The sequence below is a fragment of the Camellia sinensis genome, chromosome 6, assembly GCF_055761805.1.
Source record: "Camellia sinensis isolate YWXY chromosome 6, ASM5576180v1, whole genome shotgun sequence".
NCBI classification, from domain to species: domain Eukaryota; kingdom Viridiplantae; phylum Streptophyta; class Magnoliopsida; order Ericales; family Theaceae; genus Camellia; species Camellia sinensis.
This window is the reverse complement of record NC_138966.1, coordinates 122806253-122950431: the sequence shown is the minus strand read 5'-3', so window position 1 is coordinate 122950431 and position 144179 is coordinate 122806253. Positions and strand designations below refer to the sequence as shown.

The 144179-nt window shown below is 37.2% G+C and overlaps 4 protein-coding genes across 5 annotated transcripts; 3 read left to right on the top strand and 1 right to left on the bottom strand.

Moving 5' to 3' along the window:
- Positions 1–49939: 49939 nt before the first annotated feature.
- Positions 49940–56258, top strand: LOC114288442 (amino acid permease 3). The gene is made up of 7 exons (XM_028231948.2): positions 49940–50207; positions 53274–53388; positions 53859–54092; positions 54177–54270; positions 54368–54582; positions 54720–54859; positions 55278–56258. Exons 1-7 carry the CDS (start codon positions 50202–50204, stop codon positions 55929–55931), a joined length of 1458 nt encoding a protein of 485 aa, XP_028087749.2. The 5' UTR covers positions 49940–50201; the 3' UTR covers positions 55932–56258.
- A 1376-nt stretch (positions 56259–57634) lies between these two features.
- Positions 57635–62128, top strand: LOC145792860 (uncharacterized). Its single transcript, XM_082874646.1, has 2 exons — positions 57635–61106; positions 61198–62128. Exon 2 carries the CDS (start codon positions 61315–61317, stop codon positions 62017–62019), a length of 705 nt encoding a protein of 234 aa, XP_082730772.1. The 5' UTR covers positions 57635–61106; positions 61198–61314; the 3' UTR covers positions 62020–62128.
- Positions 62129–86663: 24535 nt separating this feature from the next.
- On the bottom strand, positions 86664–92506 carry LOC114288441 (uncharacterized). Of its 2 annotated transcripts, XM_028231946.2 has the most exons (8): positions 91535–92506; positions 90446–90791; positions 90052–90187; positions 89847–89944; positions 89309–89374; positions 88962–89051; positions 87928–88104; positions 86664–87085 (listed from the first exon to the last, which is right to left on the bottom strand). In XM_028231946.2, the coding sequence occupies exons 1-8, from the start codon at positions 92131–92133 to the stop codon at positions 87050–87052; spliced, it is 1548 nt and encodes a 515-aa protein (XP_028087747.2). In that variant the 5' UTR covers positions 92134–92506; the 3' UTR covers positions 86664–87049. The 2 variants fall into 2 exon arrangements, with proteins under 2 accessions (XP_028087747.2, XP_028087748.2); XM_028231947.2 differs by lacking the exon at positions 88962–89051 and having other exon boundaries at positions 91535–92438.
- Positions 92507–98785: 6279 nt separating this feature from the next.
- LOC114270142 (uncharacterized) lies at positions 98786–101356 on the top strand. Its single transcript, XM_082874645.1, has 2 exons — positions 98786–100464; positions 100561–101356. Exons 1-2 carry the CDS (start codon positions 98876–98878, stop codon positions 100877–100879), a joined length of 1908 nt encoding a protein of 635 aa, XP_082730771.1. The 5' UTR covers positions 98786–98875; the 3' UTR covers positions 100880–101356.
- The last annotated feature ends 42823 nt before the right edge of the window (positions 101357–144179 follow it).

Here is a 144179-nt window from a genome sequence, read left to right as displayed (position 1 = left end):
CGATCTTCTCTCGGCCCCTTACTTAATCGGTTATTTGGCCGAGTAGGGTTGGATTTGAGCTTTCGAGCCAATTGCCGAGTGCTTTGAATCTCGACTCTCCCAGATTCGACTATCCGGAATCTCTACGACTCCCAATTCTTCGGCCCCCATAATTGCCCCCCAAACACCCCACTAGCATCAGTTAGTCGGCGTGTTTGGCTTCTAGTCTGGGCAGTCAAAAATTCGGTGATTAACCCTCTTCCCGATGTGCGTCAGAACGCGTACATGCTTTTTGGTCACTGTAACGCTTTCCCACCTCATTCATGCTTCTCTCGCATTTATTACGATTTGAAACTTCAATCCCTTCGAATGCATGCTTTTTCGAATATTTGAACCTCTTGAATTGCCAGTCGGTGTATCTTCTCCAACGCGTTTTCCGTGACTCTTCTCCGTCTTCTCATTTGCCTTTCGTAAGTTTTCTTTTCTTCATTTTGCAACCCTACTTTTCGTATTTATCTTTGATTTTAGAATATCCTTGGGTCCTTACCAGGATGGCTAAGCATTTGAAAGACCTCCTTTCTGAGGGTCGAATTTCTGGGTTCCGAAGACATTTTTCTATCCCTGATGATGTCCATCTATCTCTAGTAACGGACAATACCTTTGATATGGAGAGGGACGACCAAAATACAATTGTCTTTCCTCTCCTATCCATTGCGGAGGGTGGAGTTCGCTTTCCCCTACACCCATTTCTTAGGGCCGTCCTCCGTTATTGGGGTTTGATTCCTTCGCAACCCAATGTGAATTTTTTTCAAATTATAATGGGAATCGTAGAGTTGAACCGGCGTCTCGGGATTAATCTTGGCATTCCGGCGATTCGGCACTGCAACGCTTTAGCCAAATCCTCTGGTCGGCTCGGGCGCTATTTTCTTAGGGCTAAGGACACCGACCATCACTTGGCAACGATGCTTGCCAGCTTTGGCAAACGAGTTGATGATGTAATGGTCAATGTCCGAGGCAACTGGGAATTCGACGAAGGCGAAGATCGCCTAGACCCTATTCCCAGACGGAGGGGTGAACCAGGTTACCGTATAATTCCATTTGTTGATCTTTCTTTTATTCAGCTTTTTCTCGGAGTTTAACCCTTTGTTTTTACAGGCAATAAGTTGAAGAGGATTCTGACCTCGGCTGACGACGAAGTCCTTGCGGAAATTAAGACTGCACTAAAGTACTTTGGCCGTCCAAACGTACATAAGCAAGGGAGAGCCGCCCATATTCTCCTGTGGTATGAGCCTACCTATACTACATTCTCGGCCGCGGACGACATTTCGATCCCAACCGACGAATAACACCTTACAGCTCTTGTCTTCCTCAGCTTCAAGGCCTTCAATCAAATTGGTCTCGAAGCTTCTGATTCGGAGCAAGACTTAGAGCCGGTGGTCGAAGCAGTTGCTGAATCAACGAAGGTGTTCGCTGCAGAGGCCGAAGAGGTCGACGAAGCTCTGAAATCAGCGTTTGCGGCAGCCGGTCTTAACCAGCCTAACTCTCCGTCCACTTCGGGTCAGGCGGAATTTTCCTTCAGAGATATTTTTACAAACTTGGGAGATCTACCTTGCACTTTTTCTGAAGGCATGGCTGGGGAAAATCTCACGTAGATGGCGAGAAAGAGAAATACCGAGCGAATGGCCGCCCGAAAGAAAGCCGAGGCTGCCCATTCTGAGCCTGCCCCGGTTGAATCTTTGCAACCGGTTACTGGAGAAGAAACGGCTCGAGTTGTTGCGGCCGAGATGAAGGGGGCTGAATAGCAGGTTACGGAAGAACGGCTGGTTTCAACAGAGCGGGGCAAAAAACGTTCTACCGAGGGAGAGACTGGCTCAGAGGATAGCCCTGTTGACAAACGGCCTCGCTTAGAGGAGTCCGACGTGGTTGTCCCTTTCATTGTTCAACCAAAGATCAAAGACACGCCAATCTCCTCTGACGCATCTGCCATGAAGGATCCAGCCGTGGCGTTGAGCTTGGCCGCCTCAGTTTCGTTACCGGCTGACAAGGCCACTTTTCGAGAAGAGCCGAATTTGGTAGCTATAGCGTTAGCTGCCCAGTCGGCCCTTCTAGTATGTATACGATATTTTTTTTTTTGCTCATTTGGTTTGGTTTGCATACGATATTGCTTGGTGTGGTGATCCAAACTTGTTTTGCAGACGGTTGGAAGGATAGTTGAATGAGGCAGCCGGCAGCGCAATGCCATTAAAAGAATTGGCCGCTTAAAGTTTGAAGCTGAAGGTGAAAGAAGCAGGGCCGAGTTCGAGGCGATGAGAGCCGCGGTGGAAAGTGCTTGAGCTGAAGCTGAAAAGGAAAGGGCTCGGATTGCTGACCGGTTCAGATCTGAAACCGAGGATAGGGCGAACGCGAGCGAGGAGTTGCTCAAGTTAGCCCATGAGGCGCTTTCCAAGGTAGAGGCTGAGTTAGAAGAATTGAAGGCGGCCAAGGAAAAAGCCGAATCTGAAGCTTCTACGACGCTAGAGGCTGGGAAGAGCGCCGCCTTGAAGGAATACGTAGATGAGGTCCCCAAATTCGAGAATTGGGATTTCAAACATGGGTGGCTCAAAGCCCTTACTGCCGCTGGAGTTACATTGGCCTTGCCAATTCCATATGAGCAAGTGGACGTTGAGCCACTTGAGTCTAATCTCGATGATTGATCTGGGAGACATTCTAGTTTTATTAGGTATCTTCAATTTCAATGTACGTTTTTGTTTAGTGGATTCTTGTCAGTTCAAGGTAATTTTCATGTATAAATTAGTTTCACTATTACTTGTACGCAGTTTTTGATATTAATGAAGAGTTTTGCCTTCCACTACTTTGGATAATGTCACGACCCAAACCCTGCCCTATGGGTTTAGTACCGTAACCGGCCAGTAATCCGAGATTACCGAAGGCCTGCTTAACAGTAGTACAGTAAAACAGAGTACAGGGCCTGGCGGAAGCCAATACAGTAAAGAAACAATGCCCAATGAGCTGTGACGGTCTGCATGCAAAAAGACTTTCTATACATATATACATAATCAGTATAGGGCAATATGCACAATATATACAATCATCCAGACTAGGGACTCCATCCCTTACAAAACAGTACAGTAAACATTCAGTCTATACAATCCATTCAGTTATTACAGAACAATAAGACAGTGGAGAAGGGGGAATCCTAAAACACCCCTAAGCCTTAGCAAGATAGGCTCGGAACCTCGTAGTGAGGCACAGTAGTTGGCTTGACAAAATTGGAGTAACCCTGACGCTCCTAGCCGCGGTCTGGTGCCTGAACACCTACATATATATATGAGCAGTGAGCTAAAGCCCAGTGAATAACATAATGCGTAAAGAGGTTAAGAATGAATGTCCTTACAGTATGAAAACAGTTCATTTAAACAGTATTTCAGTTGTTCAGTCAGTACAGTCATATGTGGTACACCCATTAGCATAACAGTACAGTAAACAGTAGGTCTTAAAAGACCGAGTAGTAAATGATGGCCATCAGTTAGTAACAGTAGTGGTTCCAACAAGGGAATCGACAGAGATTTCTATCACAGTAACAGTAAACAGTAGGTGCTAAGGATGCCACAATACAGTTCAGAATATAGGACATACATTCATTCAGTTAACAGTAATCAGTTCAGAAAACAGTACAATTCAGTTGTTCAGAAGATAATCATTTGTGAACATATCTTTACATAGTCGTTACTCACAGAGTTTGGGCTACAGTATGCTAGAGCGTGCCTCCCCAGTCGCCAACCCTACACAGTTAACAGATTGAACACACTAAGCTACACAGCTGGGAAAGATAATAACTTAATCCCTAATTTGCCTCGGTGTGTTCTACATCTATGTCCTCATTAAAATGTCTTAAACTAGGTCTAAGAATGCCTAGAATGGGATGAGGATGCAAAGATGTACTCAAAAAGCAATTTCAGAATTTTCGAAAAATAGGGGTCACGCTCGAGTGTAGGTCACTCCGCTCGAGCGGACATGCAGACAAAGGTACCCGCTAGAGCGGCAAATCACCCGCTCGAGCGTACTGCAAAAGTACTGGATGGGTGAAATCTCCGCTCGACGGACGCTCGACGCCCGCTCGAGCTTGAGACACATGACTCCGCTCGAGCGCCCAATCCTCCGCTCGAGCAGACTGTAAAACAGTGCAAGATGCTAGATGCTCGGATTCCACGCTCGAGCGGCACTTCCCCCGCTCGAGCGGAAGTGCAGAATCTGGAAAACCCAGATTGCACCTCCAAGCCAAAAACCAAGTTTTAATAACTCAAAACTCGACCTCTTGGGCTGAATTTCCAGAAAACATTTGTAAACACATAGAATATCATGGTTCAAAGTTCAATTTTGAGAAATCAAAGCCCAAGGGTGTTTAATTCAAATCCAACTTCAAACCATTTTCATGAACATGGAGAACATGCAAACATGCATGAATTCAAATCAATTCAAAGCTTCAATTTGACGCTCTAAGGAGCCAATTGTTTCCAAAACATGATGAAATCATGGACTTAAACATAATTGTGAACATGCATGCAACATTTTGCCATGAAAACAACTCAACATCTACAATACTAACATGCATGCAAGGATTGAGCTTCAATTCAACAACAATGAATCAAAACATGACTTAGTTCTACAATGAAGCATGAATCATGCAAGAACTAGCCCAATGACATCAATAAGAAGATGAGTTTTCTACCTTAGTCTTGTATTCAAGGTTTGGGAGCTCAAATATGAAATCTACACTTCAATTACCAAGCAATTCTTCAAGTTCCAAGCAATTCTACAAATGAACTCAACTCTCTCTCTCCCTCTAGGGTCGGCTAAGGCAATGGAATGAGCTGAGGAAAATGTTTTGATTCAAGTATGCAAGGCTCTAGTATTGACTAGGTAGTGGTCCACTCATGTGGCAAAATGGTAAATAAGTGTAACAATGCAATTTACCAACATTTAATCTAATTTAATCATACCTAATCAGTTTTCAGATAAAAATAACATAAAATCACATTAATTCTAAGGGTCATAGAACATCAATCAATTCCCGTTTCGACCGCCGATAAGGCCTTCAATTAGCAGGTTAAACATAAAACGTAAACAGATCAAATAACCAATCAAACAGATAGAATGCAAATTAACGTACATACTCAGTCAATTCAGTTCCAGTTTTCAGTCAGTCAGTTAAGTACTTTAGTCAGTTCAATTATCAGTCATAATCAGTTCAGTTCGACGGTAATCAGTGTTTATCGGTAAGCAGTGGTGAGGGTTATTACAGATAAAATGATTATTGTCCGTTGTGCCTTCTAACTATCGATTGGATAGTAACGTAATCTTGGCAATTATATTAGTTTAAACTTTGATTTATCCGAACGAGTAAGTCGACTCTTGGTGCCGAATAGGACTAGTAAATCGATTCATGAAGCGGCTGCGGCACTCAAGCCGAATAGATTGATGAATCTGCCCTTGCCCCAGCTAGTTCATGAACGTTAAACGCTGAATCAGACAATATTGACGAGTCGATTCGTGAAGCGGCTGCGGTACTTAAGCCGAATAGATTGATGAATCTGCCCTTGCGGAAGTTAAGACTGCCGAATAACAGTGTTTGATGGGGGCACGACTCGGTCGGCGCCGGGCTGTTGAGGTTTCGATATTAATAAGATTGCCTCGGTGGCGCTGCCCTCGTAGAGAATAAATGAATGAAGGTTCTATCTATGTGCTCAGTGAGCAACTCAGTCCAGGTCTTTGATGAAGAATAAACAAGTGCAAATGTCAAATAGACTCTTCTTTAACAGTAAAGGGGAAATGAGGACGCTAGCTGAGCTGGAAGGAGACATGAATCGAAGTGACTAACCTTCGCGTGCGGGAGGGAGGATTTCGAGGGATCGGGAGAGACGTGAATCTCTTCGTCGTCGAAGTAGGTCGCCTAGGAGGGACAAGGAGCCACAGGGCAAATTCCCGCAACCTTGTTCTGGAAGGGAGCCCGGTGCGAACCCATGCCCACGAAGTTTTGCAGTCTTCGTGGGGAATAGACCCATGACAGATGCGGACTCGATCGTTCGAGATTCAAGTGTGGCAGTCGAATTTGCTCGATAGATTTTTCCTCCCGAGGTCCAACAGTCGATGGTAGGTCGACAGGACTTCGAAGTGTTTCGTGAAGGCATTCATGGTGCGGTGAAGGGGCTCTACACTGCCTACGAAATCGGCATGCGTCTTCGTGCTGCCCGCCGAGAAATAGAGAAGAGGGATGAATGCATCCGAAGCTTGGAGGCTCGCGTGGAGGCGGCTGAGCGTGAGCTAAGGAAGGTCAAGGCCGTTCAGGCACAACCCGTCAGACAGGGTAACCCAATCATGGAAGAAAGGGTCACCCAGCGGCTTATCAGTACCGCGCTCACCGATCGCGATACGGCGTGCATGTTCGCGATGGAATCCGCGAAGGAGAGGGCCTATGAACAAGGCTTCCACGAAGGCCAGAAAGTAGGGATACAGAAGACCAAGGAGAAGCTCGCCGATGCGAAAATCATGGATTTAAGCATGGTTGGATCAAGGCGCTTCAGGCCGAAGAAGATCTCTGAGCAGCGGGCGTCGACTCTACATTGCCACTGTACTAGCGTAACCATTTTCCATTTTCTGCCTTTGAAGTCGAGCAGAGTGAGGATGAGGGCGACGTTGTGTAAAAACACTCAATGTAACGTTCGAACGCAGATCGCGTTCATAACTATGTAATTATTGTCTGATTGAATAAAATGTTTCATTGTGATTTGCATTCGGCACACACGTGTTTGCATGTGTTTCATTGTATAAACATTGACTGGCCCGAGTCAACTAGGCATTTTAATTCCGAACGGTTATATGCCGGCTTATCATGAGCATTCTTCATTAAATATATATTTGGCATGTCACGCACGGTCCATTGCGCTGATGAGGCTCTGAATTTGGAGGCGTAACCGGCGCAAAGGTGTCATGCACAGTCAGCCTATCTATAATTGCCGTTTATATAATTAGGCCATTTTAACTCCAAAAAAGCCAAAAATTAGTACATGGAGTGGCTGTGGCCAATATCGCTCGGCGTCTGTCTTTTGGGGTTGCGTTAATGAAATCTCCTCGGGGTCGCTGTAAGGATTTAGAAATAAATTGCCTCGAACTTTTCGCTCTAGTAACTTCGCATATTGTGTTCAGACTCAATTTAAAACGATTTTGTTGCGTGGGGTTAGATAAGTGTGAATGTCAAATGGAGTTTTCTTCAGCAGCAGAGAAGAAACTTTGACTTTGGCTGAGCTTGACATTGCAATGAATCGCAGCAGAGAACCCACTCGCGCGGGAGGTAGGGCGTTCAAAAAATGAAAAAAAAAACGTCAGGCCATAAATCGTCGAAGCAGATCAGTCCAAAGGGAGAAACAGTAATGGGGGAGTTCTCCGCAACCGCCACCGAGAAATGAGGCCGACGTAGCGCCGCGACCGTTGAGTATTATTGTTTTCGTGAGGAATTCCTTTCTTGTCCTGGATCTTGGCCTTGACGTTGTCTATGGTGTCGAAGCTCTCCACCTCGAGAGTGATTGTCTCGCCGGTGTGAACAGCGCGGATTCAAGCATGGTCAGATCAAGGCATTTCCAGTTGCGGATGCTCTCCAATCAGCGGGCCTTGATTCGGCGCTGCTGTTGTACCAACGCGACGCCGTATGAGAGTAGATATTGTAATGCTTCGAACGCGGATTGCATTTTTGTAATTACTGTTTAATCGAATAAAATGTTTTATTTTAAAAGTTTATCTCATTCTGAATTTTTATATGCTTAATTAAACATCTTATTTTGAATGCTGGCGCGTTTTGTCTTATTTATACGGTTGTATTGGCTCAACCTACATATCCCTGCCTTGATGTGTAAATGTTTTCATTCTGGAGGGCGCTCCGAATTCGGAATACTACTCGGCCCTTGAGCTTGGAAGCTTTATCGGCCAAAGACGTCTTGTGCCGATGAGGCACCGAATCCGGAGGTTTTTTCGGCCCAAAGGCGTCATGCGCCGATGGGGCTCTGAATTCGGAGGCTTAATCAGCCCAAAGACGCCATATGCCAATCGCGAGATCCACGAAGGGCGCTCTGAATCCGGAGACTTAATCGGCTCAAAGACGTCATGAGCCGATAGGGCTCCAAATCTGGAGACTTAGTTCGGCCAATCGTGATATCCACGAAAGGCGCTCCGAATCCGGAGGCTTAATCGGCCCAAAGACGTCATGCGCCGATGGGGCTCTGAATCCGGATACTTAGTTTGGCCAATCGTGATATCCACGAAGGGCGCTCCGTATCCGGAGGCTTAATCGGCCCAAAGTCGTCATCCGTCGATGGGGCTCTGAATCCGGAGACTTAGTTTGGCCAATCGTGATATCCACGAAGGGCGCTCCGAATCCGGAGGCTTTTTCGTCAGAGCGCTATTTTACATAAGAATCCAGCTTCTGAACAAAAATCTTTCCATTACAAAGGTGGAATGTGTACATGGCGAATTTTGATGACAGAATTAGGATCATTCCCTACAAGTCGGGTTTGATGACAGAATTTTCGTGAGTTCTTCGGGAGCAACGTCGCGTACCTAATTTTCCATCAACCGGTCTCCTATCATCCGAAAATACCTTCAGGAGCAACTTTCCCGGCGTGTAGTGGCGCGGCTGAACTCGTTGATCATACGTCCTGGCAAGCTGCCGCTGGTATCGCCTAGAGCTTCTGTGGCTTTTCGCTAGGGAGCCATCTGACGTTGTCGAGGCTGTTTTGATTCGACACTTCAGTGGAGTTGACCTGCGACTCTGTTGGTGTCTTTCCAGAAAGGAGATAACATGCTTGTGCGGATTGCTGGGAACCATGGATCTGCTTAATGCCGTGTTTGGTCGGGAAGCGTAGAAGCTGATGATAGTTGCTTGGCACGGCCTGAATATGATGCAACCAAGTTCACCCCATGATGAGATTATACGGCGAAGGGAGCTTGACGACTAAGAATTCCACATCCATTGTTTGGGAGCCCGCTCGAACGGGAAGTGTGATTTTCCCCAACGGGTACGAGTACTCTAGATTTACGTTAAAGCCGAATAATGGGTGAGGAGCCGGAGACAGGTCTGATTTGTTGAAGCCGAGTTTGATGAAGATCCCATAATACATAACCTCCGAAGTGCTCCCCTGGTCTATGAGGACGCGTTCAACGCTAATTCAGTTTACGTGTAGTTCAATGACCAATGGATCAATATGGTGGAGTGTTATGCCGATAAGATCGAAATCGTCGAAGACAATACTCGGAGCTTTGTGGGGCTGTTTCGTTAGTATGCGTTGCCTCTGGGGGGCTGACTGAATTGCGTGTACGGTACGTGGCGTTGGAAGGCGGTATATCATATGAATAACGCAGAGCGGAGGTGAGTCCTGCCGAAGGGCAACTGTTTTGACTGCGCTCTTTCGGACATGTTGCTGGTGGCGACCATCTTGGACTAATTCCTCAATGTGGTCTTTCAAAGCATAGCAACTGTCCGTATCATGACCGTGATCTTTGTGATATTCACACCGCCTGTCCCGCCTTCTCGTGTCAGGGGGTCCAACCATTTTGGACGGCCATTTGAAGAACGAAAGATGTTGGATTTTGGACATAACCGAGTTGATTGGCTCTGACAGCTCTGTATATTTCTTGTCGGCGCGCTTTGTGCGCCTGCTATTGACCTGCAGTTGTTCATTTGCTCGGTGTGAGCATTGATCGCTTGATCGACGAGAATCCCGTTTCTCTTCTCGTTTAGCTCGTTGTCGTGGTTCAGGACTCTGAGGTGGTACGGAACTTGTTGGCTGAGCAATTTCAGGAGGGGCTGTTTTGTTGGCCATTTGTCTAGCTTTAACCCACAAGGCGTCGTCTTCCACTTTACAGTATTCCTCAACTTTCTTCATCAATGCCCAGACTTTTTTGGGGGGCCTCTTGTCAGGGAGCTGCGGAGGGCACTGTCTGGGTGTAATCCTATTTTGAAGGCGGTGATGGCCATTGAGTTGTTGCAGGCGTCATCAATAAGATTAATACACTCCCAATATCGTGCCGAATACGCCCTTAGTGTTTCTCCCAGCTGGATCTGCATTGCCCAGAGAGAGTCAGCTTGTTTCGGCTGGACCTCGTTAGTGATAAATCTGGCCCTGAAGGATTTTTGTAATTGGTGGAAAGTTTTGATCGAAGCCGGCTCCAATTTATAATATCGCCTGGTGGCCAATGGTCCCAAACTGTTGGGGAATATTCAGCACATGAGGGCTTCGTCATCTGCATGCAATGTCATGCCTTGCTTGTAGTGGCGGATGTGGTCGGTGGGGTCTGATTTGCTGTCATACAAGGTGAATGATGGTGCTTTGAATTTCTAGGGTAGCACCGCCTTTGCAATCCGTCGTACGAAGGGATCGTGTTGATCTTCGTCCGAACTGTGCCTTATTCGCTTGTGCCTTATACGGGGACTTTCTTCAGAAGAACTGGTAGTTTCAGGTTGCCCCTTCTTCTTGGGCTCCGGGGATAACGAGTTGAAGCCACTATCAGTGTTGTCTTGTCGGGCTCGAGGTCGTCGACCACCTGCCTCCGGAGATCGATCCGGTTTTAGGGGTACAACTTGTTTGGACTTCGCCACTTTAAAGGCCAAATCTTCACGAAGACGTTCGTTCTCCGCAATCATGCTCTCCAACCTTTGTTCGTTTTGCTTTGCTTGTTCCATGATCGCTTGCATTGCTTCATGCTCTGGAGTCGAGGGTGAGGCGAAGTTCAGAGCGCGTCTTACAGGGACGGTGTTCGGTCCAAGCATGTTTGATGGTGTGAGGTCGTCTCTTTGTGTTGTTTCGTCAGTGGCTATCGGAGGGTCTTCCGCTGCGCCCGCCATGGATGTGTTTGAGTATTCCCACAGACGGCGCCAATTGTGGAGAAGTGGTTTGGAAATACTCTTCTAATCCTGGGGGGAGCTTGTGATCCGCTTATAGTCACCTGAAAAGGAATAAACACTCCGGTCGGGGGTGCCGGAATTAGTACTCGATGGAGAAGTCAGTCTCCAAACTCAAGAATGCTTGTATTCTATGTTTAGCACAACAATTTTCACATATCTCTTTATGGCTGATGTTTCTTCTATTTATATCTTTTCTTCTTTAGGCCTTGAGGTTAGGTCCATTTCCCACCTCATATTCGGCACATTTTATAATAGACCGATCTTCACTCGGCCCCTTGCTTAATCGGTTATTTGGCTGAGTAGGGTTGGATTTGAGCTTTCAAGCCAATTGCCAAGTGCTTTGAATCTTGACTCTCCCATATTCGACTATCCGGAATCTCTACAACTCCCAATTCTTCGGCCCCCACACAAACATACTAGTTTTTTTTACATCATATTTTAACCAAAAAGTTAAAAAGTTATTTTGTGTTAAGAGGTGGTAAAGTGGCCTTGGTAATGCTATGCATGAACATAAATAAATAATCAAAAATTAGTTTTAAAATAAAATAATAATATAAAATTTATCTAAAATATGTATAAAAATTGTCTTGATCTATGCCGAACTTATGAATCATTTGACCTATTTATTTATTAAATTGGTAAAACAATATTTTTTTTTAAAATCCCTAATATTAAGATTTTATAAGATAAACGACATACATTATTTTCATAGTAGTTAAGGTTTCTCAACATTTTATAGAGAAATTGCGCCCGACTCAAAGAAATTTCGCCATACTTAGAGAAATTTCGGGCTCGACACAAAGAAATTTCAATTTTCATGGAGAAATTTATCTGATTTCACAGAGAGATTTCATTAAAGGACCTTAACTAATTGTGGGTGTTGATTTCCGACCAAACAAGCAAACGGGGAACTCAGCTGGAGAGCACGGGTAGAATAGATTAAGGCTGAACACCTGCCAACAAGAATATGAGAATATCGCGGTGGTTCGTCCACCCGGGGGCACTCCGACGATGAGGTCAGTAATCTTATCTCTCACAGACATCAATACAAGTACTAAACTTCAACAACGAAAGTGTAAAAGCATCTCAAATAAGGCATACCTTAGACCCACGAGGGCGCCTTACTTTTATAATGATCAGTGTCCAACTTCCCCTATAAGTCTTACTTCATGGGACTCTATCCTTTACAAGGATAACATTTATCACAATTCACACTATTTAGATTAAGATGAACTCCCTCAAGAGTCTCATCTCTATCCAAATAGGTAGCTTGATATCATCTAGGACTCTAGTCCTCTATCCACATATCTCGAATTCTGGTATTATCGCACCATATTTCGGCACTATGGTCCACCCATGTGGCACCTCGGCTAACAACCTCGATCACGTGGACTACCTAAAAGTATGTCCCTATAATTGCCCCCTAGGTTCTATTACTTCAGCAAACTGAGGTGATGGAACCTATACATGTATTTCCCCAACCGAGATCGTGACTCATTGACACCAAGAAACAAGGACTCAAATGTCCACTTGTCAAGAATCAAGAATCAAGAACTATGAACCATCATGTTTCATTTCATCTAGGTCCAACATCTCGACAGAGATCACACTACTAGCAGAGATCACGACTTGCTAGTTTAAGAACATCAAAATCCTTGTATCAACTCATCAGAAACCAAGAATAAACAAGTTTTGCCCCTATTCAAATTCAACATCTCAACCAAGATCAACATCTCAACTGAAATCATCATGTTAACCAAGATCACCATCTCAACCGAGATCGTCATCTCTACCGAGATCAATATCTCAACTAAGGTCATCATGTCAACTAAGATTACCATCTCAACTGAGATCACCATCTTAGTTGAGATCACCATCTCTACCGAGATCAATATCTCAACTGAGATCGCACTTCTCAATGAAGATCATCATGAGATTTGAGCGTACCAATCACTTCCCCATCATGTCGCATCAGTTCTGCCCCCCGCCGTCTGACGTCAGCATGGGCATGTCAGGACTTGAAATCATAACTTTTTGCCCTATTTTTCTAATTCCAGCAAAACCATTTCATCTTCCTATTTCGTCTCTATCTGTGTCCCTAGACTCTATTTCTCTTGGCCTCTACAAACCATCATCGCTATTCTTGAAGCATTCATTACTATGAAGATCTTTTTGTGCCCAAGGTTCAAAACTCTACCAGCTGAACCAGACTAACAGCCAAGCAATTCATCAGCTGCTCCATACATCAACCCACCATCTCAATGGCAGTGAAAACATCGACATAGTGACAATTTTGCACCTAGAACCAGGAACAGGAAACACCGAGGTCGTAAGCTCCCAGCCTTAGACCTTGATAATTTTCCAATCGCCCTATCTGTGAGTAACCATCGTCGTAACCAATGACGACATGTCTCGCTGAACTCTTGTCATAGAAGACCTTCTTGTTGACATCCTTGATGTCATAACTGTGCAATCCACTCCATCTCCTTATAGTCAATCCAACATGTATATGCCTCAAACAACTCAATATCTCAAAAGAGAAACACATGAAGCACGTGGACCATGTTACTGTTGCCAAAGCCAAGGCCATTGCTAAGGTTGAAAAAACAAGTCAATATGGCCTGCAACAAAGGCTACTATCTTGACTGGATGACAAACCTTAAAAAGATGTCTATCCCCGAGGACTCACCCCTCCGTGATATGGGTCAGCTCAATGTCCCTTTCCCTTCCTCTTCCAACCAATCTGAGGATGAGGCCAAGGAAGTAGAAGAGGCCGATGATGAGGAGGCTGGAGACAAGGAAGAGGCTGATGCTGAGGTTACCGAGGAAGAATCTGAAGCTGCTGCTGGGGCCAAGTCCCCAACTCTGAATGAGCAAGTCTTTGACTTGACTCAAGATGAGGAGGATGAGGTTCAAAAGACCACTTCTGAGGCCGAGGTCAAGACTACAAACAAGAGCCTAGATAACACACTGTGTGAGATCGACGCCGAGGTTCAAGCAGAAAAATCTACCCAGCTGTTTATTGAGGCTGACACAACGCCAATTGCCAAGGCTGACATAACGCCAATTGCCAAGGCGGGGCAGACTGTGGAAAATGCATGAGCTTTGATTTTTCCTCATTTCTGTACTTTTCCTTCTTACTTTTGGATAGCTGTAATCTTTTGTTTGAAAAATGTTAGCTTTATATTTGGCCAATGTGCCCCTTTTGTCTTTGTAGATGAACAAGTAATCTCTTATGCCAGGCCAAAGTGCCTTTTTGTATCTGAACAAGTTTCTTTTTTGAATGCAAGTCTTATATTTTCTTCCAAGTATTGAATGTATGCTTTCTTTTTTTCTATGCATGTTTATTGCTTTCTTTCATGCTTTTCATACTTCCAAACTTAGAATATTTTTGCATTTCTTCAACTTGTACCTTAACTGTATAATAATTATGGGATACAATACCTTGGATAAACCTTGACTGTTTGCCTCGACTAACCATTTTCATACCTCGGCTAACACTTTAAAAATAAAAATATTTTTACAAGTGTTATTGCTTTTTTACCTCCATAGGCTATCTTCTATTAAGACTTCACCCTTTTCAAGTTTTGATAACCTGGTTAGTCACCTCGGGTAACATGTACCTCGGATACTTTATTCATCATTGCATCAGTTAACTCTAACTTGTAAATTTCTTTGAAATTTCAACAAATGTTAAGCCCATTTCTAAAAATTTCAATAAGTGTCAAACTCTTAAGTTTGTTTATCACTCCAGCTCCCTGCCCCCTAATGTGAACCTAAGTTCCACTTTAAGTTCATATTAAGCATGTGACTATGGTCTTTTGCCGAAGTCAGATTCAAACAAAGGCATCTCGAGGTGTTTTAACCCTGGTTTCTCTGTTTAATGAACTGGCCATGTTTGGGAAGTTGCAAATAATTCATCTTTTTATCTTTTTTTCATTACATCACTTCTCTACTTTTCTGCATATCTTTTCGTAAAAAGACAAAAAGTGCAGGTATAATTCAACTCTGCCATATAATGAGTCTAAGTTTGACTCTGCCGATATGGCAAGTCCAGGTTAATTCAATATAGTTTAACTCCATTATATACAAGTATAATTCAACTCTGCCATATAATGAGTCTAAGTTATTTGTCATGTTTTCATTCAAAAACTTCGCCAACTTAGTTCAACTATATTATATGCAAGTATAATTCGACTCTACCATATAACAAGTCTAAGTTATTCATCATGTTTCATTCAGAAACATCGCCAACTTAGTTCAACTCTATTATATGCAAGTATAATTCAACTCTACCATATAATAAGTCTAAGTTATTCGTCATGTTTCATTCAAAAATATCGTCAACTTAGTTCAACTCTATTATATGCAGGTATAATTCAACTCTGTCATATAATAAGTCTAAGTTATTCGTCATGTTTCATTCAGAAACATCGCCAACTTAGTTCAACTCTATCATATGCAAGTATAATTCGACTTTGCCATATAATAAGTTTAAGTTATTCGTCATGTTTCATTCAGAAGCATCGCCAACTTAGTTCAACTCTATCATATGCAAGTATAATTCGACTCTACCATATGATAAGTCTAAGTTACTTGTCATGTTCACCATGGGAACATCGCCATAAGAAATTTCGGTCTTATCGCACAATCATGGATTCCAACAACATTTTCACGTTTTTTTACATAGGCTTCGGCATCCTTTTGCATGTAGGGTCACCAGAATCCCTATGATATAGCTCTGTGGGCAAAGGATCTGCCCCCTGCATGGATCTCATGTAAAAAGTCTTCAACCTGGGAAGGATGTACACATCGCAATAGAGGTCCAGTAACAGTCCTTCTGTATAGATGGCCTTCTGGCAACAGGCAGAACCTGCCCAACTTTAGTATAATCTTGTGTGCTTTTTGTCTTCTAGGATTTGGGATCTACTCATTTTGGTTGAGTTCTTGTTTTCTCGGACCTACTCATCTAGGCGGAGATCTTGTCTTCTGGGATCTGGGATCCGAGATCTGAAATCCGAGATCTGTACACTTAGGCCAAGCTCTTGTCTTCTCGGACCTAATAATCTAGGTCGAGATCTTGTCTTCTAGGATCTGGGATCCGGGATCTGAAATTTGGGATCTACTCACTTAGGTTGAGCTCTTGTCTTCTCAAACCTACTAATCTAGGCTAAGATCTTGTCTTTTGGGATCTGTGATCTGGGATCTGCTCACTTAGGCTGAGCTCTTGTCTTATCGGACCTACTCATCTAAGCCGAAATCTTGTCTTCTAGGATCTGGGATCTGAGATCTGGAATCCGGGATCTGTTTCACTTAGGCTGAGCTCTTGTCTTCTTTGACCTAATCATTTAGGAATAGATCTTGTCTTCTAGGATCTAGGATCCGGGATCTGCTTGCTTAGGCTGAGCTCTTGTCTTCTCGGACCTAATCACCTAGGCCGAGATCTTGTCTTCTAGGATTTGGGATCTGGGATTCGGGATCTGGAATCTGGGATCTGTTCATTTAGGTTAAGCTCTTGTCTTCTCAAACCTAATCATCTAGGCCGAGATCTTATCTTCTAAGATCTGGGATTCGGGATCTGCTCAGTTAGGCGAAGCTCTTGTCTTCTCGGACCTACTCATCTAGGCCGAGATCTTGTCTTCTAGGATCTGGGATCCGGGATCTGGGATCTGGAATCCGGGATCTGCTCACTTATGCTGAGCTCTTGTCTTCTCAGACCTAATCATCTAGGCCGAGATCTTGTTTTCTAGGATCTGGGATCCAAGATTCGGGATCTGGAATCTGGGATTTGCTTACTTAGGCTGAGCTCTTGTCTTCTCGGACCTAATCATCTAGGTCGAGATCTTGTCTTCTAAGATTTGGGATCCAAGATCTGCTCACTTAGGCTGAGTTCTTGTCTTCTCGGACCTACTCATCTAGGCCGAGATCTTGTCTTCTAGGTTATGGGATCCAGAATCCGAGATCTGCTCACTTAGGCTGAGCTCTTGTCTTCTTGGACCTAATCATGTAGGCCGAGATCTTGTCTTCTAAGATTTGGGATTCGGGATCTGGAATTCGGGATCTGCTCACTTAGGTTGATCCTTCTATACTTGAAAGTCATCTCCTTCGGAGCACTCATGTCCCTTGTCTTTGTATCTCTTCTGAAAGGGTCTTCATTCCGTTAATGTCGACACATTCTCTATTTTCGCTAAAGTAGTCGTTGCCGACATGTTGATCTTGCACGATGATGGCCATCTATTCTAACTAAGGTCCCACAGGCGACGCCAAATTGTAGGTGTTGATTTCCGACCACACAACCAAACAAGGAACTCAGCTGGAGAACATCGGCAGAATAGATTAAGCCCGAACACTTGCCAACAAGAATATGAGAATACCGCGGTGGTTCGTCCACTCGAGAGCACTCCGATGATCAAGTCAGTAATCTTATCTCTCACAGATATCAATACAAGTACTTAAACTTCAACAATGAAAGCATAAAAGTATCTCAAATAAAGTATACCTTAGACCCACGAGGGTGTCTTACTTTTATAATGATCAGTGTCCAACTTCCCCTAGAAGTCTTACTTCATAGGACTCTATCCTTTACAAGGATAACATTTATCACAACTCACACTATTTAGATTAAGATGAACTCCCTCAAGAGTCCCATCTCTATCCAAATACATAACTTGATGTCATCTAGGACTCTAGTCTTCTATCCAAATTTCACGAATCCCGATATTAATGCACCATATCTTGGCACCATGGTTCTTCCATGTGGCACCTCGACTAACAACCTCGGTCACATGGACTACCTAAAAATATGTCCCCACACTAATAAAAAAAAAAAATCTTAGACCTCTCCTATTACACAAAGTTGGAGAGGGATATTTTATTAATTTTTTCAAATGAATATCTGTAAGTATTTTGTAAAAAAAATAAGAAATGTGAATATATTTTATGTATATCTATTAAAAAATTTGAACTTAGGTAAAAAATTATATATTTATGTTAACACTATAAAATAAATAGTTATATGTATATTCATATATTAAAAAATTATCTAAGATAAAGCCATCCTAAATTATATGTCATATTTTAGCTTTAATTTTAGTAAAAATAATTGATAATAATAAATTTAAACATTAAGTATAAATTATATTATAATTTATTGATTTGTGACTGGTATGAGATAGTTTGAGAGTTTTAATATCGAATTAAAAATTCAATGAGCCAATTTTTTGGTCTCGTTTTGATGATCCGAACCGTTCACATTTTAGGGTTCGTCGAGTATATCATTCCTGCAAAAAAATCAAGTCAATCAGATAACGAAAATCACATATTTGGATCAGTTTTGTATGAACTATTTATTTTCTCACCGTCCATTTTTTTCATATTAACTGATACAAACACATAGTTGTTGTTATCTGATTGACTTAATTTTTTACAAGGATGGTATACTCGACGAATTCTAAATATGAATGATTTAAATTATCAAGATGAGGCCTAAAAGTGGGCCCACAAAGCCCAACAGCACCTCTCCAATCCTCTAGAGAGAGAACCTTGCTTGTTTCCACTTTTCAAAAAACACTTTTCAGAAAATTCTACTTTCTTATTTTTCGTATTTTTTTGTTTTTACTGAATTTTTTTAATATTTTAAGCAATTGTTTTTACTTTTTAGACACACCAAACATAAATACACCTAAAAAGTAAAAAAATTATAAAAAAAATCTTTTAAAAATTTACTAAATACCAAAAATACAAAAAAATACAAGAATTTAGTAATTTTTTGTATTTTTATGTATTTATTAATTTTTTAAAATATTTTTTCATAAATTTTTTACTTTTTAGATACATGTAAGTAAGGTGCATCTAAAAAAGTAAAAAAAAAAATTAAAATTTAAAAAATATTCACTAAAAACAAAAAAACACAAAAGCCAAAAAAGTTAATTTTCAAAAAACTTAATCCAGACAACTCAAACCAACACACTGATGTTTAAATGTTAAGTTAAATAATTAATTATTTTTCTTATGTGCATGCATGAATGTATCAAAATCATGCATCAATTCAATCTTGGGGAAGCAATTTTGAAAATAAATTTAGTATGGTAAAAATAAATTAAGGAAGTAATTTGAAATAGTAATTATGGTGGCATAATTTAAGGGTTTTATATAAAACTCCATGAATTTAATTATAAACTAATTAAAATGTAACACATAATGACACTTAGTATTTTTATTATTACAAAAATTAAAAATTAAAAAATTTGAGTTGAAAGTTTGAATCTTAAAGAAACCCTATTAACGTTTACTATAATAATGAGATTTGATATATACGTAAATTATGATTTGTTTGATTAAGTTATGATTTGTTTAAGATCAGATTAAGCTAGTTCATAGATTTTATTTTTAGCATAAAACTTGATCAAAGAAGTGAAGTCTCAAAACAAATCATAATTTTCAATTTAAATTTTATTAAATGCAAATTTTCACATAAAATGTTTTAATATTTTAAAAATAATTAATTATTTGTGAAATGAAGTTATCATTATAAAAAATACTAAAAAAATTATCTTTTAGTAGTGTGAAAATCTATTAACTAAAGAATTAAATTGACGAGATATAGAATTTTTAAAAAAAAAAACAAAGTCAATGGATGAGGCTAATAGGAAGGGTGCTTATAATCATACACTTAAATTTTTTTCGCACTCATCACATGTATTAAAAAAGTTATAATTTATGCATAAATATTAGTACATATAAGTGTACAAAACAAATCTGAAAAAAAAAAAAATGTACAAAAGAAATTAATTGTGTGTAATTAAATCAAAATATTTTGAAGATTCTTAATTTTAATAATCAATTTTAAAGATTTGAGAATAGTTATATATGGTATAAATAATATAGTAATATAATAAGAAACAAGTTTTAAATTTTTTTAAAGAAAAGAAAACCAATGAGAGAGGATTAGTTCACAAAGATATGTAATGCCTATTTGTCTTTCCTTTTGAAAAATATAAATTATGGAATTATTAATATTTTGAAAATTATTACTTTAATGGATTGGTCAATGTTACTTTTTAAATTTATTTTTTAATCCAATAAATTTACAAATTTAACCCTCATTTGGCATATTGGGTTGAGAGGATAAAAAGCTAAAATTATCACAAAAATACAAATATAAGCTAAAAAGTTAATAAAATAAAATGTCATATTTAAATTATAATTATTTTATTTTACAAAAATCGAAAAAATCAAAAAAATTTAATTCAAACGAAACTTTTTAACCTAAGTTAAAAAATTAAAAAATTAAAAAATCAATCTACTTCCAAAACGAAATCTTATTATTACAAGATTTTAAAACTCGCACAATGTTTTTTTACGAAAATCCCTCAATTGTTAACAAACTCATCAATATGGAGTATTGTACGGGGAGCAAATATTCAGGCAAGCCCGTATTCCTTTCTTCCAAGCTCCGTTTCTGTCCGATCACCTGCGTGCACAACAGCAATGAGCTACCCGGCGGTGTGTGGTCGGAAAACCCCTCCGACGATCAAGTTAGACACACACACACACAGGGATAGAGAGAGAGAGAGATGAGAGAGTGCTTAGTGTATGTCTCACCAAATTGTCATCTGTCTAGGCATGGGGGGCGCAGTCCCGCTTATATACCTTCTGCGCCTCAAATCTACTCCCATTCGTCTCTCGACACGTGGTGCTGCTATCCCATCCGTCAGCACAAATCTTGCTGTACATTACCTAACCCAACTGCCAGCCCACTCTGCTGGCAGCTCAGCAACCGGGGTACAGCATCGCGGCCGCCGACATCTAGGCTGCACTTCATGCCCAAGTGTAGCAATAGCCGAGCTTCGTCCCTAACGTGCTCGACTGCATTCCCGCGAAGTCGAGCTCCGGAAAGGTCACGCCGATCAACCACAGGGCTTTACTGTCGAGCTTCTGGCACCATCTTCCCTGCCGAGCCAAAGACGTATGCCTTCTGGCCGAGCAACGCAAGTTGCACGGTCACCACCGGTGCGAGTAGTTCTGCCACGGGCCAAGCGGCCCCAATTCCGGGCAAGTCCTAAGCTATCTCGGCCCAACACGCCCTTGGGCCTTCAACTTGCTCGGCTTTTATCTCGGCCCACTTCCGGCTCATAAATCTCCCTCTCAATTGCCCCTTAATTCTGTCCGCGCAAGCGTGACTGGGATTATTTATCCTGATCGGGGTAACACTTCCTCGGTCTTCGGTTTTGCAAGAAGTCAACCGAGCTAGTGTTCTTGCTCGGCTCCGTGATTCACTCGGTTGACGCCTAGTTTGGCCTTCCTGTCTCTTCAACTCTGACGCTGCCATTAATGGGGGCACGTGTCAATCTCTTATTGGTCCTCGAGCAGCCAACCCAACCATCCCCTCAAATTCGAATTTGGGCAATTTTTCTTCCTCAATAAACATGCCCATTCTCGCTTCCTTTCATTCCTACTGCCTCTCTTCAAGCCTTCGACGTTTCAGAGCTCAAGCTCCCCCAGCAAAACTTCGTTCCTGCCATTCCTTGCATTTGTGCTCGAAGAAGTAGGCCCTCCCCTCAACTGGTAAGTTCCTTGAACCTCGTTTTTGCTATTTCAGTCGGCATTTCACCTATTAGGGCACTAAATTCGTAGGTTTTAGGACATAGGCACCCAAAACCGTCCCTAACCCTTCACTCTCCTTGCTGTTCTTCATTTTCTCTGATGAACACTGAGGATCTGGGGCGGACTGGGCTCCAGGTCTTCCTTTGATCCAAAAAATCATTCAGACCTAGCAAATCTTTAGTTTGTCCCAACCTTAGTAGAAACCGGGGTAGCAAAAAGGACTTGGCCGCACGACCGGGCAAATCTCTGGTTCGCTTAAGCGACCGAGCTCCTTGGCTAGCCTTTATGACCGAGGTGGTTTGGCACAATCCATGATCGAGCTCAAGTCTAGCTCGTTTTGTGCAATCGTGCTCCCACTTACAATTACCCTCCGTTTTCCTGCAAAGTCCAAGGGGACCAAAGACCAATTTTGAGGCTCTCAAGGACCGAACAGCCATTAATTCCTAGCCTGTGCCAAACCACCTCAGCCGAGCTAAATTAGTCGGTCACACATGGGGAAATTTCGCTTCCTTGTGGACACACCTGCTGCCTTGGCCGCCTTCAGGGAAGAATACGGTATCCTGGCAGATGTCCATTTAGAGCTCGCCGAGATGGAAACAACCCCTTGGGGAAGGCTTGACCAATGCCCCTTCACCGTGCAGTCAGTAATTGAAGGAGGCCTCCGCTTCCCGGTCAACCCTTTGATGACCGAATTTCTGCGCTACACCAGGCTAGCACCCACCCAAGTTTCGACCAATTCTTACCGAATAATCAATGGCGTGCACGAGCTAAACAACCGGCTAGGAACAAACTTAGGTTTAGTCGAGATACTACGACACTACACCCTTGGGCACACCGGCGACGACCTGACCTATTATTTAAAAATAAGACCGGGCAAAGAGAAAATAGTGACCGGCACCCCAGACAAGGACTTACATGATGACGACTTCTTCTGGGTGTCTGGCAATTATGAAACAGCCGACGTACCGGGTTGGTTCATCAGCAAGAACTTTGGTTCCACATGTAAGCCGCGCTAATTTGCTCGGTTAATTTCCTGCCTTCAACATTCTGTACTTAACAATTTTTCCTGTTTCTTTTGCAGCAATTCAAGCCTTGCAGTCCAACTACCAATATCCTAACGTAGAAGCCATTCGGACCGTGCTCCGTTGCAGCCATCGGGATTGTAACGAATTGCTCGACTACACTTCAACCTACAGATACTCAGCTCCACGCTGGAGCAAAGTTACAGACTTTCTCCGTGCTTCAACACCTCCTCCAGACCCAACTCTACCGGACGTGCCGCTAATTCGGCTGACCGAAGAACAAGAGATGGCCAAACGAAGCCACATCAAGAACCTCCTCACAGCAACCTCAGCCGAGATACCGAGCATCGTTACCTACCTGTCAACTACCAATCAATCCAGCGGCCCTGTGGTTGCTTTGGCATCTCCAGCCGCCGGGCAGGCCAGACAAGAGACTCACCGGGCTGGCAAAAGACCTCGCGCAGACCCATCTGCCGAGCTAGTTGTCGAGCTATCCACCGAGCAACCCGCCGTCACCGCCGATCCCACACCATCATGGCGACCGTAGCTAAAGCACCGGGGTAAAGACATCCCAGCTAACGCTTCCGTCAAGGGCGATAAGGGGCACTTGCTCGCCTTCGACCTTTCAAAAGCCCTTCTGCTGCCGAGCGACGTGGTTGGCAGCGACTATGTCCTTGACACCTGGTTGGTGAAATCCGCCGTGAAGTCCATGACTAGGGTAAGAATCTCAATCTTCTACTGAAATTTTTACAAGTGTTTGCACGGTTTCTTCTCTGATCGAATTTTCTTCTTGCAGGCCATCCAAAAGCAACACTTGGTCATAGAGCGCATCCGTCGACTGCGGCAAAAGGCGAATGACTCCGTCAGCCAAGTTCAAAGCCTTCAAACCAAGCTTGGCCAGGCAAAGTCCTCACTTTAAATCGCCAATGCTGACAATAACAGGTTGCTCGGCCAGCTTGACAAAGCCGAGAAGAAGAGGGATGAGCTCCAGGCCGAGCTGGATGAACTTAAGAAGTCAAGGGAGAAAGAGTGCGAAGATTCCAACAACGCCGGCTTCAAGGAAGCCGAGGACAGCTACAAGAAGCAGGTCTTCGCAACTCAAGACATTTATTTCAATGCGGACTGGATGTCTGCCTGCGAACATCTCGGTCAAGGTCCTGATACCGACGTGTTTGCCACTCCGCCGCCTGTCTTCCTACCGGCCTATCTCATTCCATATGCCAACGACGTCTTCAGTGCGTTACAGGCTTAGGCCGAGGAAGGTCTTGAAGAAGAGGCCGAGGCAGATGCTGAGGGAGAGGACCACTAAGTGCAGGAGCAGCCCGGCCGAAGTGAGCCCGGTGCCCAAGACCAATCTCCAACGGTCAACTTGGAGGCAACCGATGATGAATTTACCAACCTTTCCCCCTTAGCTTAGCTTTCTTTTTTCTTTGTTTTTTTGCTTTGCACATGTAACCGGGCTCTCTGCCCCTCCTTTTGTACTTCTTTTTTCATTAATGAAAAAGATCTAGTTTCACCAAGTGTTTGCACGGTCCTAGAGCTGAGTAACTTCAACTGGACAAAATATCTCAGCAAGACAAATTTCATTAATTAACTCATATAACTGGAATAAATCATCTCTGTAGTACACCCAGAGTTGAGCAAAACATCAAGTCTTTCAACCAGAATAAACATCTCGGTTGAGAATACCTAAGTTGAACAAAACATCAACTTTTCAACCAGAATAATTATCCCGGTTGAGACGAACTAATTTGAACAAAACATCAACTTTTCAACCGGAATAAACATCTCGGTTGAGTGACTAATTTGAACAAAACATCAACTCTTTCAATCGGAGTAAACATCTCGGTTGAGAGTGACTAAGTTGAACAAAACATCAACTCCTTCAACCCGAGTAAACATCTCGGTTGAGAGTACCTAAGTTGAACAAAACATCAACTCCTTCAACCGGAGTAAACATCTCGGTTGAGAGTGACTAAGTTGAACAAAACATCAACTCTTTTAACTGGAGTAAACATCTCGGTCGAGAATACCTTAGTTGAACAAAACATCAACACTTTCAACCGGAGTAAACATCTCGGTTGAGAGTGCCTAAGTTGAGCAAGACATCAACTCTTTCAACCGAAGTGAACGTCTCGGTTGAGAATACCTAAGTTGAACAAAACATCAACTCTTTCAACTGGAATAAACATCTCGGTTGAGAATGACTAAGTTGAACAAAACATCAACTCCTTCAACCGGAGTAAACATCTCGGTTGAGAGTACCTAAGTTGAACAAAACATCAACTCCTTCAACCAGAGTAAACATCTCGGTTGAGAGTGACTAAGTTGAACAAAACATCAACTCTTTCAACCGGAGTAAACATCTCGGTTGAGAGTGACTAAGTTGAACAAAACATCAACTTCTTCAACCGGAGTAAACATCTCGGTTGAGAGTACCTAAGTTGAACAAAACATCAACTCTTTCAACTCGAGTAAACATCTCGGTTGAGAGTACCTAAGTTGAACAAAACATCAACTCTTTCAACCGGAGTAAACATCTCGGCTGAGAGTGACTAAGTTGAACAAAACATCAACTCTTTCAACTGGAGTAAACATCTCGGTCGAGAATACCTTAGTTGAACAAAACATCAACTCTTTCAACCGGAGTAAACATCTCGGTTGAGAGTGCCTAAGTTGAGCAAAACATCAACTCTTTTCAACCAAAGTAAACGTCTCGGTTGAGAATACCTAAGTTGAACAAAACATCAACTCTTTCAACCGGAATAAACATCTCGGTTGAGAATACGCAAAACTCAAAGCAACAAAAAATGCTAAGGCAAAGATGAGTTACTTCTATATATTGACAAAAATGAATATTACATGAAGTGTAAGGCAAAAAATTCCTTTGCACAAAAAAGAGAGCAAAAGCTAGAAATAATACAACTTGAGGTTGGCTGCATTCCATGGCTGGGGTATTCCTCTGCCATCCAAGTCCTCCAAGTGATATGCCCCTTTGCCCGCCAGACCGGTTATCTTATAGGGTCCTTCCCAATTTGCCTCTAGTTTGCCTTCGCCTAGCACTAGGGTATTGCCCATGACCTTCCGCAAGACCCAATCACCCACTTTGAACGGTCTGGGGTGCACGGTTTTGTTGTATTTCCTTGAAAGCTCTTGTTGGTAGGCAGCCACATGGATAAGAGCCTTTTCCCGTCGTTCATCCACTAGGTCCAATTCCAAGGCAATGGCTTCGGCGTTCAGCTCGGGCTCAAAACTTTCACTTCTGAGGGTGGGCATACCAACTTCCAAAGGGATGACCGCCTCCATGCCATATGCCAAAGCAAAAGGAGTTTTCCCGGTAGATCGCCGCGGGGTTGTTCGGTATGCCCAATGGACACTGGGGAGTTCCTCAGCCCACTTTCCTTTAGCTTTCTCAAGCCTCTTCTTCAGTCCATCAAGAATGGTCTTGTTCGAAGCCTCGGCTTGACCGTTGGACTGCGGATAAGCCGGAGTAGAGTTGTGGAATTCGATCTTCAAATCTTCACAGAACCCCCTAACTAGGCGGCCGTCAAATTGGGTGCCGTTATCAGAGATCAGAATTTTGGGGACGCCAAACCGCGTGACCACATTCTGCCAGACAAACCGCTTCACGTCTTTCTCTTTGATTGTTGCCAAAGGCTCCGCTTCAACCCATTTGGTGAAGTAGTCTGTGGCCGCAATGAAGAACTTCTGGTTGCCTGGTGTTGTTGGGAGCGGCCCCACTATATCTAGCCCCCACATCGCAAAGGGCCAAGGGCTAGTGAGGGGAAGAAGTTCCCTGGCTGGCTGGTGGATCTGGTGGGCAAACTTCTGGCGTTTCTCACACTTGCGAACATATTTCTGGGCGTCGGCTTGCATGCACGGCCACCAGGAGTCTTGCGAAATAGCTCGGTAGGCCAAGGACCTGCCCCCTATATGACTGCCACAGATGCCTTCGTGAATTTCGCAAAGGAAGGCTTCCACGCTACTAGGGTGCACACACTTCAAGTAGGGGCCGGTGAAAGACTTCTTGTATAAAGCGCCTGATGGAGAGAGCCAAAACTGCTCAGACTTCACCCACACTTTATGCGCTTCATTTTTATCGGCTGGAAGGGTCTGTTCTCTGAGAAAGAGGATTATAGGATCTATCCAAGAAGGACCTAGCTCGGCGCAGAGTACTTCTGTCTGCCCGGTTTCCTCAATGCTAGGTCGCGAAAGGAATTCAATCAAAAGAGGGTTGGGAGATGTGCTGTCGACCATAGAAGCAAGGCCGGCCAACTCATCTGCTCGGCCGTTTTCTTCTCGGCCAATCTGTTGGACCCTGATCGCCTGAAATCGCTTGATGTGGTCTCTGACCAGAGCTTGGTACTTCATCATTCTGTCATCCTTTGCCTCGTAAACCCTAGAAACTTGGTTAACCACAAGCTGGGAATCACTGTAAACCATTGGCTCGGATGCTTGCATCTGAAGCGCGCTCTTTAGACCGGCCAATAGCGCCTCGTACTCGGCCTCATTGTTGAATGCTGGGAAGCCAAGGGTAATAGAATGTTCAATAGTCAGTCCGTCTGGCGAAATCAGAACTATACCCAGCCCGGCACCGTGACGGTTCGAGGCTCCATCAACAAAAAGTTTCTACATTTCGCCGACAAAGAGCTTCCAACACTCTGAGGGGTCCTGAGAAGCTTGAAGGTTGATGGGATCATAGTTGCTCGGCTGTTCGGCTTCCGGTCCCATGCTGAGTGGTTCCACTTCAGCCCCCCTTGGTGATTCGGCGCCGGACTCAGCAAGTTGATCCATAATACCTAAGTCCGTAGGCGAATCGTCAGGTTGCGGTATTATGCCGGCCGCAGGCTCTGTGCTGAGCGGTTCCATTTCTTCCCTCCTCGGTGATGTGGTGTCGGACAAAACGGGTTGGTCAGTGATAGCCAACTCCGTCATCGCATCACCAGGCTGTAGTATCGTATTAACTGAAGGGGCTTCGGCGGGGCGCGCAAGTTTCGTGTCCCAAATGCCGCCAAGCTGTGGTATTTCAGTCGAGCTTGCATTCACCTCTTCATCTGCCACGACAATATCGACCGGGCATACCGGATGAGTTCCAGGTGAGAATTCAGCAACGAAGTCGGCCAGAGTCTGGGCTTTTATAGCTGTGCGCGGCTGGAACTTCACATCAAACTGTCCCAATTCGACCGCCAACTTAAGAATCTGACTGGAGAAGTCTGCCCGTTCGAACAAAGCTTTGAGAGAGAACTCGGTCAAGACGATGATGGTATGGGCATGGAAATAGTGTGCCAACTTCCTTGAAGCCATCATCAAAGCTAACGCAAGTTTTTCCAGCGGCAAGTACCTCGACTCTGTCGGTAGCAAGGTTTTGCTGACGTAGAAGATGGGTAGATGTTTGATTCCTTCCAACCGGACAAGCACTGCACTGACTGCATGTTGTGATACGGCCAGACAAAGGTAAAGTTCTTCTCCGGGCTCCGGTGTGACCAATAGCAACGCTGAAGACAAATACTCCTTGAGCTCGGCCAAATCCCGGTCAGACTCTTCATCCCATGAGAACTTTGATTTCAAGGCTTAAAAGAAAGGGCGGCAGCGATCTGATGACCGGCTTATAAATCGGTTAAACGCGACGGCCATTCCGGCCAGATGCTGCACATCCTTAGCAGAGCTAGGCTGTTTTAACTCTTACACGGCTCAGATTTGTGTAAGGTCTACTTCGATACCTCGGTTCGTGACTAGGAAACCCAAAAATTTTTCGGATCCCACGCCGAAGGCACACTTAGACGCATTCAGGCGTAGCTTGTGCTTTTTGAGAATGGCGAACATTTCGGCCAAATTGGACAAATGGTCTGCTTGATACCGGCTCTTAACCACCATATCATCAATATAAGCCTCCATTGTCCGGCCTAGCAGATGAGCGAACATCTTGGTCACTATCCTTTGAAAAGTTGCCCCGGCGTTCTTCAAACCAAAAGGCATGACTCGGTAGCAGAAAAGTCCCCTTGGTGTAGTAAACGAGGTGATCTCTCGGTCGGGCCCATGCATGGCAATCTGATGGTAGCCGCGGTAGGCGTCCAAGAAACTGAGCCTGTTATGTCCAGTCGTCAAGTCCACAAGCTGGTCTATTCTAGGCAGAGGGAAGCTGTCTTTCGGACAAGCTCGGTTGACGGTCTTGTAATAAACGCAAACTCGCCACTTCCCATTCTTCTTGGGCACCACGACCGTGTTTGAAATCCACCGAGGGTAGTGCACTTCCTGAATTGCTCGTGCCTCAAGCAAGTTCTTCACTTCCTCCGCAACTACCTCGGCGTGATGTAACGCCGATCTCCTTGTACGCTGAATGACCGGCTTTGCTCCGGGGAAGACATTGAGATGATGGCATATAAAACTCGGATCGAGACCGGGCGTGTCGTAAGGTGACCATGCAAAGACTTCGATGTTGGCTATCAAAAATTCAACCATGTCGGTCTTTTCTTGGGCTATAAGGCTTGAGTCGAGCAAGAAGAACTTGTCCGGATGCTCTGTATCAATGTGCACTTCCACCAATTCCTCGACAGCTTTGTCCTCGGCCTTGGTGCCCACATCGTCAAGGACTCCCCGGTCTTTCGGTCCCTCAATCATTTGAACGAAGCTTTTGGCAGCTCGACTCCCGTTGACTGCCGCGAAGCATTGTTTCGACATGACTTGATCGCCCTAAATCTCCTCGATTGCCCCCATAACCGTGGGGAATCTCATGACCTGATGATAGGTCGACGCTACGGCTTGCATAGCGTGAAGCCATCCCCTCCCAAGGATCAAATTATAAGTGGATGGCACCTACAACACAGAGAACTCCACTTGTTTGACCACGGATCCCGCTTTGACCGGCAGGATAATCTTTCCCAGAGGCCACTCCGGTTGTGAGTTGAAACCAACCAGTGGCGAAGTTGCCGGGGCCAAATCTGTATCCCAGAGCTTGAGCTGTTTGAAAGCGTCGTAGTACATGATCTCGACCGAGCTTCCCTGATTGATCAAGATTCGTTTGACATCAAATTCTTTAACGCGGAGTGTAACCACTAGGGCATTGTTGTGCGGCGTCTGAATGCGCTCCAGATCTCTTGAGGAGAATTTGATCACATCTTTCTCTTCGGTTTTCCCCCTCTTGATCGCAGGCTAAACCGACAAAACTTTCCTCATGTGTTCTGCCTTCTTGATCATACCTCGGAGCTCGCATACACGCGCCGGTTCCACTATGCCGTGGATGACATTAACAACCCCTTGTGGAGGTGCATCTCAGTCATCCGGTCTCCGCGGGTCAACCAGAGCTTGATTGGCCTTCACGCCCCCATCAATGTAAAGGTCCAGGTGTCCGGCTACGACTAGCTCTTCCAAGTGTTGCCTCAAAGGCAAACAGTCCTCTGTCCGATGGCCTCGCTCTCGGTGAAACGTGCAACGGTACCTCGGATTGAAGCCCTTCTATCCGTCGCCTAACTTAGCAGGAAACCGGACATACTCCTCGTCACGGATTTCACTAAGTATGCGATAGATTGCAATCTTAAAGACCGTGGTGATGCCTGTCCTTGCTTTCAACCTTCTGTTTGCATCAGCTACGTCATCCCGGGGTAGTCATCCCGGTCATTCTGACGTCCCCTACCCCGATTTTTGCGATTAGTGCCACGGTCCGATTCCTCAGCGCGGTCGCTGGATCGGCCGGACTCCTGCCTGACCGTGTGCACTTTGCCAGCTGACCTCTTGTCCGCTACTACCAGAGTTGTTTTCGCGCTAGATGCCGACACATCATCCTCCACACGGATGTGCTCATTGATGCGTTGCATTAGCTGGCCTATGGATGTCAGCTGGTGCATGGTAAGCGAGTCCCACAGTATATGTCCGACCGGGAGACCTCGCTTGTATTGTGTGATTGCAAGGTTGACCGGGCAATCCAAAATCTCGTTGAAGGTCTCCCAATATCTGGAGTTATATGCCTTCAATGTGTCGCACGGCTCCATTTTGACACTTAGTAGGTGGTCAACTTCCTTTGGTGTTTTCGTGTTGGTTTTGAAGCGCGTCACGAAGGCTTCGGCCAACTGATGCCACCTTTCTATGCTCCCCTCCGGTAACCTCTCGAACCATTTCAAGCCCAGTTCGCCTAAACTTGACGGGAAGATGAGGGACATAAGTGCGTCATTCCGCCTATGCCCGACCATGACCTGTCGGAAGTGACTCACATGCATGTAGGGATCGGTTTTCCCGTCGTAGAGTGTGAATTTAGGCTGGTGGAAGCCTGTCGAAAGCGGTGTCGTTTCTATCTCCAAGGAGAAAGGGGTGGCGCTCAGCCTTGCCAAGTCTGTATCTAGAAGGAGTGGCGCTGCATGGCGGGGTGGAGGCATTCTGACCTCCTCGCTGGCGTGAACCCCATAGGATAGCCGCTGGAACACCGGCACCCTCTGAGCCTCCCGCCGGCGAGCTTGTTCCCTTAAGACTGCCCGCAAATCCTCTGAACGAGCAGAATAAGAATACCTCGACGTCGTCGCCGGACGTGAGGGTCGAAAGGTGCTGTCTTGTGCGCTGGACTTCTCTTCGTGCAGGTCAGAATCTCCAACCTTGTAACTTCTGGTGATGGAAATGGACGCAGTGTGTCGCTGACTCTGACTGCCTAAATGGTGGGGTTGGGTGCGCTCACTGTGGTCTCCCACTCCAGCTACACCCTTCCCTTTAACATGCCACTTCAGCTCCTTCATCTCCGCCGCCATTCACCGGATGACGGCGTCCTGGTCCCTTAGCTTGTGTTCCAGACGTCTGGCATGTGATTCTCTCCGCCGCCGATGACCGTCTGGACTCCGTGAATGACCATTACTTCTTCCGCGCTTATCCCGCACATCTCTTGAATGTCCTCCTGGAGAAGTCTCCAAGTCCGCCATCGGAAGAACGATGGTGGGATGCCCTTCTCTCCGTCTACCTGACTCTGGGGTAATTCCGTCGATGGCAGACAATGGAATCTCATCGTTGTTCGCCATGGACGGCGATCAGATGAGCCTGGAAGACAAGGTTTTGTCTGTCAAGTTCCCACAGATGGCGCCAATTGTACGGGGAGCAAATATTCAGGCAAGCCCGTATTCTTTTCTTCCAAGCTCCGTTTCTGTCCGATCACCTGCGTGCACAACAGCAATGAGCTACTCGGCGGTGTGTGGCCGGAAAACCCCTCCGACGATCAAGTTAGACACACACACAGGGATAGAGAGAGAGAGAGGAGAGAGTGCTTAGTGTATGTCTCACCAAATTGTCATCTGTCTGGGCATGGGAGGCGCAGTCCCGCTTATATACCTTCTGCGCCCCAAATCTACTCCTATTCGTCTCTCGACACGTGGTGCTGCTATCCCATCCGTCAGCACAAATCTTGCTGTACATTAGCTAACCCAACTGTCAGTCCACTCTTCTGGGAGCTCGGCAACCGGGGTACAGTATCGCGGCCGCCGACATCCAGGCTACACTTCATGCCCAAGTGTAGCAATAGCCGAGCTCCGTCCCTAACGTGCTCGACTGCATTCCGGCGAATTCGAGCTCCAGAAAGGTCACACCGATCAACCACAGGGCTTTACTGCCGAGCTTTTGGCACGAACTTCCCTGCTGAGCCAAAGGCGTATGCCTTCTGGCCGAGCAACGCAAGTTGCATGGTCACCACCGGTGCGAGTAGTTCGGCCACGGGCCGAGCGGCCCCAATTCCGAGCAAGTCCTAAGCTATCTCGGCCCAACACGCCCTTGAACCTTTACCTTGCTCGGCTTTTATTACAAGATTTTAAAACTCGCACAATGTTTTTTTACGAAAATCCCTCAATTGTTAACAAACTCATCAATATGGAGTATCAATCAGTGAGCTGAGTTCAGGTATATAAAAAAATAAAAAGAAAAATAAACAAATAAAATAAAAGCAGTGAGCTGAGCTCACAGTTGAGACTCGAAAGTTGAAATTGTGGGTGAGTGAGTGATATGCGGAAAATAAGAGCGGCTAATAATAACTAATTTTGAAAATAATGAGACTGCCAGAGTTGACTGGCGTATCATAAATCCCCTCAAAATCCAATTTGGTCCCACCCACCATCACAATCGTTGACTCTCTTACAACCATCCAACGTGGCCGAAGATTTGGACGGCCCTGATTGCTTCTAGCCCCAATTCTGTCTGTATCAAACTTTTCAAACAAATTTGAAAACAATAAAAAAAAATACTATGAAAAATTATATAAAAACACATATTCATGATTGTGTATTATTATGATTATTATTGTTTGGTTACTTTCAAAATTATGTTTGATGTATATGAGTATAAACCCTACCTGAGTTGTCCCCTCCTAAAACAATAATGCAGCTCATCAAATTTTTCCAAAGCAAGTTGTTGACATTATTATGTGAATGAGAATGAGCAATCTTATATATATAGGTCCCGTTTGGATTTGGGTTTGTAATAAAAAAGTCATTAGAAATTATTATATTTTATAAAAAAATTAAAATATTAATTAATATAATAAATTCCAAATAGGACCTATGAAATATTTTAAATTGAAATACATATAGATTTAAACTTGAAACGTAGTGTGGGGTGACACATTTAAAATAACTTTGGTCCATACAAGTTACATAGATAAATTATACGGACTACTTTTGAGATTTAGAAAAAAAATATATATATATACAATAAATTTATCATAATTATATTGATATCCTTTTCAGTAAGATTAAAGTAACTAGGACTAATGTAAATTGTGTGAAAACACAATAATAAACAAGGTAAATTAACACATTTTAATGTAAAAAGATGAAAAATAAGTATTTTTTTTTTTATAAAAATGTGACTAATGAATTCTTAGTAAAAAGGGAATTAAGGGTTATGTGAATTAAAATATTAACAGAGCCCAATGTAATTATTCAAAAGTTTGTGAGATTCAATATATTTTTTTCTAAATTTAAACAGAGGTTAGTATAATTTACCCATTTTATTTTTAAAAAATATATATTTTGAATATTTAGTTGGGCAAATTTCACCTTATTTCCTGTGGTTTGAGCCATGTGTGGTTCACCTCCTTAACGTTTGGAAATGACCACATAAGAGCATTCGCACCAGCCTCAACATATTTTGAGCCAAATTATAACTCAAAATATACTTTTGTATTTTAGCTAGCCTCTTTTTTATGTACACACTCCATCAAACTCTCTATTCTAAAATTCTATTTTATTAAAATATTTTGAACAAACAAACATATACAAATCATATGTAATTTTTCAAAATAATTGCATACTCATAAAAAAAATTATGACTTTAACAATAAAATTTATCATTAAATATTTTTTTTTTCCAAATATACACCAATTTTTCATTTTTACTTATTGTTTACATGGTTAGCAGTGCTACAGTACCTCGCTAGAAGTAACTAGCAACTGTAGCTCCATATTAAACTACCGAGCATGGAGCAAGGTTGTTGGAGTAAGTTTTCTTCTATTTTGCTTGCTATTTCCACTAAAAGTAAGATTTAGTAAGATTGATGGAGATGCTCTAACTCCCACATGGTTTATGGATTGAAGTGCATCATTAAACATTTTGTCCAATTTAACAGAAAGTGTGAAACACGTAGCAGACATATAAGGGAGTTATATGCTTATTTTCAAATTTTAAGAGGGTAAATTGCACATGGAATAAAAACACAAGGGGTTAAACTGCACTTTACCTTTTAAACAATTGACGAAAATATACGTAGTTCGCCCACTTAAGTTACTTATATACAGGGGCATTTTAGTATTTTTGTTAAATCATTAACGGGTCTAACGGTATACTTCAGTCCACAAACCACATAAGAATTATGTAGTCATTTCCAAACGGTAAGGGGATAAACTGTACGTAACTTAAACTACAAATGATAAAGTAAAGTTTGTCCTATTTAGTATTGTTAATATATATTCTATTCTATTATATAAAATACAGAGAACAAAACATGTTTTACATTTATGTCACACATTTTTTTTTTCATATCCAAATTAACCCTACACTACTATCCAAAATTTTTATTTCTTCATTTTTTCTTCTTCTAAATGACAATTATTCACTTTTATACGCATTTCGTGTACGTGTATTCTTCTAGTATATGTGTATACTTTGTTTACCTAATAAGTGAAGATATTATAATGCATTGTCATTTTATGATCTTTGGATCTTACATTGGTGGGCCCACAAAAGCGTTTGGCTCACCACTTAGAGCCTAATTCACGGTTCAAACACTAAAGCCCAACACTATTGAGAACCCAACGCTGCACTAGGAATCAATGGTATCTAAACACTTGTCAAGAAGGGAACCAGCCACGTAAGTAGACAAAGATCCTGCAGAGTTATTGCACCACACATGAGCCATTAATGAGGCTCCCACATCATTAAATGCGATAATCCCTTTACGTCGGAACGGGCAGCCTCACCATGAACAATGCAAGGTAGAGTATGGACTTTTAGTCAACACGACAGGTCGGAGTGGATAAGAAAATTATGGACAAAGGATATAAAGAGGCTTCCAAGACACATCAAAGGTTAAGTTCACTATTCTTATTCTCTTCCTCTCTCTACACCATTAATCTCCTCTCTTCTAACTTGATCGTCGGAGGGTCCGCTGGGGGACTTCCATTCCCCGTTGGACATTTTTGCAGGCACACCAGTGAGCTCAGTGATCGGTGAAAGGTGTAGGAAGTGTGAGTCTGCCCGACTCACCCTTCCTTCGATCAATAACCTCATCAGTTGGCGAAAGGTGTAAAAAGCATGGATCCGCCTGACTTGCCCTCCCTTGGATCAGTAACGTTATCACTGTATATTTTATAATTTATGTCAATGAGATTCAAAATGACAAAGGCCATGCACTTTTTGCCACACACAATCAACATAACTCTAGACAAATTGGCTCCAAAGGTCCTCAATTTTCATGCAATAATTAATACAATGGACCCTCCTCAAGTAGATCAATGAACTTTTTTATTTTGTCTTCTATAATTCAAACAATAATTTCTTATGATCTCATTAACATGTAAATAAAGTTTTGGTCGCATAAAAAAATTATTGATTTCAAAACCCTACTTATTTTTGTAGTGTCTCTATTTAATTATTAACAAATTGATGTCTTCTTATACAGAGAGCCTCAATTATGAGAAATTAATCTAATTTTCTCCTATTATTTAATCTCTTGCATATGCGGGCACGTCACGGCCCTGATTTTAAAAGTATTTGAGAGTTTGGATGTTAATGATTAATTAAAGGAGTGGTTCAATTTTAGTCAATTTTTTTATGCTAATGTTGTGTTTTAAAAGTCAAGAGACACAACAAAATCTATCTATATCAATCACACCTAAATATAATATACGTGGTTAATTAGTACATTGTTTTAAGGTAAATATGTTCATATTATACCAAGAAAATTATTTTATGAATACGTGGTCTTTGCTGCCCAAAAAGCACTGGTTGATAGTATGGGACCCTTTGATTTTCTGGCATTTACCTATATGCATTGATGGCTGATCAATTCTGTGGACATCAATAAATTCTATAAATAGATGGGGAAACAACAAATGGATTTGTACATGATCCATTTCATAGAAATTTATTGGAAATATAAATGTTTGTGTCTGTGATATTTTTTGAATTTTTTTTTTTTATTTATATTTATTACACACAGTAGATGGAGAATTAAGGAAAGATGCTTCATTTGAAGTGATGAGACTCAAATTCAAGCATTATTGGATAAGAGGCATCTTCATCCATTAGGCTAATCAGTTAGTTAGTGCGCATATAATGATCCAAAAGGCTTAAAATTAAAGGAAAATATCAGATAAATGATAAATTGAAGGGAAAATTATGCTGGTATAACGTAGTTGTGTTTGATTCAGCTAATTGCCAAGTTTGCACTGATTTGGAGTTGGCTTCTCTCGGTGATCCACCTAGTTGCAAAGTTGACTTCTCTCTAATTACTGATCCAACTGGAGAGTTGTTGTTGGGTTTGGTGGGCCTACTTTAAGACTTACTTGATGATTCAAATTATTCATTTTGTAGAGTTCGTCAAAAAGATAATTCATATAAAAAATCATATTGATCAGACATCTATAATTACATGTTCATATTATAATTGACTTATAAAATTAGACAACAAATATGATTTTGAAAATGCACTCTTATATATATATATATATATATTTTAAAAATAAATGTAATTTATCTTTTGGCTATCATTGTCTAATCTTTTTTTTCTTTTTTCATGAGTTTTTTTTTTTTTTTTTCCAATGAATCTTAGAAAATGAACAATTCGAACCATTCGAGATGAACTCCAAAATAGACCTACTAAACCCATCAATACCTTTCTAGTTAGATCACCAACCGGAGAGAATTGCAACCCATTGTTTTTATAACATGTAGATTTGAGGTCTCCTACACATTTTTCAATTTCAATTTTTTTTTTTTTGAAATTTTTTAATCACTCAGTCCAACTTCAATACCGAACCCAATAAAAACTTGATATTCGATCCAAAATTTCAACTGATTGAATGACGAAAACATTAAACTAATCCTAAATTTTCAAGAATTTTAATGTTAAAAAAATGAGAAAACATTGTGTGGTCATATTGTAACTTCCATTGCAAACATGCACTTTTTTGTTTAGATCCAAATTCATTGGCAAGTCGCTACTTCTCACATGAAAATCAAAAACATGAATGTGGAAATTGAAACATGTCGAGACTATCTCGGAAGCAGTTAAAAGGCATTGACACAAAAAGTCCACGACAAATTCTTTAATATTTCTTCTAATATCTCCAAAAAAATGATAATTTTTAAGTGTGCATGCAAGTGCATTACATAAGTACTTATATATATTCTCATGATTATACGTAAGTTATCTCATAAAATTGTATAAGTTTTTACAAACATAAATAAATTAACTCATAAAAATTTAAAAAATCACAACTTACATATATTTATAAGAATTTACACGAAAAATTTATATATATTTATGAAAACTTACACAAATATATATGGTATATACTTTACACAGCAACACTACTCCTTTAAAAATAAATGCTACACTTTATATATTATATTTTTTGTTTTGTTATTGTCAAATTCAAATTCACATTATTGCGAGTCTTCCAATAAAAAAAATATCCGAAAGAAAAAATGACATTGTCAAAATATGACATAGGGTCACGCCACATATCAAGTAGGCATTAGATTATTTAGTTTGAACTTGTTAAAATGTCAAGTAGAATTTGAAGGATTAGTAGGTGGGAAAATGACTGAGAGTACTAATTAATGCTATCATTAATGATGTGGCAGTAGACCTTACCAGGAATGATTTGATGTTTTGGCCTTGGTGTTGTATTTTTTTTCTTTTTTTATTGAGTGTCATGTCATTAGTGATCTTTTTAAAGCTCCAAAATTAATGGTCTCTATCATTATTGTTAGTAGGTGATAATAACATCTTCAACAAAAATTTTTTTTTCGTGGATGGGACATCACATAACTTTCAATCTCGGCTATTTATGGTCGGTCATATAAACAAGTAATAGCTCAAGATCTAATTTTTTTTTTTAACCTTAAAAATGTTCATTTTTTCATAAAGTAGGATATTAACTCTGTTTGGCAAGTGAGGTTGGAGGCTTTTTTGGCTATTTTAGCCACAAAAAATAAAATAGGCTATTTTAGCCATAACAAACAAAACATCACATCCAACCCATAATCATTACATTCTTCTCTCACAAAAAAACTCAAAAAAGCCAAAAAGTCAAAAAGCCCTTCCCAAACCAAGCTTTTAAGCCCAGGCTAAAATAGCCAAAAAAGCCAAAAAGCCAAAAAGCCAACCCACTTCCCAAACCAAGCCTAACTTTTATTATGCAGTGGATGATAAGTGATTTAGAATCAATTAATAAAATTTTTAGAAATTACTAGGGGTGCAGCTTGGGCATGTTCAATCCGAGCAATCTGAACCCAGCCTGAATTGTTTTAAGACTTGGACAAGATATTTTCAAATTCGGTACGGGATTTGGCAAAAATTCAAAAACCCGAATCAAATTTGGACGAGTTTGGACAAAGATATCAAACAGTCCGAGCAATCCGAAACCTGAATTATACATATAGGGTGTGTTTGACTGGGGGGATTAGGAGGGGGGACTATCCACTATTTGGATTGTAATCCAAATAGTGCACCTTATCCGTCGTTTGATTTTTTTTTAGTCCGGCGGACTCCATGTCCGGCCGGACTCCATGTCCCCCATATGGGGGACTATCCTGTCCTGGGGGGTGGGACAGAAAGTGGGGGACTAATCACTGTCTGGATTATATGCGAAAATGACCATTTTGACCCTCTACTATTTAATTATGTATTATATTTAATAAAATTCAATAAAATTTAAATGTCTCAATTTAAAAATAAAATAATTTTATTTAACTTTTTATTAATGTTTTATTTATTTAATTTTTTATAGATATTTTATTGATGTTTTATTTTAAAATTTTGTTTATGTTTTATTTAATTTCATTGTTTAAATTTAATAGATGTTTTAATAGATGTTTTATTTAAACAATTAAATGTTTAATTTCAACAATAAATAATTTCATTTATTTAAATTATGTTTTATTTAAACATTTAAACATTTGTACATCAACATGTTTATTAAATTATTTCAACATCTGTACATCAACATGTATATTTATTTAACATCTATTAAATTATGTTTTAATACGTCAACATTTGATTACATCTACATTTGTTAATTGTTAATTACATCAACATTTGTTAATTGTTTAAACATAATCTATACATCAACATTTATTTAATTGTTAATTGTTTAAACATAATCTGTACATCAAAATAATTTCAATGTTAATTGTTTAAATAAAAATTTAAACATTTAACCATTAGTATGTTTAATTTCAACAATAAATTTTTATTTGTTTAAATAAAAATAATCTATACCAGTCAAATTTTTTTATCAATATTAGTATGTTTAAATATCTTTAAACAAAATTTAACCATTAGTATGTTTAATGTTTACTAAAAATAATTAAAATATTAAAGATATGTTTAATATTGCTATTACATAGTAAACAATTGAAAAAGGATAAAATAGTCTTTTGTTCATTTATCCTATCCAGTCCGTCCAACCAAACGTTGGATTCACTGAAAATAGTCCTATCCAGACATCTAATCCCATGAAAAAACAAACACAGGATACATATCCAATCCGACCAAATAATCCGGGGGATTCACAGTCCCAGGATTCAAGTCCGATGGATTCTAATCCTCCCTTTTCCAGTCCGTCCAATCAAACACACCCATATAGTTATATAAAAATATTAAATATATATACAAATTATTAACTATTACGTGATATTAAAGTAATTTAGATTATTAAATCATATTGAATATATATTATATATATAAATAATATAAAATCTTACTTTTTTTTATTTTATTTTCGCTCATAAATTGTAAAGGCTATTATAGCGGTATCTTTCTTACATTATATAAATTATTTGTTTTGATGGTATTAATGATTTTTTATATATATAAAAAATGTAAATAGAATGAAATTTTAATAATTTAATAATGTAGAAAAAAATATATATATAATTCGGGTAATTCGGACAACTCGGATTTAATTCGGGTCGGGCTTGGGCAAGCAATCTCAGGTTACAATTCGGGCTTGGGCAGGCCTGGACAGATCTTAGCATAACTTGAGCTGGGCTTGGACAACCTCTCAACCTAACCGAATCCACCCAAGTTGCATCCTAGAAATAACACGTGTAAGGTAGTAAGTGGACAATTTTATCCTTATTTTTTTAGGATAAATTTTTCTTTACACTCTCATATTTTATATATAATTTTATTTATCTCTTAACATTTTAATTGTTTCAGTCAATTCTAAAATTTTGAATCAAGTTAAAATTGAACTCATTTTAATAACACTGTTTCAAAAATAAACAGAGAATATAATCACGTGATAGGTACCTAATTAAACTTAGTATTCTTGCAATTTTATTAAAATATCACTTTAGTCTCCTTATTTTAGCTTTTAACATTTCTGCTTTTATCAAAATTTTACTTTAATTCCTCCATTTTAATTCTTCCATCATTTTTTGAAACAACTTTATTAGACTGAGACCAATTGTAACTTGATTGAAAATTTAAAAAATTAATTAGATGAATTAAAAAGTCAGAAAATAAAATGAGATTAGGGGTAAAATGCAAATATATAAAGTAAAATTTGTAATATATTTGTAAAACACTGTTGTATGTCGACAGTGGGGATAGAATAACAGTTGCATGGCGCCAAGTCCCAACCTATAACCGACCAACCTAATTCCCTGTTTTATATTAACCTTCCGTTTGAACGAAAAATATTCTTAAATAGAAAACATTTTTTATAAAAAAAAATTTCGAAACATATTTTTTGAAGAAAATATATTTTTATATTTGGGGTTGGCAGTGGTAGTAAAATGATGGTGGAGGTGGTGACATGGTGGTGGAGCGACGACAATAATGATAGCGATGGTGATGGTGGTAATAACTGTAGTGATGGTGGCATGGTGGTAGAGGTGAGAGTGGTGGTGGTAGTGTAATGACATTAGTAAGATTTTAGTCTGAAAAATATTTTCTGGTTTTTAAAAATGAAAAATATTTTCTCCTCTTATAGACTTATTTTTTGTTCACTATGAAAATACTTTTTATTAATTTTTATTTTTCAATATATTAATCTCAAAAAATACAAAAAAATATTTTCCTGTCCGAACAACCTATACATATTTCTTTCTTTAAAAAAAGAAAAGAAAAGAAGAAAGAACAGTCATTCTCTTCATTGGCTTTTTGGGCATTTTCTTATGTATATTGCAATGCAAGTGTATGACTCTATCATAAATCATAATTCATGAAAAGTGTTTTTTCTCAACGCTCAAGCGCTTCGCGTTTGAATAGTGTCCATACCGTTCATAAAAGCTCAACAAAAGAATTCTATTTGTCAGTTGTTTGGGGTAAATTATGTGAATTATTTATATATATATATATATATTGTACGGGGAGGAAATAATTCCCCTCGTATAATCCTGTTGACCAAGTCCACGCTTCTCCGTACGACGTCGCTTTGTCACCTGAAAACACAAACGTGAGCTAGCCGGCGGGTGTGTGCCGGAAACCTCTCCGATGCCTAAGTCAGAAAACTTGACAAATAGACAAAGCTCTAAGTTCTCAGAAAGATTGTGTTCAATTACCTCCTCCAAGGTGATGCTTGTAGGCTTTTATAAGTTTCTCGTGGCACAATCCTGGTAGGACTTGTATTTCTCCATGCAGAGTCCTCCTAGGATTCATACTCTTAAGGATAATGCTTATCCTTTCACACCCTCCCCACAGCTTAAACCAAGTGGGATGGTTTTCTCCATAGCCGAACTACCACACGGCCGAAATAACACTGGCTATGCTGAGCCACAGAGAAGGCCGAACTATCCTTAGCTCGGTCTTCTCCTTTAACTCATTACTTCGGCTGCCCCTGTTCAACCTTGGTGTGCTTAGATCAAATTTCCAAGTAACAAGTTCTGACTGACCTAGCCAGAGTATGTCATGTCCGGACTAACTCCGAAGCCGGTCTTCCCAGAACATACTGCGACCGGACTAACTCTAAGACCGGCCCTACTCCGAGTTGTCTCTGGACCGGAATAGCCTTACTCTTCCTTGGGCCGAAGCAACTATCTCTTCTTGAGCCGGAATAAACTTACCTCCTTGAGCCGAAGTAACTTTGTCTCCCCAAGGCCGGAGTAACCTTGCCCTCTAGGCCTAAGTATTCAGTACGGCCTTTTTACCTAGTCCTCTGTGTTTTGGGCCTCAAAACCCAACTCGAAGCTCGGCCCATTTTTCCCAAAAATTACCCTCTCATATATATATTTTAAAAATTTTGAGAATTTATGTTAAATTATTTGATACATCTTTTGTTTATAATTTATTTAAAAAAATATTTAAATAAAAAAAAAATAATCATCTAGAAGTTATGGAGAAAAGTACTTTTTACTTTTGATTTTAAATTATTAAATTTTAACTTTACATTATTAATTTTTAACTTGTACACAACGACGTATTGTTTTACAAGTGTTATTCAGTTCTGACTTTTAATTTTTAATTTATAATAAGTCTGTGTATAACAACACATTCTTTTGCAAGTGCTATGCACTTTTTTAGCACTTCAATTTGTATCATTATAGCAACATTATCAGAATTAATTATAAAATTAGTTACATAAAATAATTTTAATTACGTATCACATGGTAAGACCCATAAGATAAGATATATTTTGTTCATATTTTATGTAAAGAATTATGTAATCAATTTTGTGCCATAAATATATTTTGTTGTAAGGAACGAGGGAGAGTAGGTATGAGGTGGTGCAATGTCTACCCTCCAAGAAAAATCAGAGGGTCAAATATATCAGCTGTGCCTAAAGGCCTTTTTGACTAATGTCTTGGTTGGCCTAAAGTTAAAAGAGATTCTCCGTCTCTGTCTCTGTCTCTCTCTATATCAGAACTCAAATCAAATATTGACAGAAGAGTGATTGTACTATATTCCACCCTTGCCTGTTGTAGATATTTTATTGATTAGTTTGGAAACTCAGAAAATATGTGCTACCAAAATTTACCTCAAATGTAGATTAACGGTGAAAATTAAGGAGTAATTTGGAAAGCTAAGCTAAAAGTTAGTTTTTAATTTATAATTTATTTTGAATCATATTATTTTTTATATTTTTCACACATAAAAAGATAAAAAAAATTAAAAAATCAACTTTTAATCAACTTAAAAATTAGGAATAACAACGGGCTGATGAGGGTCCAAGGATTACACCCTCCGTTCCTGATCCCCGAAAGTATAAAATTTTCCGTCTCCACCTTCGATCCTCGATGGAGAACCCATTACACCCTCATCCCCGCCCCCTAACGGGGATTGGATTTCCTCGTCCCCAAATCACAGAAACACACTCAGATATTCAAATCCAATCACAAAAAAGATCCAATCACACACTTGTTTCTTTAAGGACGAGGCCGACCAAGATGGTGATAAAGACGTCGCCGCTATCTCAGATTTGCGACCCAGATCGGAGATCGTTATCATCTTGCCTTTGTTTGCTCAGGTTGTCAAGCTCTTCATGATCTAATTCAGATCTGAACATAGAATACATAGAGAGAGAGAGAGAGAGAGAGAGAGAGGGGAACCTTCTCGCTGAAGAAAACTGAGCGACAAAGCGAGACGAATGGATACCTCTCACTCAAATCTGTCGTCTCTATACATCAACTTGATTGATCTGAAAAATGGAAAAGAGAGGCCTTACATTTAGAACTAGGATGGAGAGAGAGAGGGGGATATATATATAAATGGATAGAGGGATATAATAGTAATTTCAGTTTGGGGAAACGGGGACGAAGACGGGACGGGGACGGGGACTGGCCGGTGACGATGTTCGGGAACGTATCACTGTCCCCTACCTGAAAATTGTCGGGGATTTATTTTTGAATACCATCCCCGACCCGTCGGGGGTATTTTTTGAGAAAAAACCGTTCTAATCGAGGTTAGGGGTTGGGTCCTTGTTGGATTGGGTTCAAATTGCCATCGCTACTTAAGGCCTTGTTTGGCATGCGAGAGCTTTTAGCCTAAAAGTCAAAAAGTTACAAAAAAAAAATCAAAAAGTCTATAACTTAAACAAAAAAGTTAAAGATTTCATTTTCTCTCTATTTTTTGCACATTTTTTTTGTAAAAAAATTAAAAAGTCATTCCAAACCTACTAATTTTTTTTACCTCATATTTTAGCTAAAAAGTCAAAAGTTACTAAAATAATATATTCTCATATAAGGCCTAAGTATATAATGAAGTTTATATATATAACAAATTTTAATTATATGTTAAAAATTTTAGATAAATTCTAAACATAAAATTTTAAATTTGTAGCATGACTCATATTTTGGGTGTGTTTGGAAATTTGACTATTTTAGTAGATTATTTTAATTTTTGACTATTTTAATGGTGTATTTTAGTTTTTAGTTATTTAGTAGGCTAAATAGTTGTCGTTAGGAAGAGGATTTGATTTTTTTTTTTAGTTGGATGTGATATTTGTGAAAGAAAAAATAAACAGATTATGAGTTTAATATGATATTTTATCTTATTAACTATTTTAACTTACATTTTCTTTTACGCTGTGTTTGGTTGGGGATTTGGGAAGGGAAATGGAAAGGGAAATGGAAATGAAAGGAAAAGGAGAAAGAATTAATAGAATTCCAAATCCCAACTATGTTTGGTTGTGTTGGTTATAAAATAGAATTGATGTCCTAAAAGGTCTCCTATTTCTTTATTTATTTCTCACCCCCTTTCTTTTCTCATATATTTTTTATTATAACCAAACATAAATAGGATTACATTTCTCATTCTTTTTCCAAATCCCACCCCAAAAACTCCAACCAAACACAGCATTAGTACTATTTTAATCCAAAAATTAAAAAAACTTATTATCAAACACCACCTTTATATACCCTCCAACCCGCCCAAAAGACAAATGGAGATTGTGACCCCATCGCCCATAAATCCGAACCAAGGTCAGATTCCATCCTAATCTGCTACACTAATGTTTGGTTTGTTTTGGTAAAAAAATATGTTTTATGATTTAAAAAAAAAATGTTTTTATATTTTTTTTATGTGCAGTTAAGTTCTTAAAATTAACATTATAATAGTTGTATTAGTTGTGGTGGGTAGCGGAGTTAGAGGTGGAGGTGGCGGTAGTGGCGGTTACGATGATGGTGTGGTCATGGAGGTAATGTTAGCAATAATGATGTGGTGATATTAATATGACTTTAATTTAAAAATATTTCTTGTCTATATAATTTTATTTTTATTAACCACAAAAAATAATTTCATTTTCAGTTGTATAAGTAACTAAAAAATGCGAAAAGCAGTTTTATTTAGTTGAAGTAACAAAAACACTCACTTTACCTAACCAATTTTTTATGTCTATTTCAACAATTTTCTTCATTTTTGCCAGTATTTAATTTTTTTTTTTTTTTTAAAGTTTGCATTGCCTAATGAGAGGAAAAATAGGAAGAGAGAGAGAGAGAATATAATTTTTTTTTTAATGTTAGCTGGCCATTGAAATGTAGCCAGCAATATTGAGGAGATGCAAAATATAAACATATTAATTGAGTATGATAATGGTAAACTGCCAAGTTTGGCCAAACATATCAGCTGCCTACTTGGTTGTGTTTAACATAATATATACATATAATATACCATTAGATATATCTAAATGATTCTTTATTTTGGATTTTGAACATTGTTTAATGGATTCGGAGGAGAAACAAAAACAACTAATGCTTTTCTCTCCAGGCAAATTATATATATGCAATTATTGTCTTATTATACTTGTTAAAGTCTCTGTACACACACAAAAAAAAAAAAAAAAAAAAAAGGAAAATGACCGATCAGGGCATATTTTAAAAATAAATTACAAATTAATGAATAACTTTATCAATATTAATAAAGAAAATTTTAAATTTTTTCATGTATTTGTAATATTTTTTTATATTCCCACTAGATGCTAATACCCCCTGAACTTTTAATGTTATTTTTAAAGGAGGTAAATCTATGGACTGAATAGCCTACGTGAATCATAATAGACCTTACTGTAATGATTTGATCAATTTACTTTACAAGTCTTATGTATATATTATTCATAAAAAAAAATCATATTAATTTATTAATAATAGCCGTTATTTTGTTTTAGTTTTCTTAAGAAAAATGGAGTTAATATATTGTTCATTTAAAAAGAAACAAATTATGTGGAAAAATTGTGGTTAAAAATTTCGGATCCATTAGTTTTTTTTATATTTTTTATTTTTATAAACAATCTATACCTAGGGGCTTATAAAATGAACAAATGGGCCAAACAATCAGTCTCATTATCTAGTGGAGCCCACTTTATGTGACAACATGACATTTATAATAGGAGTAATATTAGAGACTCCAAAAATTCTACCAAAAAATTTACCAAATGTCACACCTATGCGAGACATTTGGTAAAACTTTTGGTAGAATTTTTGGGGCCTTTAGTATTTTTGTTAAGTAATGTTAGAGACCCCAAATATTCTACCAAAAGTTTTACTAAATGTCTCACATGGGTGTGGGACCCACACAATGTGGGTCCCATGTGGGTCCTACACCTATGCGAGCCATTTGGTAGAATTTTTGGGGCCTCTAGCATTTTTGTTATAATAAGAGTAATGTTAGAAATCCCAAATATTCTACCAAAAGTTTTACCAAATGTCTCACATAGGTGTGGGACCCACACAATGTAAGTCCCATGTGGGTCCCACACCCATACGAGACATTTGATAAAACTTTTGGTAGAATTTTTGGTGTCTCTAGCATTTTTGTTATAGAGTAATGTTAGAGACCCCAAATATTCTATCAAAGGTTTTACCAAATGTCTCACATGGGTGTGGGACCCACACAATGTGGGTCCCATGTGGGTCCTACACCCATGCGAGCCATTTGGTAGAATTTTTGGGGCCTCTAGCATTTTTGTTATAATAAGAGTAATGTTAGAGACCCCAAATATTCTACCAAAAGTTTTACCAAATGTCTCACATGGGTGTGGGACCCACACAATGTGAGTCCCATGTGGGTCCCACACCCATACGAGACATTTGGTAAAACTTTTAGTAGAATTTTTTGTGTCTCTAGCATTTTTGTTATAGAGTAATGTTAGAGACCCCAAATATTCTATCAAAGGTTTTACCAAATATCTCACATGTGGGTCCCACGTGGGACTTATTAAATTAAAAAAGAATTACATGTAGGTGGAAAAAAAGAAAAAAAATTATCAATACATGAGATGCAAGTATGCCTTTGATAGGGTGTAAATGAAAAACTATAGAATGCAAATACTAAAATTCCTATGTGGTAGTTATTTTTTTTCTCTTCTAGCACTTGCATATAATTCCCATTAAATTAACATAATGTTGACCCGTAAAGGGGTAGATATAACATGGTAAAAAAATTATCCTGACATTTTTGTTCAGGATACCACTAATTTTGGATTATTTGTACAGAATTTGTAGAGGAGAGAGCCCAAAAAACAAAAAAAAAATAATTTTCAATTATTTTATTTTATTTTTATAATTCACAAATCAAAAATTTAAACGCAATTTAAAATTGTCTTGGCGAGCATGCACATAATCTTTTGATTTTCTCTTCCTTTGCATGATTTCATTGTAAAAGGATTCTAAATAAGACAAAAACTTTGTATAGATATCAAAATTTAATTTCTAAACTTCAAGTTCTCATAATCACTTTCTCCACTGAAAAAAATACCACTTTGTGAGGTAGTAAAATCAAAAATAAAAATAAAAAATCAAAAAATCAAAGTCTCACTTACAACGGTGGTTATTTTATTCAGTAGAAACCTTAACAATGGATATTATATGTTCCTTGGAATAATCAAAGTTAAATAATAGTTCCACTTTAGGCTTAAAAGTGGTGGTCTCACACTAATTGAAGGCTAAATGGATTCTTAAAAAATGTAACCTGATTAACCATTAAAACCCTCTGTGTGTCCATAATTTTGCCACGTGTATGGTCAATGAATTCTAAACCCATTTAGGGTAAATTAAATAGTTTTAACCTCCCTATTAGGCTTATTATATTATTAAGCTGCTTAATATTTTACAAGCCACTTTGGTAGAATTCAATTTTACTCCAAATTGAGTTGGTGCCTTCGAAATAAATTTATGAATAGTTTAAGCTCGGTTTATATGTAAAATGAACAATCTCGAGTCAAAATTAAACTCATTTAGCAAGCTCGGCTCAGATTGGGTTGGTTGGTGAATATAAGGATATATAAATTAATACTTATTTTTAATACTATATTATATATTTTTTCATTAATTTATTTTATTTGTTCATTTATATTTTGTTATTATACAAATTTGCATATTTAATTGATGAAATTTATTAATAACATTAGCATTATTTTATATTTTGTTCATAATCTTCTTCTTTTCTTTTCTTAATGTGCCTATTAATTTGGGTTTAATTTATTGTCAAGTTCAAACTCGAGAACTTGGCTCATTTATGTAATTTAAGTTGGTTCCAGTTGAGCTTCAAAAAATTTAGTCTTTACACTTTAAATTTAGTTTCAATTTGATTATTTTGTACAATTTATTATTATTTTTTTAATGTATACATACTTTAGAAGGCTACCAATTGTCCTAAACTCATTAATTTTAATGTTTAACTTGCATGGAATAATCAAATTAAAATTAGATTTAAAGTGCAAATTGTTTAATTTGAAACAACAGGGACCAAAAAAAAAATTTAGTTAAACTCCCAAAGTTAAAAGTGTAATTCATCCAAATAAAAAAAAAATAAAAAAAAAAAGGTTTGATTGGCCATTCCCAAATCAGTGGGGGGGGGGGGGGGCAAAAACAAATTCAAGTTTAAATTCTCTCCACCAAAAGAGCACCCAAAAAAAAAAAAAAATTGTGGCTTTGAGTAATAACCTCTCTTTCCTCAGTCTTTGGGACCTAAATAATAGGGAATTAGATACTGATTGTCCGTCTCTGAATTGGCAATGATTTGCGATTATAATCATGGAAGCCTATACAGGTTCTCTGCAGCACCATCTTTGGAACATTATTCCAAAGCCACACATTGAATTCTTTTTGACTGATAATAGTTGATATGCTCTCAATCGCTATTATACAATTTGTAGGGCAGTGACAGAGAGGTTTAAAATTAGAGTTTCAATATGAATTTTAGTAATGTGATAAAAAAAATATATTATATCATCATGTGGGCTCTACCATTAGAACTCTAAGGCCATGTTTGTTTGGTTTCATAGGCGGGAGATTGGACTACCAATCCTGTGGGCCTTACATAGCTCATGTTTGGTTGACAAAAATAGAAGGAGATTAGTAGTCTTATGGGACTATGAATACTCTCACATAAAGGAATTAGTTTGGTTGGATTTTGGATGAGATTAGCAAAATAGTGAAGGGATTGAGTTTATTTTATATAAAAATTTTATTTTTTTTGCTAAGTGCACCTGTTTGTTTTAATTTTTTTAATATAGAAATAATTTATTTATTTATTTATTTTATATAAAAATAATTTAACAATTCTATTACTAATCATCTCTCACACTATCATCAAAATAAATACATTTTTGTTTAATCTTCTCACTAACAATCTTTACATTAACAATCTCTTCATTAATAATTCTTTCATTAACAATCTCGTCCAACCTAATTCGCCAAATAACCGTGGCTTATTAGAGCTCTAGTGAATATTAATGTAGGAACCTTATTCTCCTAATAAGGGGTGGATGAGAGGAACACGCATGTGAGTTTATTTTATTTTATTATTTATTCAAAGGTTCTCCTTCAAAGTGAAAGATATTAGAATATTATTTTTAGTTGAACTGTCCCGTACTATATAAATGCATGAGGCTGATCAAAGGAGGGACATAGTCACTTCTGTACCCATCACCACTTATAGAGTGGGCTTTTTTACTTCTATTTTATTTCATTTGGAAGAAGGGAGAGAGAGTCTTGAAGAAATTTGAAGACAAGAGGTTGAAATGAAGGTAAGAAAACTCTAAAATCATTCTTCTTCTTCTTCATCTTCTCATTTTTGTTGTTATTATTATTATGTGTTCATTTATAAGCATGTCTAATAATGTGTACTTATTGATCAAAGATGTATTTGTGTGATACCATTCATATAAAATGCCATGGATAGTGGCGGTTTTTTTTGTTCCAGTTTTTTTGTGTTTGGTGGAGCTTCCTATAGAAGGACTTTTCAGTCTTCATGAATGCCTCTTGTGAAGTCCTTTAACAAGTTAGAAGTACTTTTCATCCAAAATCAATAATTTGTATTTAGGCCTTGTTTGGGAATATGCTAATTTAGTAACTTTTTGGCTATTTAGCTAAAAAGATAGGTAAAAAAAACTTGTACGTTTGGGATGACTTTTTGGCTAATTACGAAAATATGTGCAAAAAGTAGAGAGAAAAGAGAATCTTTGACTTTTTGATATGAGTTGTTTGCTTTTTGGTTAATTTAATAACTTTTTGGTTAATTGACTAAAAAAGTAAGTCCCAAATGTCCTTTCTATGTTTGGTATTTGTTCACACTTTTATATTCTCACTTCGTGTCACTCGGGCTGTTTATTTGGTTTAAGGATATGGAAAGACAAAGGAAACTTTTCTATGTTTGGTATTTGTTCACACTTTTATATTCTCACTTCGTGTCACTCGGGCTGTTTATTTGGTTTAAGGATATGGAAAGACAAAGAAAAAATATAAATGAAATGTGAATAAAATATATATATATATATATATTTTACTAAATTTTACATATTTTTTCTTTTTTCATTACTAAATTCATTTTCAAATTTATCAACCGAACACAGTTTTAACAACAATAGATATTGTAAGTGGAAAACAATACATTAATAACAAAAATTTTATACAAAATTAATATTTTTCTAATTAAAAGGCATTTTAATGAGTTTTTTTTTAAAAAAAAAAAATACGTAACGTGATCAATTATGAGTCAGCTACATTATTTTATATAAATTATATAAATATATATTTATTTGTAAAGCATTAGTGAAACAGAGAAAGAAAAAAGAACAAGTATTCTTTCATAGAAAAGAAATAGAATCTAATTTTATATGACCACTTATCCCACCATATGCTTGACAGCCTCTTATCTTCCTAACCAACCACATCCCTAGCAATTATGGGGCTCATTTTTCTTCTTCTTAATTCTTGTTCTTTTTTGTAATTAAATCAGATTCTCCTCATTAAATCAGATTCTCCTCCACTGCTAATAAATTTTCTTTTTGTCACTTTCTTAACTAACTTCAATTACGTATTAGTGAAAAAGCAGAGGTGTGGAGTTCTAAAAGTTAATTTAAAATGGATACTCAAAAATTAAAAATTGATACTGTTTGGTTGAGTTTTCACAATCTGTCTTTTTAAATAAATTTTTTAAAAAATTTGGTGAAAATTGAATATTAATCATTATTTTCATATTTTTATTTATTTTTATGGTGGAAATAATTTTAAAAAATTCAGAAATAAATTTTTTAGTGTTTACTTTTGTCAAACTAATTTCTAACATTAAAAAAAAAAAAAAAAACTAAGATAACAAATTCTGAAAAATCAGCGACACAACCTTTTCAATAACAACAATGATATATCCCTCTAAAACTAAAGTTTTAATTGAACTTTAGTGACGTGAAAAGCTACAAAAAAAAAAAAAGACCAAAATATCACATCAGATGGGCCCCACATACATATTAGAACTATTAGAGCTCACAAATTAGTACTTCAAAACATTTTTGTTTCACTAATAAGCCTTTTCAACTCATTTAAACTATTTTTTACACCAAAAATTCTGAGAAAATTTTAAATTAAAAATTCATAAGGAGCTCCAATAAATTGCGACAGATTGTTAATTGAGACTTTTTTTTTTAATTTTTATTTTACTCTTTTAGAACCTAGAAAACATTTATATTAAAATCAACAACATACATAACAAGACCTTAGAGAGAATGTTAATGTGTTTTGGAGCAGTATTGTTACGACCACAAATATGGATTACAAAATACAACACTAAATACACATTAATGGACAAAACAAGTTTGTTTGTGAAGTCATTTAAAAAATAAAAATAAAAGAGTATTGCTATTTAGCTCAAAAAATTAGATATATTTTTTAGATCCAATGATATGTCACTCTATTAAAATATCTAAGTCAAATTTATGTCTCATTTATTCTCTAATTATTAATTAATCATCTTGTTGACACATCACTGGATTTAGAAAGTAGACTTATATAATATTTTTCTAAAAAAAATTATGTGTTTATATGTATTTTGGGTCTGTTTCAATAATAAGTTTGTATATAATTCAAGTCAAAAAATTAGATTCACTTTCATGACATGGTGATGTGTTAACAAGATATTAATTAATAATTAACTAATCGTCTTCTTAACCAATGAGTAAATCTAGAAAGTGACTATAAAAAGCAAACTTATCTATCAATTTTTTTTTTTTTTTTTTTTTTGAATATCATTAAAGCCAATGTTCAAAAAAATCATTAGAGTTATGCCAGGACCTCAAATAAATTATCAATTTTTTTATTAAATTCCTCACATATGTGTGAGACCCACACATATATAGGTCCCACACATATGTGAGGAGTTTAGTAAAAAATTTGATAATTTATTTGGGTTTATAGTAGTTTTTAAATCATTAAAGGCATACCCATACCCTGTTGCTGGGTGGGTGGGTGGGTGTGTAATTGCAATGGTAGTGCTCACACGTGCCGTTCCTTGGGTCATTACACACGTCTGGCAGTTACTCTTCTCCCGCTATATATACATATCTAACCCCCTCCCTCATATAGTATCCCTCTCAATTCTCTCTCTCTCTCTCTCTCTCTCTCTCTCTCGGTTAGTATCTTCAAAGAGCTAAAATCTCTGTATCAACACACACTCTCTTCTTTGTCAATTACTCTCACATGTATGTTTGTGCACAGAGAGTTTTGAGATCATTCAACAAGAAACTTAATTAGCTCTTTTTATCTAAACACAGAGAAAAGCTTATTCTATTCTGTGTTTGTCTCTTTTTTCAAAAACAAAGATGGGTGAGAACAGCACTGCTACCAAGAACCAGAATCATCTTACCCACCATGCTATGGACATCTCTGCCGGCGGCTCTAAATGCTTCGATGACGATGGCCGCCTCAAACGGACAGGTAAAAATCCTCCCCTTAAAAATATTTACTCACCAAAAAAAAAAAAATTACCGTTAGCATTCTGTTGTCACTATACAAAAACCCATCTTTCAGAAGAAAGAAAATAATTCTTAAGCTAGGTTTGGTTCTGGTTTTTTTGTCTAAAAAAACACAAAGGATAAAATTTGTTATATAAGTCAATAAGATAAAATGTCACATCCAAACCATAATCATTACACTTTTTATCAAATAAAAGTCAAAAAAACCAAAAACAAAATCCAAATGAGACTAAAAAAATCAAACTAAAATAGTTAAAAAATAAAAAAGTCAAGCTATTTTAACTATTCTCAAACGAAGACTTACAGAATTTTTAGACATAAATGTAACTGTTAGCATTTATACAAAATTATTTAGTAGTGACATTTTGTAAATATAACAGTACCTTAAAATGAAAGGCATCTTACACAGTTTAACCTTGTGAATTTGTTTAGGGACTGTTTGGACAGCAAGTGCTCACATAATAACAGCTGTGATTGGGTCTGGAGTGTTGTCCTTGGCTTGGGCCACTGCTCAGTTAGGATGGGTTGCTGGTCCAACCGTGATGTTCTTGTTCTCCTTTGTCACTTACTACACTTCCACTCTCCTTGCCGCCTGTTACCGCTCCGGTGACCCCGACACCGGCAAGCGACACTACACCTACATGGACGCTGTCCAAGGCAACCTTGGTAAATGTCTTCACATTTTTTTAACCCCTATACAAATTGACTAAATGGGTTTTTTTTTCAAAACTTGGTGAAATTTTTTCTCAGGTGGCTTTCAAGTCAAGGTATGCGGTCTGATTCAGTACCTCAATCTTCTCGGAGTTGCCATTGGGTACACCATTGCATCTTCCATAAGCATGATGTGAGTTTATTAGTTTTTGGAATTAGAAATATATTTATGATTTTTTTTTTATACAAATTTTGAGCTGATGGGATGGTTTTGTGTTGTTGTGAAACAGGGCAATCAAGAGGTCTAATTGCTTCCATGCAAGTGGTGGAAAAAATCCATGCAAGATATCAAGCACTCCATATATGATCATTTTTGGTATTGCTGAAATCATTTTCTCTCAAATTCCGGATTTCGATCAGATTTCTTGGCTTTCAATTGTTGCCGCGGTCATGTCCTTTACCTACTCTACCATTGGTCTCGGTCTTGGAATCGGCAAAGTTGCAGGTACCAACAACATAATTTAACGACCGTGAATATTTTTTAAAATATGAGAAAGAGAAATTTGAAATAGAGAATTTCGTGCCAATACTTTGTATTTTTGTTGAAGATAACATGATCTCTTTGATTGCTTGATGATTCAGAGAATAGGAAATTTAAGGGAAGTCTCACCGGAATAAGCATCGGCACGGTGACTGAGACTCAAAAAATTTGGAGGAGCTTCCAAGCACTTGGAGACATAGCTTTTGCCTATTCTTACTCTCTCATCCTCATTGAAATCCAGGTATATTCTTTTTCCTAAATTTATCAAATACTTTTTTTTTTCTTTTTTTAGAAAGGCATACATCTGACCAACAAGCCTCAACTCGATCTGGCGTAATCAAAATCTAATCTAAATCCAGTCTATTTGGATATCCGAGTTGAAAATTCAACCCGACCCAACCCAATTTATGATAATACTCTATTTTTAAAACTAAAAATTTCACTTTTTAAATTTTTGGTTGTTAGCCATTAGATAAATGAAAAATTGAATCAAACCTATAATCAGTTGGATTCAGACACTCCAATTGAATTGGATAAATGGCATTACCAGATTCAAAATTTTTGATTAAATCTGATCACTTGACAGGCCTAACGGAATTGTACTCTGTTTTTGCAACTCTAATTTAGACCTAATCATATGGTTTTTGTGTACATAACAGGACACAGTCAAGTCTCCACCATCAGAAACCAAAACAATGAAAAAAGCCTCTCTGATAAGTGTCACAATTACCACCATATTCTACATGCTCTGTGGCTGCTTCGGCTATGCCGCTTTCGGTGACCTATCCCCCGGAAACCTCCTCACTGGCTTCGGTTTCTACAATCCCTACTGGCTCCTCGACATTGCCAACGCTGCCATTGTCATCCACCTCGTCGGCGCATACCAAGTCTACAGCCAACCCCTCTTCGCCTTCATTGAAAAAACTGCTTCCGAATGGTACCCAGAAAGCGAATTCATTACCAAGGAAATTCAAATCCCAATCCCGGGTTTCAAGCCCTACAGGCTCAACCTCTTCCGCCTCATCTGGCGAACGATTTTCGTGATGATAACAACTGTTATCTCGATGCTCATGCCCTTCTTTAATGATGTTGTTGGAATTCTTGGAGCTTTCGGGTTTTGGCCTCTCACCGTTTACTTTCCTGTCGAAATGTACATCGCGCAGAAAAAATTACCCAAGTGGAGTACCAGGTGGCTTTGCCTACAAATTTTGAGTGTTGCTTGCCTCATTATTTCTGTTGCGGCTGCAGCTGGATCGTTTGCCGGGGTTTTCCTTGATCTCAAGTCTTACAAGCCTTTTAAGACTAGTTATTGACAGGACTCTGTTTGTTTCGGTAAAAAATATTTTCTAGTATAATTTGGTTATGGATAGAAAATATTCCTAAAACAAGGGGAGAGCTGAAGATATAGGATTTCAATTCTTGTTCTTGTTCATAAGAAGGGTAAAGGGGTTGTCTCAGTTCCTACTCTTTAGTTTCTTGTTGGTTTTTACTCCTAAAAAGAAAGGGGGGGGGGGGGGGGGGGGGGGGGGGGGGGTCCATGAATGCAAGAATCAATGTAGAGTTAAAGTATGAGTCTCTAATTGTAATCCCAATTATGTGACTTTCTGTGTTTATCAATGGAGATGAGAAAATTCTAAACACAAGGCTTGTAGCACATTTTTGTTTTCTGTTTTATAGAATTTAAAAACTACAAACAAAAATACCGTTGGTAGGTGTATTTGGTAATGTTTTTATATATATATATATATATATAATAACAAAAAATTTGAGGTTACACATATTTTGAAAACAATTTTTTGTTTCATTCTCTCTACCGCCCCCTTCTGGCTACCCATCTCTAACAATCCTCCCCACATGTTAGCTAGCCACCGCTTTCAATAATAATAATATTAGAAATCATGACAAAAATATTATGAAATATTTTATAAATAATTTTTATCTTCTGATTAGTGCGTAGTGTTTTCTTATATGTATAATCTATTGGTAGAGAATCTTTTATAATTATTTTTATAATATTTTTTTCATGATACCTAACATTACTTCTTTCCATAATCTCCTTACTCGCCTCACCTTACATTTTTAGCCACCCCACCCTCCAATGGCCAACTCTTCACTCGTCGACCACTACCTTTGGCTATAGATCTTTTGACTTCAGCCGCTACCCTCCCCTTCCTTGTCACCATCTCCTAACTTCCACCTCACTGGCCGACCATCTACCTTTTCGGTACCTTTTTCAATAATCGGCTAAACATGTTTATTAGTTTTGGCTTTTGTAAGAATAAACACAATTTTATATTTTTTGTAAACAAAAATTGAGACATAATTGATTTCATTTGGGAAAAAATGGCACCAGTTTTAAAATTTTTTAAAATTTCAAAAAATACGAGTGGTTTCATTTATGTAAAGAAAGTTAAAAAAACAAAATTTTATTTCCCATTCTCTCCCTCACCACCTCCAACTATCCTTTCCAACAACTCATCAAATATGTTTTCTGTTTTTGTTTTTGAAACACTAGCATGAAACATATATATATATATATATATATATATATATATATATATATTTATTATTATTATTTTTGAAAAAATATACAATTGACTAAATTCCACCTAATCTTTAGCAACTAAACTTATAGACACTATCATATGGCCCCAGATCAGCCATGCTAGGTGTAGTTTGTGTTTGGCTATGACCACATCCCTAATGTAGGGGTGTAAATTTGGTCATACCCGACCAAACCTACCTTCGAGCCTTTTAGGCTCTTGCCAAAAATTAGACCGGGTTGATCTATTTGTGCAAAACTTGACGTAGACCCAAACCCATGCCTAGGGAAATTCGGGCCGGGATGGTTTGACAATTATTTTATTTTATCAAAATAGCTTAAAAATAACGTTAGGTGTCGAGCAGGTTGGACCTTAGAGTGGGCCTGAATTAGGCCAGTCGAGACAGACCTCCACTGTGGCCAATCGGACCGAGTTGGGCCAAAAAAAGCATGGCCTAGGCCCTAACCCGAAGGGGTCGAGCTAGGTCGGATCTCAGGCGAGCGAACCATTTCTACACCCCTATCCATGGTGGTTGAAACCTAGAGAGAGGAATCTCATTAAAGAGGTGATGATTTTGCCAACAATAAATAACAATTAATTGAGTTGGTTAAAAATTTTGATTTATTTAATTATTTATTTTGTATTTAATAAAATTTTATTGAAATTAAAAAAAAAAACAGATCCTTCTAGATTAGATGGACTGAAAAAGATAATATTTTTTGAAAAAAAATTAAAAAATAAATTCACTATTATTTATTATTATTTTGTAAGAATAAATTACAAATAAACCTATTGAGGTTTGCTTAAAATATAAATTGTCTCATGTGATTTGGAATATTACAAATATCTCCTTGTTAAAAAATTTTATTTAACAAAATTAGCAGAAAAAATAAAAAAAAATTAATTATTCTCTTACACAATAAAAAAATTATCTATGTGTAAGTGATTTTTCGATCACACTGCCCAACTTAGTATTCAGCTGGAGAACACTGACAGAATAGATGACACCTGGCTGACCTGAAATAGAAAGAGAAGATTCCGGCGGTGGTTCGTCCAACCGGGGGCACTCTGGCGATCAAGTCAGTATATCTCTCAAAGATAATCAATAGTGCAAATCTCACTATTCAGAATATGAAATTGCGTACCTTAGACCCACGAGGGTGCCTCTCTTTTATAGTTAACTCAATCCTTGTCCCAACAGGAGCCTAGCTCTAATAGATTTAGGATTACTATTAATCTTGGACTCCCAGTAGGATTGGGATAAGCTCCCTATGAGTCTTATCCTTTCCCAACTGTAATCTTCCCCCTTTCTAGGACTCTTGTGCCTTATCCGCTTATCTCGGATTCCAATATCTTCAGAGGTAACCTCGGCCTCGCTGAGATAACCTCGGCGTCATGACCAGGACACGTGGCACCTCGGCTGACACGTCGGCGTCACCTTAGCCGCGTGTTGGTACTCAGAAAATATATCCCCACAACTGCCCCCTAGGTTCTATTACCTCGGCATTCTGAGGTGATGGAACCTATATCATTCCTTCTTGCCAGTACATCAGCCTAGCCGAGATCATCATCACAGGCCAATCTGTCTTTTTTAGAGATCAAGAATTCCAAGAGCTTCTTCACGCGTATGAGCTGTTATGCATAATAACTCAACCATTTAGCCACGTGTTTTCTCCTTACTGGATCGTACTCTGGACGCGCTTATAAGTTGTTTCGCGTCTATATGCGCCGTCTGACGCATTCGCTATTCCAGGCGCATTAATTGCCCTATTTTGCCGCCATTTCAAGTTTTTGACAAAACTTATTGCCCCCTTTCATTTTTTTTACTTTACATTGTCTTTATTCAAAACTCTTTCTCTCTCTAGCTTTCTCCAATCCTCCATTTTTCCAAGCTCTGAAGCTCTGCCATCGCTACCATTCACCTCTTCCGGCGTGGTTCTTGCCAATCTGTTTTACTGCCGCCATTCTTCTGACTTCGGCGATCTCAAGCATCGGCTTCTTTTCTCTGGTAAGTCACCATTCCTTCTGGTTTTCAGTTCTTGTTGTGTTCCATAAAATTCTGTTTCATCATTAGTTGCCATTGCTGTTTTACTCGAATATTTGATTTGCGAATCATGTATCTGAACATGTTTATTTCATAATTTTGCTCTTTGTCCATGTCTTGAACACTCGCACTGTTCACATGCCTGTTGCTTTCTGCCACTGTTCTTGGCCTGATACACTTGTGCAATCTTTTTGTCTTGATTTCTTGATATCTTCATCACCATTCTTGTTTCTGAAACGGATCCCTGTTTTTCTGTTTTCCAGATTCGTTCCTTCAATCTTTATGTCCATAGCTTTAGGTTTGGGACTTGTTTGTAGAACCCACAATTTCTAGGAAAAACTTAAATGAATTCCTTCTAGATCTATACAAACCCTTATTATAGCATATTTGTAGATTTTTAGCCGAGGTCCTTTAAACCCTCCAAAAATACTTCTTCCTGAAATCCAATATCTCCATTTTAAGCCGACGTCATGGGTATGTGGGAATATAGGGTAAACACCCCGAAAAAATTAGGTTACTTTAGGCAGGAGTTCGAAATCCCGGCCGACGTTCATCTGAGGTTAGCTGGGGAGGATGACTCTATCATGCCCGATGAAAACCTCATGCCTTTCCCAGTGTTTGCATTTATTGAGTGTGGACTTAGGTTTCCACTTGACCCTTTCTTCTGTCAAATCCTTCATTTCTATAAGTTGAACCCAATGCAACTTGCCATCCACTCTTACCGAGTTATTAATGGTACCATAACTTTAGCCAAACAAGAGAGTGCTAGGATAACTCTTGCCGATTTCCAGTACTGTTATACCATGTGTCGCCTGAAATCGGAAAAAGGTCACATTTATTACCTTAAGCCGAGGTCCACTGAATACAAAATTGTTGTCGACCTCCCTGACTCCAACAAGGGAGTGGGTGATGATTACTTTATCGCTTCGGGTAATTGGGAGTTTCAGCCAAACGATGACCTCCATCTTTATCCCTTAAGTCGAACAGTTTTCGGGGAAGGAGCTGGTAAGGGCCATCATTTACAAGTTTTCTTGTTTTCTTGCATAAAGTTTTCAACATTCTTGCTCTAATGTCTATGCTTCTTTCTGTTTTGCAGTTCTCCCTCAGCCACCAAAGGGCTTTCGTCAATCTTTCTTCCCCAGCAAAGACTTGAAGAAACTACTGAATTTGCCAGTTTACAAGCGGAAGGCCCCTCTGTTTCTCAACTTTATCCCCACTTACAAGTCAGCTCTCCCTGACGTCCCAAAAAAGAAGAAGAAAAGCCTTTCTCCACCATCTGCCACAACTCCACAAGCTGCGTCCACATCTCAGACAGACCAAGGATCAACCTCTGATCCAGTTGAGCAACCTTCAACCTCAGCTCCATACCTGATTCCACCATCTCAACGAAAACGTCATCGACGACTTGTTCTTGCTACTGAGATGGGCCGTCAAAAACCGGTTGCTAAAGATCTCTTAGCCAGCACTCTTTCTGACATTGATGCTCAGCCAACACAAACCCAGCCTCTTTCAAAGCCAAAACAAATAAAAAAGGCTCAGCCAAAGGCAAAGGTGCCTCAGATCGATTCTGAGGATACCTTGCCAATTTCCAAACTAGCTCCGAGTGAGAAAATTGCCTCTGTCCCTGCGAAAAGGTCCGCTGAAACACTTCTATCTGAATCTACCAAATCCAAAAGGCCGATGTCATCTTCTGCAACGACCTCGGGGTCTAAAAATCCTGATGCCCCATGGGCCCCGCAATCACTCTGGAAGATAAGCCTATCATGGCCAACGATAGCGCTGAGGACATCAACGTCGGCGTAGCCCTCAGTACTGCTCTGCTTCTCCCCGGCGATCTTGATCGAAACGCCGAGTTGAGCGAGTATGAAAATTACGCTCTGATGCTTTAACGTTCCGTTCAAGTAAGTATCTTTATCTGGCAACTTCTTCTTTTGTTTTGTTCTTTCCATACTTGTGATTTTTTCTAACAACTTTTGTTCTGTTTACTTTCAGGCCATCCAGCACGCCCATTCTTTCTCAGTTCAATCTTTTGAGAACCGTGAGAAGCTATCCGAAAAGAAGAGGGAGGTCTCCAGCCTTCAAAAAATCAATAAAAACTTGCAATCCAAGATGAAGACCCTAGAGGACCAGGCCGAGGTCGCTATTAAAGCAAAAGACGAAGTTGAGGAGAAGGTTGGTGCTATTGAGGCGATAAACAAAGTCTTTCAAGCCCAGCTGAAGGAGGTCGAGGATAAAGTAGCCCAGGCCCAAAAAGAGCTTCAAGACGCCTTGGCCACCAAAGAGGCCGAAATCAAGGACGCCGACGAGAAGGCGTATGCCCAGGGCATGGCCGATGTCACGGAAGCCTATGAAAAGCAAGTCAAGCAAGCATGCAACAAGGGTTTCTCTCTTGGTTGGATGACTTTGCTGAAGAAACTTGATGTCCCTGAGGACTCCTCCTTGAGGAACGCCGATGCCATTCCCCTGCCATTCCCTCCAACTCCATTTCCCAGTCAATCTGACAACGAATCTGATTCTGAGGATGAGGCCGAGGAGAAAGTTTTGGTGAGGAAATCAAAAGAGACTACTGGGACCAAGTCCCCTTCTCTGAATGAGCAAGTTCTGGACTTGACTCAAGATGAGGAGGGTGAAGAGGTCCCAAAAGATGCTGCGGCTGAGAAGACATCGGCCATCGTTCCCCTTGCCGACAAGAGCCTGGATGAAACTCTTGCAGAAATTGACGCCGAGCTTGCGGCAGATAAGGCTGCTGAGATGTCTTCCCAACAATCGTCTGAACTTCAAACTCAACCAACTGCTACTGCTGAGGAGTCTTAGCCTTACGTTTTTCCCTTCTTTTCCTGTACATTGTTTTTCTTTTTTTTTAAAGTACTGTAAACTTCTTCACATTGCCGATGTGTTTTTAATACAACAACTCTTTTGCTTTTGAATGCTTGCATGCTTGCTTTGTATGCCTCCATACTTGGAATATTTTTGCATATCTTTAATATATACTTCAGTCCTCGTGCAATCTTCTCAGGGTGACACACCTCGATTATACAAACTGATGTTTTACCTCGGCAAGTACCCAAGTACTTTTCTTGGCATAACCTTGGTTTCATCTTGTAAATTTTTTCATAAAATTTCAACAAGTGTTTAACCTTGGCTTAACTTTAACTTGTAAATTATCTACAAATTTCAACAAGTGTTTAAGCAATGATTTCGGTTTAACTTCAACTTGTAAATTGTCCACAAATTTCAACAAGTGTTAAACAATGATTTCGGTTTAACTTCAACTTGTAAATTGTCCACAAATTTCAACAAGTGTTAAACAATGATTTCGGTTTAACTTCAACTTGTAAATTGTCCATAAATTTCAACAAGTGTTAAACAATGATTTCCGTTTAACTTCAACTTGTAAATTGTCCACAAATTTCAACAAGTGTTAAACAATGATTTCGGTTTAACTTCAACTTGTAAATTGTCTACAAATTTCAACAAGTGTTAAACAATGATTTCGGTTTAACTTCAACTTGTAAATTGTCCACAAATTTCAACAAGTGTTAAACAATAATTTCGCTTCTCTCTGCCCCCCATGTGAACCTAAGTTCTACTTGGGTTCTCATTATACATGTATTCTGGAGACAATGTCAAGTATCTTGAAAAGAAAACCAAGCTGAATTTTTATTTATTTACTTCGACAAATGACAAAAAAACAAAGGAATTCTAATGATAGAAAAATTTCAAATTGCAAGTGTTCCAAGGCTTTGGCAACTCTTTGTTCTCATTATCTTCAAGTTGATAAGTCCCATTACCCAGTACCGAGATTATTCTGTAGGGTCCTTCCTAATTTGGGCCAAGCTTCCCCTCTCTGGGATCCTTTTTGTTGCCGACGACATTTCTCAAGACCAGGTCGCCGACTTGGAACTCTCTTGGGTTAACCCTCTTGTTATAAGCTCGGGCAAGCTGCTGCTGCTGGTACGCTGCGAGCTGAATCGCAGCTTTTTCCCTTCATTCTTCTAAAAAATACAGATCTCGGGCTAAGAGTACATCATTAGTTCCGTTCTCTACTCCCTGGGTTCTGATTCCGGGATGCCGACCTCCAGCGGAATAACTGCTTCTGTGCCATAAGCCATGGCAAAGGGAGATTCCCCTACTGATCTTCTTGGCGTAGTCCGATATACCCAGAGCACGTTAGGCAGCTCATCCACCCACTTTTCTTTTGCTGCCTGCAATCTCTTTTTTATCTCGTTCAGAATTACTTTGTTGGATGCTTCTGCTTGTCCATTGCTTTGGGGAAAACTTGGTGTTGAAAAGTAATTCTTGATCTTAAACTTTGCACATAAGCTCTTAATTAGCTTACTGTCAAATTGTGTTCCATTGTCTGCAACTATTGCTCTTGGAATTCCAAATCTGGTGATGATATTTTTCCAAATGAATTTCTTTACATCCACATCTCGAATTTTGGCAAAGGGTTCAGCTTCTATCCACTTAGTAAAGTAATAGCAAGTACTTCCTTTGCCCAGTTGCTTGGGGTAGTTGCCCAACGAGATCCATGCCCCATTGGGCAAATGGCCAAGGACTAGATACAGGGTTCAGGTCTGCTGCTGGTTGGTGTATCAGTGGTGCGAATCTCTGGCACTTTTCATATTTCTTCACATATGCTTCTGCGTCCTTCTGCATGTAAGACCACCAATACCCTTGGATAATGGTCCTATGGGTGAGTGATCTGCCCCCAACGTGGTTTCCACAAATTCCTTCATAAATTTCATATAAAAAATCTTCAACTTGTAAAGGATGTACGCCCCTTAAAAGGGGTCCAATGAAGGACCTTCTGTAGAGATGCCCCTCTGCTGTCAAACTGAATCTTGCCGAATTCAATCTGATCTTGTGTGCCTCTTTGTGATCGTCTGGCAGCTTCCCTTCTTTTAGGAATGCAACAATTGCGTCCATCTAGCTTGATCCCATGTCCACGCACATTGCTTCATGCTCAGTGGATAGGGGCTCGACGCTCGGGCCTGACAAATAGTCGATCATTATTGTCCTTATTTTTCAAGGTTGTACTGCACTAGCTAGGTAGGCCAACGCATCGGCGTGGCTGTTATCATCTCGGCTAACCTGAAGTAGTCGGCAGTTCTGAAATAAGGCTGCCAACCTGATAACCTCCTTTGCGTAAGCCGACATCCATTTATCTCGGGCAGCAAACTCACCCGTTGTCTGGTTGACAATGAGCTGGGAGTCACAGAAGACTATTACCTCATCTACCTCTGCTGCTACTGCCAACTTCAGTCTTGCAATCAATGTTCCATACTCTGCTTCGTTGTTTGAGGCTTTGAACCCCAAACAAATGGACTGTTCCATTATCTGTCCATCTAGAGATATCAGCACTACTCATGCCCCCGCTCCCTGTCGGTTTGAACTCCTATCAATGAACAGTCGAAAGGAGTCGCCGATGTAAATGCTGCAGGGTCTGAGTTTTTCCTCTTTTCTTTGTTCTTTCGCCTTTGGCTGGGCTTCTCCTTGCTTGTTTGGACATCATTCACCCTGGCTCCACGGAGCCCGATGTTCGATGGATTCTGGCGTGAACTCGGCCACGAAGTCGGCCAGAACTTGGCCTTTGATTGCTTTTCTGGGTCTGTACTCCAGGTCATACTGGCCCAAGGCGACTGCCCATCTGGCTATTCTTCCTGTCAAGTCTCCTTGTTGTAGCAAGGACTTCAAGGGGTGTTCAGTTAGCACCACAATTTTATGGGCCTGGAAGTAATGGTTCAGCTTCTTTGAATCCATTTCCAAAGTCAGTGCCAATTTCTTTAAGGGTAAATACCTTGTTTCTACATCGGCCAAGGTTTTGCTTACATAGTAAACAGCCCTTTGCTCCCATTTTTCTTCTCGGATTACCACTGCGCTCACTGCGTGTTCTGAAACCGCTAAGTACAGGAACAATTCCTCCCCAGGTTTTGGATTTGAAAGAACTGGAGCTGTGGTCAAGTACTTCTTCAGGTCGGCCAAAGCGGCTTCGCACTCCTCGGTCCATAGGAAGTTCGTGGCTTTCTTCACTGAGTTGAAGAAAGGTTTGCATTTGTCTGAACTTCTGCTGATGAACCTATTCAGGGCTGCGGCCTTTCCAGTTAGCATTTGCACCTGTTTTGCCGACGTCAGGCTCTTTAAATCCAGTATGGCCATGATCTGATCTGGGCTGGCCTCTATGCCCCTTCTAGTCACCAGGTATCCCAAAAACTTACCAGATCCTACTCCAAATGCACACTTTGCTGCATTGAGTCGGAGCCGATATGTCTTAAGGATGTCAAAGATTGCTTTCAGGTCGGCCAGATGACCTTCAGGTTCCTTGGTCTTCACGACCATGTCGTCAACGTACACTTCTACCGTTCCGCCAATCAGGTGTTTGAACATCTTGGTTATCAATCTTTGGTAAGTTGCTCCTGCGTTTTTCACCCCGAAAGGTATCACTCTGTAGCAGTACAGTCCTTTAGGGGTAATAAACGCAGTCTTCTCTTCATCTGTGGGGTACATGGCTATCTAATGGTACCCCCTATATGCATCCAGGAAGCTCATCCTTCCATGCCCTGAAGTGGCGTCTACCAGCTGGTAAATCTTGGGTAGAGGAAAGCTGTCTTTGGGACATGCTTTGTTTAAACTGGTAAAGTCTATACAGACCCTCCATTTACCGTTCTTCTTCTTTACCACTACTGTGTTTGATAGCCATGTCGGCTAATTTACCTCTCGGATGGCCCTGGCCTTGAGAAGTCTGTCTACTTCTTTTTCCACTGCTTCGACGTGTACCAACGTCAGTCTTCTTGTTTGTTGAATTACAGGTTTGGTCGACCTGTCAACGTTCAGCTTATGGCAAGTGACCTCGGGGTCGATGCCTGGCATTTCGTAAGGCGTCCACGCGAACACCTCAATGTTTGCTCTAAAAAAAGCTTTCAATTCTTTTTCCTCTTCTTTGGCTAAGTCAGAGCCGAGAAGAAAGAAGCGTTCTTCATCCTCTTCTTGGACGAGGATTTTCTTCAGTGCTTCTTCACTCTTCTCGGTTGGCTCCTTACCGACATCTTCTAGGACCTCCACGTACTCGTCTTCGATCTCTGCCTTTTCTGGTTCTCGAATGCTGCAGGTGGATTTCATTGCTGCTATGGAGCAATTTTTTGCCTGCAGCTGATCTCCTCTAACTTCCTCAATCCCATACTCTGTCGGGAACCGCAATAGTTGATGCAAAGTTGAGGGAACAGCCCTCATTGCATGCAACCATGGCCTTCCCAAAATGATGTTGTAAGAGGAGGGTGTGTCAATTACGGTGAACTCTGTTGTTATCTTCTTGGCACCTGCCTGCACCTCCATGCTGGTTGTTCCCAGTGGCTATGTCGGCGTTCCATTGAACCCGACCATTCAGCTATTGGATTGCTCCATGTCGTCTGGGTGAAGGCCGAGCTCCTTGTAACATTGAACATACATAATGTCAAAAGAGCTGCCTTGGTCAATCAGGACGCGTTTTACTTGGCACTTCCCAACCTGGAGGGATACTACCAAAGCGTCATTATGCGGATGTTGCACCATCTGAAGGTCGGCTTCCAAAAAGGACACTACTGGTTCTTGGCACTCTTCTGCCCGATGTCTCTTCTCCCCGACTTGGTAGACATGTTGCAGGTGTTTCACCTTCTGGGTCTCTCCCCTAATTTCATTCTCGTTGACCTTCGAGTGAATCACATTGACTACCCGAGGTCCTCCTGCCTGAGGTTGTGGTGTTGGGAAAGGCGGAGCTGCTGGCGCCTGAGGCAATCTTGTCTGTTCTTCTCTTGTCTTGACCTCATCGACGAGGTCTCTTAGATGGCCTTGCCTCACCAGTTCTTCCAAGTGTGTTTTCAGGGCTCTACAACCCTGAGTCGTGTGTCCATCTTCATTGTGGTAAGAATAATGTCTGTCAACGTTCCTTCCCATAAACTCTCTTGGTGCCTTCGCTGGTGTTCTGAAATAGGGTTGGTTCCGAATCCAGTTCAGGACTTTGGGAATCAGGATTCGGAACACAGTTGTTACTGCCTGTGTGGCCCTCAGTTCTATTTCTTGTTTGCTTGATCCATTGTTACCTTGGCCTCGCTTCGGCGAGCCGTTTCCTTTCTCTTGTTTTATCTCTTTAGTCCCCGTCGTGTCTTCTTCGGCTCTGGCATACTTCTCAATTCTTTCCATGAGTTCTTTCATACTTTTTGGCAATGTCTTTGCCAAAGACTTTCGTAGTGGACAGTTGTCTTTCAGGCTGTTCTTGAAAGATACGACCGCCACCTCTTGATTGCATTTGGGTATTCAGTTGAACACTTCATAGTATCTTTTTGCATAGGCCCTAAGGCCCTCATCCTTGATGATTTTCAGAGCCATCAATGCATCCACCCTTAATGGCTGCAGCTTGTTTGTCACGAACCTGGCCACAAACATCTCGGCCAGACCTTCCCAAGTCTTCACGCTTCCCTTTGGTAATTTTTGGAACCAATCTGATGTAATCTCCCCGAAAGATGAGGGGAACACTTTGTAGAGCAACGGCTCGTTCCCACTATACAATGCCATTGAGTTGAAATATAGTCCGATGTGGAAGTTGTGGTCTAACTTACCATCGTATATTTGAAACCTCGGCATACTGAATCTCTTCGGTGCCTCAAACCTGTCCAATTCTATCGAGAATGGTGTCCTCGACTTATCTGGGGAGGTTACCTCGGCGTCGGCATTCTGTTGCTTCCTCTTGAGGTAATCTCTTAAGTCCTCCTTCGTTCGCCCAGGAGCTCGACTATCTCCTGCTTTCAGTCTTTTTGGTGCGTTACTTTTAGCTTCGTGGTGAGTCTTTTTTGACCATTCTCCATGAGTTGTGTCGAAGCACAGTGCCTGCCCCTGAATGTGCCGATGTCCTTTGGGGTCTGCCTCCTTTGTGCGATGCGTCCTCCGTGATTCTTCTCTTCTTGACTCTCTTCGTCCGACTTTCCTAGAAGGTCGGTGAGAGTATCTTTCGCTCCCGTTGTGCTGAGGGGCTGCGGAGATTGGTTTCTGCCCTCCCTTCTAGGCATTGGCCGCTGGAATCGGCGTGTCCTGCAGCGGGAATGGTGGCTGCATGACGTTATTTTGCATCATGGAATTGACGACTGACTGCAGGTCTGCCAATTTGTTTGCCATCTCTTTTACCTCTTCGTTCCTTCGCAGGCACCTATCCTTCCATTCCTGGAGGTCGTCCTCGTTGTAGTATCCACTTCGATCTGGTTTCTTTGGTGCGTCGCCAGTTTGGCTGACGTCTTTCATTCCGTGATTCTGGTCACAAGTTTCTGCGTTGCATTCGTCTCCTTCGACATCAAGGTCAATAGGTCTCCCACTCCCAGCAAGAGTGTCATCCCCAATCTTTTCCTTTTGTCCGTTACTGGCCATCTATTCTCCTTTCTTTCCCACAGACGGTGCCAAATTATGTGAGTGATTTTCCAATCACACTGCCCAACTTAGTATTCAGCTGGAGAACACTGGCAGAATAGATGACACCTGGCTGACTATAGCGATCCCGGATTTTACCCTTGTTGTATAGCGATCCGGACATGTGTCCGTGGATGTTGGTAGTTGATTATTATCTTGTTTACATCCTTTTTACTTCGTACTTGAGTTATAGGATGTGTTGGGCAGGTTTGTTACAGGTTGGTTGAGTTTAGAAACCAAAACTAGTTGCCTAGATTTTGACCTGTCCGCTCGAGCGGGGGTTCTGGCGCTCGAGCGGGAATTGCACCCATCCAGTATTTCCTGTGTAGTGTTGGACGCTCGAGCGTGGAGTTGGCCGCTCGAGCGGGGTTGTGTGAGTGACGCTCGAGCGTGGAGTTGGAAGCTCGAGCGAAGACCTGGTTCTGTAAAAGTTCTGGGAGTGTGTATCCGCCGCTCGAGCGGGATTGTTGACGCTCGAGCGGGAGTCTGTGAGTGACGCTCGAGCGGGGTGTTTGATGCTCGAGCGGGTCGACTGGGTTTAAGTTCCGTGTTTTGACTTTTCAAATCACTTTTTCACTTTCTCTTCTCTCTCCTACTTTTCCAAAAATACCATTGTTGAGCCTCTCACTCTAGAACTCTACCTTCTCTCTAGGTTTTGATCTAGTAGGAGTGATTTGCTCATCTTTGGCCTTTACAAAAAAGTTGTTGATCGTCGAGAGCTACTTTTTAATCTGAAAATTTCGAGATTTGGAGCACGTTGGGTTTTGTCATCTTCTCCCTTGGAGCTCCGAATTTGAGGTAGGGATATCCTACTCCTCTCTATGGATTTTGTCTTTAAATTTTGGTATTTTGAGATGTTGGGGTTGGTCTGGTAATTTGGTGAGAGTTTGGGGCTTTTGTGTTATTTTACAAAAGTTGGGGTTTTACTTATAATAAACCTAGATGCATGTTTGGCATAGAGAAATGGAATAAATGTTGAATCATTGATGAAAATGGGACCTAAGGGTTGTAATGTTAATTATGGAAAATGACCTAATTACATTGATTGATTAATTGGGATAATTAATTGTGAGAAATGAGGAAATGAAATGGAATTGTTGAGATTGGGAATGCATGGGGTTAAAGGGTGTAGTTAAATTATTTATCACTCACTGAAATGAAATGTTGATCGAATATCCAATTGTGCATTTATTTTCTGTTTAGAAATAATTGCTTTGGGCTATCGGTGGAGGATAGTCGTGATTGTTGTAGACAATGCATGATGATTAGGCAAACGGAACTAATCAATGGAATGTGTCATGGAATTTGACGGTTGATAGAATACATTAACTGTATGTATTGAGTGATAGTATATAGAACCAATGTGTTTGTATACGTTATGTGTAGAGGAGGAGATGGGGGATGTACTTCGCGGTTTAGGGGAAGATAGGGGATGTACCTCTAAACCGGATAGTGTTGGGAGAAGATAGGGGATGAACTCCGTAGATACAGCTCATATGCTTGTCTAGAGAAGTGAAGATAGAGCTCATATGCTTATCTTTGTGAAGTGTGGATACAACTTATATGCTTATCTGTGAATGTGGGATATTGTCGTTATACATATCTGTTGAGAATATGGATATAGCTTATATGCTTATCTGTAAGTGTGGGATATAGTTTTTATACATATCTGTTGAAATGATGATAGAGCTAACATGCTTATCTGTTGAAAAAGGGAAAATGAAAAGTAACTTGGACTCATAAGTCGTATGACATAAATATGTGATTTATGTGAATGTATCAGTGTTGGCCATCTATTAATTGCTAATCTTTTAGTCATTGTTCATGGTTGGTTTAGTGTATTTCTACTGGGCCGTGGCTCACCCTATATGGGAATATCATTTTCAGGTACAGGTAGCATGCCACCTCCAAGGACATAGCTTGGGAGGCTAGAGGCGGACATACTTTTGTCGTTTTATTTTTGATGTATTACATGTAAATTCAAGCCAAGGGCTTAATGTGTAAATGAGTTAGTACTCTTTTGTTGTAACCAAGTGTTAACTTGGAAAGCTGTAAGCCCGTAGGGCATTGTGCTTTTGTTGTTAACATGTAATACTTTTGTAATGAAACTCTGATGAATAGAAGAATATGGTTATTTCATATGTCAATGAATGTCTTATTTGATGGGTTTAATGTTATTATTTTGAGGGCGTTACACTGACCTGAAACAGAAAGAGAAGATTCCGGCGGTGGTTCGTCCACCCGGGGGCACTCCGACGATCAAGTCAGTATATCTCTCAAAGATATTCAATAGTGCAAATCTTACTGTTCAGAATACGAAATTGCGTACCTTAGACCCACGAGGGTGCCTCTCTTGTATAGCTAACTCAATCCTTGTCCCAACAGGAGCCTAGCTCTAATGGACTTAGGATTACTATTAATCTTGGACTCCTAGTAGGATTGGGATAAACTCCCTATGAGTCTTATCTTTTCCCAACTATAGTCTTCCCCATTTCTAGGACTCTTGTGCCTTATCCGCTTATCTCGGATTCCGATATCTTCGGAGGTAACCTCGGCCTCACTGAGATAACCTCGGCGTCATGACCAGGACACGTGGCACCTCGGCTGACACGTCAGCGTCACCTTAGCCGCGTGTTGGTACTCAGAAAATATATCCCCACAATCTAAATCAATAGTTAAAATATATTTCTAACATCATAAAAAAAATATTAATTGACTTGATATTTTTTAATAAAATATGTTATTTGTTATGCCATTAAAAACTTTAAGAGACTGGCTATAATTTTTAAAAATACAGGAAACAATTCTTATTTTAAGCAAAACTCAAAGGGTATATTTGTAATCTACCTCTCTTTCTTTCTTTTTTTTTTTTTTTTTTTTGGTAAATTGTGGCCAAATAGGGAACAAGGGATCCTACTGTGAGGGTTTTTTTATGAGTTTTTTTTTTATTTTAATAATTCAAACTATTTTTATTATAGGGTTTCATCGCATAGATCATCTATAGAAAAAAAATTAAATTGATTGGACATCAACAGCTCCAAAACAAGGTACATATGTTTTTAAAAAATAAACGGTTAACATGATTTTTATAATTTTTTTTAAAACAATTAGAATTTGATCATAGGGTTACAAAATTTTCATTAATTTGATTTTTTACATGAATAATATAGTTGACAAATCATACAATATTGAAGCAGTCAACCCAATCCTACTAGCACAATATTGTCCGTTTTGACCGGAGCCTTATTGTTTTGTTCTTCTAACTTTTAGGAAGCAAAAAATTAGGGGTGAGCATGGTCCGGATTGGACCGGATTGGAGTAAAACCAGAACCAATCCGTTATCTACGGATCCTGAAAAATTGGAACCAATCCAATCCGTTTAAATCATGGAACCAATCCGAACCAATCCATTTAAATACGGATTGGATCGGTTTAGGACCACGGATTTATATAATTAAATAACAAAAATATATATAACACTTTATTTTCATAAAAATATAAATATAGCACCATATTAGTTTCACAATAACAATATGTCTTTTCATAATAACGACAAACTGTTCTAGAATTTAAACAACCATAAAGAAACTAGTTCCACCATAAGTATTTAGACCATTACAAATTAACACTAAACACTAGCAAACAAAAGTAATAAAAGAAGATACTATGCAAGTTTAGGTTTGGATTTAAATTTTATATGAAATAATAGAAGATACTATGCAGGAGGGTGTATAATAAAAATATAGACTATTTGTATACGGTCCGGATCGGTTCCAATCCGGAACCGTGGGATTCAATCCGGAACCAATCCGTGAACTACGGATTTTTAATTTTTCAATCCGGAACCGAACCACGGATTCAAAAAACCAATCCAAACCTACTGGATTGGATTGGACTGGATCGGATTACGGATTTCACGGATTCCTTGCTCAGCCCTACAAAAAATACATATCCGCATATATCTACAAACTTGGTCAATTCTCTGTATTTAACAAAGGTTAGACACAATAAGTGAGCATAAATGCATATATATATATACATATATATATATTAAAGTTGAACTTTAGCAATAATCATATAGAAAGAAGATAAAGACCCAACGGTGGGTTTACTTTTCCTAAAAAGAGATTGGGTAGAATTTGATTTTGTATAAAGCAAAATTACTGATGAGCATAGTTGGGGCCGCCCAATTGAAATTGCCAGCCGGGAACACTAACTTGAATCAGAGAAAGAAGATGAAAAAAATTAAGGGTATTGAGTGTGCTGTGTTTTGTTGCAGAGATTAAAGAGTTTCCCTATCTTCTATGTCTTGCTTTCATTTTATAGAAGTGTGATCTTTACTTGGTAAATATTTGTTTGGTGGACTTTTTTTTGTTGGTCGTGGTCTATTCTTAAGACTTGTTTGGATTAGACCTAAGTGAACTGATATTTTTTGCGGGCTCCCACAAATATGAACAATTTAGATTAGAAACAAAAATAAAAATAAAAAACTTGAAAAATTTCTCATCGGAATATCACAGAATCCTGCTGTGACTAAACCCGCCAAATAGAGCCCAAGATAGGCTAGAATATAGCAAGGTATGGATGACAGATATTTATTAGAATACAGCTGTTTGGGAATCAAGCGAGGAATTGCAAGTTAAGTGATTGGAACTATTTCATCTAGTGTACTATTGGTGTTGGGGGATCGTTAGTCTTGACACAATTTGTTTCAGTTACGCTAGATGCCAAAGCTATCACTGTTATTTTATATCAATAAGATCTAGAGCCAACCCAAACCATCCATAGTACTGTCGGATCAAATGTGGTCACCCACCACCACACACATACATATGCTTCAACTGGTTGAATCTGATGACTCACAATGGTCCATGAATCTATTGTCTTTTTTTTTTTTTTTTTCCTCTTCGTGGTAAAAATAATGGTACTTTTTTTCTGTTCATAGAAAAGAAAAGAAAAGAACTGAAAAGAGAGCACTTTTGATGGTGGTGGCAATGAAGGTAACTGAATTTGGACGATTGATGAAGGAAAATTACAAAGTTGAATTATGCATATGACCATGAGAGAAAGAAGAAAATATACTTTAAAAGGAGGGAAATCGGAAAAAAATTGCAAATCCGATTCAAATTAAATTGTATGGTTTGGTTTTGTTTGATTTAATAATGTATAATTCGGTCTTAATTTTTACCATAGACAAATTATATTTCATGGTTCGATCTGTGATTTTATAGTTATAAATCCAATTTAAAACTAACCAGACCATTTATATATATAATTTGTTATCTTTTTTTTTTTTTTTTTTTTTGGTAATAAGGATGGAAATTAGATTGATAATAGTTAAGCAGTTACATTTCTAGGGTAAAAAGTACCCCTAGCGTCTTCAAAAACTTGAAGGGAGATACAATTAGGAATAGTAGAAAAAACAAGTAGACCCTCATGATTAAATCCTTCGTTGGCGAGCAAATCTGCGCATTTGTTTTCTTCGCGGTAGGTATGGCTAATAGTCGAGGTCCTAAAGTTCAGCTTCGATACTGGACGAGTGGCCAATGTTGCGGCAGAAACCAGAAATCCATTTACCCGTCTAGTCCCTAATGATACCACCAGCAGCGGCAAGCCCAGGGTTGTTTTTTGAGGCACCATCGGTATTAAGTTTGAAAAGGCCAGGTTTGGGGGGGAGCCAAGAGATAGCGGATGGTGTAGAGGGGCGTAGTTGCTTGGATAGAGAGAGATGTTGCCATTTAATGGCAGATGCAATGGCCAAGGAGGGGTTGAACAAGTGAGGGTTGGGGGTGGAGAGACACCAAGAATTGCGATTTTTCCAAATGAACCAGCAAGAGATGGGAAAAAAGACTAACCAGTCTACAGATGAGTTGTGGGTTAGGTTGGAGGTACAGTTGGATTTAATCTAAACAGTGAGAGGGTGGGCGAAAGAGGGAGTGGCATCGGTTGGGATTTGAAGAGCATCCCAGAAGTGTTTGGCAAATTTGCAGTCCCTAAGGACGTGGGTGGTAGTTTCAGGATGGATAAGGCAGCGAGGGCAGATAGAGTCACTGGTGATATGGCGAAGGTGGAGGTTGTCTTTGGTACTAAGGCGTTGGTGAAGAGTGAGCCCGAGCAAATTGTCTTTGGTCCAAGGGGTACTTGGCTCTAGAAAAGTCGAACTTCACCTAGAATAATTTGTTATCTATAGTAATATTTTATTAGAACTAATATTTTTGTAAGCATGTTGTTGTATAATGATTGAATTAGTTTTAAAAAATCATGGAAGAAAAATGTTAGAGACAGTAAAAATTTTAAAATTCTTACCGAATGTCTCACATGTTCATACTCATGTGAGATATTTGATAGAAATTTTGATAAAACTTTTAAGATGTCCAACATTACTCATCATAGAATAGTATGTGATCAAATTCTTACGTTTTGAAAAGTGATTTCTACTTAACTAAGTAATTCAAAATTAATTTTCTATTTCAGTCCATTCCAAATAGTAAAATCTTGAGAAATCAAAATTATATTCTTATTTTTTTTAAAAGTTTGTTCTCATCTAAACCGACTTTTAGAGAAATGGGTGCAACATCGGATAAGTTCTAATTATATATAAAAATTAATTGAAAAGCCTGTACAATAATTCGGCATATAAATCACTACATGAGCTTGAAAATTGTTTTCATCAATACTAACTCGCATTATACATTTTGAAATGTAAGGAGGTGTCCTTTTCATGTTTTCTTCTTCGTCTTTGAACTAGTTTCTTTTCTTTCTTTTTTTTTTTTTTTCGAGCTTTTTGAACTAGTTTCTTGTTTGCAGTTTTTTTTTTCTTTTACAATAAATTAAATATAAAAAAGCATTAGACTTAATATATTATGATACACACCCCTCAAAAGATGTATATTATATGTACCTTATAACTAAAGAATAAAATTATATAATTTCATATTTTCTAAGTCATAATTGAAAAAACAAAATAATGTCATAACTAAACATAATATAAGGTATAATTAAAGTTTTTATGAGTCATAACTAAATAAAAAAATGACATAATTAAAAGTGCATAAGATATATCCCTAATAAGCTGTGCATATTAGAATTTTCCTATTATATTCGGCAATAAGTAGCCCAATAAAATACATATAAGTACAGGACGATTTCAAAAAGGATAAAAAAGATCTCCAGGTAGAAAGGACAATAGACATTATTATAACTAAAATAAATAAATAAAAAAACACACAATAATAATAATAATAACAACAACAACAACTACTACTAGAACAATCATCACCAAACAAACATTGCCAAATAAATTCATGATCCGTCCATTATCATAACTGATAATTGTAGTGTTGTAATTCCCACCTCTACGTTACAAAATAAATCATTGTGATGCAGGTTAAAGTTTAGAGAATATGAAAAGAAAATAAATCTATGGTGTATAATTTTCTTTACTGTTGGCTAATTATTTTGTGATGTTTCAAAACAGTTTTATTTTAGTAATAGCAATGTCATTAAAACATGTTACAGAAAATGGCTTTGAACTATTATTTTTGGTAAACTTGGAGTCAAGATTAAGAAGAATTCACACATTATTTTAGATGTGTTCACATTGATTGCATATAATTGTTTGTTCAAAATCATTAAAGCGTTAATTAGACATTAACTTCAAAAGTCATCATGTGAACTTGTTCAAAATGGTAACTAAAATTGTCTCATATTGGTGAGATATAAAACCTATTTGGTTGTTTTATTTTATTTTATTTTTTCAGTTTTTAGAGAATAAAACTTGCTTAGTGAGCTGTTTCTATAAATATTTTAAAGAAAAATTTCTTTAAAACAATACACTTTTTATAAATTTTTAACACTATTTTAATACAAAAAAAATAATAATATGAAAACGAATGTGTTTTTGAACTTTTCAATATTTTATTTAAGAGAACACACAACAAAAGAAAATAAAAAATATAAATATAACCAATCACGTGCACAAAATTTCAAACCAAAACTTTAGTTCCATAGAATAAAGAAATGTTGCTCCACAAAAAAACAAAAAGTGAAAGAGATTGAATTGAGATATTTTTTATTCAATAATTTTATAATAATTATATTTGTATATCACATTTGATTTATCATGGGTGTTATTATCATTACATTAAAAACAAACTTAACTAGCAATATTCATTATTCTAATATAGCTATGACAACTTATAACATTATTATAAGGAAAAATTGTGATTATTATAACATTATTGATTGAATTATTATGAAAATTTTAAAAGTTTTACTAAAAAAAAAAAGAAAAAGAAAAAAAAAATTCCAAAAGTTTTAAAGGGTTGTTTGGAATAACTTAAATAAATATATTTTTTATCTTTTTATAAAAAAATTATAAAAAAATAATATAATAAAAAAAATAAAAAAATGAATTATATTGAAGTTGGCACCGTGACCTTAGTAAAAAATCCAATGAGTAAGAACTTGGCAACTAGCACAAAGTGGGATGATAGGTCCTGTCCAAATCTGAGAAGCACATAAAGCACACACACCCACATCCTAAAGTGCCCAATTAATGATTTCTTTTGTCCAAGCAATGCACTTTTTACCCACATGTGTTTCAGATGAGCAACTTGAGATTATTTATTTATTTTTCTTTCTTATTTATAATCTTTTGAGATTTTGTGAGGATGAATATTATGGACTGAGAATTATAGAATTAATGAAGCATGCCCGTGTGATTATAATGTCTGCATATATCTAATTCACAGTGGAGATGAGTGTGGAGACATGTGGGTAAAAATCTCAATTCATCAGCTTTTTAACTTTGGTAGAGTCAAAAAATTAAGTTAGAAGGGCACATATTAATTATAATTTTTTATTTAAAAACATAGCATGACTAATATTAAAATAATAATAATTTTATGAGTTAAATTTAAGTATAAGAAATTAAAAATCATTATTAATAGGAACAAATCAAAATTCTATAATAGTGTGTAATAGCTCGGTGTGGGATAGTGATGTAAGTTTGTAACTTTAGCACTAAAAATTATGGATCAATATTTCTAATTTTAGAAAATAAAAACACATTATTTATAACACAAATTATTATAAAATCTATTTAAGTTTTATTTCACAGAAAATATTAAAGAGTTGTCATTGTTTATAAATGATGTGTTTTGAATGAAAATTATAAAATAATCTTATAGTATCATACCTATGTGATACTCAAAGCATGATAAATCACCAATCATACTAAGTAGTCTGTCAACTACTTAAAAATAATGAGTTAATTATATTTAATCCATAAGATATCTCACTTCACTATTGATTTAGACTACTGCATAAACAATACCATATAGTGCTTCCAAAGTATCAAATAACTACTTATTGTAAACAATACAATAAATTCTTAGTCAAAGAATATGTTAAGAAAAAAAAAAGAATACATTTTGTATATAATCACAAAACAAAAACAAAAACAACAAAATTTTAAAATTGAGGGGGGCACATGACCCCCTAGGTCTTCTTTGGCTCCGCACCTGCTTTTAAACACATTTGGGAGTTTTTTTTAATAAAATAAATTTGGATTAAAAAGTAAAAAATAAAAAATTAGATGGAATTTTAGGATGGGAAAGAGTGACCTGTTTTGACTTGAAATGTGTGATATTGTAAAAATACTTTAATTTTTTTAATGAAAAATGCTTGGTGACTCGAATTTATATGGTTCGAATGACTCGAATGTGTCAAAACGACGTCGTTTTACACTAAAAATAATGTCGTTTCAAGACATTCGAGCCAAAAAAATTCTAGCCACCTAACATAGTTGTTTTTTAATATAGATGTTTATTAATATCTAATCGTATAAAATAATTTAGTTTTTATTCTCTTTCATTCAACATTATTCTGTTTTTATTCTCTTTCATTCAACATTATTCTGCTTCCATTCTTATCCTATTTCGTTTTTTGTGTTTCTTGTATGGCACTTCTTTAGTTTCTTGTATATTGAGACTCTCATTGTATAGATAATGATGTTATTACACATTCTATTATGGCTCTTTTTGTTTTTCTCTCATTTTCTTTTTATGTTTTATTGTACTAAATTCTAGGACCTTGGAGTTTTGTGTACTTTGATCTTTGTAAGTTATTTGTCATTCCAGACTATAAAAATCACATTCTTTAAATTCAATGTTAAAAATATAAATTATAAAATGAATTGGTCATGACGGAATTACACATAACCAAGACGAGTTGAGGCGAGGGAAGGGTCAAGTATGAGAACAATATTCACTTAAAAGGATTATTGTATATCATCAAATAAATTTTATCGATTTTTTTCACCTCTTATATAGATTTATACAATAAATGATATCTGTAAATTTAGAATTCACCATAATAAATAAATAAAAGAAAAAATAGGTTGTGTGCCCCATTATTTTTCGTTCATCCTTCAAGAATACACTGTTTTTCTTGTGAATCCATATATACATTTTGATTCTATTTTACACTTCAGTTTTTCGAAAAATACGTAAAACTTTCTTTGCAAATTGTTTTAAAAAATAATTTGTTAAAATTCAATGTATAAAAAAAGAAATAGAGAATTGTATTATTGATTTATTGTTCTATATTACAAATGGTGAGGGGCTCCTTATATAGGAGATGTAGTGGAGTAGATGGTAGTAGGTGGTAGTGGTAGGTGTGTAGTAGGTGGTAGTAGGTGGTGGTAGGTGTAGTAGGTGGAGTAGGTGATGGTAGATTTTAACAGCCCCCCGCAAACTCAAGGGGGATAGGAACTAACCAACTTGAGTTTGGAGAGAGTAACAAAACAAGAAAATAATCTGAAAAATAAAAAATGGATAGGAGACACTGTATGGTCGTGTCAGACCGTTGTAGAAGACTGTATGGTTATGGTAGACCGATGTAGAAGACAGTTTATGGGGTCATGTCGGACCGTTGTAGCAGACAAAGTTGTGACAGTTGTTGTGACAGTTTACGGAGTCTTGCTGGACCCTTGTAGAAACTAACCGGAATCAATGTCGGGACAGTTTACAGAGTCTTGTCGGACCCATGAAGGAGCTAACCGGAATCAATGTCGGGACAGTTTATAGAGTCTTGTCGGACCCTTAAAAAAGTCGCACCCTCAAAAGGTGTTGTGACAGTTGTTGTGACAGTTTACGGAGTCTTGCTGGACCCTTGTAGAAACTAACCGGAATCAATGTCGGGACAGTTTACAGAGTTTTGTCGAACCCATGAAGGAGCTAACCGGAATCAATGTCGGGACAGTTTACAGAGTCTTGTCGGACCCTTAAAAAGTCGCACCCTCAAAAGGTGTGCCCAATCTTTCAAAAGGCGTGCCATCAAAAGGCGTGCCCAATCCATAAAAAGGCGTGCCATCAAAAGGCGAGCCCAAGTCATAAAAAGATGTGCCGGACATGATGGCGAGGCGCGTCACCATATTGGCTTGCGCGCCCGTTTTGTCGGCTGGCGTCAAGTGGCGCGCGATGCGCGTGTCTGCCATGGCTATTTAACCAAGACGGATGCTGAGGCTGAGGCTGAGGCTGAGGCTGAGGCTAAGACAAAAAACTGGCTAAAAACCTCTGAGAAACTCTTCGTTGTCTTGAGAGAGATACTCTGTAACACTTTGTAACCAACCCTTCTCTGAAACACTCAGCAACCCATAACATGGCCTCGTCTTCCCGTTCAGCTACCCAGAATATGGCCTCTTCGTCCCGTGGTCTGCTCACTCTCTTTCCCGACCTCAACGAGTCAACAAGAGAGATAACTGGTGCGGTGGCCAGTGAACCTCAAACAAGCGCCTCTGGTTTTGCTCCGTTGAACTTTCCGATGTGGTTGGTGGAGCAAAAAATGGCGGTGCAAACTGATATTGAGGCCAATCAGTATACTTTGAAGTCATGTGTGGAGACCATGACAGCGGTCACAAACCTATCGCACCGGCTGTAGAGTAGGACAAATGAGGTGCAGCAGTTAAACGGCCAGCTGGCTCTGCTCCAACGCATGTATAAGGATGCGCGAGCAGAGATAAGTGTGCTAAAGGCGGAAAATAAGGAGCTGAAGCGGAAGGCCACCGTGATGTTCCGATTTGGAGGTCCGCCATATGCTGTAGTGGAGGAGCAGGGTGGAGTGATCGTGCCCAGTGGAGTGGGAAATACAGAGGCAACACCGTCAAGGACCGCCCAGGACGGAGGCAAGAAGAAAAGACCGGCGGAATAGGCGAAGAAGTGAGGTCGGTGGGTGGCCGTCTGCAGAAAAGAAAACAAATCTTGTGGTGTTTTATTTTTATTTTTATTTTTGTTTTTGTTTTTGTTATTTTTTTTTTTTGGTTATTTTTTTTTTTTGTTGTGTAAAATTGTGATCGGGGTTGATCCCGGAGATGAATAAAATATGGTTTGGTGTGCAAAGCTGGCATGAAAGGAATTTGAAAAAGAGTAAAAAGAATGTGAAAGAAAAATAAAGAAAGAAATAAGAAGAATATATTTGAAATCAAAATGAAAGATGGAGAAAATAAGAAAAGTGGTTCACGTGGTTTCTTGTCCCACGGGTTTTTTTGAAAATCGGCAATGGTTTTTTTTTTTTTTTTTTTTTAATAAAAAGTGGAGCGGTGGAAAGAAAAAAAATATATATATATATTTATATATATAAGATAAAGAGGGTTTGGGCGGTGGAAAATGTGATGATGGTTTTGAGTGGAGAATATTTTAGAATAGAAAAGGTTATATAATATATTTCTCTCTCCAATGTCCCCAAAAGCTGTCCGAGCATTTTTTTATTTCTATTAACCAAGCTTGGGTCCTCATCCTTTGGCAATACCCTTGGAACATGCTCTGTCGGACAGTAAGGGTTGAAACACGAAGAGGCAGAGAAACGCGCCTAGGCAGCCGCTCGCAAAGTAGAGGCGCACCGGATCGCCGAACAGGAGGAGAAGGAGCTCGAGAAAGCTAGCCGCAAGCCTGATAAGAAAGCGAACCGAGTGTCGATTCCGGTGCCTAAAGTCACCGAGTCGGAGCTCCAGCGGCAGAGGGAGGCGAAGCGGCGGCAGAGCCGGACTCAGGGAGAAGAGGAGTACGAATCGCGATGATTCGATAATTGAGGCAAGGTCGGTTGAGGGTGCGATTGCGCAGATGGCGGTTGCGGATAGTTTGCCGGTCGATAGGCATCCCATTTCTCTCTCACCAGCCACCCACTGTGGTTCCTGGTGGTGATCTTGCTAAGGTTCAGAGAGCAGTTTGCATGATCTCCAACTCCACAAGTGTTGCTGAGGTGTTCTCGAGGAGTGATCATAAGTTTGATCTGATGTATGCGAAGAGGGCTTTTGTGCACTGGTATGTGGGTGAAAAGTATGGAGGAAGGAGAGAGAGAATTAGAAAATTTGAGTTTGTCCGGCGGACGGCCAAGGCGAGGCTGCCGCCCGCCGGTGAAGCGGAATCACTAAGGTCTTAACCTTGCTCTGATACCATGTTAAAATTCAATGTATAAAAAAAGAAATAGAGAATTGTATTATTGATTTATTGTTCTATATTATATAGGAGATGTAGTGGAGTAGGTGGTAGTAGGTGGTAGTGGTAGGTGTGTAGTAGGTGGTAGTAGGTGGTGGTAGGTGTAGTAGGTGGAGTAGGTGATGGTAGATTTTAACATAATTTTTGAGAAAATTCATGAAAACAGACCAATTTTTAAGAAACATCATAAAAAACATTTTTCAAAACATTTTTTTTTTTGCACAAAAATAAAGATGATATGTAAATTTTAACTTTTTTTTATTATTTTGATTCCGAAAACACATAAAAATAATTAAAAAAAGAAAAGAAAAGTAAAAAGATAAATATGAAAACACAATCAAATCCCTTCACAAAATTTCAAACTAATGTTGAGTGTCATAGAATAAAGAAATGTGAGTCCTAGGAAAATAAATAAATAAATAAAGTGAAGAGCTTGAGATATTTCAGATTTTTTAGTTGTACGTGCAGGGCCAATTTCATGGAAGTTTCAAAAGTTATCTACAACTACATAAAGCACACCCACACCATAAAATGTCCAATTAATATGAATTCTTTTTCCCAATCATTGAACTTTTTACCCACATGTCACAAAGGATTTATCAAAGTTGTGTTTTGGATATTGATAGTGATGATTTACATTTTTTATGGGCAACTTGAGGTTTTTTTTTCATTTTTTATTTTAGATGAGAATGGACAACTTGAGTTTATTTTGTTTGGACAATTTTGAGTTTTTGTGTTTCGATTTTTATAAGTCATTTGACACTTTGAATTATAAAATTGGGATTGGTTTCCCTCTAGTTTGTGATCGGATTGAAGGGTACTGTTGGGCCTGTAGAAGGTCCACCACAGCTCTCGTTTCGATAATCTAAATTACTCAATGTGTAGTACTCATTAAATACGATAAGCTTGTAAAAAATCACGTTAATCAGATATCGATAGGTACGTGATCAAATTAGTTTTGTATAAAAAAAATAGACGGTGAAAAAATAAACGGTTGACAGAAATCTTATCCGATAAGATAGCTATCGATATTTGATCAATGTGATTTTTTACAGGCATATAATACTCAACGAGTTCTACACATTGAATGGTTCAGATAAACCCAGCCGTAAAAAATTAATTTTGAAATTCAATATTGACAATGAAAGTTACAGAATCATATTAGGGTTGTATTAAACCGATGTGGGATGAGGTAAGGGAGTCTCTCTTCCTGTTTACAATGCAATTTAACTTCAAATCGATATCAATCAACCTTCAAGTCCGTTTACTTGGAGCTTTATATTTCATTTGACATTTGTCATTTTGGACTATAACATCAATTGAAATTCGATATTAAAAATATAAGTTACAAAATTCAATAGGTCGGGTTGGAATTACATTGAATTAGGATGGTATGGAGTTGGAGCAATATCAGGGCAAAATAAGGGAACAATGTTCACTTAAGTGGGGGTAAGGTTGGGGTACAAATCTCCCGATCTCACCCACTTCATTGTTATCTCGACTTATAATACGCATGTGACATGCCATCTATCTTAATTATTAAATTTATTGAATAATTTTATTGAGGTCTATTTTAAAAGGTAGATTAAAACTTGATTTTTTAACTTATTTTTTAAATATGTAAAAAAATAAAAAAGTGATGTAATCTAAAAAATCAAAAAATTAAAAAACTAATTTTAACTGTTTTGCCAAAATAAGCCTGAGTATTAACCCAATGTCCTAATCCAAACCATTAATTAGAGGTTGGTAGTGGCCTTTCCAGGAAGTTCACTCCCACTTTGCCTTGGCCCAATCAACTCAACCAGCGACTAGGTGAATGGGATGTCGTTTTCACTTTTTCTTTTCATAATTAATTATGAGTAATAAAGCATTGAACAAAAGTCTCCAAAGATTAAGGTAAAGAAAAGTAATATCTTCTCAAATGTGTTTTTCATTCATTGGGAAAATGAAAATTTACAAAATGTTCATGATGAATAAGTACAATCTCACTTGACTAAAGGTTCTTTTGGGATGTGGGTTAATTTTTTAATTTTTTAGTTTTTAGATTATTTTAGTTTGGAACTAAAAAGTCTTATTTGGAATATTTTTTGACTTTTAAGAAAGAAAAAAATAAAATGATTACTTTAGATATGATATTTTGTTTTATTAATTTTTTAGTCTATTTTATCTTTTTATAGTTATTTTAATCCCGTAGCCTCTTCCCAAACGAGTGCTAAAATCTTTTGTGAAACTAAATTAATGATTAGCTGAAGATTGATTTACCCAACCAAATCGATGTTGCATAAAACAATGTCTTAAATGTCATTATTAGCATAGAGAAATATACAAAACAGATTGAAAATATTTGAGACGCTTTTAAAAAGATTTTTTAATTTGATCCATAATAATATAATATGATAAGTGTCGATTTTTTATTTGTGATATACTCAATCATATATGATTCAACTTTCTTATCACATTATTGTAAATAAATTTATATGTCTAAAATTGTAGGACTAACATTTCTACAGATAAAAAATTGCAATTACCACTAGACTACTTTTTTGATTTTAGGACTAACATTTCTACAGATAAAAAATTGCATATATATCTATAGACTATAGTATACTAAAATGTGATTTTTTTAATTATTTATTTATTTATTATAATGGGTTGTTCTAGAAGACAGGTTTAAAGAAAGGGTAAATTATGTCAAAAGTTATTGAATTTTTTATTTTCTTATTAAGCTCTTAAATTATGCCCTCTAAGTTCCCAATTTAGTTAAATGAAACCCTCCTATTATATTTCGTCCACTTTCTGAAGGATAAATTGTAAATTAGTCATAATTTTTTTTTCTTAATAACCAAAAAAAAAAAAAAAATCATAGAACCAACACCTCTTCCTTCACCAGTATAGATTTTTAATGTCGATAATGATTTTTATATATATATATATATATTAGGAAAAATGGTTTGGAGATTATTGTTATCAATTTTTCATTTATCAAGTGTCAAAAGTGGACATAATGTAATAGAATGGCTAAATTGAATCAATTTGAAAAGTTGAAGCTTGTTGGAACGAAATTTTTGTTTAGAAACTTCTGAGAAAACGAACCAAGTTTTTGAAGAATTAGAAATACAATAGATTAGCAATTTCATGATATGTAGATTAGCAATTTCATGATATGTACGTGTAACTTAAGGTTAAAAAAAAAAAAATTAAAAAAATCAAGCCTCTATTAAAGAAAGCATAACGTTAAGCTAAAAAGCCTTCGAAAGCCTTAAAGATTACTGGAAAAAGTGCTAAGAAAACAAGCTTTACCAACATGAAGACTAATCTCAAAAAGGCATGGCATCAAGTGAAGTTTGAGAAGATTAAGATTGAGCCTAAAAATTTCAAATCAGATCAACTTAGTCAACTATCATCGAGTTTGGTTGACCAAGATTGAAGTTTGATTCACGAGACACGGTTTTGGGCCAACACCCCAACAAGTTTTGAATGTTAAATATTGTGACTTGATGTTTTTGGGTTGTTGGTGAGCCTAAAAAATCAACCTACTAGTGATTGTTATGTCGAAGAGGTTTGAACTTAAAGTAACCTATAAAATCTTCGATTGTAGAGGTTTTAGTTGAACCTAAAAAAACACCGTTCACTTTTTGAAAAATTATTTAATAATTTTAAAATACTACGTGGCCATATTTCAAGTCAATCACTAATTACTTAACTTCTATATTATTCCTCAATCCCCAACATAAATCATGAATCACTACCCCTCTTTATCAATTAAAACTTTATGGAGTATCATGTGTTTATACACCGAAAATACTGCATAATCACCCTCAATTTCTTGCGTTTATTCCTTTACTTTCTCGCATCTAATTTCTCATATATGTTGAATGAATATTTGAATTGCATGATTTCTAAATGTTGAATGAATGATTAATTGTATTCAAGGAAAAAATAGCTAAGCAATAATATGGTGCTTTATCTTATTCCAATATATATGTATACCCTTATTCAAGCCTTGCCATTGAAATGTTTGCAGGATGAGAAAGGGTCATCATCTAATCCAAAGGCCGGGCTGGCTTGGCTTTTACCCAGTCCAAGCGCACATCCCTAGTAGGGTAGGCCAGCTTGGGTTGGGCTTGGACCTGGGTTTTGCAGCTTGGGCTGGCCCTGCCAACCCGTGACAGGCAGCCACACACACGTCAGAAAATATGGAGAAACTAGGGGGCAATCAAAATAACAAGAATAACCCTAAATCACATCCCGTCGGGCTAAGCCCGCAGGCCACCTGTTGGCCCATCAAAGATTGCCCCTCTTCCCTTATCATGAACCAGCCCATTAACCGATGGGCCAACTTGGGCCTAAGGTTTTAACCAATTGACCAGCCCAACCCGATGTCAACCCCTTAAGAGAGAGAGGATCGCCAAACAAAACAGATTTTAATTTCCCAAACTATGCTATAACAGATAATGGCAGGAAAAGCTGTATCACAAAAACAATTATTGAAAAAAAAAAAGAAGGTAAAGAGAAAAAATAACATAGAAACAATTTCCAGAACCAGCTAATATTAACCGCATCAATTTTGAATATGACACATGAACAAACACTATTGATATTCATTTTTACAGATCATGCACTAAAAGCAAGTGGGATTATTTCCTGTGTGAAAACTGGCATCAATAATATTATTTTACAACAAACAGAACCTAACGGACCAGTCCTCGTGCATTTCCACCTTCAAGCATTGGGAACCGTGCAATGATAAAGCAGTTTAATCAATAGGCATGACACAATTTTAAGCCCACTGCATTCAGAGAGTTGTGTTCAAACAATTCAACGAGTATTGTATGTACATTTCTGAACCAAAGAAGGCTCGTGTGGACGCTCAATGAAGTGGGTACAGTACAAAATTCGTAGTAGAAAAACCATTGTACTCAAAGTTCCTCTGAATTGAATTTGTTCCAAGCTTCCTGTTTTGATATACAAATATAAATAAATAAAAGAGAAACAAGAACTAATAGATGAAAAGAAATTTCTAGGACCCAACAAAACAGTTCTCGAGGATCATTTTTGTGTTTAGGAATTAACACAACAATATCTATATGTTCGTTTCTCAAGGGAAAAGGTTAGTTTCGCGTTTAACCCAGAAAACAATGTAATCTTGTGACCAAACAAATTATAACATAAATATATATGGCTCAGTATAACCCAAGGGATTCATTAGTTGGTCAAAACCCATAAAAATTTATCCTAACACATTTTGGCAGATGCCTGGCATGGCACTCAAGCTCGAGTTTTTTTTTTTTTTAAATGAAGAAGAAGAGGAAGAAGACGAAAAAGAAGAATTAACTATAACTAATAATAAAACTTTTTACAAGAAATCAACACGGTGTATGGTGAATAATTTATGATTCGTCAGCCAATATTTTTACTTTTATATTTTAAAAGTATAGGATAACTTACTAATCTTATCTTAGATAAAAGCCTTTTGGTCTGATTGGTCAGGTTCAGTATGTCATTTCTCGGTTGCTGCCACTTGGCAGTGTAAAAAAGGTTATGATGGGAAGTAGTCTCAAATTCTCAATTACATGAGAAGAAATATACAATGGGGTGAGACAATAAAACAGGCATTTCAAAATGAGTAATTCTAGAGACCTTAAAAATTCTACCAAATGTCTCTCACCATGCAAAACATTTGGTAGAATGTTTAGGATCTCTAGCATTTTGTTTCAAAATAACAAAAATGCCATATGAAGTTGTAGGACATTAATTTTATGTTTCCATATACTTTGTCAGAATGCCAGTAAAATACCTTAAGAACATCAAAAACCTTCTCAGCAATATACTTTTGTTGAATATCGGCACCTTTCTGTTGAACCTTGTCAGGATGAACGTATAAGGTAGCTTTATAATAAACCTTTTTCACAGAGACAGAAGTAATCAAGTCTATCAATGAAACTGGCTGCCAACGACATTCAGGCCATAGCACCTGGACATCATCCCACACGTATGAAGGATTAGTTGATATTTTAATAAAGGTTTGTGTGTGATTCCCAAAATATTATATAATACATATACATACATATATAACCAAAAAAATTTGAAAGGAAACAAAATTCATTTTGTGTACTAAAAAATGAAAGATATTAACATTGTCCAATGCAAAAGGCATTCACAAGACTAAAAGACCTCACTCCCCATACTACAAAGTTTTGAGACTCTTATTTTATTTATTATTTTGATGACCAATTGTCCGGACCAGCTTACGTGCAACTTGACTAATTTTGAGACCCACGTAAAGCACCTCCTTCACATGGATCAGGCAAATCTCAGGTAGAGCCCGCGAGTGTGGCCCCAAATAGTTCATAGCACATAAGTGGGAGTTGAACCTGAGACCTAGAGGAAGCGTGTACCCCCAAGTTGCACCTACTAAGCCAACCCCTTGGAGTTAAGTTTTGATTCTCTTATGAGATCATGAAATACAAAATGTAATGAATAAAGTATTCAGTAGCGCAATCTTGCCGAACATCTTTCAGGTATTTTCAGAAGTATGCAGCATGGGCACTTGGGAGGGGATGACTTTTAACTAATCATTGGGTATTGATGATCATCCATCTTGGCTCCAAATTGTTGTTGTTATTATTATTATTATTATTATTATTATTATTATTATTATTGTTTGTGTGTGTTCCTTGTGCCCCAACTGTTCAGTTCCTTTCCTAAAGTAATTGCGTTTTCCCAAACATTAAATAAAAAACCTCTATTCAAAGTAAGAGCATATGTAATTCAAAATGCTACAATAACAAAGGAAAGGGATCAGAAACAGATTATACAGTCATAACGCACATATTGCAATGATGACAACAACGCACGCAAATTTCCTTCCTTCCCTGCAGCCCATTGCTTTACATTGTTGTCTAGAGTTTCAGCAATCCTCTGAAATCATGCAGCTTAAAGTCAAATAAACAACAATTTTTCGGGAAATTCTAAACAGGTTCTAAGCAGGACTGGGAAGGGGGGGAAAGAAAATTTTAAAAAAAAGAAGAAAATTGAAGAGAAAAGAGACAAGACAGACAGTACATGCTCATTATCAGACAATCAGTAATTCACAAACAACTTGTAATTGGAGAAAGGGTCTCATCATTCAATAAGAAATAAATGCTTAGCTTTAGTTTAGCACCACAGATACTTACATGCCTCTCTTCTTGCTCCAGCTGAGTCTGAAGGTCCCGCTGATTCTTTTCTGCCAAAGCTTTTGCCTGAACGGAAAACATCAGAACCAAGCAGGTTCACAACGCGAGTAGCATTTGGTAAGCGTTTATGAAAACATATACTTAATTTGGAATCTTTGTCAAGAGTAAAGAAAAGTCAAGTTTTGATGGTAAAAAGCAGTTCAGGGAAATAAGATAGTGACATGGGTAAGGAAGTGTCCTTTTTTCATGCAATCCTTTTAACAAAAAAACGTAGCAAAGTCACAATCATCAAATTGAGATGGTCTGAAAGCTGATCACTATTATATCATTTTCAGTTGTATACCACTATTTCGTTTTGCATCTCTACTTTCCATTACGGAATTGCCTGTCTCTTCTATTTCAATAAACTTTCTTTTTCTTTAATACATCAGCCAATAAAATAAGAAAAAATGCTGATTCCATACAAGACCTGGATACATGTAATTTAACTATTTAAGGAAACAACTAGTGGTGAAATGAAATGAGGGGAAACATATACCATTCGCTGCTGGGTCCTCATATGATGGTTTAATCTGGCTTTTCGTCTTTCTTCACTTTCTCCTTCAATTTCCTGAAATTCTCCACATGAAGGGGCAGCTTTTGCAAAACAAAACAAAAATTAAGCATTAAGCATCAATAGCAATGTCTCCCCCAAAAGACCTATGCAATGCCATGATGAAATCCCATTTGGACAACGAGGTTACCTCCAAAAAAGAGCGAAAAGTCATCAACAATATTTGTAGTGGGAAAAGCCTTCTTTGCACCAGATGAAGTCATAGAAGGAGTTCGTTTCACTCCAGGGTCTCCTCTGCTCTGGAACAATGAATCAAACACAGGGTCCTGAATCAAAAGAGGCAAAAAGACAGAAAGCTTAGACCGTTGCTTTTGGCCAACAACTAAAAAATATGGTAGAACTTTTAGGCTATGTTTGGATCATAAATTTGGATAGAGATTTGAAAAAGAAAAGGAAAAGGCGACGGAAATGTGAATGAAATATAAGCTAATTTTTTCTCCATTTTCTTTGCCTTTTCCTTATCATTTCTAATTCCCTATTCAAATCCATGATCCAAATACAGCTTTGTAGTTGTAAGTTCTTACGGCCATTGTAGACTTATGCCTTGAACCACTGCTTGGCTGAGCACCCATATTGAAAAGGAAGTCTAGATCATGTGTAGCTGTCTCAACTCTTTCCTTCGGGGAATAATCTGATTGCTCATTTGCATTATTTCGCACCTTACCCATGGCAAAATCCTCAAGTTCATCAACTGAAGATAAAACTGAGCTTTTTCCTGCATATTGTTCCACAGGTTCTGAAAACAACCCAGAAGTATATGCCTGGGAGGGAGATTGCTCTAAGACTACAAAAGGGTCTTCTGATGAAGTGGAGGTTGATTTAGCTGAACGACCACTTGACAGTGGAGAGCAGCTTGTTTTTGCATTTTCTCTGTGCAAAGAATAAAAATAAATAAACAACTGGAGATCAGACTAACTATAGTGAACATAAATAATTCAGAATGAGAAGAGACTGATGCTGCAAGAAATAAACCACTACATAAAATGACAAACAGAAACGATACTGATATTGAACTAATTATGCCTCTGTTGCTCGTAGTTCAGGAGACAACTGATAGATATTGAGTTATCAGATGGGTACTCTTTCATAAGAAACCTTATATTCATGCCAAGGACTGCTTACAACTACTTCCACTCAGGTTTAGTTATTTTATGGTGATTTGATGTACAAGTTAGTAAATGTTTGTTTTCTTCTATCTCTGTATTGTCGATTCTTGTTTTTGTTTAGAGATGATTCTCATTATAGTTAGAAACTCTTTGATTGCTAAGAGTTTCTAAAAGTTCCTATTTGAGTTAGCTATGCTTCTCCATAAGCAAGTCTACAAAAACAATTGAACACACCGGTTACTCATTCAATGCAAATTTTTTGAATCTCTTAATTAAATTTTCAGCAAAATCTATTCCAAACTTGTTACATCATTGAAAATTTGTTTTGCAAACACCACTGCCAACAAATTCCCTAAATATTCAGAAACAACCAGCTGAACTCTCTAAGAATTCAGATTCTTCCATGGACATATACATGCAAATAAACACAAACTTCCAGATAAATTATTGGCATTCAATTAATAAAACTAAACACAATCAATACCCAATTTGCAAATTAGCACATACCCATTACTTGAAGTGCTACTTCCACCAAACCCAGGTATCAAATCATCCAAATTCTGATCACTTTGCTCCATTTCTCCCAAATTCTTCCTCAACCCATTGGATCCCAACCCCATTCCACCAAAATTTCCTAACAAGTCATCATTATTGACTGCTGTGGAGCTCTTCAACCCCGGCATTACACCAAATATATCATCATCTTCATCATCGTATACAGATGACCTCACACTAAAATTATTCGAACCCTTAAAAATTGAATCCAAATCAAAACCATCACCACCTGATGGCTTCGAAGTCTTAACAGGTCCACCAAATACGTCGTCAAAGCCATCAAAATCAGTTAAATTCCCGGCTTTCCGATTGTTACTGGATCGAGAATTTCCGTGGATATCACCATCGAAGGACCCAGTAGTTGAATTCCAAGTATATACCGATTTCGATTGATTTACTGAAGTGGGTTTGAGGTCGGAACTGGAATTGATTCCGAAATTTCGAGAACCTCGATTGTTAGTGTTCGTTTTGGTCTTCAAATCGGCCATTGGGGTTGATTTTCCCTGTGCTTTGAACCCAATACTTTCAACCAAAACGCCAAACTCGTCCATTTGCAAAGCGGTCAGGTTCGTATCGATACTAGTATGTGTCGATTGAGCTGTGCAGGGAGAGAAATGATAGCGAATCGAGTGATGAAGAAAAGCTAGGGGAAGAAGATGATTTGCCAAACAGTGCGAAATGAATTAAGCTTTTTTTGTGTGTCTAATGGCTTGGTGTTGGAGAGAGGTTGGCGGTGGAGAGTGATGTGGAGCGGTGGTAGAGAGAGAGGGGGAGACAGAGAGAGTGAGATGGGGAGTCAACGGTTCCGGTGAATTTGAGTAGTGGGCCACCCCGTGGCGGGGGTCGGTGGACTAACAAGTTATGCTTGCCTTGTCGGACAGAGCGAATAACGTGTTTTCTAAAGGGCATGATAATGACTGCATTAAGCTGAGGGTAAATTACAAACGCATCTTTTTTAATGTTTATATAAATTATAAATTATTTTATGTGATTTTAAAAATTATATTATGTCTTTTATGATTTTTAATTTTATAATAAATAGTTTTTTTTATTAACAAATTATCAAGTTAATTAATAATTTTTTGTAATGTTAAAATTTTATTTTAATTAATAATTGAGATAATTTTATTATTATATAGGTGAACAGTTAGAAATTTTAGTTTTTTAATTAATTCTATTAATTAAAAATTCTGATAGGGAGGTATTTGTATTTTTTCAAATCATAAGAGGCAATTCATATTTTTAGCAAATCTCGGGAGATATATTTGTAATTTACTCTTAATGTTAAAATGTGAGTAAAAAAGATGACAAAAAAAAAAGATAAATAAAAAAAATAAAAAATATGTTGGTTGTTTTAGAAATAAATTATTTTAGTAATTTTTTAATTAAAATATAAGATGAAAAAAATAGGGAGATTTATTTATAAGTCCTTTTTCAGACACTTATGGTAGGCCAAGTCCTGTGTAATTTTTTATAGAGTCTCAAGTCCTATTTAGATAGGAATGTATTCCACAAGATCCTACATAAACGTAACGTAACGTGACACCTACATAAACGTAACGTGACACCTGCATGAACATAGCGTAACGCGTCACGTTACGTTTCGCAAACTTAATGAGTTTTTATTTTTTTAAATTGAATGTGAAAATGTTGCTGGTTTATGTTGGTGTCACGGTACGTTTCATATAAATATGATCTATGGTAACATTCAATTTCCTATAGCCATAAATCATAGGTGTCACGTTACGTTTATGTAGGTATCACGTTACGTTACGTTTATGTAAATATAATCTATGGTATAGGAAATTGAATATTGCCATAAATCATAGGTGTCACGTTACGTTACATTTATGTAGATATGATCTATAGTAACATACAAATTGTATGTTACTATAGATCATAAGTGTCACGTTACGTTTATATAGGTGTCACGTTACGTATAGGTGTCACGTTACGTTTATGTAGGTGTCGCGTTACGTTACGTTTATATAGATATGATTTATGGTAACATTTAATTTCCTATATATGGTTTTACTATTATTTATGATATTAACAACTAATGTTGAGGGTAAATGTGTCAACAAACTTCCCACAGGACTTATGAGAACATAAGTTTTTTAGTAGAACCATATGTAACATAAGTCTCCCTAATAGGACTTATAAATAATTTGAGATGATTTTTTTGTTTTTTTATGAAAAAAGAGGGAAAAAAGAGGAAATATGATTCTAGTGCACATTTCAATACTTCGTTTGGTTTAAGTTTTTAAAAATTAATCCTAATGTCACATTTCAAATCATGTTTGGATAGTAGAGAATTTTTTGAATTTTGAGTCTATCCGGTCATCCTTCTGGACATTCGGCTGATTAACCGGAGTAGTACCTTTTTTTTTTTCTTTTTTTTTTTGGCAATTGCCAATCGTCACTTGTTATTTGGAAAAAAAAATTATATTTGTTTTTGATATTTTTTAAATATAAAAATTATTTTTTTAGATCAAAATGACAAATTATTTTATTGAATTGAATTTTAAAAGAGTTTGGTTATGAGTTTCGAATAAAATTTTCAATAGAGTTTTGAATTGTGTGTTTGGTTATGAGTTATAAGTTTTTCTATTACGTTTTGAAAACTCTTTTCAAAACTTATAACCAAACAAATTTTTTTATTTCATATGTTACATTAAAAAATTAAAACTCTTTTCAAAACTCATAACTAAACAAATTTTTTCTTTTCAAATCATAATTTCAAAACTCATAAACTCAAAATACAACTCTATTATCAAATCACAATTTTAAAACTCTACCATACACTATCAAAATTTTTTATTTTTGGATATAATTTTTTAACTTTTCGACCTTAGAGCTCTCTTGGGAAATAGCTTATAAGTTAATTTATTGACTTTTTACCTTGTCTGCGTCACATCATTTTATTTTATTTTACATATTTTTTCATAATTAAAAAATAATAATTTAGCACTTCCTAAAGTAAGAGTTTTAATTTTTTGACTAATGTGGAAGATCTCAAAAAGTTTGAAAAGTTTGGATAGTAGTCAAAAGCTAAAATGTCACGATTCAAACCAGTATTCAAAGGTTTCACATTCTAAAGTTTTTATAGTAGTAACGCAAGCGAATAAATAAAATAAATTGAAATAAAATAAATAGGTACTAAAAAGTTTGTTTAAAATGAAAATAGTCATTTGAATTTTATTTTATTACAAGAGTTCAAAATTACAAATAGAGAGAAAAAAAAAAACTACGATTTATTCTCAATCTCGATTCCGCTAAATCTCATTACCTGAAGGGGACTAACAGTTATAAGCGCGTCTTGCTACCCACGCCTTTTCCCTATATATATAGGTGTCAATAATCTAACACATCCTCACCATTTTTTCCAAACTCTCTTATTCTCTCTTCGCTTTCTAATTGTTGTTATAAACCTTCAAGTTTAGTTTGGGGTATTTAGTAGGTCGCAATAAACGGAGTAAAAAGTTAAAATTAATATTAAGGTGAGTTATATTATATCTTAAGTTATCATAACATATTTCATGTATGTTTTGAATTACCATAATTTATTTTATACAAATTATGTTGTATAGCTTATATTTAGATATAACATTTTCTCTACAACGAAAGTATGTGCGCCCCAAGCTGTCTTGCTACCCACGCGTCTTGCTGCCCATGCCTCTTCCCTGTATATAGGTGTCAATCATCTAACGTATCCTCACCATTTTCCCCAAACTCTCTTATTATTCTTTCTTGAATAATGTTTTAGAGCACTAAATTGGGAGCTCTAGAGCATCACTAATGATGTGGCACAGTGGCCCCCACCAAAGTGATGTGATGTTTTGGCTTGAGTTTGTTTGTTTTTTTTTTTTTTTTAAGCTCATTAGAGCTATTAGTGATCCAAAAATTAGTGGGATGAATCACCACTCATTCTTTCTTTGCTTTCTAGTTGTTGTAAACCTTTGAGTTTAGTTGAGAGTATTTAGTGGTTCGCAATAAAAATTTTGAATTACATGCTTCTAAAATTTAATATTAATGTGGTGTTAAATTAATTGAACATTTGGCGTGTTACATAAAATAAAAAAAAGTTAAAAAGTCAAAGAACATAAAAAAAAAAAAATTAAAAAAAGGTTAAAGATTTTATTTTCTTTTTACTTTTTACACTTTTTTTTTTCAACTCCTCATATTTTAATCAAAAAGTTGTTAAAAAAATTATTAAAATAGCCTATTTTCAAATGTAAAAGTTATTGAGATTTTATTTTAGATAAAATTATAGTGCATCCCATAAAAACATGTACATCATAAAAAATTGTGATTTTTGTGATGAAGATTATAGTTATTTCTAATATATGTTATGACATTTTGTGTTGAAGTTACAAACATTGAATTTATGGTGTGCATTTTAAAATTAAAGATGATAATGTTACAATACTTTCAGATTTATGTTATGATATTTTATAGTAAGAAAAGTTATAACTTTTATAATGAAATAGTCATGACGGTTCATGTTTATGTTATAAAATTTTATAAATAAATTATGAAAAACATACCATATGTAACCATTTTAGAGGTGGACAACATAACCTCTCACAATTAAGTCATAAAATAAATAAAATGAGGAAACTATACATAATTACAATTACAAAGGGAATGCCCCATACCTACTAAATTTGCTTCATAGAGATAGAAAGATATATACATATCTTTTCACATAAATGTAAATAAATAAGGCTCTGTTTGGTTGTGATTTGTAATCAATTTTCTACACGTGTGTTTGAGTATGATATTTGGTTATGGTTTTGAAATCAATTTTTCACACTCTTTGCAGAGAACTCTGATGCACAGGCCGCGTTTTTTGTCAAAATTTTGCCTGAGGAAGTCCACCCGGAAGACCACCCGGATGTCCTTGGGGACGTCCACCCGGATGTCCTCTGAATTCCAGATTTTTTTTTTTGGCAATTGATTTACATACTCGGGAAAAATGTTTTCTGAATTTTTTTAAATTTTTTATGTGTTTTAAAATAATTTTGAGTTGTATGTTTAGTTATGAGTTGTAAATTTTTGTATCACATATCAAATGTCACATCAACAATTCCCCACTCAAATCAAACCTCTTTTCCAAAACTATTTTCAAAACTCTTTACCAAACAAATTTTCTACATTCAAATCATAATTCTACAACACACAAACTCAAAATAAAACTCATATTCTCAAATCACATTTACAAAACACAACCAAACGCAGGCTAAACTTTTTGATGAATATTGGATATGGACAATTCACATGTCATTTTTTTTCATCTTATTTTTAACACAGTGTTAATAAAAAGTTGAGATTAAAGCAAATCAAAATATTAAGAAAATAAATATAATCAATATTAATTTAGAGCAATGTTGTCGAATTATGATACATATCGTGTATTACTGTTCTAATTATATGTATCGTATTGTATCGTGTATAGTAAAATACATGAACAATAAAAATATAAGTTGAAAAAATAGTATGTTACAGCACTAACTATAAATATATATCACCAAAAAGAAATATTTTAAATATTTGAAACGTATCACGTATCATATGATATTGATAACACTAGTTTAGAGAGAGTGATAATGGTCCTAATTGAAAGGAATAATATGTAATTTTTCAATATATATTGACAAAGAAAAAATCATTTTTTCTTATTGATGACAAAGATATGTCAATGGTTCAAGTGTAACAATCAGCAAACAGAGAGAGCAGGTATATATATATATATTACAATTTAGGTAAATGAAAACAACATAAATAAAAAAACTAAGCTCGGTGGGCTGCGAGCACCAAATCGCCCAAGTCAACCAATGACCACCTCGTGCTCGGATAGACATCTGTGATACTTGGATTATCTCGACCACCATCGTCACACTCCGTACTTAGTACAACCTCCATTTGTAGTGAAGTTTATACGATTAAGGGATATTTTGAAAATATGATTAAAAATTAATTTTTTAACTTTTTTAATTTTTTTGATTATTTTATAAAAAAGATAATGTAATCTAAAATAAATTAAAAGTCGACTTTTAATTTTTTAATCCATAATCCCAAATAGCCCCTAAGAAGTGAACCCCACAGTTGCAACTATGGTCGAATCAGGAGAAAACATGAACTTGCACTACAAGTACTATTATGCATGCACATCTTAAGAATAGTGTCACAAAAAATCACATTCTCGCTCAGGTGAAAGGTTTTATATATCTCGTTGACAATTCACAAAAAATGCATGCTTTTCGTTATACATCTACTCTCTCTCATTATTTTTTTCTTTAAAACACACCTAACTTTGTCATCGAAGAGTCCTTAGAAAAAACATTCACCGGTGAGTTCTCAAGAATTTATGTGCAGGTTTGACAAACTATATATAGTAACCGTTAAAATACAATGGGCCTATGAAGCACGGACACCTCTCCGAGGGCTCCGTACCAGTGTCGGACACGTGTCGGACACGGACACGCGTCGGACACGCGGTGGACACGTGTCGGACACGCACTACAGAGTGTCCAATTTTTTTTTTATTTTTTCTGAATCCGGACACGTCCAGGACACGTTATGGACACTTTCGGACACGCACGGGGCCAATTTCAGAATTTACAAAACATTTTTAGGGTCAATTTCAAAATTTACAAAATATGTTTGGGGTCAATCTGTAAAAAAGCCCTAAATCGATCAAAAAGCCCTAATCGATCAAAAGCCCTAATCGATCTAACAGCTTAGTAGAGATCAAAAAGAGAAAGAGAGAAGGCGAAGAAACACAGGAGAAGAGAACCTGGGCTCGTCCGTCGCTCGTCATCGCTCGTCGCTGCTCGTCGCTCCTCGGCCGTCGCTCGTCGCTCGTAAGGTACATCTTCTTCCTTCCTCAGCTTCGGTCTTCTTCCTTCTTCTTCTGGTCTTCGCCAGTCGATGTCTCTCTCTCTCTGTGTCTGTCGAGGTCTCCTCTCTCTCTCTCTCTCTCTCTGTCTGGTCTTCGTCCATCGTCTCGACTTCGGTCTCTCTCTTTCTCCTCGACTTCGGTCTCTCTCTTTTTTTTTTCTATTTTCTTTTTATATTTTTTTTCCCTATATTATTTCAGAATATATATATATATTTATTAATTAATTTTTGTTAATAAGTCTTTTTTTCAGTATTTATTTCAGAATATATATATATTTTATTAGTTTTTCTAATATATATATATATATATATATTATTAGTTTTGTTAATTTTAATAATAATGTGTGTTTATTAATTTTATTATAGGAACAAATTTGTAATTCTGAAACAATGGCTACTGCGGGTGGTAGTTCTAATGATGTACCTGATGATTATTTTGATGAGAACAAACCATTGTGGAAGTATGTAACTAAATTAGCAAAACCTGGGGAAGGTGGAGGAAATTGCCAATTACAATGTAATTTTTGTAATAATACTTTCAAAGGTTCATATACAAGAGCAAGGGCACATCTATTAAAACTTCCAGGAAAGGGAATTGGTGGTTGTAAGAAAATTACAAGTCAAAAACTTTCACAATTGCAAAATGAGAATGATGCTGCTGAATTGAGAATTAAAAATGCTCATCCCAAAAATGTACCACTACCCCCTTCTAGTGTATCAATTGGTAGTAGTTATGCTTATGAATCAAAGAAAAGGAGGACATGTGCAAGTGGGAGTGGGAGTGAGAGTGGGAGTGGAAGTGCGCCTGGGAGTGGGAGTGCTATTGAGAAAGCATTCAACATGAAGGATAGAGAGCAATTACATTTTGAAATTGCTAGGATGTTCTACTCAGGGGGGGTACCATTTAATCTTGCAAGAAATCCTTACTATGTTAGCTCTTACACATTTGCTGCAAACCATAATATTCCTGGATATTTGCCTCCCGGTTATAATTTGTTACGAACCACATTACTTCAAAAGGAGAGGGCAAATATTGATAGATTGTTGCAACCAATTAGGGGTACATGGAAGGAAAAAGGGGTGAACATTGTTAGTGATGGTTGGAGTGATTCTCAAAGGAGGCCTTTGATTAATTTTATGGCGGTGAGTGAAAGTGGGCCTATGTTTAGTAAGGCAGTTGATTGTTCTGGAGAAACTAAAGACAAATATTTTATTGCAAATTTGATGAAAGAAGTGATTAATGAGGTTGGGGCTAGTAATGTTGTTCAAGTCATCACGGATAATGCTCCTAATTGTAAGGCAGCTGGACAACTCATTGAAACTCAATTCTCTCATATTCTATGGACTCCTTGTGTAGTGCACACATTAAATCTAGCTTTGAAAAATATTTGTGCGGCAAAGAATATTGAGAGAAATGAGGTCACATATGAAGAGTGTAGTTGGATTAGTGATATTGCCGGAGATGGTTTGATGATTAAAAATTTTATCTCTAATCACTCAATGCGATTGGCTATGTACAATGAATTTGTGTCATTGAAGTTGCTATCGGTTGCCGAAACACGATTTGCCTCCACAATTGTGATGCTCAAGAGGTTGAAGCTTATAAAACATGGGCTTCAAGCAATGGTAATTAGTGACAAGTGGAATTGCTATAGAGAGGATGATGTTGGGAAGGCCAAATTTGTAAAAGAAAAGATTTTGGATGATGTGTGGTGGAACTACATTGATTACATTCTTTCCTTCACGGGTCCTATATATGACATGCTTAGGGCTTGTGATACGGACAAACCTTGCCTTCACTTAGTGTATGATATGTGGGACACAATGATAGAGAAAGTGAAGATGACAATATATAGGCATGAAGGGAAAAGAATAGATGAGGAATCTACATTTTACAATGTGGTACATCAAATTCTTGTGGATCGTTGGAATAAAAACAATACTCCTCTCCATTGTATGGCACATTCATTGAATCCAAAGTAAGTATCACATTTAAATTTGTTTTAGATATTTCATTTTAATGGACTTATCTAGTCTTTCTTGAAATAATTATTTTTTCCTATTTTGTATTGTAGATATTATAGTGATGAGTGGCTCCATGAGGATCAAAATAGAGTTCCTCCACATAGGGATGAAGAGGTGACACGTGAGAGGAACAAGTGTTTTAAGAGGTATTTTGAAGATATCACAGAGCGAACCAAGGTGATAACTGAGTTTGGAAAATTTTCGGGTTATGTTGAAGCATTCTCGGAGTATGATTCTATTCATAATAGGTGGCACATGGACCCTTATACTTGGTGGTGTGCATATGGTGCATATGCACCATCTCTTCAAAAACTAGCTTTGAGATTACTTGTGCAACCCGCCTCTTCATCTTGTTGTGAGAGAAATTAGAGTACTTACTCCTTTATTCACTCAGTGAGAAGGAACAAAATGGTCCCTCAAAGAGCGGAGGACTTGGTGTTCATTCATAGCAATCTTCGTCTTTTATCAAGGAGGAGCTCCCAATACTTGCAAGGAGAGAAAAAAATGTGGGACATTGCTGGAGATAATTTTGACTCACTTGATGATATTGGAATGCTTGGGATAGCTAACCTCTCACTTGATGAACTGGCTATGGAGGCGGTCCTATTTACAGATGAAGGAGAAGATGGAGGTGGTGGTGAAGATGTTGTAATAGTTTCCTCTACTTAAATTCACATTTTCTGATATTTATGGATTTTGTAATAGATGATAGTTATTGGTACATTGGATAATTTTATATTTTGTGGTTTGATTTTCATGCATTTTGTAACAATTGATGGTTGGTAGCTTCAAATGACATGTTATGTATTGATGGAATGCAATTTTATGTTATTTCAATGTTTTTTTAATTATTTTTTAATAATTTTATGACATATAATAAATAAAATTAATTATATATATTGAACGTGTCCCCAGCGTGTCGTGTCCCCCATTTTTTGAAAATTTGCGTGTCGGCGTGTCCGTGTCGTGTCCGTGTCGTGTCGCGTGTCCGTGTCCGTGCTTCATAGCAATGGGCAAAAAAATCAATTTAAAATTTAAACAACTAAATCATATAATGAAATACTCAATTTTTTTATTCACTATTTTGAAATGAGCATGAAGAAAAATGTGTAAGTAATTGATAATAAGATATAGTGCGAGTAAGAAAATGAGTGTTTGATAATATGCTTTGGATTGTTCAAACTACAAAATTACTTTCCTACTCGTTAGGGCACTATTTGGCATTAATTCCTTATAAAAGTGCATTTTTATTTTATTTTTTTATCTTTTTTAAGTCACATTATCTCTTTACTTTTTTTTTACACATCTTTTCGTAAAAAATTAAAAAATACACTTATTTAAATCATTCTAAACACTCTCTAAATTACGCTTTAACGATAATTGATTTGAACTAACTGTCTTTGGGAAAATGGGTTGGGGCTAAGATAGTCATATAAGACAAAATATGTTATTTTAGCCCAATAAAGCAAAACATCACATTCAATTCATAATGATTACATTCTTTCTCTCACAAAAAAGCTAAAAAAGCCCAAAAAAAACCAAGAAATCCTTCCCAAATGAGATTTTTTAAACTCAGACTAAAATAATCAAAAAGTCAAAAAGTCAATCCACTTCCCAAACCAACTCTCAAAGAAGAAGCTTCTTTAGATGAGGTCTTGCCTTCGGACTGGGTGTCATGCCCTCCCTCAGCTCTTGTTAGTAGTCTTGCTTTGAATGAAAGGTGATTGGTAGTTCTAATAAAAAAAAAAGAGGTAAATTACAAACACATTTCTAAAATTTATTTAAATTACAAATTATTCTTGTAGTTCTAGAAATTATATTATGTCCCTAAGGTTTCTAATTTCATAACAAATAGGTCTTTTTATTAATAAATCATCAAGTTAATTAACAGTTTTTAATAATGTTAAAATTTTATTTCAATTAATAATTCAGATAATTTTATTATTGTATAGGTGAACTGTTAGAAATTTCACTTTTTCAATTAATTCTATTAAATAAAAAATTCTGACAGTGAGGTATTTGTAATTTTCTAAACCACAGGGGCAATTCGTATTTTAAGCAAACCTCATGGGGTGTATTCGTAATTTATCAAAAAAAAAAACTCAAATAAGAAGCTTTAAGGACTAAATAAATAAAATTTTAAAAAATAAATTATGAGATAAAAGTGAAAGAGAAATTGTTGAAAAAGGTAAGAAATGTATAAGATATTAGGTCTAGTGGATTTTTTGGTCAGTGAGAAGTCTATTATTTGTAAAATAATTTGGTGAGAAGTTCTTTTATTGGCTTCAGAAGGCATTTTGTTTTTTTATTTTACCCATTAATTTATCTATTAACTTTTTGTTATCTGTTGACTTTTTTTGACTATCAATTCATATTTATATATATCTGTTCAATTTTTTTCTATATGTTTAAATTTATATCTATCTGTTTAAATTTATATTTATCTATTCAAACTTTTTGATTATCTGCTCAAAATTTTGCCCCTGCTAGATTTCACAAAACCTATTTTCCTTATCTGTTGAATTTCACAAGCCTATTCTTTTTATTTGTTTAAATTTTTTTAATATATATATTTATAGATGAAATAGAGACTGATCTGTTTAAATGTTTTTATCTGTTCAAATAATTTACGACAAAAACAATCTGGATCACCAATACTACTTCACAATCAACCAATTTCAAAACACAAACACAAACAGAGAGAGAGAGAGAGAGAGAGAGAGAGAAATTGCAGAGTGCAGAGGATGAGAGAGATCTTGAGCGAAGACCTGGATCAGCATGGCCTCATGATCTCACACACAAACATCATCATCATTAACAAGTGTTTGGTAAGAGAAACAAGTAAATACTGTAAACGTAAATTTCAGAACATAAACCTTACACTTTGGATCATTTACCATGTGTATTATCAAGAAATCAAGACAAAATGACATACCTGAATCCATTGATGAACGGTTAAACGGAAGCGTGATTATCAATGAACTCTTAGTTATTGATTATGTTATTGCCTTCTAATCCTTTCCCCTTTGGTGCCTTATGTTTTTCCTTGAGAGGATTTAAAAAAAAAGGGCAGTGTTCTTATTTCCACTTGGGAAGGAATAGGGACCATAACCTTTTAAAGGTTGCAATTTGTTTTCACAACTGAAAGGTTGTGGAAGTTCAAAAGGAATGAAAACCAACTTTAACCATTATTGGTTTTAATTTCTATTTATTGGTTTTCAAAACTGAAAGGTTGTGGAAGTTCAAAAGGAATGAAAACCAACTTTAACCAATATGTTTTAATTTCTATTTCTGCCCCTCATAGAAATAGAAATTATACAACTAGTATCTACACATTAGGTCCATAACACATATACCCTTAAGCCTATTAACTAAATTGAATCACTTAAACTGTAGGCTTCTTATAAATGATAAGACCACATTTAATTATGTGGTCCCATTGAGACATTATCTAACAATCTCCCACTGGGCCACATATGTATCCTGAAAAATGTGCTTAACTTTAGTGAGCTCAGAAATTTGTTATCATAACTTGAGGGTATCCAAATAATCTTGTCCATTAACTATATTAATATAGGATCAAAGCGATCTTCGTTACATCAATCGTAACTCGACCCACCAATGGTCATGTATACTAATACAGCTAAATGACATAGATCAATCATGGATGCGTAGCATGGAAATTACATGTGATGTGATCCATACATGCCCATTTCCAACTGGTCCTACTTAACTTTATTGAGATCAATACTTCACAATACGTAACAGAGCGTAATAAACTGAATATTTCATTTCTGCAGAAATTAATCTAATTACATAGATAAAACTCAAGGCTGACATAAAGCAGTAATATAAATACAAACTCCCACTAAACCAGAATGTTCTCAAATAGAACAACACCCATCTGAGCAGTGTGCTCATGAAAGACCTTGGGTGGTAGTCCCTTCGTAAGTGGATCCGCTATCATGGAGTTTGTCCCAATGTGCTCTATGGAAATCTGTCCACTCTGCACTCTTTCTTTTATAACTAGGAACTTGATATCAATATGCTTTGATTTTGTCGAGCTCCTGTTGTTATTGGAATATAAAACTGCAGACTTATTGTCACAATATAACTTAAGTGGTCTTGCAGTGCCTTATATTCTTCATTCATGGCTTCTATCCACTTATGAGAGTTGGAACTTTCCATGGCTTGACGAAAGTTGATTGGATCATCTTTCGACATTCCATTTTCTACCTCATGTTCCTGGAGATATACAATATAATCATCTGAAAATGCAAATCTCCATTCTCTGGTGGATCGCCTTAATGGCATAGATTCTTGAGGTTGAGGTTGTAGAGTTTGTTCCTCAGGAACAATTACCTCATCTTGAATGGGGGTTTGAACTATATTATCTTGAACAACATTGTCTGGTTGAGGATCCGAAATTACTTCTCGAGCAATGACAGGTATAGGAACCTGTGATTGGTCAAAAGTAGTATTAACTGGATTTCTCCCCCCAAACTCAACATCCTCAAAATACCTAGCACAACATTAATACCAAGCCTTTGGGTAGTGATATTAACTGTAAGTGGTATTCTTGTTGTAATGATCAAACATTGACAATAAGTTATGTCAAATAATAAATCTATCTTTTGATGAATTTATTATTCACATTAGGTTTTCTTGACAATTGGCACATGTTTATCACCACAAAATGTGTGTATAATTTTGCCAAGTCTTAATCATGTCTTTGGATCGATAAATACCCGCATGAGATACACAGACATGAACTTCAAAACATTCCATATAAAACAATTTAGACCAGAGAGATCACTTTTGTGACATCTTGTTTGAATTGACTTATATTGAGAATGTTAGAAAATTAAATTTCTGTAGACGTTGTATGAAATTACATTAAATTTAAAGATTTCTAATTTGTGACCCCGTATATGTTATATAATCTGAAGCAATTCCAATTATATATATACATATATAAATAGAATTGACGGGTCCAAAAACAAATAGTTTTTTTTTTTTTATGATGTTCAAAATTAAACCGATCAAATCGCAAGATATATCTATATATATATAAATACATGATGTTCATCCATTTGAAAAAAAAAAAAAAAAACTGCCCACCGAATCATTCTACAATTCCAGAAAACAGATTGCCATTTTCACAGAACAAAACAGGAAAAAATAGAATTTACATCCATAAGAAAATTCAGAATCTGATTCCAGGAAACTAAATAGAATGAATAAAGCATATCAATTCTGATAAGACACATGATATGCATGCTCTGATACCAATTGTAAACATAAATTTCAGAACATAAACCTTACACTTTGGATCATTTACCATGTGTATTATCAAGAAATCAAGACAAAATGACATACCTGAATCCATTGATGAACTGTTAAACGGAAGTGTGATTATCAATGAACTCTTTATTATTGATTATGTTATTGCATTCTAATCCTTTCCCCTTTGGTGCCTTATGTTTTTCCTTGAGAGGATTTAGAAAAAAAATGGCAGTGTTCTTATTTCCACTTGGGAAGGAATATGGACCATAACCTTTTAAAGGTTGTAATTGGTTTTCAAAACTGAAAGGTTGTGGAAGTTCAAAAGGAATGAAAACCAACTTTAACCATTATTGGTTTTAATTTCTATTTATTGGTTTTCAAAACTGAAAGGCTGTAGAAGTTCAAAAGGAATGAAAACCAACTTTAACCAATATGTTTTAATTTCTATTTCTGCCCCTCATAGAAATAGAAATTATACAACTAGTATCTACACATTAGGTCCATATCACATATACCCTTAAGCCTATTAATTAAATTGAATCACTTAAATTGTAGGCTTCTTATAAATGATAACACCACATTTAATTATGTGGTCCCATTGAGACATTATCTAACAAATACTATAGATTGACTCTTCAATCTTCAATCCCCTCATTTTATTCTATTTTGCTCTGCAACAATTCCTTGTTTTTGTGATTTCTATGGACAGAAGAAGTGGAATGAGAGATTAAAGAAGTATGAAGAAGAACTGAAAAAGAATAAAGAGAAGTTAAGTAAAAAAGTACACATATCTATAATATCAATCTATATTGAGAGAAGAGAAAATTGGAGGCTCAAATCTGTGTGAGAAATGGTCAACATTGTTGATAATATTAACAGAGAACAATCATTCAAGGACCGTAGCGATCCTAAGTTTTCGTGAGTCACTATTTATTTATTTATTATTATTATTATTATTATTATTTTATTTTTATTTTTATTTTTATTAATTGTGTGGATACATGATAATTTAATGTGATATTTAATTAATTTAATGTATTATTTAATTATAGATAATTAATTTGAATATTGATATATTTATATTGTTCATAAAAAAAAATATTTATATATTGATAAGATATATATCATATTGATATTTATGTATATTATATTTATATTATATGTGTAAGATATAAATATAATAGTTAATTAGATATGCTATAATAGACCTAGGTTTAATCACTTTTGTTGGAACAATCTTCTGTGTAAATAAAATAACTTGAAATAAATTCAAACAAAATAAATAAATAACATGCCAGATTTATTTATCGAACCGAATTAAAGTTAAGATCAAGTCGAGTGTGTGACACTCTGTCCTTAAGACAGATTCGCCCCGCTACGGTACTTACGGTTGAGTGACGTCTATCTCCCAGGATACAATGATCTTCACAAAATTGTTGTAGCACACCAAACAAAATTGTACGGCGAACCAAACCTTGTGTTCTATACTCTCTTTAATTTATTCTAAATCTAAAATGAAGAGTAATGCATACAAATGAAATATGGACAGCAATATCAAACATGCAGACTAAATTTCGGATCCCTAGACACTGCTGAAAGTAGGTATATATAGGCACACAAATGCTGTCCTGAACAAGTGCAAAACATGTAGTGAACAGGTGCAAAATATGGACAGTTTCAGAATTTGAATTCAAACAAATTCTATGACCGTTGCACTAGCACACAAATATTCAAACATGTGAAAAGGAAAGATCCGTTGGTACTAGATTCAAAACAATTGGAATATATATATTTATTAAACTATTTAGAATAGTGTAATCAAATAAAGCCAAAAGTTGAATAGATTTAATAAAACAATATTTAGAATATAAATATTAATCTATTTGACAAACTTTAGGAAACCACTATTTGAATTTAGAATTAAATTAAATTCCTAAAATTACAAACTTTAGGAAACCACTTAGGAACTCAAATTTTGAATTTAGAATTAAATTAAATTCCCACAATAATTTTTTTTTGAAAAAATTCAAATGAATTTTATCTAAAAAATTAATGTTAGACCCGAAAACGACATCAACTTCCCATTCACTCATAAATGGTTTTGACGTTCCGTATTCACCGTGTGACTTACTACGCGACAAGGAACACTTCACCTCGTCGGACCCACCCCAAACAACATTTGGAGCCCACTTAAAATTGGGCTAAAAAATATGCCTACATTAAACCATTTTTCCAACAATCCCCCACATGAATGGAATTTGACGGAGAGAAAATGCAACAACATGATCTAATTTCAGAGAGTACAGAAAATGAAAATATTCTGCAAAGGATAGGTAACTTTTGGCTTTGAACCTTCCCTTGTGAGACACTATCGAATTTACCAGCTAATCAGTGAATATGATGTCTTGAACTGTTCAGTCGTTTGTGTAAACCAAGACAATAGAACTCGCACAGTATATTCTCAGACACAGTTTAGTTCTCACTATTGTGTTCATTTTGGCCCTGAACAACCTGGTCTTTCATGAATGCTCTAGAGAATTATAGCCCTTCACAAATCTTACAGAACCGGCCCAGTTCACACTCACATAGGTGATTCTTATGAAGAGTATCCTAGCATACTCCACTAGGTTTACCTAGATATAAGAATCATTAAAATTATTACTTAACCTAAAACGCTGCAGACATCACTATTTCATCATAGAAATGGGTAGGAGTTGGACTCCCCAGTGATCCTTCTGAGTCATTCACAACTCGGTTGTCCTTTTGAACCTAGATCTTGGGATCTCCAGTTAACTAGGTTGGGTTGCCGTTGTGGTAACTCTTATTTAATAGGCTTAAGTCCCATTCCCCTCGATGAATTCTCAACTAACTCTCTTGCTAACCCTTTGGTTAGTGGATCCGCTATGTTGTCTTTAGACTTAACATATTCTATGGAAATAATTCCATTAGAGAGTAGTTGTCTTACGGTGTTATGTCGACGACGAATGTGTCGTGACTTACCGTTATATATATAACTTTGTGCTCTACCTATAGCTGATTGACTATCGCAATGTATGCATATAACAGGCACCGATTTTGGCCAAATTGGAATATCTTCAAGGAAGTGGCGAAACCATTCTGCCTCTTCCCCTGCTTTGTTTAAAGCTATGAATTCTGATTCCATAGTAGACCTAGCAATGCAAGTCTGTTTGGAAGATTTTCAAGATACAGCCGCCCCACCAAGAGTAAAGACATACCCACTGGTGGACTTTGAGTCTCTAGTATCCGATATCCAATTTGCATCACAGTATCCTTCAAGTACTGCTGGATATCTAGTAAAATTCAGCCCAATGTTACGAGTAAATCGAAGATATCTTAGAACCCTTATAATTGCTTTTCAGTGTTCTACTCCTGGGTTACTCGTATATCTACTTAATTTACTTACTGCATAAGCTATATCTGGGCGAGTGCAGTTCATCAAGTACATTAAGCTTCCAATAATTTGGGCATACTCTAATTGAGAAATACTTTCCTGTACATTCCTAGAAAGATACAAATTAACATCTACAGGTGTTCTAGCAAGATGATCATCATCTTTGTTGAATTTGTCAAGTATTTTCTCAATGTAATGAGATTGTGACAAAACATATCCTTCTGATGTTTTGGTAATTTTCATACCAAGAATTACATCAGCAATGCCCATGTCCTTCATGTCAAAATATTTATTCAACATTTTCTTGGTAGTTTTAATCATGTCATTATTACTATCAATGATGAGCATATCATCTACATAAAGACATACAATGACATAACATTTGTCTGTGTTTTTAATATAAACACATTTGTCACACTCATTAATTTAAATTCATTTGACATCATTGCTTTGTCAAATTTCTCATGCCATTGCTTTGGCGCTTGTTTTAAACCATATAATGATTTAACCAATTTACACACTTTCTTTTCTTTCCTAGGAACAGAAAACCCTTCCGGTTGTTCCATGTAAATTTCTTCATTTAACTCACCATTTAAGAAAGCGGTTTTCACATCCATTTGATGAATTTCTAGATTGTATAGAGATGCAATGGTAATTAGCATTCTAATGGATGTTATTCTAGTAACCGGTGAGTATGTGTCAAAGTAATCAAGACCTTCTTTTTGTCTAAAACCTTTGACCACAAGTCTTGCCTTGTATTTGTCAATTGATCCATCTGCTTTCATTTTCCTTTTGAAAATCCACTTATATCCAAGAGGTTTACAACCTGGTGGCAAGTCCACTAATTCTCAAGTGTGATTTTGCAAGATGGATTCAACTTCACTGTTGACAGCTTCTTTCCATAAAAGAGTTTCAGGACTGGACATAGCCTCTTTAAAAGTTAAAAGCTCATTTTCTAACAAATATGTTAGAAAATCTGGACCAAAAGATTTTGAGGTTCTAGCACATTTACTACGCCTAGGTTCCTCTTCCTCATTTTGATCTAACTCTTGTTCTTGATCACGTTCTTGATCTTGACTAATAATAGCATTATGAGATCTTTTATTGTTACTGGTCTCTTGTCCAGTCTTATTTGGAAATACATGTTCAAAGAAAGATGCATTTCTTGATTCAATAATAGTATTTATATGCATTTCGGAACGTTCTGATTTATAAATCAAAAACCGATATGCACTACTATTCTTGGCATAACCAATGAAAATACAATCAATGGTCTTAAGACCAATCTTAGTCTTTTTAGGACTAGGAATAGCCACTTTAGCCAAACACCCCCACACTTTTAAGTATTTGTAGGATGGTACTCTTCCATGCCACAATTCATAAGGTGTTTGATTCACTTTCTTCCGGGGTACTTTATTTAAAATGTAATTAGCAGAAAGTATTGTTTCCCCCCACAAGTTCTGAGGTAATCTAGAGCTTATTAACATGGCATTCATCATTTCTTTTAAAGTCCTATTTTTCCTTTCAGCAATTCCATTTTGCTAAGGTGAGTAAGGAGCAGTAGTTTAATGAATTATTTCATGTTCTTTACAAAACTCACCAAAAGGTGATTCATATTTACCACCTCTATCACTTCTAATTTTCTTGATTTTCTTACTAAGTTGATTTTCAACTTCATTCTTATATTGAATGAAAGTTTCCAAAGCTTCATCCTTGGTTCGAATTAAATAAGCATAACTATATCTAGTATAGTCATCTATAAAAGTGATAAAGTACTTTTTCCCACCTCTAGTTTGAATTGATTTAAAATCACAAATGTCACTATGAATTAATTCAAGTGGTTCCGTACTTCTTTCAATTGAATGAAAAGGAGTTTTAGATAATTTTGCCTCAACACAAATTTCACATTTATGATTTGAATCAATATCAAATTTAGGTAAACATTCCATATTAATTAATCTACGTATAGATCCATAATTGACATGTCCTAGTCTACCATGCCATAAATTTGAAGACTCAAGCAAGTAAGAAGAAGATGTATTATTATTAATAACTGAGGGTACAACGGCCATTACATTTAACTTGAAAAGGCCATCAGACATGTAACCTTTTCCTACATACATCTCGTTTTTGGTAAGTACAAACTTGTCACTTTCAAAAACTAGCCTAAACCCATTCTTACTCAACAAAGATCCGGAAACTAAATTCTTGCGAATGTCCGGTACATGCAGCACATTGTTGAGAGTGAGTTCCTTTCCTGATGTCATTTTCAGAATAATCTTCCCTTGTCCTTCAACTTTGGAAGTTGAGGAGTTGCCCATAAAAAGTTGTTCACCATTGTCCACTGTAGAATAAGACGTGAATATCTTTTTGTCGGCACAGATATGGTGAGTAGCACCAGTGTCCACCCACCAATCTTTAGGATTTTCGACAAAATTTGCCTCAGAAACAACTGCAGAAAGATTGATGACATCTACACCATTGGAAATTTTATCCAATTCGGTCATTTTGGCTTTAGCAACCTTCTTACTTGATCTTCCTTTGCCTTTACGTTTGTAACGACAATCTTTGGTCCGATGTCATTCTTTGTTACAAATGTAACACATGCTATTAAACTTGTACTTCTTAGTTTCCCCTCCTTTAGATAGCATTTTCTTCTGCCATCTTTTAAAAATAGTTTCTAAGAACTTTCCTGGTTTTTCACCATGATTCACTGGCATAGTCCCAACATAAGGAGAGGTTGGCGTAATGGCAATCACCATACCAGTACTGGTTTGAACATTAGTTTGACCAGTTTTAGTAGCCATAAATTTTAAATTATAAACCACAATTATAATTAGAATTTAATACTACACAGAAAATTAAAACCAAAAAACACAGAATTTTAAATTCTGTAAAAAATAAAAGAAACAAAAATTGTAACTTTTATTTCCAGTTAATTTAAAAATAAAATAAAATTTTATTTAAACAAATTAAACCAAAACTACAGATATAAAATCTGTTAAAATAAAAGAAACAAAACAAAATGTAACTTTTATTTTCAATTAATTTGAAATAAAATAAAATAAAATTTTATTTAACCAAATTAATTCCACACAGAAAACTAATCCAAATTCACAGAATTAAATTCTGTAAAAATAAAAGAAAAAAAAATGTGACTTTTATTTCCAATTAATTTGAAAATAAAATAAAATTTTATTTAAACAAATTAATTCCACACAGGAAATTAAATTTTGTAAAATAAAAGAAATAAAAATATAACTTTTATTTTTCAATTAATTTGGAAATAAAATAAAATTTTATATTTGACCAAATTAATTCCACATAAGAAATTAAATTCTGTAAAATAAAAGAAATAAAAATATAACTTTTATTTTTCCAATTAATTTGGAAATAAAATAAAATTTTATTTAACCCAATTAATTTCACACAAAAATTTAAATCTCTTGTAACACTCCAATAATTAAAATACTGAAACAGAATTTTAATTAATGAAAACACAGAAAATAATTTCTAAAAACCAAAATTATTTTTCTGACAAAATTTTGCAAAAATATATTCTGAATTGTTAATGACACCAGTATCGTACTACTAGTTGTCAAAGAAAATAGACAGTATATTACTACTATCTGTCAAATAGCATATAATCACTATTTGTTTTTCCAACCAGAATATTATTTTGTAAATCCACAGAAAATAATTTTCTTAGAAAAAGAAACAAACAAAAAATTCTGTAAACAGAATAATTCAAATCTGCCTTAAGATTGTTGGAACAATCTTCTGTGTAAATAAAATAACTTGAAATAAATTCAAACAAAATAAATAAATAACATACCAGATTTATTTATCGAACCGAATTAAAATTAAGACCAAGTCGAGTGTGTGACACTCTGTCCTTAAGACAGATTCGCCCCACTACGGTGCTTGCGGTTGAGTGGCGTCTATCTTCCAGGATACAATTATCTTCACAAAATTGTTGTAGCACACCAAACAAAATTGTACAGCGAACCAAACCTTGTGTTCTATACTCTCTTTAATTTATTTTAAATCTAAAATGAAGAGTAATGCATACAAATGAAATATGGATAGCAATATCAAACATGCAGACTAAATTTCGAATCCCTAAACACTGCTGAAAGTAGGTATATATAGGCACACAAATGCTGTCCCGAACAAGTGCAAAATATATAGTGAACAGGTGCAAAATATGGACAGTTTCAGAATTTGAATTCAAACAAATTCTGTGACCGTTACACTAATGCACAAATATTCAAACATATGAAAAGGAAAGATCCGTTGGTACTAGATTCAAAACAATTGGAATATATATATTTATTAAACTATTTAGAATAGTTTAATCAAATAAAGCCAAAAGTTGAATAGATTTAATAAAACAATATTTAGAATATAAATATTAATCTATTTGACAAACTTTAGGAAACCTAACCCAGGGGTGGATGGCAACCTGGTAAGGGCCTGGGGTTTAAGCCCCTCGGTCCTGGGTTCGATTCCCCTCTGGGCCAATCTCCTGAGCGTAGCACAGTTAGTTAGGAGGTTGACCTCAGGATGCCTAATCAGCAGCTTGGTGTAGGTTTAATGCTTCCCCGCTGTGTGAGTCCTGACTTAAGCGGAGCTTGTCTTGGGAGGTCGGGACAAGCTTTCAGGTTATAGTCTCTTACTCGGAACGGACAATAGGACACCCTGGTGATCTCCTCAAGGGCCGCTGCCTTGGACTTGCGGGAGAGTAGGAGGATTTTCCTGTAACAAAAAAAAAAAAATTTAGGAAACCACTATTTGAATTTAGAATTAAATTAAATTTCCAAAATTACAAACTTTAGGAAACCACTTAGGAACCCAAATTTTGAATTTTGAATTAAATTAAATTCCCACAATAATTGTTTTTTGAAAAAATTCAAATGAATTTTATCTAAAAAATTAATGTTAGACCTGAAAACGACGTCAACTTCCCATTCACTCATAAATGGTTTTGACGTTCCGTATTCATCGTATGACTTGCCACGCGGCAAGGAACACTTCATCTCGTCGGACGTTGTTTGGGGCCCACTTAAAATTGGGCTAAAAAATATGCCTACATTAAACCATTTTTCCAACAACTTTTTGGTGGAAGATTTTTCACAACAGCCGAGAGTGTGTATGTGAGAGAGAGAGAGAGAGAGAGAGAGAGAGTGATTAAAGGAAGAAGAGAGGCTCTCTTGAGAGAGAGAGAGAGAGAAACGAGGAGAGGAGAGGGAGAAAAAAAAAGAGTTAGGATTTTGTTTTGGGGGCTCCATTAATTTTTTAAATATTTTTTTGATCTTTAAAAAAATAATTGTGAGTATAAAATTCACTTCCCTTGATTTATATTTAATTCGTTATTTTTATTTTTTATTTTTATTTATTTGATGTTAGTTTGATTTTGTATTTACATGAAGATGATGGATTGATTTTAATTATTTTGGTTAGTAGTGTATGCAATGTTTAGGGTTTTTTTATATATTTATTTTATGGTTATAATCACACTCATGATTATATGAAATTGAAATAAACTTAGAATCTATAGATATTGGTTAGATGATGGATTGATTCGTTGTTTTTATTTATTTATTTTTATTTATTTGATGTTGGTTTGATTTTGTAATTGCATGTAGATGATGGATTGATTTCATTATTTGGTTAGATGTGTATGTAAGGTTTAGAGTTTTTATATGTATTTATTTTTAATAATGATTGAGACCCCTTTTTTTGGAGACCTCCACAACCCCTTTGAATCTCTACCATTGATGGTGTGGGCCCTACACATACATGAGTGGGTCCTATACATATATCAATGGCGGAGATCCAAAAGGGTTATGGGAGTCTCCAAAAAATGGGGGTCTCAAGCATTTTTCATTTATTTTATAATTGTAATCGCACTAATAGATATATGAAATTAAAATAAATTAGGAACCCATAGATAAATTATTTATACTCCACCATGACTCCATGGATTGTTATTTTATTGGAGTGTTGGTGAGAAAGAATGTATAAAAAAAAAAGAGTGAGAATTATGAGATTTATTTGAATGCCTTAGGTTTGACATTGTTATGTTTGCTCTTATGAGTAGATGAGAGATTGTGTACATATATATATATATATATTGTTGCCTCGTTCTCATGAGTAGACAACTGCTTTGATTTACGCGCGTACGTATATGCTAACCATCCAGGGAGTATGGGTCAAACTCGAGACGATATCTCTGTGTAATTTTGGCTTCAGAGCGATGTTATATATATGGGAGACACATGAGATATATGTGTAGGCGGGAAGTGATGGGCCGAAGTGGTGGAGTGAAAGTACAAAGAATTAAGTATAAATTTATTATTATAGTGTGAATTGTATAGATTTGTACATTTTGAAAAATAATAAACGACCTCGATAAATTATGAAATTTGAGCAAAGACATCTGTACGTGCTTCTAGATAACTTTTTTATTTTAACTTTTTATTAAAAAGATCGATTAAAACTTGTAATCGGATGATCTTAGTTACAATAGTTTTTATTCATTTTAGCAGGGCAGACTTTAGATATTGTTTCAACCCATGGAATGAGCTCATTTTTATTGGTTTCGTGTAAACTGAAGTAAAAAAATATTCTGCACACTTTTCGTGTTTTGAACTTTTTCGAAAAAAATCATCTTTGGACAGTTTCTGTTCGTTTTCAGCTTTAGATTTTTCGGTTGAATTCCGTCTAGGTTCTTCTATCAAGTTTTTCTCTCAACCTGTTCAATTTCTACTAAATTCATTCAAGTTATCTTTTAGGAAATTTGATTCTGTATAACTTTTATTCTTTAAGTCTTGGTCAATTCGAATTATTTAAGTATGAAACGGTGCATTTTTATACTTCTTTAGTAAGTTACTTATGATTAAATTATACTAACTTTATTTTTTTCCAAGATGGTGGGTCTTACTAACTTTTTATGCAAGACTGACCCACCATTTTTTATTTTTATTTTTTTTATTTTATACTCAATTTATATTTCGTTGTGTACGGGTAAGAAACTAAATGCTACCGTATCTCGGAAAACTACTCATTTGTCTCGGTGCAGATGGAAGTACTTGTCTTGTCTCATAACAAGAATTAAATGTATTTTTATTTGTGTTTGGTGGACACGTGGATATTAAATCTTGTACTCATACCAGTATACCTGTATACTGACTCGTTTTATCTCTTGGCAACTCGAGTGCGTACTGTTTGAGCGCAGCTGAGCTTCCTTTGCAGGATTAGTTGGGACTACGGTGGTGACAAGAAATAACTGTGATTGTAGGACATGTCTTTTGGATTTCTTTTGGTTTGGATTTCTTTTGATTTTCTTGAGCTTAGGGTTGATATTAGTTTATGTATTTATTATTTTTTATGACCTTAGTATTTTTGACAATTTAGCATTGTAGGTTATTTTTTAACGTTACATTATTTAAGTTGTTTTGACTAGTTGTTGCTACTTTAATGTTGGAGGTATTGGATAGTTATGAATCTATGATGAATAGTTTGGTTGGCGTTTATTAATTATTATTACTATTTTTTTTAATACCTTGTTATTTTTTGAGCATGGAAATTTACTTAAACCTTATGGAGACTAGAACGTTTAGATTTTGTTTCACCCCTAGTATTTGGATTATGGAATATTAATTGGGGTTTAGTCATAATTTAATATTTAATTTGTCCAAATTTTGGGGCGTGACGGTTTGGTATCAGAGCTCTAGGTTACCCTAGACTTGTGAGAGTTTAGGTGATCCTCGTATTGTGGAAACATGGGTTAGCTGGTATAGTTTGGTTGTTAAGTTTATTCTAAGTATTTATGAACAAATTCTTTTTGTGTGTTTAACTTGAAGGTGATAGTTGGAAAGTATCTTTAATTTTTTTTTAAGAACCCATAGAGTACTTTTTAATACTGGAGCCTCTCATTCTTTCATATCTAGACAGTTTGTAGAAAGAGAACACCTTGTAACTACCTCCTTATCTAGACCTATTCGTGTTAAGACCCATTTAGGAGGGGCAGTTACTCTTTATGAGATGTATAAAGATTTTGAGATTGACTTTGCGAGCAAAGTCTTGTATGCAGACTTAATTATGTTAGGGTTTGAGGGGTTTGTAATTATTTTGGGTATGGATTGGTTGCGAAAACACTTTGTGACTCTAGATTGTGCTGGAAGGACTGTAAATATAGATATTCCCGGTACGCCACGGCTTACCCACACTTCTAGCGATGGAGAAGAGTCGGTGATGTCGAGTTTTCTGTGATCGGTAGAAATCCCTAAGCAGGATATTAGTGAGGTAGATATGGTGCGTGAGTTTGAGGATGTATTTCAGGAGATACCTGGACCTCCACCTCGACGGGTAGTAGAATTTCGCATTGACCTAGTGCCAGGAACTGCACCGATTTCTAAGGCGATATACAGAATGACGCCTAAAGAGCTTGTGGAGATGAAGAAGTAGCTGGAAGAGATGCTTCAGAAAGGGTTCATTCGTTCGAGTAACTCCCTGTGGGGAGCACCTGCGATATTTGTCTCCAAGAAAGATGGCACTCTCCGTATGTACATAGATTACAGAGAGCTAAACAAGGTGACTATCAAGAACAAGTATCTGCTACCTAGAATTGATGACTTGTTTAATCAGTTGAAGGAGACAGCCATGTTCTCTTAGTTTGATCTCAGAATGGGTTACCATCAGATGAATGTGTCAAAGAAAAGTATATCGCTTACTGCTTTTCAGACTCGGTATGGATTGTACGAGTTTCTTGTTATACCTTTTGGTTTGACAAATGCTATTACCTGTTTCCTGGACTTGATGAACAGAATTTTTCAACCGTATCTAGATAAGTTTGTGATTATCTTCATAAATGATATCCTGGTGTATTCTAAGAATGACAAAGTGTATAGAGAACACTTGAAAGTCGTGTTGCAGACTTTGAGGGAGCAGCAGTTATATGCTAAGTTTAGTAAGTGTCACTTTTGGGAGAAAAAAGTTCGATTTTTGGGACATGTTGTATCCCATCAAGGGATAGCGGTAGATCTTGAGAAAGTTGTTGCGGTCAGAGAATGAAAGCAATCCACGAACTCTTCAGAGGTGAGGAGTTTTCTAGGACTAGCCAGTTATTACAGGAGATTTATAGAGAAGTTTTCCACTATTGCAGCACCTATGACCAAGTTGACCCGTAAAAATGTGAAGTTTGTATGAACAGATAATTGTGTGAGAGCTTTCCAGGAGTTAAAGCAGCGGTTGACTATGGCACTAGTGTTAACTATACTAGTACAAGGGAAAAAGTTAGTAGTGTTTACTGATGTGAGTGGAATTGGTTTAGGATGTGTGTTGATGCATCAGAAGGTTGTATCTTATGCTTCTCAACAATTGAAACCTCATGAGAGACGATACCCTACTCATGACTTAGCGTTAGCAGCAGTTCTTTTTGCGTTGAAAGTATGGCGACACTACTTGTGTGGGAAGCACTTTAAGTTATACACAGATCACAAGAGCCTTAAATATCTTTTTTCTCAAAAAGAGTTGAACATGAGGCAACAGAGATGGGTTGAATTCGTCAGTAGTTATGATTCCGAGATCCTTTACCACCCAAGGAAAGGAAATGTGGTCGCAGATGCACTTAGTCGACAACATGGGGATTATAGCTTCTTTGATGATTTAGGAATGGAAGTCCTTGGAGTTAATTTCGATGCATGATGTTCAACCAATAGAGAGTATTGGAAAGGCATACATTGGTAGTTTGACCGTGCAGCCGACGTTACTGGGTAAAGTTCTTCAGATGTAGAATTTAGATGGGTTTCTCGTCAGCAAGCTCGATGACCTTGTAGTTGATTTGATCGATGATTGTCATACTGATTAGTTTGTGGCCTCAGATTGGAGATTGCGACTTAGGGACAAGTTGTGTGTACCTAACACTGTTGAATTGAGGAAAGAGATTATGGATGATGCTCATAGGTCCCGATATACCATTCACTCTGGTGGGACAAGATGTATCATGACCTGAAAATGACGTTTTGCTGGGAAGGTATGAAGAAGGATGTAAGAGAGTATGTTTCTCGATATTATTTGTGTTAACAGGTTAAGGTAGAACACCAACGATCGTTTAGACTTTTGCAACCTCTCGAGATCCCTACTTAGAAATGGGAGTACATCTCTATGGACTTCGTGGATGGATTGCCGCGATCTAAGCGAGGTAATGAATCTATTTGGGTGATAGTGGATCGACTCACCAAGTCTGCTCATTTTATTTCTATCAGTGTTCACCGAACTGTTGATAAACTGGCTAGGCTGTATATTTGGGAGGTGGTGCGACTTCATGGCGCACCAATTTCTATAGTTTCGGATCGTGATCCGTTGTTTGTGGTAGAGTTTTGGGAGAGTTTTCAGCATGCTTTGGGTGCTAGGTTAAACTTAAGCACGACTTATCATCTTCAGACATATGGGCAAATTAAACAGGTAAATAAGATCTTGGAGGATATGTTGAGAGCTTGTGTCCTCGATCTTGGTAGTAGTTGAGAAGAACACTTGCCATTAGTGGAGTTTTCTTATAATAATAGCTATCACTCTAGTATCGGGATGGCACTTTTTGAGGCTTTGTATGAGAGGCCATATCGATCACCTGTTTGTTGGATAGAGGTAGGAGATGCGCCGTTATTAGGGCTAGAGTTGGTAAGAGAGACCACAGAGAAGGTGAACATTATTTAGGAACATATTAAGACTGCATAGAGTCATCAGAAGAGTTACGCTAATAGAAAACGTAAAGAGGTTGAGTTGAATGTCGAAGATTTTGTGTTTTTGAAAGTCTCACCGGTGAAGGGAAAGTTGGCACCTAGATTGGTGGGACCATATGAGATCATTGAGAGGATTGGTAATGTGGCTTACAAATTAGCTTTAGCACCTGCTTTAGCTATGATTCACAATGTGTTCCATGTATCTTTATTGCGGAAGTGTGTAAGACCCTTCCCAAGTAGTGTTGGAGATTAGTGACGATCTAACTTATGTGGTGCGACTGGTTACTATTCTAGATCGGGACATAAAGCAATTAGGGCGCAAGAAAGTGAACTTAGTGAAAAATGCAATGGAGTGAAGATGAGAATGACATCACTTGGGCATTGGAAGAGAAAGTTCGGCGTATGCATCCGGAGCTTTTTGTTTAGTATTCTCTCCTATCGAATTTTGGGATGAGATTCTTTTGAGGTGTGTATATTGTAGCAACCCTGAGTTTTCGTAAGTCATTATTTATTTATTTATTATTATTATTATTACTTTATTTTATTTTTATTTTTATTAATTGTGTGGATACATGAGAATTTAATGTGATATTTAATTAATTTAATGTGTTATTTAATTATAGGTAATTAATCCGAATATTGATATATTTTTATTGTTTATAAATATATATATATATATAAAGGTGTTTATATATTGATAAAATATATATCATATTCATATTTATCTATATTGTATTTATATTATATGTGTAAGATATAAATATAATAGCCAATTAGATATACTATAATAGACCAAGGCTTAATCACTTTTTGGTGGAAGATTTTCCACAGAAGCCCCGAGAGACAGAGAGAGAGAGAGAGTAATCAAAGAAAGAAGATAAGGCTCTCTGCCAAGAGAGAAAGAGAAACGAGGAGGGGAAAGGAAGAAAAAAAAAAAGGTTAGGGTTTTGTTTTGGTGGCTCCATTAGTTCTTTAAATATTTCTTTGATCTTCATAAAATAATTGTGAGTACAAAACTCACTTCTCTTAATTTATGTTTAATTCGTTATTTTTATTTATTTATTTTTATTTATTTGATATTAGTTTGATTTTGTATTTACATGAAGATGATTGATTGATTTTAATTATTTTGATTAGTTGTGTATGCAAGGTTTAGGATTTTTTTATGTATTTATTTTATGCTTGTAGTCACACTCATGATTATATGAAATTGAAATAAACTTAGACTCCATAGATATTGGTTAGATGATAGATTGATTCGTTGTTTTTATTTATTTATTTATATTTATTTGATGTTGGTTTGATTTTGTATTTATATGTAAATGATGGATTGATTTCATTATTTGATTAGATGTGTATGTAAGGTTTAGGGTTTTTATATGTATTTATTTTATGATTGTAATCACACTCATAAATATATGAAATTAAAATAAATTAAGAATCCATAGATAAATTCTTTATACTCCATCATGACTCCATGGATTGTTGTTTTATTTGAGTGTTAGTGAGAAAAAGTGTATGAAGAAAAAAAAAATGAGGGTTATGAGATTTATTTGAATGCCTCAGGCTTGGCATTGTTATATTTGTTCTCATGAGTAAATAAGAGATTGTGTATATATATATTGTTGCATTGTTCTCATGAGTAGACGAGTGCTTTGATTTACGCGCGTACGTATATGCTAACCATTCGGGGAGTGTGGGTCAAACTCGGGATGATATCCCCACGCAAGTTTAGCTTCAGAACGGTGTTAGATATATGGGAGGCACATGGATATATGTGTAGGCTGGAAGTGATGGGCTGAAGTGGTGGGGTTAAGATACAAAGAATTAAATATGAGTTTATTGTTATAGTGTGAATTGTATTGATTTGTACACCTTGAAAAATAGTAAATGACATCGATAAATTATGAAATTTGAGTAAAGACAGGTATACGGGCTTCTAGACGACTTTTGTGTTTTAACTTTTTATTAAAAAGATCGATTAAAACTTGTAATCGGATGATCTTAGTTACAATAGTTTTTATTCATTTTAGCAGGGCAGACTTTGGATACTATTTTAACTCACGAAACGAGCTCATTTTTATTGGTTTCACGAGAACTGAAGTAAAAAATTATTCTGTACACTTTTTGTGTTTTGAACTTTTTTTGAAAAAAATCATCTTACGGTAGTTTCTGTTCGTTTTCAGCTTTAGATTTTTTGGTTGAATTTCGTCTAGGTTCTTTTGTCAAGTTTTTCTTTCAACTTGTTCAGTTTCTACTAAATTCATGCATGTTGTCTTTTAGGAAATTTGATTCTGTACAACTTTTATTTTTTGAGTTTTGGTCAACTCGAATTATTTCAGTATGAAACGGTGCATTTTTATACTTCTTTAGCAAGTTACTTATGATTAAATTATACTAACTTTATTTTTTTTTAGGATGGTGGGTCTTACTAACTTTTTATGCAAGGCCGACCCACCATTTTTTATTTCTATTTTATTTTATTTTATACTCAATTTATATTTCGTTGTGTACGAGTAAGAAACTAAATGTCACCGTATTTCGGAAAACTACCCATTCGTCTCGATACAGATGGAAGTACTTGTCTTGTCTCGTAACAGGAATTAAATGTATTTTTGTTTGTGTCTGGTGGACACATGGGTGTTAAATCTTGTACTCATACCAGTATACCTGTATACTAACTCATTTTGTCTCTTGGCAACTCGGGTGCGTTCTGTTTGAGCACATCTGAGCTTCCTTTGCAGGATTAGTTGGGACTATGGTGGTGATAAGAAATAACTATGATCGTAAGACATGTCTTTTGGACTTTTTTTTGTTTTCTTGAGCTTATTGTTGATATTAGTGTATGTATTTATTATTTTTTATGACTTTAGTATTTTTGACAATTTGGCATTATGGGTTGTTTTTCAACGTTACAATATTTAAGTTGTTTTGACTAGTTGTTACTAGTTTAATGTTGGAGGTATTAGATAGTTATGAATCTATGATGAATAGTTTGGTTGGCGTTTATTAATTATTATTGTTAATATTATATTAATCCCTTGTTATCTTTTGAGCATGGAAATTTACTTCAATCTTATGGAGAGGAGAACGTTTAGATTTTGTTTCACCTCTACGATTTGGATGATGGAATATTGATTGGGGTTTAGTCCTAATTTAATATTTAAGTGTCCAAATTTTGGGGCATGACAAGGACCACCCATTCGAAGTATTCATGTACATATATATCCAGTCACAATGATATTCGATCTAGGGTTTCGATACAAAATCCAATAAATGCGATACCTGATCGACCGACTTCAATCGCTGCTATAGCAACAGCTGGGGTCGCCTATCCAAGCATCTTCTTCATCTTTTACTCCCCATCTTATTCTCTCTCTCTCTCTCTCTCTCTCTCTCTCTCTCTCTCTGTCACACACACACGCACACACACACACACACCGCCTCTTCTACCAAACGCAGCCACAACCACGAGCCGCTGTCTTCCCACCGCACTCTTCTTAACAACGAGGATCATCGATTTGGAGTCCATGGACACCACCATGACCATTGGCGAACATCATTTGGAATGGTGATCTTGTGGTGGTAGTGGTGGTGTCGCTACGGTGGTGCCTATATATAGAGGTGAGCAACGAATATACCGATCCGCCCAAACCAATCAAACCGAATTGATCCGCCACATTTTGAACAGATACGTGATGACGTGATGACGGTTGTGGATTGATTTTTTATAATCCACCTAGTTTTGGACGGATGGTGGATTTGAAGTTCCTTTGGCCGCAATCGAATCGCCAAACAGCGAGCACCCCTATTAATTTGTAAGACTTTGTGTTTTTAATTTTTTTAGATATTCTGGTTGTGTTTTCAATTGAAAAAGAGAATAAATATTCTGTTGAATATATTCTGTTGAAAAAGAGTTTTCAACTTGAATATATTTTTTAAATTGAAAAAAATAAATGTATTATTTATCTATATTTTTTGGTTTTTAAATCTAACTCTAAAAATAATAAATAAAAAAGATTATATATACTAGTTGGTTTTTGTTCTCAAAAATAGATATAGATGTAACAATACAGAGGCATACAATTTCTACTACTGCTCTTGTGGAGAAGTGGTTTGGAAATACTCTTCAGATCCTGGGGAACGCTCGTGATCCTCTTCCGGTCACCTGAAAAGGAATATGCACTCCGGCGGGGGTGTCGGAATTAGCACTCCGACGGACAAGTCAGTAACCGCACTCAGGAATACTTTTATTCTAAGTTAAGCATTACCATTCTTACATACTTCTTTCTGGTTGATGTTCTTCTATTTATATCTTTTCTTCCATGGTCCTCGGGATTAGGTCCATTTCCAAGTTATATTCGGCACATCTTATAATAGACCGATCCTCACTCGGCCCCTTGCCTAATCAACTATTTGGCCGAATAGGGTTGGATTTGAACATGGGAGCCAATTGTCGAGTGCTTCGAATCTCGACTCTCCGAGATTCGACTATCTGGAATCTCTACGACTCCCTCTTCTCGGCCCCCACAATTGCCCCCCAAGCACTCCACTAACAACAGTTGGCTGGAATGTTTGGTTTCGAACTCGAAGAGTCAGAGCCGAAATTCGACGGCTGACCGTATTCCAACGCAAATGTCTATACACATGTTTCCCGGGTATCATTCCAACTTCCCGCCTCTTCGTATGTTTCTATTTATTGCGGTTTGAAATTTCGACGTCTTTTCAAATACATACATGCTTTTAGACGCCTGTCGCTAGATTGCCTTCCGAACTACCTCTGCAACTTCCTACTCTTCTCTATCTCCTTCGCCTCTTGTAAGTTCTCTCATTCTCTGCTTTGTTTTTCTTTTGGCTTAGCATAATCCTATTGGCTGGGGGAATGCCGAAACATTTAAAAGATCTCCTCTCACCAGATCGAATTTCTGGCTTCCGATGCCATTTTTTCATTCCTAATGATGTTCATTTGTCATTTGTGGTAGACGGCACCCTCGATATGGAGAGGGATGATGAGACCACGGTCGTCTTCCCTCTTCTATCAATCGCAGAGGGTGGGGTCCATTTGTAATAACCCCGACCCGTAACTAGCTACTAATCAGTAATTAAGGATGTTAATTAAGTGAATAAAATAAATTACGGGATTATTATGTAAATTGCGTGAGGTTTGGCTTTCTATCTGTCACTTGTAGAAATATCTGTTTAGAATTCCTCTTTGATATGTAAATTGAAAGCCTTATAGGCATCCGAAACCGAAATTGATTACGTTAATATGTTATTTGGAATTTTTAGAACCTTATGGCAAATTTTATTAAAAATTAATCCAGAACGATTAATTAGGTTGTGTTTGGTTAGCCTAATGTCCCAATTAATGCGTTATATTATTAATACTTTACATCCAATACATTTAGCTCATTTGAGCTCATTTCCTTCACCTCTTAGTGCAAAAATTTGAGGAATTATCTTAGAGAGAGAGAGAGTGCAATTCTAGAGAGAGAAAGGAAGAGATTAAGGAGAAATTGAAGATTTTGCTTGAGTTCACCAATTTTGTGCAAGAATCTAGCTAATTGAAGACTCTAGGTAAGATTTCAACCTCTAGATTGTGCATCTAAGTCATTTAACATGAGTTTTCTTCAAGATTATGTGTTTAAATTGTGTTCATGAGCTTAGGATGAGGGGAATTGTTGCTAAGTTATACATGCATGTATAAGTTTGTCAAGATCTCCCATGTTTGAGCATCATTCATGCCATTAGAGATGAAATTACAAGCTAGAGGTCACATACATGTTTGAATTATCATGTCTTGAACCTTGTTTCATGTTTTGGAAAATAATTTCTTACATGCATGAAGTTGATGAGCTCAAATTAACTAATTTCATGAGTTTTGGAGAAAAGAATTGTGTGTTCTACATGCATGGAAGTTTTGGTTCTAATTTTGGTAAATTCATGGGTTGTGACTAAAAAGAATTGATGAAAACCATACATTCATGTTTATGAATAAGTTTTCCAAGTTTATGACCAAGCTTTGCACGAATTTGCCATTGAAATTGCATTTTGAAACTCAGAACTCTGTTTTTGGAAACCCAGAATTTCACAGTCCGCTCGAGCGAGGAAACCTGTGCTCGAGTGGAGAATGCGAGCTCTCAGTATTTTTCTGTAGTCACGAGCTCTCCACTCGAGCGACCACTTGGACGCTCGAGCGAACCCTTTGCATGTTGACGATCCGCTCGAGCGTGGTATTTATAGCTCGAGCGTGGATTACGACCAACCAGTACTTTTTCCAAATTTGCAGGTCGCTCGAGCGAAGGAAGTCACGCTCGAGTGACCCCTCTCATTTTGTATGTCCGCTCGAGCGAGGAAATCTACGCTCGAGCGGGGACCTTATTTTCAGAAATTTTGCCCAAATGTTCCAACTCATGTTTTGGCATCCTCCTTGCATCTTAGGCATTCCTAAGCCTTAATTAAGCTTTGATAATGAGGTTATGGATTAGAAACACACTAAGAAAAGAATGTACCAGGTTCCGAGACTGCAAGTGTGTGTGTGTTTTAATCAATGTGCTAAGTTTGAACAAGAACTAACGTAATGAAAGTTAAGCTGTGTTGACCATGTGAACGTGTAATAATGAGATATGTTGTGTTATGTACTTTTGTAATTGTAGGTCAACGTCTGAAGATTGATTAACTGTTTGCGAGAACCACTGTGAGTAACGTTATCGTAAAGATACGTTTATATGAATTATGTTCCAAATGAAATGTGATAAGCTATTATTTCTGTTATGATATCCGTTTTACGTGAACGAACATCCCAAGTTTGAAATCTATTATAGCATCCATAGATTGTCCCAAGTCATGGGGGACGGCATGAAAATGCCGGTCCATGACATACAAGTAATTACGAGATCTCGTTAGCCACTTCATTGTGGTGATATGTGTTTAATCGGTATCCGGAACCGATTACTCTAGTCGGAAGACGTTCTGTAATGTGTTCTATGGGATGTACCATTATTATGTTCTGATATGAGAATGATTATGCTATGATCTGTTTTCTACTTATGATATGTTCGGATTTCGTTCACTAACCTCTTTACCTTAATGTTATTCACTGGGCTTTAGCTCACTGTTTGTATATATATATATATATGCATAGGTGAGCATTCTGGAGTTCAAGCCCGAAGGCTTTTGTCTGGATCTGTGATCCGTTGTCAGCCAACCGTTGTGCCTCACGTGGAGGTTCCCGAAGTGTCCTGTGTTCAAGTTCTGTTGATTTTATGCATATGTATGACTTAATTTAATTTTGCTGGCTGTACTTAAAATACTGTAATGTGTGTGGGTATAATGCATGGTTGACTTTTGGTTATTATATATAAAGTTTTTAAATATTCTGTTTCATATAAGTCAACACAGCTTATTGGACAACTATATATATATAATTGCTTCCGCTAGCCTCTTAATCTTGTTAATCTATTCAAAGGCCTTCGGTAATCCAAGGATTACTGGCCGGTTACGATGCTAAACTTATAGGGGCGGGTTTGCGTCGTGACACCGTTTTCCCCTTCACCCTCTCCTTAGGGCCGTGTTTTGCCATTGGGGGTTAATCCCTTCTCAACCTAACGTCAACTTCTATAGGATCGTGATGGGGATTATCGCACTAAGTCACCACCTTAGGCTTAACCTTGGCATTCCTGCTATTCGACATTGCTACGCCTTGGCCAAGTCCTCTGGTCGGCATGGGCGTTATTTCCTTAGGGCCAAAGACACCGACCATCAACTAGTGACTATGCTCTCCAGCTCTGGGAAGCAAGTCGATGATGTTATAGTAGTCGTCCAAGGAAACTGGGAATTCGGCGAAGGTGAGGATCGCCTTGATCGTATTCCTAGACGGAGGGGCGAACCAGGTGGCCGAGTGCCTTCTTTTATTTATTTACTTGTTATATTTATTAAAATTTATTTTCGGGACCTCATGGTTTTGCTTTTGCAGGAAACGATTTGAAGAAAGTCTTGATATCGACCGACGCCGCCGTCCTTTCGGAAATCAAGACTGCGCTTAAGTATTTCGGTCGACCGAGTCTTCAGAAGCAGGGGAGGGTGGCCCACGTTCTACTCCGCTACGAGCTGACTTATACAACCTTTTCGGCGGCGGAGAACATTCCAATTCCGGAGGGTGAGGAGTGTCTTATCACCCTCATCTTGACTGATTTCAAAAATTTGAGGCAAATCGGTCGCAAGGGATCGAATTCGGAGCGACTGGAAATAACTGAGGCTGCCGAGTCAGACCAATCCGAAACTGAGGTTGACGAGGCTTTGAAGTTAGCATTTGAAGAAGCCGGCCTCAATTCGGTTGATCCTTCGTCCTCTTCGGGTTGGGAGGACCATCCGCTCAACAATATTTTTCACGGTCTAGAGGACCTTCCCGGTGCGTTCCCAGAAGATATGGCTGGATTGAGCCTCACTAAACTTGCCAAGAAGGCAAACTCGGAAAGGATGGCCGCTCGGCGAAGGGCGGAAGAGATTCGGGCTACCGAATCTCAGTCCCAGACCTCCTTGCCTGTTATCGAGGGGATGGCAAAGAACAGAAGTACCGAGGAAGAACCTTTTGTGCAGGCAAGTATGGAAAGGGTGGAGAAATGCCCTGCCGATGTCGAGGCCGGCTCGGAAGAATGTGCTGACAAACGACCTCGTTTGGAGGAGTCGGATGTGATCGTACCTTTTGTTATCCAACCCAAAATAAAGAATATGCCGATCTCCTCTGATGCTTCGGTGATAAAAGATCCAGCGGTTGCACTCAGTATGGCGACGTCCGTTTCACTGCCTGCTGACAAGGCGACTTTTCGGGCAGAGCCAGATCTGTTGCAATTGGGTTGGCCGCGCAATCGGCTCTTTTGGTATATATCTGCACTTTGTCTTTTCTCTTTAGGCAAATGTTATTTTGTTCTTATCTTACTGTTTTGCAAGCCGTCGAAAGATTAGCCGACATGGGTCGTCGCTATCACAATGCCGTCGAGCTAATTGGTCGTTTACAGGAGGGGGTTGAGGGCCAGAGGAGTAGAGCACAGACGGAGGGCGCCTGTGCCGAGGCCGAGATGGAGAGAGCCTGCAATGCTGAAGAATTGAGATCAGTCGCCGAAAAAAGGGTGGATGCGAGCGATGGCGCGCTTAAATTGGCCCAGGAGGCGATCTCTAAATTGGAGGCAGGGTTAGAAGAGATGAAGGCGGCGAAGGAAACGGCCGACCTGAAGGCTTCCAGCGCATTCGATGCCGAGAAAAAATTTACTTTTGATGAATATGCAGACGAAGTCCCCAAAATTTGAGAATCAGGGATTTAAACACGGCTGGCTCAAAGCCCTTGCTGCTGCTGATGTGACTTTGGCTACGCTAATTCCATACGAGCAAGTGGATGTTGAGCCGCTGGAGTCTGACTCTGAGGACTAATTTGGGCGGCTCTTGTTTTTTGTTTTAGGATTTGTATGTAATTTTCAGTTTTTTATAGCTTTTGTCTAGTAATTTTCATATGTAAAATGGTTACAAATTGTGCCCAATTTACTTAATGAAAATTCATTTTGTACTTTGCTGTTACTAATGAACGGAATTGTTTGGTTGCTATTTTGGATAAAACGTTTTGTATACTTGCCGACTAGATGATAGGCCGTTTGGATAATTAGGCCATCTAAAAAGCCAAAAATCAGTACATGAGTGGCTGTGGCACACTTTAATCGGCACGGGGCCAGGATGCTCGACCGGTTAGATTAATAAATCTGCCCTTGCCCCAGCCAGTGCATGGACTTCAGGGCATTCGCCCATAATCGCCGTTTGGATAATTAGGCCGTTTAAAAAGCCAAAACTCAGTACATGAAGTGGCTGTGGCACACTTTAATCGACATAGGGCCAAGATGCTCGGCCAGTTAGATTAATAAATCTGCCCTTGCCCCAGCCAGTGCATGGACTTCAGGGCATTCGCCCATAATCGCCGTTTGGATAATTAGGCCGTTTAAAAAGCTAAAAATCAGTACATGGCGTGGCTGTGGCACACTTTAATCGGCACGGGGCCAAGATGCTCGGCCGGTTAGATTAATAAATCTGCCCTTGCCCCAGCCAGTGCATGGATTTCAAGGCATTCGCCCATAATCGCCGTTTGGATAATTAGGCCGTTTAAAAAGCCAAAAATCAGTACATGAAATGGCTGTGGCATACTTTAATCGGCATGGGGTGAGGGCATTTGGAGACTGCCAAAAGCGTTAAGGAAATTTCCTCGGGTCACTGCATGCTTACGAATAAATGGGGTGAGCTCGAGCTAGTGGGTCCACTTATTCTTATTCAGACTCGATTTGAACTATCTTGGGGCGAGGGTGAATGTCAAACAGACTGTTCTTAACAGCAGAGGAGAGAGACGAACACTGGCTGAGCCAGATACTGCGATGAATCGCAGCGGCGAGCCTGCGCGTATGGGAGGAAGGGCGTCCAAGGAAAGTGAAAAGCCTCAACCTTCAAGCCGTCGAAGCAGATCACCCCGAAGAGAGAAGCATCAACGGGGAGGCTCCCCGCGACCACGAATGAGGAGTGAGTTAGATGCGACGCCACGATCATTGAGTTTTATGGTGTTCATGGGGAATAAACCGATGACTGAGGCAGATTCCATCGTCAATGATCCGGGTGTAGCAATCGAGTTCGCTCGACAGATCTTTCCATCGGAAGTCCAACAATCGATGGTTGGACAACGCGATTTTGAAGTGTTTCGAGAAGGAATTCATAGGGTGGTGAAGGGGCTGTACATCGCCTGCGAAGTCGGCATGCGTCTGCGCGCCGCGCGGCGGGAGATTGAGAAAATCGACGAACGGGTCCGCAGTTCGGAGGCTCATGCGGAGAAGGCGGAGGGCGAGCTTAGGGAGCTCAGGAAGGTTAAAGTCGCCGATCCACATGCGGCGGGTCAATCTAACCTAATTGTGGACGAGAGGGTGACCCAACGGTTATTGAGTCATGCTATCACCAACCGAGATACGGCAGACATGTTTGCCGTAGCAAATGCAAGGGCCAAGGGTTATGAGGAGGGTTTCCATGCTGGCCGGAAAGTTGGGATTGACAAAACGAAAGAGACACTTGCCGAGGAGGTCTGCCGATGCGAGAATCGCGGCTTTAAGCATGGTTGGCTTACGGCTCTTCAGGCCGCGGAAGGCTCTCTGAGCGAAGGGTGTCGATTTCAACTTATGTGACATGGATCATCGTGATCATTTGCCCTTTTCCGCCTTTGAAGCTGAAAAGAGCGACGATGAGGGAGACGCCGAATAAAAATATTCGTTATAAATGTTAAAACACGGATCGCGTCTAAGATTATGTAATTATTGGTTGGTCGAATAAAAAAGCATTTTATTTTCAATGTTTTGTTAGAAGTTTTGTTCGACACACACATGCTTGCATGCGTTCTATTATATAAATGTTTAAATAAACATATTCCAGACGATTGAATGGACATTGTTCGGCTTGATTTAATTGACATCATTATGTTATCGGCCCAAATACGTCATTCACCGATGGGGCTCCGAATCCGGAGACTTGAATTGGCCAATCGTGATATCCACGAAGGGCGCTCCGAATCCGGAGGCTTAATCGGCCTAAAGACGTCATTCGCCGATGGGGCTCTGAATCCGGAGGCTTTATCGGCCCAAAGACGTCATTCGCCGATGGGGCTCCGAATCCGAAGACTTGAATTGGCCAATTGTGATATCCACGAAGGGCGCTCCGAATCCGGAGGCTTTATCGGCATATCTTTGAGCTGGATTCTATAGTAGGTGAATGGGAATCTTTGTATTACAGAAAAAGAGATGTACATAGCGAACAGTTCGAAACAAGCATCATGTCACACAAGTCGGGTTAATGATAAAATTTATGTAAATGTGTGGAATTCCAAGGTCGCGGCAGACTCCTTCCTGACATGTCTTTGAGCCGATATGCCCCTACTCCAGCGATTGAATCAATCTAGTAGGGGCCGTCCCAGTTAGGACCCAATTTTCCATCGGTCGGTTTCCTGTCAGCTGGAAGCACCTTCTTCAGGACCAATTCTCCCGGTGAGTAGTGGCGCAGCTAAACCCGTTGATTATACGACTTTGCCAGCTGCTACTGGTACCATGCCATGGATGCAAGGGCTCGGTCTCTTTGTTCTTCGATTAGAATCAAATCCAAAGCCAGCATCATGTCGTTTCGGCCCATGTCAAAAACTTGTGACTTGAGTGTCGGGTGGCCGATCTCCAGGGGTAAGATTGCCTAGGTTCCAAAGCATAGGGCAAACGACGTTTCTCCAGTTGATCTTCTCAGTGTAGTTTGATGAGCCCACAGTACACTCAGCAATTCTTTGATCCATTTTCCTTTGGCTTTTTCCAGCCTCTTCTTGATGCCGTCCAAGATGGATTTATTAGAGGCTTCGGCTTGACCATTGCTTTGGGGGTAAGCCAGCGTAGAAAAGTAAGGCCGAATACCATATTTGCTACACAGCTCTCGGTATACGCCACAATCAAACTGGGTGCCATTGTCTGAGATAAGAGCTCTGGGAATGCCGAATCGTGTTATGATGTTCCTCCACACAAAGTGCTTCTCGGATGTGTGTTAATGCATCCGCTTCGACCCATTTCGTGAAGTAGTCTGTTGCGACGATCAGGTATCGCTTGTTCCCTGGGGCCCTCGACAATGGCCCTACGATGTCAAGCCCCCACTGGGCAAATGGCCAAGGACTAGTGATAGAGTTTAACTCTTCAGCAGGCAGATGGTTTAACGGGGAGAATTTCTGGCACTGTTCACACTTTTTTGCATAACACTCGACGTCCACTCTCATTGTCGGCCAATAATACCCCTGCGTTATAGCTCGATGGGCCAAAGAGCGTCTGCCAAAATGGGCTCCACAACTGCCTTCGTGTATCTCAACCAAAAGCTCTCCAACTTTGTCCGAGTGCACACATTCCAAATATGGGCTAGAGAGTGACTTTTTATAAAGCCTTCCTTGTGGATCCAGGTAGTATCGCATGGCTTTGTTTCGCAGCTTGTATGCTTCTTTCTTGTCCTCTGGGAGCTGTTCAGAAGATAGGAATGCAACATTGGGATCCATCCAACTTGGTACAGATTTGATAACGTTGATTTGGACTTCCTCCGGAGGGCCAATGCTTGGCTCTGGGATGAATCCTACTTCGATAGTGTGTTTAACCTCTGAGTTGATTGCGGAGGCTAAGTAAGCCAAGGCATCTGCATGGGTGTTCTGATCACGTATTATCTAGTTCAACTCATGATGGTCAAATTTTGCCAACAGGGAATTGGCCGTTTTCATGTAGGTCGCCATACGGTCGTTTCTTGCCGCGTATTCCCCCTTTAGCTGATTGATCACTAGTTTTGAGTCGCAAAATACAAGCAGACGGCGAGCACCCAGAAGATGCGCGTTCCGCAAACCGGCTAAAAGGGCTTCGTATTGTGCTTCGTTATTTGATGCTTCGAAGCCGAGCTTGACGGCCTGTTCAATTATTGCACCGTCGGGGGTCATGATTACAACTCCAGCTCTGTTGCCCCGTTGATTGGACGATCCATCACAATACAACTGCCAGATGTCCCCAACATAAATCCTCCAACTCGGCTTTCGTTGAATTTCATCTGACTTGGAGTTGGGGACATCAGACTTGAAGCCGGCAAGGCCCCCAGTGAATTCGGCGACGAAGTCGACAAGTACCTGTCCCTTGATTGAGGTTCTAGGTAGAAATTGAATATCGTACTGGCCAAGTTCCAGAGCCCACTTTGATACACGTACAGATGCTTCCGCACTGCGTAGTACTGATCGGAGGGGATAATCTGTCAGCACCCCAATGCTATGCCCCTGGAAGTAATGCATGATCTTCCTTGCCGCCATAACTAGGGTTAGGATGAGCTTTTCCAGCAGAAGGTAGCGTGTTTTGGCATCAACCATTGCCTTGCTCACATAATATACGGGCTGCTGCTCCCCCAGCTCTTCCTTTATCAATACGGCACTAACGGCTCGGTCAGAAACTACCAGGTACAAAATGAGCGAGTCGCCAGCAGAGGGTGTTGTCAGGAGTGGTACTGAGCGGAGGTAGGTCTTCAGGCCGTTGAAAATGGCTTTACACTCGGCGGACCATTCGAAGGCCTTGCCCTGCCGTAGTGTATGAAAGAATTGTCGGCAGCGATCTGTGGACCGGCTTACAAACCTGTTGAGTGCGGCAGCCATCCCCATCAACTTTTGGACCTCCTTTACTGAATGAGGGGAGCTGAGCTCCAGGATTGCTGTGATTTGCCTTGGGTTGGCTTCAATTCCTCTGTGGTTGACAATGTAGCCTAAAAATTTGCCAGAGCCAATACCAAATGCACATTTGGAAGCGTTCAACTTCATTCCATATTTGCGTAGGATGGTGAATGTCTCTTCTAGATCGGCTATATGATTCTGCTCTTCTTTGAATTTAACCACCATATTGTCAATGTATACTTCCATAGTTTTGCCGAGTTTCTCCTTGAACGTGGTGGTGACCAGTCTGTGGTAGGTTACCCCCGCATTCTTCAACCCAAAAGGCATTACCTTATAGCAATAGGTTCCTCTTGGGGTGAGGAATGCAGTTTTCTCTTGGTCCTCTGGGTGCATGGCGATTTGATGATAACCTCTATAGGCATCAAGGAAGCTCATACGCTGATGGCGCGCTGTAGCATCTACAAGCTGGTCTATCCTGGGAAGAGGAAAACAATCCTTTGGGTAGGCTTTGTTTAGGTCCGTGAAGTCGACGCACACTCGCCAAGTCCCATTTTTCTTCTTCACCACCACCGTATTAGAGAGCCTTGTAGGGTAGGTCACTTCCCTAATTGCTTCGGCGTGAAGCAGCCTGTCAACCTCCTCAACAACGGTGGCAGTGTGCTTTGCGGCTGACCGTCGGCTTTTCTAAATAATCGGTTTACACTTAGGATCGACATTCAAATGGTGCTGTGAAATTGACGAATCTATACCCGGCATCTCGTACGGAGTCCATGCAAAGATATCGAGGTTGCTGAGCAGGAAAGATATTAGCTGTTGTTTGTCGGCCTGTGCAAGGAGGCGCTGACCATAAAGAACTTGTCGGGGCTTCCATCGATTTGAACTCGTTCTAAATCTTCCGTTGTCTTTTCATTTGGAGGCCGCCCAACATCGTCGAGGCTTTCTCGATCCGGAAACTCAATGGAATTCACCTGTAGTTCCTTTAGCATTTTCTCAGCAAGGAGATAACATGCTTGTGTCGATTTTTGGAAGCCACAGATTTGCTCAATACCGCGTTCTGTCGGAAAGCGGAGCAGCTGATGATAGGTGCTGGGGACGGTTCGCATAGTATGCAACCAGGATCGCCCCATGATGAGATTATACGGCGACGACAGTTTGATGACCAAGAATCCCATATCCACTGTTCGGGTACCTGCTCGTACGGGAAGTCTGATTTTTCCCAACGGGTACTCTGGATTGGCATTGAAGCCGAATGAGGGGTAAGGGGCCGGAAAGAGATTGGATTCGGAGAAGCCAAGTTTGGTGAATGTCTTGTAGTACATAATCTCCGATGTGCTCCCCAGATCAATGAGTACGCGCTCAACGGTGAATCGGTTCACGCGTAACTCAATTACCAAGGGATCAATGTGGGGCAATGTTACTCCGGCCAAATCTGAATCATCGAAAGTGATAACCTCAGCTTCATGGGCCGTTTAGCCGGAGTGAGTTACTCTTGAGGGTTAGACTTTGACTGAATTGCGTGCACCGCCGATGACATTGGCAGGTTGTATATCATGTGGATCGCGCAGAGCGAACGTGAATCCTGTGCCAAGGCTATTGCTTGGGTTGGGTTGCCATTTCAGATGTACTGTTGTAGCCGGCCATCTTGTACCAATTTATCGTCGTACAGGGTGAATGACGGTGCTTTGAATTTTTTAGGTAGCACTGCCTTTGGGATCTGTCGCGGAAAAGGATCGTCTTGATTGTCATCCGAGCTGTTTCTTCTTTGCTTACACCTTGTACGGGGACTCTCTTCAGAAGAACTGGTAATTTCAAATCGTCCCTTCTTTTTGAGCTCCGAGGATAATGAGTCGGAGTTGCTATCAATATCTTGTTGTCGGGCTCGAGTTCGTCGACCAACTGCCCTCACGGGTCGTTCCGTGCCTTGATATGCAACTTGTTTGGACTTCGCCACCTTCGAGGCCAAATCCTGACGGAGATGTTCGTTCTCTGCAATCATGTTCTCCAATCTTTGTTCGTTTTGCTGTGCTTGTTCCAGGATCGCTTGCATTGCGTCGTGCTCTAAAGGCAAGGGTAAAGTGAAAGTCAAGGCACGTCTTGCGGCGAAAGTCTCTGCTCCAAGTATGGTTGTTGGAGTGGTTGCATCTTGCGGTATAGGGTCGACAGTGACTGTTGGAGGATCTTCCGTCACGCTCACCATGGATGAACTTGAGTATTCCCATAGACGGTGCCAATTGTGGAGAAGTGGTTTGGAAATACTCTTCAGATCCTAGGGAATGCTCGTGATCCTCTTCCGGTCACCTGAAAAGGAATATGCACTCCGGCGAGGGTGCCAGAATTAGTACTCTGACAGACAAGTCAGTAACCACACTTAAGAATACTTTTATTCTAAGTTAAGCATTACCATTCTTACATACCTCTTTCTGGCTGATGTTCTTCTATTTATATCTTTTCTTCCATAGTCCTCGGGATTAGGTCCATTTCCAACTCAGATTCGGCACGTCTTATAATAGACCGACCTTCACTCGGCCCCTTGCCTAATCGGCTATTTGGCCGAATATGGTTGGATTTGAACATGGGAGCCAATTGCCGAGTGCTTCGAATCTCGACTCTTCGGAATTCGACTATCCAGAATCTCTACGACTCCCTCTTCTCGGCCCCCACAACTCTGTTCATGATTTTGGTGGTTTTATGTGGATGAAGCATGCTGTAATTCTACTATGTGGATGAGGCATGCAGTGATTTTAATATTCTAAAGTTTCAAACTTTCTTTCTTTGGATGAGACATGCAGTGATTATAATATTTCTTTAAGTCATTAACTGTAACACTTTTTTTTTTTTTTTTTTTGAGAAAGTATACAAGTTGAATTATGTTAAAAATTTATAAAATTTTAAACCGCCAAACCGATCCGCATCCATCCGCCAATCCGCCAATCTACTCAATCCACATCCGTCGAATTGTCAGACGGATGCAAATTGATTTTCTCCAATCTGCCAATCTGGCGGACGGATGGCAGATTAGAGGTTTTGTGGCCGCAACAGACCCGCGCCCACCCTATAGAGGTTGTTTTGGCCAAATATGACGGCAATGATTTGAATCTCGACACAACGCAAACAGTGACCGTCGTGGTAAAAGGAGAAATGGTGGAAAGACAAAGAGATCCTTTTCTGACGGTGGTTACAACTCCAGATACAACGACTCCCTATTTGGTCCCAACTTCCTCTCAGTTGATGGCAAGACAGATAGTTCGGGAAAGGGGTAAATTACACTTGCCTCCCCTGAGCTTTCTGATAAATGCAGAGACTTTTCATGTAGTTTCAATAATTACAGTAACCTCGCATACTTTACCTGACAATGTCAAGATTCTCCTATTTTTTGACTGCCGTTTACACACTCCATAGAACTTGTTGATGTCATCAAAGCTAAACACTAAAATGCCTATAATGCCTCTCATGTGCCCTCAACCCATCTTCTTCATCTTCTTTTTTTTTTTTTTTTTTTTTTTTTTTTTGCAATTGCAACCTTTTATTTAAAAACACAACAATAGGTAGGTTATCCATAACTATTAAAATTTATCTTAAAATTTATTCTTATTTATTTATTTCATAGTTACTCCAATTAAAATTTTAGTTTACAGTAAGGTAAACACTAGAAGTATAAACAATTAATTAGCCAAACAATAATAAAGAAACATGTTTGGTTCTTTTTTAGAATCACGATTCCAATTAAAAATTTTCAAAAAACTTTTCAAAACTCATAACCAAATATACAATTCAAAACTACTCAAAACTCAATTTAAAAATTATTTTCAAAACTTATAACCAAACACACAACTCAAAACGAAATTTAAAACTCTTTTCAACCTCAAAAGCAAATTGTTTTCAAAACTCTATTTTAAAAGAAAATATTTTTAAAATATATTTTTTATTTTATTTTTTAAAATTATTTTTAAAATCATGATTTGAGTGTGGAGTCGTATTTTGAGTTATGAGTTTTGAATTGAGTTTTGAAAAGAGAAAATTTGTTTGGTTATTTGTTTTGAAAAGAGTTTTGAGTTGTATTTTGAAATATTTTTTATTTATTCATTTAGGGTAAATATTTTACATTTTAAATATTTATTTTTTTATTTTAATGTGTACCATATTTCATACATTTATGTGCTGTATTTTTTTTTAAATATTTTAAATATTAAAAAAATTTAAAAAAATTATTTTTTATTTTAAATATATAAGTTTTATTTTATTTTATAAATATATTTTTAAATATTTTAATTTTATTGTTATGTGGTTATGATTTGAGTGTAGAGTTTTGAAAGTAGTGTGGAGTTTCGAGTTATGCATTTAGTTATGAGATTTGAAAATAATTTTTGAATTGAGTTTTGAATTATATGTTTGGTTACGATTTTAATGTGGAGTTGTGTTTTGAGTTTAAAATATTAAAATTTAAAAACTTAAAATATTTACAAAATAAACTAAAATATTAAAAATAAAAAAAATTAAATAAAAATGAGTTAATTACCTAAAATTCCTATTTACAAATGTTATGGTAACTCAAGTTATATCTAAGATTTTTTGAATCACTAGTCCTATTTAATAAACTATAATATTATCAGTTTTTTTTTTCTAATTTTTAAAATTAAGAATATTATCAATTTTGCATAGTAATGTACCAGATTTTTGTTACACTAACTAAGGGAAGAAAAAAAAAAAACAAAGTTTGAGATTAAACGTTTTTACTCTTCTACTTATTAGTTTAATTTAATTGTTCAATAAAATTGAGAATATTATCAATTTTTTTCAATTTTAAAACTGAGAATATTATCTGTTTTTTCATTTTTTAAGTTTTATTTATTTATTTATTTATTATTTTTTAACTTTTACACATCAATGTTCCATCATCATGCTCCTTTATAGACACAAAATTTTCAGTCTTACACAAAAAAAAAAAAAGAATTCAATTTTTTCAAAAAAAATTAGTTTTTTTTTTCTTACATAATATTTTTTTAGTTTTTTCAATTTGAAGTTGATAGTTTTAAAGTTTTGAAAATCAAAATGAATATCAGATCATCATGTTACTTTATAAATAATCATAAATGATGAATAATTATTATTTAAAAGACAATTCCGACTATTAAAAATTTGTAGAACTTTAAGGTCAAAAAAATCTTAGTTATGATTTAATGGAGTATAAGTTCATAAATTAGGACTTGTGTGTAAATGTCCCAAGAAAAATTATATATTTCAAATTAAAAAAAAAATTAAACATTTTTTAATATTTTAAAAAATTAAATCCAAAAAAGTAAGGGAAATAAGAGTAATAAATCCTAAAAAATAATTCAAAATTTAATTACTGTATAACGTAAACAAAGGGGACAAGGGTATTATCGTTTTGTGCTCAAAAGGAAGGGTAAGAAGGTCATTTACTATATGAAAATAACACCGTTTGTTCTAATTTGACGGAATGGGGGAATCTGGACAATGTCAGTTAAAGTAAGGGAGGTTTGCGTAATTATTCAAATCACAGGAGAGGTCTCTGTATTTATCAAAAATTTCAAGGGAGGTGAGTGTAATTGACGTCATAAACCTCAGGGAAGGTGAGTGTAATTTACCATGGAGAGAAAGAGATATGAAGATGAGAAATGAGAGAAACACACAGATACAAAGAGAAAATTTTTGTGGCGGATCTACTATTTCTCTCGTGTAGCTATCTGAATATTTTGGTCATTTCACATAACTTTGTCTATGATTATCGCGCAGATCACTAGCCAAGAAAAATTCAAATTTGAATTTATCATCCCACCGTCCCAAGTGAAATTGACCCTTATTTTTGTTAAATTAATTTTTTTTTAAAAAAAAAAAAAACTAAACAGATTGATAAGGTTCACCAATCCTCTCCAAAATGGTTGTTGTTAAATTATAAATTTAAGTTAAAATTTAAAAATTAAAATAAATATAACGAAAAATTTATCCCTCTACAACTTTTAGTAATAAGAGATATTCACAATTTATATATTTTTGTAGCATAAGCTCCCTCGTCCACACCCATATATCACATACTCTCTCTCTCTCTATATATATATATACATATACCAAGTTTTTACACTTTGATCAGCCTAGAACAGGTCATCTGCTAAAATTTGCATTTATCACAATTAAGTTGGCCATTTGGCTTTTGCAATCAACTAATTGTGACCACTAATATAAAGAAAAATGCTCCGAACCCTCACTGGGGGTGACCCCCAGGACCCCCAGTGGGCTGTGATTGGCCAGAATTTTTTTTTCTTCTCCAATTACTAACCTCCACATGTGTGTGGGGGTAGTAAGAGTGGGGGGTGGGAGGGGGGAGTGGGGGCCTCTATCATGTTTGCTAATATAAAATACTATAGAAGCTAAAGACTTTGAAAAACAACTAATGACACTTGTTATTAAAAATCAACACATACCACGGTAGAGACTAATACTACATTCTCACATATATTAGATATGATTATAGACATTGTGTGCAGTGAGATGGTAAAAACTAGATGGTGACAACGATGTAAAGTTTAAAAATAGAACCTAATGGAGATATAAATGACTTAGCCTGCGTTTGGTTGTGTTTTGTAAATGTGATTTAAGAGTATGAATTGTATTTTGAATTTATTATGGGTTGTAGAATTATGATTTGAGTGTAGAAAATTTGTTTGGTTATGATTTTTAAATAGAGTTTTGAATTGTGTTTTGAAGATGTATTTTGAATTATGTTTTGGAAGTTTGATGTGACATGTGAAAGGTGAAAATTTGTTTGGTGATGTGTTTTGAAAGTAATTTTCAAAACTTAATTCAACCAATAATTTATCATCAAACACACAACTCATATATCGATATCGATATCTATATTTTTTATCAACAATAATAACCAAACTATTTTTAAAATACTGAAATTAAACATTGATTTTTTTTGACAATTATTTTTTTTAGTAATTTTTTTGAATAATTGTGATTTCGAAATAATTTTTTCATTTTAAAATAAACCGATGTCAATTTTTTCTGCCAATTAATTTTTCTATCAATTCATTTATAAAATACATTTTTAATTTTTTTCTAACATATTTTTAAAGTCAACAACTTGTGAAAATACATATTAATAAAGAAGGGATAAATATACTAACTTTCATATTTTAAAATACAAATCATAATATAAATCTTACAAAACATTATCAATTTATTTTTCATTTATTACATTTTTTGTAATTTAGTACAGATGTGTAACAGAAATGCACTCTATTATTGTCCACGAAGAGCTCATATAATTCTAGGAATTGACATATGAAATGACCATTATGCCCCTCTGGACTTAAATGAGAAATGATGATATAAAACAAAATACAAAGGGTAAGATCGTAATTTCACTTACTTAATACCTACTCCCCATTATATAATAGCTGTGTTCTAGCTGTGTTCTAACAGTGAGGGAAAGAAAAAGCAGAGGACGCATGTGATATTGATTTGAAAAAAGTAATAATATTATATTTAACAAATAAAAAGTAAAAAAAAAAAAAAAATTCCTACAATTATATGAACCTCACCCTTCTGAACCTCACCCTTCCTATTAAATCTGAATCTCATTCTATTTACTGCACCAACTTCACCTTCTCGAAAGCACCTTCTCCAGTTACATCACAGAATTAAATTAGACAAATAGAAAATATCCACCATCTGGTTAGGTCCTTCTTCTCCACTTCCATAATTTACAGGTGAGATTTTGATGCCAGTTCATCTTCATATTTGGTTCAAACATGAGCTTCAAAAATTCAGACATGAGCTTCAGAAATTAGCTTCACTGAAGGGGAAGGGGAGGACGACCGGCCGTTCATCCTGTGGGACTTCCGCCCGGTCATCCCGGCCCAGTCACTTTTCATTTCTGTTCCATTTTCATAAATCTGTTCCATTTTCATTTGTTATATTTTCTGATATCTGTTATAATTTTTTCGCACTATCATTTATTTTTCTAATTATCAGTTTCTAAGTTCTAATAAACTCTATGAATCAAACCCCAATGACAAATATTATTCCTTATGATTTTTTTTTTTATACAAATCTGTTTTTTTGGAATCTGCCTAATTAAATTTTGTCACCAAATTTTTTTATATTTATTTTTTTCATAAAAATAAGTTTGTATGCATAAAAAGATACTAATGTTTAATATATTTTTCATACATTTTTCTTACCTCTCGTATATTTTAATATACATTTTTCTTTCACTTTTACAGTCATCATGCCAAGAACAATCATGCCAAGAACAAAACGAACCAGACCCGAACTTGGTGGATCGTCAAACCCTGTACCACCACCACAGCAACAAGATGATGGCTATCTAACTAATGATTTTGCAACATATCATTATGAACAAGCCGATGAACATTTCATTCGTCGACCAATTGTTACGGGGAGAAACGTAAAACCACATTCTCAATATGATTCACTCTTACTTGGCAAATTAGATACAATGGGATGGTTACCATTAAATAATTTACCAAGTAAGATATATCCCCGTCTTGTACAATTATTTTATGTTCACTTGACAGCGGGTGACCAACAAAATGAACTGTGGAGTCTTACCTCTTATGTTAAGGGGAAAAGAATCACACTCTCTCTGCGTCGTTTTGCACAAATTATTGGAGTCGAAACAGGAGATTTACAATGTTATTTTCAAAATGAGTCTGCCTTAGAAAAAATTGTTGATGATGTCACTCAGATTTATACCACAATTTGTGACAATCGATTTAGCGGCACTAATTTAAAAGTCAGCCATTTAAAACCTCACCTTCGTATTCTCCATCGATGGATAGTTGAAAATGTCACCCCCCAAAAAGGACATTATAATACTGTTTCATGTTTTCAAGTTTGCTTGTTATATTGTTTTGAAATTGGACAAAAATTAGATTTATGCTTTATATTACTAAAAGAAATGATGGTTGCAAAATTGGATACTCTGAGTGGCCGGTCCCTACTTTTTGGAGCTTTACTAACCATAATTTTCAAAGCCCATGATATGAACCTTGAAGATGAAGTATGGATCAGAATCACTTCACCAATTTCTGAATATACACTGACCCGAGCTGGTGGTTCTGACACGTTGATGGGCTCTCTTAATCTTCAAAATGAACCAATACCTGATGAAGAAGAACCCAATGACAATGCCATGCCGCCAAATGAACAACCTCGTTACTGGACAGATTATTTAGCCTTGGAACAAGAATGGTACAATCAGTGCCTACAATGGGAACAACAAATGGCTAATCAGCTCAATACACTGGGTACTCGGTTTGATGAATTTGGTACTCGATTCAATGAAATTGCCACCGCTCAGAACTCACTAATTCATCAATTTGGTGAGTTCCGCGTAGACTCCGAGAGACGTGCTGAACTGATAAGGAACCGCATTGATCTGATTGACCATCGAGTCACTCAGCCGTACCATCAGCATTTCCCTCCACCTCCAACACCACCTGATAAGGATGCTTAACTTGTTTAAAAATCATACGGTTGTTATATTTTTTTTCCTTTATTTTTGTTTTGCTTATTTATTTGGTGAGTTTTGTTGTGATTGTTTTACTTTTGTTATTTTGTTATAAACTTTTCTATTCACGTAATGAATAAGAACGAGGGGTTTTTTTTGGAAGCATTTAATTACACAGTTATAATGTTAATAAATAGTACGTCATACATGTCTATGAAAACCTTCATTTCAATAAAAAAAAATAAAAAATACACAATTATTAAATAATTTGTGTGCATCAATTAATAGAAAAAATGAAATTAATGTTCTGAAATTAAATACAACAACTTACAATTTAATAATAAACATGTGTACTAAAAAAACAAATATTTAATAATAAACATTCTTTTTTTTAATGAAAAGGGGAAAAAAAATTCATATAAGCAAAAAAAAATATATTTAATAATAAACATTCTTTTTTTATATCGGGGATATAAAAAAGTAAAATATAATAATTATTTTATGTT

Coding starts and splice junctions, on each gene's coding strand:
- LOC114270142 (XM_082874645.1), top strand. CDS start 98,876: ATGGCTACTGCGGGTGGTAGTTCTAATGATGTACCTGATGATTATTTT. Junction 100,465..100,560: donor GCACATTCATTGAATCCAAA/GTAAGTATCACA, acceptor TTTGTATTGTAG/ATATTATAGTGATGAGTGGC.
- LOC114288442 (XM_028231948.2), top strand. Junction 53,389..53,858: donor TGGCCGCCTCAAACGGACAG/GTAAAAATCCTC, acceptor GAATTTGTTTAG/GGACTGTTTGGACAGCAAGT. Junction 54,583..54,719: donor TGGAATCGGCAAAGTTGCAG/GTACCAACAACA, acceptor TTGATGATTCAG/AGAATAGGAAATTTAAGGGA.
- LOC114288441 (XM_028231946.2), bottom strand. CDS start 92,133: ATGGACGAGTTTGGCGTTTTGGTTGAAAGTATTGGGTTCAAAGCACAG. Junction 90,792..91,534: donor AGTAGCACTTCAAGTAATGG/GTATGTGCTAAT, acceptor TTCTTTGCACAG/AGAAAATGCAAAAACAAGCT. Junction 87,086..87,927: donor AGGTTTTTGATGTTCTTAAG/GTATTTTACTGG, acceptor ATATCAAAACAG/GAAGCTTGGAACAAATTCAA.
- LOC145792860 (XM_082874646.1), top strand. CDS start 61,315: ATGAAGACCCTAGAGGACCAGGCCGAGGTCGCTATTAAAGCAAAAGAC.